We start from the raw sequence: 144,179 nt of genomic DNA, 5'->3' as shown, positions 1-144,179 counted from the left end.
AAGACAAAGAAGCTCATGATAAGAATTCCAAAGGCGCAGAAGACCGTCATTCGGTGGATCGCTCGAGGCGTGGTGGTCCACGACAGAATTCCCGAGACATGGAAGGACGTCACAGTAAAATTGAAGATAGCTACAAGCAGCGGTCTTCGACGATATCCCGAAGCAGAGAGGAGATTATCTACTGCAGCGAGGCACAGCCATGGCAAGGTACTTCCACAACTCTAAAGATGGCTACAAGCAGTCACCTTCGACGATGTTCCCGAGGTACGGTGGAGGGTTGTCACAAGCAGTTAAAGATGGTTACAAGCAACAGTCTTCGACGATGGCGTTCACGAGGCACTATGGAGGTTGTCACCAATGAAAGCAACAACAAAAATTGGTTACCCAAGAGACGTGTGCTTGACGGTGCGAGATACGTGTTTCTTAACTCTTTTATCTGTTTAACTAACGCTAGTTTATAGGTATCAGCGTTACAAGAATGATTTAGGGTTGCAAAACTCTTTGAATCATTCTTCGTCCCTATCGCTACTTTGACTTTTGTTTTCGAAACTTGCGTTTCTCCAAACTTAGTCAAAGTGGGGGCTTCTGTAGACACCCAAATGTGTCTCCCAAAAACCAAACCCGGTGAATAATATCTATCACGTCATTTGATTATCGAACGAAGTGAAACTGTGAAAGTCTAGTGCTGCGGTTGTTTCTATTAAAATATTTCTCTTTCTTTTGAAAATATACTCTATTTATGAAATAGCCACTCCAATTTAGTTAGGTCCATGATAAGGGTCCAATAATAGTGTAGTTGGATTGAGCTCGCAAAGAGCTTACTAACGATATATTATAAGCCCAATTCCGATGAATAATGAGGAAGTTATGGCCAAAATACTAAATTGGGCCCAAAATGAATTTTATATGTGACCCAATGATCTAAACGAGGGCCTATTAATTATTATTCCTAAAGTTATTAGGATTGACTTTAATCTTCTAGAATAATCTAGATTGTTCTTTTAAATTTTAATGGAATTAGGATTGATAATTATATTTTAAAGAGTTTTACTTGGAATAAAATAAGTGTTTTATGATAAACCCAATTATAATTTGATAAACGTGGAATTTACTGCTACCCAAAATCATATTAAGAAGAGGATTATGCGTACCCGCGCCTGACCTGGCCGAGCTTTGCCCGGTCGTACCCGATAGCAGTCCAACGTGAATGAGGCCTTCTCTAGATCAAAATCTGGACAAAAACAAACTCCTACAACCATAAGTTACACTCTCCTTACCTCTCACAAAAAAAACAAAAAGAAAACACACAAAAATAAGAAAAAAAACTAAGCTAAAAAAAAAAGTACGGGTTGCCTCCCGCAAAGCGCTAGTTTATCAAGGTCCCGCTCGACTATACTTTTTCTTTCAATCGGAGGAATTCAACGCCTTGGGTAACTTATCAAACGCTCCTGCAAACATTTCATTAAGCACTAGATAGGGCTTAAAAATAAGTACACTTATCTTTACATAGAAAAAATTAGGAGCACATAAAGGAAACTCAAGGTAAAAAGAAAATTCAAAAGAAAGAGAAAAAAATATACCACAACCTTCTACTTCCTCCGCTAAAAAATTTGAATTAATAGAACGAACATGGAGGTAGTCATTGTCTTTATCATCCAATAATGACTTGAAAATTTTACCCTCGCAAATAACCTCATTATCAACAAAGGAATTTTCAACCACCGTTTCTACAACTAATGATTTTTCAATCACTGATTTGTCAACGAATGATTTTTCAACCACAAATTCTATAACGAGTTCTTCATCCTTAATAGCACTCTTATTATTATAGTGTCCATAGACATTTTCATCAAGAGTCTTTTAATAACTTTCATTAGCAACTAATCGTTCCGAATATGATCATATGTATATGGAAAGACTCTAAAATCATCAAGAGCACGCACGAAAAACGCACTATAAGGGCATTCAGGATTTTCATGACAAAGACGTTGACAACAACAATAGTCAAGTGCTGCATAAAAATCATAAAATTCTTGTAGTGGCGTAGGCATGGATATTTTCAATTCATAAGGAATAAAAAGGGAAAAAAAAATTAATAATCTAGACTCTAATAATAACCAGAATTAAAAATAAAACTGTTTCACCGGCAACGGCGCCAAATTTTGACAGGCTAAAGTCGTATCACCTAATCAACATTAAGGAAATTTTGCGAATAACTACCATTTAAATTACCACTTTTGAGAACAACTACCATTTAAAATTTTCTTTTGAAAAAACTACCACAAAAACACAAAAACTTTGAGTAGCACTACCACATTTATTGTTTCTGACAAGAATTTCCATTTTTGGGGCATATTTTATAAAATTTCCCTCAAAAAACCCAAATTAAATGATAATATTGCACTACATTAATCCTTAATTGGATTATACACTTCAATTACCCCAAATCCCCCAATTTCGTAAAGCCCTTAATTCAAATTTTTGACCATAAACCCTAATTTTAAGATTTAATTGAGAAATTAAATAAACTATAATGCAAAATTAAAGATAATTGACCTATAATTGTGTTTTACTATAGAAATCTCTTGTTTTCTATACCGCAATTGATTGAAATTTTATAAAATAGGCTTTCTCAACCGGAAATTCTTCCTGGAAAATAAAATGTGGTAGTGCTACTTAAAGTTTTTGTGACTTTGTGGTAGTTTTTTTAAAAGAAAATTTTAAATGGTAGTTGTTCTCAAAAGTGGTCATTTAAAATGTAGTTGTTGGCAAAATTTCCCAACATTAATTACTAAAACCATTAACTGATAATAGATAGGGAAGTAGGGTCAAATCCACAGGGAAACGAGTCTTTTTATTCCTAATTAATTAATATAATCTAGATTATCAAGTAACCAAATTTGTTGTTGTATAAGGAATTAAACTAAGGAGAATAAAAGTAGGGAAGAATAAAATTAAGGAGGAATCAATTAATAAAAGCCTAGGGCATAGGTTCACCAATAAATAATATTCCATTGTAAAACATAATAATCAATCATCAATGGATCAATTAATCATATCATAAAGAGCTTTCGCTACTTTAGACACCCAAATGTGTCTCCTCAAAACCAAACTCAGTGATGAATACCTTTCACGTCATTTGATTATCGAACGAAGTGAAACTGTGAAAGTCTAGTGATGTGGTTGTTTTTATTAAAATATCTCTCATTTTATTTTTGAAAATATACTCTATTTATGAAAATAGCTAGTCCAATTTAGTTTGGTCCATGATAAGGGTCCAATAATAGTGTAGTTGTATTGAGCTCGCAAAGAGCTTTCCAACGATATATTATAAGCCCAATTCCGATGAATAATGAGGAAGTTATGGCCAAAATACTAAATTAGGCCCGAAATAAATTTATATGCGGCCCAATGATATAGAGGAGGGCCTATTAATTATTATTCCTAAAGTTATTAGGATTGACTTTAATCTTCTAGAATATTCTAGAAGGTTCTTTTAAATTGTAATGGAATTAGGATTGATTATCATATTTTAAAGAGTTTTACTTGGAATAAAATAAGTGTTTTATGATAAACCCGATTTTAATTTGATAAACGTGGAATTTCTGCTTAATCATATTAAGAAGAGGATTCCGCATACAAAGCACGTTTTATTTCTTACTCAGCGCAAGGCGACAAGCCTGTCGCCAGGCGCTAGTTCCCGTCGTCTGACGCTGGCTCCTGTTGTTCGCGACTGGAGGTTTTTCTATTCCGAATGGAACTTCATTTCTTTTTTATCGGTTTTTGGACTATTTTTCTATAAATAGGGTCCTTGGCCTCTGTTTTCAAGGGTCCCATAATTTTTTAAATTCTTTCTCTCTCTAAGCTAGAAGCTTATTCTTTCTCCCTCTTTCTAAACCTTCCCCTTTTACAAAATTCTGCATTCACAAGTTCTAGACACACCTAGTCAAGTTCAAAGTAGCCTTCTCCCTAAACGTGAAAGATTGATAATTCGGAGGGTTTTGTCCCAAATCTCTATTTCAATTATTTAATTTAATTTTTTTATTTATTATTTTCCTTGAAGTTACTAATGCGTGTATTTTGTTAATAGAAAGAGATACGAGGCATCCAAGTAAGTAATTTAATTGTTATTGTTTTGATATAGAAATCATGCTTTGATTATTTTGATTCCTAGTATCATGTTAGGATGTTTTATTGCTTCCTATTATCATGTTTAGGGTAATAACTAGTATTTCTAATATCATGTATGTTTCCAGTATCATGCTTAGGTTGCTTCCTATTCTTTCTTATATTATGTTAATATCACTCTAGGACTAAAGCTTTGATCTTTATTGTTTAATGACATGCTAGGATTTGTTATTAATCTTGTTAGTATTATGCCTAGGATCTTGTTAATATTATTATGCTTTATTGATATTATTATTATGATGATCACGCCCCTTATGCATATTTAAAGTGAATTTATACTTGTAATCACGCTTAATAAGATAATTTATAATCTTGTTTAGGCTAATATGATTATAATTCAAGTGATCGCCAATAATAGATTTGTTTGTGCATTAATATTCAACCAACATAGATTAAACAGGTTTAGGGTTAATCTATTGATTGTATGTTAGTCAGAAAGCGCACATGAATACGAGAAGAATAAAGTAGAGGCCTATTTTTAGGGCAGGTTTAATCTCTTTTAGGTTGGATTTGTACCTTCATCCCCAAATATCCAGTCATGGTTCCAGACCACTATGGAGTTAGCGATCTCATGGATCGTGAAGGGGTGTAACCTTCACCCTGTGAACGATTTACAAGTTCCTAAAACTTGTTGGCAACTCTTTTACTCTAGCTTTCTTCCCTTTGGATGCCACCATGCTTAAGTGTATGATCACAGTGGGGCTCAAGTGTGGGTTGCTTGAAATTTTCTTTACAGCTACGTATTACAATCACAGAGTTAATCTACCAGTATTAAATCTCATCTCTTGAATTTCGACTTAACCATTTATAAATTAGTCTGCCCATTGAAACTAAGCCTAAACATCAATTCTCATCTCACAAATCTCGAATCAATATTTCTAAACTAATACAAATTAAATCTGGCCAAATCTAATCGAATAGCATTAAATCAATCAATAGGAAATTAATCAAGCATTGACAATCAACAATAATAATTTATCCCTTTAAATTATTTATAGATCCCCACAAACCCTAGAAAGAAAACTACTCAAACACAATTAAAACTAAACTAATCAAAGCAATTAAATAGAGCATAGTAAAAAACAAGAATTAAGATAAAGAGAATAATAGTATTAAAGTAATAAGAGAACAAAATAATAAAATTGATACAAAGAGAAGAAAACTAAAAGAAATCTCAAAACTAAAGTAAAGAAAAGAATAATACGGAGAAATAAATAAAGCTACGAAAAACAAAAGAAACTAAGGCCCTGTTCTTCTGAGCTACTAAAAGAAACTAAGGCCCTGTTCTTCTGAGCTACTACTACTATTATTATTATTATTATTATTATTATTATTATTATTATTATTATTATTATTATTATTATTATTATTATTATTATTATTATTATTATTATTATTATTAAGTGCATATACCATTGATTTAGGTAAGTGAAAACATAAATAAATATGTACAATATTTAACATATGTTAATAATAGAAAGATAAAAGACAACAGTTTACTTATATTTATTTCACAAAAATTTTAAAATAAAATTATTTAATGAGTAACAATAATTTTACTTATAAATATGTCTTAATCATATATTTTTAACCCTTAAAATAATAATGATATACAAAGTACTGCTTGAAACAACCTCTTTTTTTTAATTCTTAAATTACATGGAAAGATTTGAAAAATAATTCAACTCAACGAACTAACAATCAATACCCACATAAAATGTTTCTACACATTGTGATTCTAATATCAAATGTTTATAAAAAGAAGTTGGAAATTGTTATTAATTGTTATTATTATTATTTATTTATTTGAAATAATCGTTATAATTATTAGAAATTATTAGTTAATAATATTATTAAATATTAATTCTGAATAGTTTGAATTATTAAACATTATTATTGATAATTATTATTATTAATTATTATTATGATTAATAAATATTAATTATTATTAAAATTAATAATTATTAAATTTAATAATTATTAAAATTATTTTTAATATTAATAATTATCATAATTATTCAAAATAATAAATTATTATCATCAATACAATATTAATTATTATTGTTGAATATTAATTATTATTTGAAAAAGCAAAGCAGAGCAGAGCAGATTTCTTTTGAGCAGAGTAGAGCAGAGCAGGGTAGGGCTTAGCAGAGCAAAGCAGCTATAAAGAAAGGAGCCTAAAACTCTAATACTACTAATCTACGTCCCTCGCTCCCCAAAAAGCAACCTAAAAGTCAACATCTATAGGCACAGTAACCGCCTAACTAGGAGTTCTACAGTTCTACTACCTCCCTAATACCTAGGGGTGTCCGTTCGGTTTTCGGTTTGGATTTAGTCTAAATCCGATCCAATCCGAAATATAATTCGGTTTTCAATTTTCCAATCCGATCCGATCCGAATTTTTCTCTTGATCCAATCCAATCCAATCCGAATTAAAATTCGGTTATTTGGATCCGATCCGAAAATCCGAATTATAATACATTATTTTTTAGCGCCTAATACAATTATAAAAATAAAGCTTTACTATAAATAAAAGTCTTCAAAATCATGATTAAAATAAATAGTTCAACGTCAAGTCATTAATTAATACATACAAAGTCTCTCTAACTTATTTTATGTAGTAGTAAGTATTTAAGCTAAACTTCAAAATATACAAAAATCCATATTTATACAAGCTTAATTTTATAATTCGGTTTTCGGTTTGGATTGGATCCAATTAGGGTCAATCCGATCCAATCCGAAAATCCGAATTTCCAAAAAATCTCAATCCGATCCGATCCAATTTAAAGTTTGGATCCGATCCGAATTGATAATTCGATTTGGATTGGATTGGATTTCGGTTTTTATCCGAGTTATGGACACCCCTACTAATACCCTACTACCATTCCTCTTAAAAAATATAAACAAGAGCTAGTGGGTTATAATTACAAAGCCCAAAAGACGAGACCTAATAACCAGAAGAGCTACCTAAATAATTTCGCACCGAGTTAGGCCGCGATCCACTCGTTCGGGCCTGGTTTCCGCCTTGGCTTTCAGCTGGCAGATCTTTGACGCTGGGCTCTTTTCTTTTGGACCCAAGCTTCAGCCTTGTCTTTAATTAATTGCTCTGTTTGGAGTTTGGACTAGTACTTAGTCGGTAGCTTGTAGAGTTAATCCTTTACCAAATTGAGCCCTTAATCACCGAACCAAATTTAATTAGCTCGACTTTGGGCTTCAAATATACGGTCATGAAATACAATCAAACTTCAATATCTTTGTAGTGGTTTAATAATCTCGGGAATTGTCATAAATATGCAAATTACTACAAAATAATACCAACTCTACAAAAACACTAGAAAACATATATTAGTAACAAAAATAGCTCCGCATAGCTCAAATAAACATAAATATGATCGTGGGACGGGAATATAAAATAGACTCATCAAGGGTAAAAGGTGGGATTATTGTGGGAATTCGAAAAGGTGGGATTGTTGTGAGAAGAAAAGGCAAAGGTAAAATTATTAGTTTCCAATTTTCCTAATATATATTACATAAATTGTACTTCCTCTGTTTCTTTATAGTTGACACGTTTCATTGGTCACATTTACCAATGCACAAATTCAATCATTTATATCTTTAATTAGCGATAAGCAAAAATTATAAAAAGTTGATATTTGAAAAATATACATTGTGACGAATCTAACAAGATCTCACTTGACTATATTTTTCTTTACATATAAATCACAAAATATGGTCAAAGGAAGGTGTGTGAATAGTGCTAAATTGAAAATGTGTTAATTACGGAATAATAAAAAGGGAGTAGTATTAGTATTGGATGATAGAAAATGACCTGGCACAAAGATATGGCATGATGAGCTTGTTGGAATCGAGCGACGAGACAAGTACATGATGCAATGATGCTCCTCGCATGATGATGTTACTTGCTGCTATTGTGGGCTTCAGTTCGAGGAGTAGCTCCCTTTGGACTGTCGTGGGCTTTATTGTAGCTCGCTCGTTGAACTATCACTCAGGGCTGTTGGGCTTGCCGCCTATGCAAGCTAGCTTGCGAGATCTTGGTCACTCGAGACTTAATAGAATTGATCCAAATTATGACTTATTTGATCCAAATTTATTGTTATTACTCTGTATAATATAGTCCCCCCATCCTCTTTATAGCAACATGATATGAATGTCTACCTGAAGGCTGCTTTCTATTTGTGTAACATAATCATACATTAGAGAAAGAGAAGCAGAGAGCGATACAGTGTTTTGAGTGTTTAAGTTGGAAGGGATTAGAGTTAAGTTTTTATAGTAGAGAATTTCTACTTATTGTCTTTGACTTCCTGACAGGTGATTGAGGAGGTATGTTTACAAATATTATCTTTTAAATTTAGCTTGATTATTAAAATCATCTAATTTTCTTCTAATTTGGTTAAATCACTATGACTTAAATTATGCCTGACTAACCTTCTAAAAATTCCATTTCTTTTAAAAAAAAAAAAAAAAAAAAAAACCCTAGCCTCCTTTTCTCTCTTCTCTCTCCTAAACCTAGTCTCCATTGTTAATTTTAAGGGGCTTCCATCGGATTTCACCGGTGGAAAGCCCCAATCTTTATTTTCTTTTAAGCTTTTTAATTTGTTTTAGTTTATAATAATGTCTCCCTCGAAAGAAAGGGTTTATCTCCTTCGAAAGACAAGGTTTTTTCGATCTCCTTCGAAAGACAAGGTTTTTCGTACTCCTTCGAAAGACAAGGTTTTATTTGTGCTTAATTTGGTCTCCGGTTGTACGGGGCTACTATTGATTGTGGCTCGGATTCGGGTTACAGAATTAACACAAGAATTTACTTTCTCACAAAGTTGCGAAGCGACAACGGATCCACTCAAAAAGTTGTATGAGACAACGAATCGAGAATATGCCGAATTGTTATATTTATGTATTTGGATTCTTAACCCTTCCCCAATTAATTCTTGTTTGATTTTGTTAAATTAGTTTTCATTATCGTTCATTGTCAATTGTAGATGCCGTATGGCTTACATTAATGAAATTTAGCACTACAACAAAATGAAGCTAAGGTAACAATGAAAAACCATTCCCTAATATTAAAAAAGTGTTGCCTTGTATCTAAGGCAACACATATGAGGCGTAGTTTATGCCCCCGTTGTCTATTCATAAGGCAACACATTTTCGTACAAAGGCAACAATTTTAAAAGCCAAGGTAAAATAATACCTAAGGCAACATTTTTACAAAGGCAACAAATGAAAATTGTTGCCACCTTAGGAGACGATTCAAAATTATTACCTTTTGTCATAATATAAAACAATCTTTTCACATATTGTATTTGCTAGTAATAATACAAAAGTGTTGGCAAATATTTTAAAGACAACATTTAGAAAACTGTTATATTTAAATTAAATGACTACAATGAATCGGCTATTTTTGTATTCTATTGCAATATATTACTATATTATATTAAAGGAGTGAGAATGTGTCGTACTATTTTGAATTTGTTATATTAGAAAAATGTTGAACATTAAAACATGTAATTAGCATTTGACTACAGAATCCCAAACTTATAAAATTAATTAGTAAAACAGTACAACCAAAACAATATCAACTTGTTTACAACATCAAATCTATCTAAATAATCTATTGTTTAATAGAATGTTGTAGGCCATGATATTAGTCTAACTAAAAAATAGAAGAAATAATAAAAGGTTAAAGCAACTTCAAATTGAGCCATAAAGTCATATTCTTCTTCTTCTTACTCGCAACCTTCTTCATCTTCTTCTTGTTCATCTCCCTGTACAAAAAATAAAATAAAATAGATAAATATTTCAACTTAGTATCGCTCAAAAAAAAAAAAAAAAAAAGAGAAAAAAAAAATTGAACGCCTTGGCCACTTTTCTATCTATACTTTACGTATATAGAAATCAAAAGGTCTTTACCTTGGATGTAGAAGCCGAAGATTGAAGTCGAAGCATTTCTGTTGTACTACCACCATCCTTCTCAGATTGATTATCAAGAAATAAAGAGCCAAGCATACTTAAATCAAAAGACATTTGTGGATTTTGTTGTTGAATTTGAGAAAGGATGGAGCTAAGACCATATGCTATCTCCCTTCTATCTTGTTGCCTTTTGTCCTCATAATCTTTTTGTAGAGCTTGAACCTCCTGAGCATGCTTCTCTTCAGCTTCCTTCATCAAGGCCTTCTGCTTTAATTGAGTTGATGAAACACCTCTTCCATGAAAATTTAATCGAGACTTTTTCTTGTTATCAGAACCAATAATAGTTGAAATCACACTTTCAACCTCCTCCTCTGAATCTAATTTCTCAAGTTCGGTCTATATTTTAAAAGATAAAGGACAAAAATTAATATTGACAAAATTAAATGCAAAAAAATTAACATGAAATGACAATGAATCTTACCATCAATTTGTCCCTTAGGTCACCAGGCTTTCGCTTTGTTAGCTTCTCCTTGCGTGTTGCTATGAACATTTGAGCTAAACTAGGATTTTTTGTTGTTTTATTATCCTTTTTCTATACAAGAGTAATGAGTGTCAATCATTTTAATGCAGAAATAAAACCAATAATAAAAGTGATGAGAAATGTAAACAAGCAAACAAACTCACCCACTTATATCGAACCCTAGCAAAACTCTTTGGTCCTGAAGTATGCATAATGTTCTTTTCCTTTCCAACTAACCGATTTGCTTTATTTTGCATACATCGTTCCTGACAAATTAAGACGGTGAACTAATGAATAACATTTTTCTTAAGACAAGAAATATACATTTGCTATAAAGGCAAGGAAATATAAGAGACTTGTATAAATGTAATACCTCATATTTGACATCATTCCAAATCTTTAACAAGTCTTGGAACATATTTTTTGGGACTAGTTTTGGTCGTTTGATCATCCTTGTTTTATCATTGTCATATTTATGAAAGTGTACTCTTTTTAAATAACATTTGTACCTTCTCCAAGCACCACCAATGGTTTGCAAAACCCATTTTTTTCCCTCAATTGGGACAATAAAATGTTTCTACAACAATACAAAAAAAAAAGTTATACTAAAGTGATCATATTGGCACTGTTAAACAGCTCACTGCCAATTAATTAATCTTAATCACAAATCAAGAACATAAGAAAACAACTCACTGAAAGTCTAGAACCTATTCTAGCACTTACAAAACAAGTCACTGATCTTAAAAAGTAGCAGGCAGCCAAGCAGAACACCATGTAGGCAGAACACCATGTAGGCAGATCGACAACAATAATGACAGTTGGGGTTCATTTTTTTTACATAACATATGCCAATCAAGAAAGTTTAACATGACACTCTGACATGATAGCAGAAACCATATAGGACAAGCTAAGCAATTATAAAACATTTCTACCATATTTATTTAATTGAATAAGTAACTCACCAAGACATAATCCCAAAGTTCTTCTTTCTTCTCGTTCCTTAGTATGGGCCAATTCTTGACAGTCAGTGGCAGGATATTTGCTTTTCGATCTATTGTTCCTAAGAAGCTAATGAACTCATTGCATGTACTGTCATCCGGACCAACAGGTTGTCCATGCTCATTCAAGGTAATTTCCAAGCGTTCTTCTTTGCCGCGTCCATGGACTTTGTAGCACATAGTGGGTCCTCTTCTAGGCTTATCCTTTTCGGCTAACATGAGCAAAGAAATTCAAATGTTAAAAAAATGGCTTATCAATCATGTAGGTAAAGAATTTTAATTACAAATACAAACGATAGCTTGCCATTTTCTTTATCATTCTTGTCATGATTTAAGTTTTCAACTTCTAATCCAAGCATTTCAACTGGTTCTCTTGTGGTTGAATAATGCTGATGTAATGTATGATTAGGGGTAGATGAGCCACCATGTGAAGAAGCCAATTCAACATTTCGCCGACGTTTTGCCATCACTGCTTTTCAAGTCAGAGCCTTCATTTTACGAATCTGAAATTGGGAACAAACATGGAAAAAAGAAAGACATACAATACTCTAATATATGTATGTACAAACATTATACAAAAAAAGTTTCACACTTCATAACTCTTGTTAAATTGATAAGCAATTAATTGATCATAGACCACACATTCATAAGGGCATTTATAAGCAATTAAACATTAATGTCTAACTAAGCATGTGCTTCAAGTAGCCTTGAGAATTGTGTTCTTTACTGTTTCAGACACTATATTGACATAAGAGGTCAAATTTGAGCTGATCTTTAGGTATATGAGCATACAAGGAAAATATCACCAAACTGACGGGCCACCAAACCTCAAGCCCAAACCTCAATATCAGAGAAGAGGAAAACCACAGCAGCAAAAGGGAACAAATTTAATTAATTGTTGAAGGACAAAGGGTAGGGGAAGAGGGGAAGAGGGGAGTCTGCAGGAAGGGGGAACAACACTAACTAGTGGAGCAGAAAACTTGGAGCAGCATATCAGAGTAGATAGAGATAAACAAAATGAATTAAGGCGGCCTCTTTTGTGTTGGACAAAAGCCTTGTATATATAAGAATGTTTTTGCATTGTCAAGAATTCTGTGAGAAGACTATTGTATTGGAGATTTGGAGCTTTGTATCCTAAAGATACTTTGGCAGTAGTAACCTAAAGTTACTGAACTATCAATATATTTCAATCCATTGGTTGTCGAATCTTTGTTCTTGCTGATTATTCTTGTTTTGTATGTGCTTTCTATTGAGTTAGTTTAAGAGTGTGCGACTATTGAGTCTCACAGAAAATGTATATGTGCATCAAGACAGACAAAGACTAGGCTATTAGCACAATGCTTACGCAATTTCACATTTGCAAATGACATGACAAACCATCCAAGTTTATTTGAGATTAAGGTAATCACTAATGAATGTAATCAAAATCAGAACATCACAATAAAAAACATACATTACATTATTGCAGTACAGCTCAATCATGAATCATTCAATCTAAATTGAAACTTGTAGTTTAACTGCTTACAACATAGAGCAGAATTTGTGTTAAGTTCTAGAGAAGTATTTGGCAGTAGATTGCAGAACAAGTGTACAGTCAGCAAGGCAAGGGGGCAGCAACTCATGACAATAAAGCAGCAGAATTAAAGTTTCAGCAGCCGCAAAGCAATAGGCAACAACAACATTATAAAGCAACAGCAGCACACCAAGACATTTTTCTTACTACTTTCTAAATCTGTAGAGAACTGGACAAATTTTTAATCAATACGTGTTCATAGTTGATGGCAAATCAGAACATTCAAACATCTATTCCTAGTTGCATATATACTTGCATGAGATAATAGAGTTCCATTCTCAATTTAAAACCTATATTTTAAATTTTAAACCCACATATGACATATATATAGCAGCACAACACATCATCTTGATGCATACAGAATTACATGTGTAAAGAATAGAGACATGCTTAATTATAAATGTACAGCTTAGAAAAAACTACCTTCCATTGAATAGCATTGGACTTGTCTTTACTTTTAGACTGTGGAATGGGTAACTCTTCATCGGTGGAATCAAGCTCATGCTCCATATCTTGGTTAGGCCTATAGAGCTCATCGTCTCCCGAAACCTTTTTCTTTTTATTCTTACTTTGATTGCCTCTATTATTTTTAACTTGCGCCATCAGTGACTTAGCATGTTCCTTCAAACCTAATTCTTCCATTCTTGTCATATTTTTTCTAATTGTTTCCATTCTCTGCCTCTCATATTCTGACATTCTTGGTTCATAAGTTTGATGCTCATCACCAGAACCTCTTATAGCTCCAAGCTTAGTGGATTTTTTCTTTGTCATACTTGTAGCTAATTAATTTTGAAAATGAATCCAATTATACAGAAGAAAAAAAAGAATTATATATATATACACGCATTCATAAAGCAAGCTTGTACAAATAAAGAGTAAAAATTATACAACCAAACAATAGCTATATATAAGCACTCATAAAGCAAACTCTCCATTAAATTTTCATTCTAAATTCAATTATATATCTAGGTTTTATAATATCAAATTTGATATACTGGTATCCCTTTTTATCATAAACTAAGCATATGTGACATGCCGACATCGTTTACTAATAAAAATGTTGGACAGAAACATAGGAGAGGTGGGAACATTAGTGCAGATGCATATAACCCACACATAGTGTAAGCAACCCCACTAGCTACCATTAGTGAATTCGTTTGTAAGTTAATTCGACCTAGGACAAATATCTTAGCATCTGTCAGCAATTACTCAGTTCAGTAACAACTAGACATCAGGGAATAAATTAATTCCTCAATATGCTTTAATTTTTAAATCTTTTCTAGTTAAAATTCTTCTGCTCAAGTTACAAAACAAGTAAGGATAACCATTTGTTTAATAATCTAGCTGATTTCACAAAAGGGTTAGCATGATTGAAAGCTTAACAACTAACCTCTATTAACTTAAATTTTAGTGGCAAATTCTGTTCGGTACGTTGTTTAGACCAAAGTAGAACAAACAAAATATAATTGATTTCTATAGTGACAAATCAGCATATATCTCAGAACCCAAGACTCCAGGACCTTATATGTACTAATTATTGATGTATGAATTGAACTTAAGATCGCATTGGAGCTTGGTCAGATTGGCAACTGTAAGATTTCTGGACCGCCTAATAAACAACCTGGACTGTGCATCAGATTGAGAAAGGTGAGGTTTTGCAATGTTCAGAGAGCAAGTTCAGGTACTATAAGTCTCTAGATAGTAAAATTCACAAAGATTAATCACATTATTCTCTATTGAGAAATAGAAAATTTTGATAATGGTTAAGCGGTTTCTAATTTTATTGGTATATCCTTCTATCACAATTATAAACACCACCAGATTATTTTTACATGCAGCCAAGAGGGGTCCAGAGTTAGACATTGCTGTGGTTTTGAGGATAATGGTGTTGTAAGCCTTGGAAACTTAATTTGATGTGTATGAGCAAATGAGACTATCAAGATGATCCATTTTTGTAAGTTTGAAGGATATGAGGTCCTCTCGTGGGCCTCATGGCCTATGAATTCTATGTGCTCATTGTGGACAAATGGGATCAATGAAACATGCTGATATTTGTGATTTTGCATCATGAAAGAAATCGAAAAGTTTGGCAGTCCATGAAATTTGTGGTGTTGGAATCCACGTGGTTGTATTTTTTCTTTGGGCAAGGTTTAAAGGAATATGGCATTTACGGTTTAATTGTGAAAAGTGTCATCAAGTGCCTGTTTGGAGGGTGCTTCTTTGGAAGCTAAGCATTGTTGAAGCTCTTGTGCAACTGCTTTTGGTTTGAATAAAAGGATTTGTGGATGTACTCTTTAAGAAGAAGTTTTTGGAGCAGTGCTTTTGTTGGGTGTGGTCGTGTGATAGGCAGTGATTTCAGAACTAAGTTGGATGAAATATTACAGAACTTTTACTGCCAGACACTGGCAGAATCCTCTACTAAACTGTCATATACATGGAATTTCATTGCTGAAGTTGCCTGTAATATCATTTCAACCAAGTTCACTTTTGTTGGCATTATTTGGGTGGCCAAGGACTGTTTTAGGAAGTGTGTCAGGCTGGGTTTGCAGGAACTAGAAACAACCCATGAAGCAATGGAGCTAGGAGGCAGTCCACTTTATTAAGAAAAAGAAGCTAACATTCGCTGGGCTTACCTTGCTGGTGATTTGGATTGGGTCATAACCAGAGCTTGACTGAGTTGGACCCGTCCTACTTGCCTTTATGATCTGGGCACTAACAAGCATACTTATTTCATTTAGAGTTCCTTTACCTTAAAGTTAACAGGTACACATCATGCAAATTAATTTTATTCAAACATGACATATACCTGTCTCTAAGCACACTATTATGTGAATTAATGAGGTTTATGCCAGCAAAAACTTGAACAATAAACAAGCAATATACTCAACAATCAGATGTTTAATTCCCTATCTTTAATAAAAAATTTCAGGAATAATATAAACCAAGAACCTTGACTTAGAGGTTCTTTTCAATAGTTAGTGCACTCATAATTCCTCAGACTAAATCATACTAACATAAACATCATTTGAAAAGAGTGAATCTATTGATGCATCATTTTAAGTGTTATAGATATAAGCTCAGGAACTTGCAAAAAAATAATACTTGCCTAATATATTTTAGTAGACTAGCAGACCCCTAGGATAACAATTCCTATAACCCCAATTCTATCTAAGTTGTAAAACCTTAACTAAATAACTCAGATCATTATCATACTAATTTCCAATAAGCTAAACTAATTTTAATAATAAACTAGTGGCATGCATGTGATCTGTAGGATATGAATTGATATCCAAATTAAAACTTCAACCTTGAATGATAACATGTAAATCATAACCATTAAAATCATCTTAACCTATAATCATATTAAATTACAAAAATAAGACAACCCAGAATATATTACATCTAAAAATCAAATCCAACATCAAATTAACCAGTTATAAATGCCAAATTCACTTCAGAGATTAAAAGGGAAACGATGACTTACATGAAATTCAGAATACAACAACGATTTCGCCGGCATCAAACCCAACTAGTCAACCATAAATCCAAAGAAAGCAGTGTGAGTAGAGAGAAAAGCAACTAGTTAATTACGAATTGAAATAGATACTCTATACTCTTAATTAACTCTCACCTAAGTAGAAAGAAAGGAGGTGAGTAAGTAGAGTAACCGATTGGGGGATATGATGATTTTAAGATGATGAGTGTGTTGTATAATGAGATCAACAACTGAAAAGTGGAGTAACTGCTTATTCATGATCAAAAAAATTTGGAGCCAAAAATAATTTACAATTTCGCGGGTTCGGAGAAGAATATGGAGTTGAGGCGTTGAGGAAGAGTTGAGGCATTGAGGAAATGAGGATGGATTGACCTGTTGAGGATGATGGGGTTTGTTTTTATTTATTTATTTTTTTAACTTATTTTCTATTTTGAGAACTAAATGTGGACTACTAGCTAATGGTTCTTCTTTTTGGAATAAATTAGGGGATCTTATTTTCTGGATGGTAATCTAATAATAATAATAATATTAAATCAAACTATTTATTTTAATTGTTTCAAAAAAAAAACTATTTATTTTAACGAATAAAAAATAGGTGTACAATAAATATTGTATATCCGTATTAATATTGTCCTAAATGATTACTAGTTAGGGTCTGTTCTCATACGATTATTTCCAGTTCAGTTCAGCTCCTAATTTCATTCTCTTATAAAATATTCATTTCAGTTTAGTTCAGTTCAGCTCTAATAAGTTCAGCTCAGTTCAGTCAATGAGAACAAACCCTAACTTAAAAAAAAAAAAAAAAAAAAACCGGGTGTACAATATTACTCCTAATATATACACACAAACGTTTTTAAAAAAAAAAACCGGGTGTACAATATTTATTGTACATCCATTATAAAGATAGCCTAAAGTGATCAGAAGTTACCCCTATAATGAATAAAAGTTACCACAATATGCATAAAAGTAACCCAATAAAGAAAAGGTTTGTAAGTAAAAGAAACTATAATATCCTTATAAAACTTATTTCATTGGCTATTTACATTAAAAATTGGCAAAAAGTTACCCTACTAAACTATTTTACGTGTTCTAAATCATTATTAATTTTATCTAAGCTTATGTGAGATTATTTTTTGTAAAATAAATGGAATAATGGGGAACATAATAGAGTCTTTTTTGTAATAATATTTGACTTTATACAAATGTAATATTGAATCGAAATCAGCAAAAATGTAATCAAGGAGACCAAAGTCAACTGATACGAAATAGACCCACTCAAACTCGTTTAAACCTAAGCTAATACTCCAATTTGACCATTAACTAATACAAAATTGATGGCTTTTTCCAAATTTGACATGGACCCGATAGTTATTGTCTCGACTCAAAATTGATCAGATCCAAACCGAGGTGGTTCAAAAGGGTAACCTTGACCATTATGACAATCTTTTTAACACAAAAGTTATCTTTTATATATTATTATTATTATTATTATTATTATTATTATTATTATTATTATTATTATTATTATTATTATTATTATTATTATTATTATTATTATTATTATTATTATATTGTTATTATTATTATTATTATTATTACATCACTAATCATTGAAGAAAAAAATCACAAAGTTAACTAACCCCCAACTAATTCGTTAGAGACTTAGTTCTTCCTTCAAAGTAGAACAAACAGAACCAAATTCAACTAATTCTTCCCACAAAATAAAAAACCCCAACTAATTTTTCCCACAAAATCGAACAACAAAACCAAATTGCCCCTATGTTATTCCAACTCTCAGAATTTCGCTCACCTATTCCTAATAGATTAACCCCAAAATAGCATCAAATTTGATTTTGATTTCGATTAAATTAATACTCCGTATCAACTTTTAATTTGTTGGAGAAGATTGAAGAGAGTAAAGAATTAAATATAGATAGTTTGTTGCCATCTTCTAATAATATCTTGGTGCAACCTGAAAATAGCAGCGGGTAGATCGAGGAAGAAACAAAGACAAGTAAGTTCGGCAATTCGACTAAACTTGCTAATTTCTGTTCGTTATTTGGTATTTCGTTAACTTGATTATCTGGAGTAACTTGTACTGGGTTTGCAGATTTCATACATTGTTGTAGCATATTCAATTGTTGGCTTTTGAAAGTAATTTAATATGAGTTAAACTTGTGTTCTTATGATAATACATGCATATTTCTTATCTTTTATAAGAATTAGGTTATGAATTTTCCATATACCAGAATTGCTGTTTTGATTCTTAGTATGTCAAGCTAAGTCTTATTGTGGTACAGAGATAAATTACTCAACGGAGTAATTTAATTGTGAGTATGGAAATATGATGAGATTTTTTTAAGAAATTAGATAATTAAGATTATGGTGTAATTGGTTTTATAATCTATATTATTGATACTCCGTATTAATTTGTGAAATCATATTTCAGATCGACTATTTGTAGTATAATTACTATTTTAATTGCTAGAATATCAGACATCATTTGTATACAGTTTTATGTCTTATGATGGCCTGGTTGCCAGTGTCTATTTGCGTGAATATTGTTTGGATGATAGTACATGATATTCATTTTATGCTATCAGTTTCCATGTTGTTATAATAATATGCATGTGTATTTTTTTTCCTCAGTTTACCCTCTTGACTAGACATATATTAAGTAAAGTCTACTTTTTTTGTGTATGTAAGCTTCATGGTTGATTGGTGGATAGTGTGTAAACTAATGTTTTGATGTATATTGCCCTCCTTGGAAATGTAGGCATAACTTAGTTTACCCTTTAGGGAATGACACAATATCCAACGATTTATGTCCTTAGTTGTCTATTAGTTTATTATCTTTGTTGTTCACCCCCTTTATAGGTTCTTATGTTATAGAATAATATCAGGTTATGACAAACATCAACAAAGATTGGATTGATGCACCCCAAAGTGCCGAAGAATATATCAAAGGAGTTGAGAATTTTCTAGATTTTGCATTTCTAAATTCAACCATGGACACAGAGGAAGATGATGAACCAGAAATTTTATGCCCATGTATGAAGTGTGTTAATAGATTTTGGTTCCCAAGGGAAGAGGTTTTCAATCACCTAATTGCTAACAGATTTAACAAGAGGTATAAAGTGTGGAACTTTCATGGCGAAGGATTTACAACAGGGTCTGCTTCAAGGGGAGATGGGCCTCAATGTGATAATCAAAACACATTAGACAATATGGACGAGATGATTAATGATATTTTCAGAGATGTTATAGGAGGTTCAAGTTCCGAAGAAGAAGAACTTCGAAATGGTCCAGATGAGAGTGCTAAAAAGTTTTATAAGTTGTTAGAGGATGCACGGGAAGAATTATATCCAGGCTGTAAGAATTTTTCTGTGCTTTCGTACACAGTGCGACTATATCTACTTAAATGTCTTAACGGGTGGAGCAATTCTTCTTTTGATAAGTTGATGAAGCTTCAATGTGATGCCTTTCCATTTGCAAAGCTGCCCACTTCTTTTCATCATGCTAAAAAAATGGTGAAGAACCTTGGACTTAACTACAAACGAATTGATGCGTGTCCTAATGATTGTATGTTGTATTGGAAAGAACGTGCAAATGACAAGTCTTGCCATGTTTGTAAAGCTTCTCGATGGAAGTTAAATGAAAAGCAAAAAGAGGAAGGTGCATTGCCTGATGAAGGAGTTCCTGCAAAAGTTCTGCGTTACTTTCCTCTAAAACCTCGTCTACAAAGGTTGTTCATGTGCTCTAAGACGGCTGAACTCATGACATGGCATGAAACTGATTGCAAGAAAGATGACAAATTAAGGCACCCTGCTGATGGACAAGCTTGGAAAGATTTTGATGTTGCACATCCTCAATTTGCAAGTGATTTTCGAAATGTGAGGCTAGGTCTTACTACTGATGGTTTCAACCCATACAGAACTATGAGTGTGTCATATAGTATTTGGCCCGTTGTTTTATCCATTTATAATTTGCCTCCTTGGTTATATAATAAGTCCGAGTACCATATCATTTCTTTGATTATACCTGGTCCTTCTTCTCCGGGTTATGACATTGATGTTTACTTGCAACCATTAATCGAGGAATTGAAGGAGTTATGGGAAGTTGGAGTTGACACATATGATGCTGTGAAAGATGAAACATTTTCTTTAAAGGCAGCCTTGTTATGGACAATTAGTGACTTCCCTGCTTATGCAATGTTGTCCGGATGGAGCACCAAAGGAGAATTTGCCTGCCCGAATTGCAATCATAAGACTTGGTCCAAATACCTGAAGTATAGCAAGAAAATGTGTTACATGGGACATCGTAGGTCTTTAAAAGAAAATCATCCGTGGCGTCGTAATAAGAGAGCTTTTGATGGTAATGTAGAGACAAGGCCTCCTCCTCCTACTAGATTCTCGGGTTCTGAGGTATTAAAGGATTTAGAAGGGTTTGAAAATAAGTTTGGGAAAACTCAAAAGAAGGGCAGAAAGAAATTTCCTTGGAAGAAGAAATCAATTTTCTTTGAGCTTCCTTATTGGGAAACTAATACCTTACGTCATAATCTTGATGTTATGCACATTGAGAAAAATATTTGTGACAGTGTGCTCGGCACTTTGCTTGATATCCCAGGAAAGACTAAGGACCATGTGGCAGCCCGCTTTGATTTACAAGATATGGGTATAAGAAATGAACTCCATCCAAAGAGAACAAATAATAGAGGGAAGCGTTTATACTCCAAAGCCTGTTTTTCTTTATCTTCTAGTGAAAAAGACTTGTTCTGCAGTGTGATAAAAGGTGCTAAGTTTCCCGATGGTTATGCATCAAACATCTCCAGATGTGTCCAATCCAATGAGAGGAAGGTTGCTGGTTACAAGAGCCATGATGCCCACTTTATGCTTCATTATTTGCTCCAAGTTGCGGTAAAGAATACCTTGCCTAAACAAGTAGCATCAACTTTGATTAGGCTAGGATCCTTTTTCAGGGGTTTATGTAGGAAAGTTCTAAAGCCTAAAGATCTTGATGATCTTGAACCTGAAATCATACAGATACTTTGCCAACTTGAGAAGATATTCCCCCCAAGTTTCTTTGACATAATGATCCACCTTTCACTTCATCTTGTAGAGGAGGTAAGGCTTGGGGGCCCTGTTCAAGGTCGTTGGATGTATCCAAAAGAGCGGTATTTGGGTAAATTGAAGTCATATATAAAAAATAGAAGTCGACCCGAAGGTTCCATTGCAGAGGCCTACTTGGCAGAAGAATGCCTTATTTTTTGTTCTCGGTATCTTCACGATGATTTTAGTTCAAAGTTGAATGGAGCACCTAGAAATGATGATGATACTGAATCCAATGAATATGGAAGCCTTTTTCCTAATGTTGGACGTCCTTTAGGTGTAAAAAAGAAAAATAAAGGCAAAAAGGTTTCTTTAGATGAGGACACTTTGATGAAAGCTCATCGCTATGTACTCTTTAATTGTGATGAAATCAGTGATTACATAAGGTTCGTAAGTAATTTTAAATTGGTATTATTTCATATTAACTATATTTAATCTTTATTGTTTATAATTGACTAATACAACTAAGTTGCTTTGTGATATGTATGTAGTGAACATCAAGATTTTGTGAATCGTCAAAGAAGTCAAGGTAGACGGGTTAAGCGGAGTAGGTGGGCGAGAGCACAAGAGCACAGTCATGATATTGGAGCATGGTTCAAGGATCGTGTACGGGAAGAAAATGTTTCCAAAGAAATCAAGGCTTTATCCCAAGGTCCTGACTATACTGTGAGAAGTTTTAAAGGGTACCTAATAAATGGTAACAAATTTCATACAACTGCACATGAGTCAAAAAGAAAAACTCAATGTAGTGGAGTTAGTGTAACATCTTCAATGTCGAGTTTTGCAAGTTCTAGGGATCAAAATCCTGTTGTTGGGGATGTAAAATATTATGGAGTGGTGGAGGATATCATTGAGTTAGATTATTTTGGTCATTTTAAAGTGGTATTGTTTCGCTGTAAATGGTTTCAAGTGGAGCAAGATGAGTTTGGGCTAACATGTGTAAATTTAAAAGGTTATATACTAATGACCCTTTTGTGATGGCTAATCAAGTAAACCAAGTTTTTTATGTGCAAGATTCCAAAGAAAAGCATTTGCATTACGTTATGGAAACTATCCCTGGAGACTTCTTTGATATGAGTGAAGAATCAAATGGTGATGTTGGAGTTTCTTATTGGAATGAATTTGCTAGCGATGGTGTTCTCCCAAGAGAAACAGTTGATGATGATTATGATGTTAGTTGGCTGAGAGAGGACTTGCCTGCCACTACTGTTGACGTTCCTAAATACATGTTGGATATGCGAGCAAAGCCTGAAATTGATGATTCTGATGATGAAATCGAGGATGATACTCTATGGGATTTCATGCAAGCAAGTGAAGATGAAGCTTAGGAAATATGATTGGTCCTTTCTAGTATTCTTCTTTTAGTTACTTTGGAGTAATAAAAGAACAGGGATTTTAGCTTAAACATTTTTTGTTTTGTTTGACTGTAAAATTATCTGTTTTAATGACCAAAAGTTTGGTTTTTGTTTGGTTTTGCGATTATTTGATAATCTCTTGAAGCTTAATTTGTTTGTTTTGGATTAGAATCAGCCAACTTCCCAAATATTAGACCAGCTTATGAATGTCGTGAATCATATTAGTCAGCTTGGGCGGCCAGAGAAGCGTTGAGTATGAAAAACCATAAGAAACTAGTCTTATTTTAATAATCTATTATTTAGTTTTATTTTGCATTATTGTTATTTTGGTAATATATTTGTGGTTGTGATATGTATGAGTTTTGTAGAATACATCAATGTGATTTGATAAGCTTACGAATGTTGGAGGAGATATTAAGAATTTCCTAGCTGTCAGACAGCCGCAGCAGCAGGCAGCTGCTAGCCCTACCAGCAGGCAGTCAGAGCCGTTAGCAGCTGGCAGCCTGCATCAAGAAGCCTACAGCTATCAGCCACTAGTAGGAAGCAACAAGCCGCCAGCCACTAGATGCAGCTAGCCGCCACAAGCAGGAAGTCACCAGCGGGCGTGCAGTCGCAGACTGTAGTCAGGAACAACAACTTAGGTAAAAATATATTGAATTCTTGGTTTTTTTTCTTTTTAAAACAATTCTTGGGTTTTTATTATTACAAAGTATTTGTTAAATTGGACTTTAGAATAAGAATTAGTTTGACAAAATTTACTTTGAGTGAAATCATGTTGGTAACTAAAATTAGATAATTGCAACTTTGTAAGTATTATTATTCTCACTAGATATATGGTATATATCTCAAGTAGACACAAATATTAAAAGATCTTGGGGATTTTGTGAGTTAATTGATATTTTTACAACATCCATGTCTGATTTTGGAATATTTGGGTATATATCCCTTATGCTAGATAGCAGTGAGTTTTTATAACTGTTGTCCTATGACATGCGCTTGAAACAGGTGATGAAATTCTTCTGGACAGCTTACAAACTCGCTGAAATTCTTTTTCATTTGTTGGAAATGCTGATTTTCTCTGCTGAATCTTTGCAAGGATATTGTTTTTTGTTCTTGAAAATCTTGCTATTTTGCAGAAATGTTGAATTTTCTACTGAAAACCTTGAATTTTTCCGCTGACAGTTTCTGACTTTTTTGCTGAAGAGTTTGATTTCTCAGGAAAAAATTTCGAATTTTTCAACTGAAAATTCTGTCTCTTTCCCACTTTGTTTTACTCTGAGTATTTCTCCTTTGATGACCGAAGGCTTGTAAGTGTTGCCAATTCTTCAGGCAACCTTGAGGAGCTTTAAGATTCTTGTTCTAATTTCTTCCACTTGAAGTCTTACTAGCTTTGTTGTGGACTTGTTGATAAATTGAATTGTTGCTCTTTCTCGAGATATCTTATTATCCTTTTTCAAATGACCTTTTGCTCTTTTAAATTCAATTTCTTGACTAAAAATGGCTCTTGATTCAAGATAATTCCTTGACGTGATTGCAATCTTGCCTCTACTAGGCTGCTACAGCAACTGTTGTTAGATGTTCTGTACTGAGCTTAATGCCTCCTCAATTGACGGTTTGTTGCATGGAGGAGCTTGACTTTGAACTTTTTTCACAGAATATTGTCAGACAGCTCTTTGCACCTTCATCTATCCTCTCCATGCTCAACATTGTATGTAATTTAGGCATAAAAGCCGCTATGAGCATCCTGCAAATTTTAGCAAACTTTGAGTAGCTGAGCTATATCTTGCCTGATGGGCTCATAAAATTCTGCAATTTACAGTTCTAAGGCAGTCTGATGCTTTGGATCTGTAGAGATGATACACCTCAAGTAGGAAATATTGCTTGAGTAACTACCTTGAACCTGTCTACCCCCGAGCTGCAATGTGCTTGCTGTGTGCTTGCTGATACACGCTATAAAGAAGCTCCATAAGGCACTTTTTGAAGGTCTAGCAACATTTTTCAAACCTTATGGTCTGAAATTGATCTTGCTTTCCTATCCTCACAATGCTGACTAGACGATTGAGTAGCTTGAATTACTAGACCGCTTGAAAGTTTTCTGGCAGATTCTCTGCGATCTCATTGTATTCATAATGACTCGTCATAGAACTTGTATAATCTAAACTTATGCTTAGGAGGATTCTCAAGAAACTCATGAGTAGCTGAAGGTAAGAAGTGCCTACTTATGCCCTGCTGCTACCTATTTAGATGAATTCAAATTACAATAATTCAGAGTTCAGAATCTTACAGGTTTAAAATCATACTGTTTTCTTTATTTTGTATTTTTTTTAACTCGAAAGTTGGGATTTGCTTACAGTTTAGATGAATTTAAATTACAGTAATTCTTCATTACTTAACCTTTAAACTAGATATGCATGCTCTTCACTCCCTTTTTAGACATATAACTCACTATGTTGCTTCAGGTCTCAACTAAAGACATCGATATGGCAAACATGTTGTTGAACTGTGTGCCCGTCTATGCAAAGATACCGGTAAGCCTGCATTAATCAGCATTCAGCACAAGTATTTCCTTAATTAAGTCACATAACAAATTCAAGCAGAAATTCAATGACTAATTTATTTACTTGTTTTGTGGCCTGCATACATTAATCAGCAATTCAGTAAGCCTGCATTAAACAACAATTCAGTAAGCCTGCATTAATCAGCATTCAGCACAAGCATTTCCTTAATTAAGTCACATAAAAAATTATTGTAAGGGCCCATTTTTTGTAGTTATGCTTCTTGTATCTTGATACTTGACCATATATTTATAGTGGATGTTTTACATTGAGGCTTTCTTCATCTGTTGTAGGCATATGAGAAATTTGAAGTCTAGTAAAAAAGGCTCCTTAATCAAGGCCATTTACAGATTCACTACGGCCAAAATTATGGCAAGTCTTTTATATGTAAATTGTTTGTTCTATTATCTTTTTACTTGTTAAAACATTCAGAAACTGAAAAGGGCTACCCTGTTCTGTGTAATGATTAGTAGATAAGCAAAAATAATTTTTTCTATCTCGTCAAAGCGTTCTGCTATTCATAACTTGAAAAATTATTGATGGTTGTTATAATGTGTGAAGGCTTGAGATTAAACATTTTCTCTATCAGCTAGACTTTCAATATTCAACCATTTGGCTGATTGAATGTTCAGATTTTGAGAATGGACTAGTTGTGCTTTACTTCACATGCTATAAGGCATTGTTTCTGATTTTCTTGGCATTTGTCTTTTACTCTTTTCTCAGGTACATAGCATATAATGATTTACACCAGAATGTCCCAATGTCCTACACTTAGCACTGTCAGCATGTCTCAAATCTGTAGCAGTTAGCCGTTAGCAACATGCAGCACTTAGCATTGTCCCACACTTAGCACTGTAAGCTATTAGCAATCGTTAGCCGTTAGCAACAGCTGGCAGCTAGCTAGCAGCAAGCAGCTAGCAGCCAGCAGCCACTAGCAGGCAGCAGCTAGCCGCCAGCCACATGATGCAGCTAGCTGCAACCAACAGGCAGTAGGTAGTCGCCAACTGCAGGCAGTAGGCAGTCGCCAGCCACAGGTAATCGCAGGCTGCAGCAGCAACTCTGTTAAAATATGCTGAATTCTTTCAGCTACTTTTTAAAACTTGTGTCATGCTTAATCAAGCATTCTAGCTTGAGCAATTTTGTTTTTTGTTTGATTGCAAAGTATTTGTTAAATTGGACTTTAGAATAAAAATTAGTTTGAGAAAATTTTACTTCCGAGTGAAATCATGTCGGTAACTAAATTAGATACTTGTAATTTTGTAAGTATTTTTATTCTCACTAGATATATGGTATATATCCCAATTTGACACAAATATTATAAGATCTTGGGGATTTTGTGAGTTAGTTGATATTCTTAGAACATCCATGTCAGATTTTTGAATTATAACATTTGAGAATTAGATTTTGGGCTGAATATTGTCAAGTTCCAATTGTTATAATAAGGATGCAACCTCTGTATTTGAGGTAAAATAAGGAACATAACATATGCTTTGTTAGGTGACTGTAAGTGATTTAGCTTTCTCCTAGTTTTCTGATTAAGCAACTTTAGGTTCTGTGAATAATGTGCGGTATATTATAATTTCCAGCAGGATTTGGAGCTTCTTCAGGTTGATGTGGAGAGGATACAAAGGCAGAGGCAGTGCACCTGTTTTCACTAGCTCACCCATTCAATTTGAAGCACTAGCTGTTTTATACACCCTCGACAACAGCATTTGGGACAACAAAGCAATTGAAGTTTGGATTGATTCATCGGAGGTTGTTAAGTACTTCTGCAACGAACATTGTTGCTTGTGAGGTCAACGCAATTAACAGGGACATCAAACTTAATATTTCCACCTGTTGCTCTTTCCACATCAAAAAAGTTACTCGAAGTTATGTTATAGAGGCTCATAATCTGACTACCACAGTTAGAAAAAAAAAGCCTTATTGGGCAATATTTTTATACTTTTGATGATTCGAAAATTTGAGTGTATTCTTAGGTTAGCTAGGCACTTTTGGTATTGAAAAATAATATATCTCAGCCCATATGATTTTTTTCTAAGTGTTATTGAGTATACTATAGTAATTACATTGTACCTTGAATACTCTTTCTAAATAAAATGTCTTGATTGTTTTTTTTTCTTTTTTTTTTACACTTTATTAATAGAAACTCTTTTTTTTTCAAAACGACAGAGAATATTAATATAATGCTAAAAAAAATAATAAATAATTATATAAGAGATTATACCCAATTTAGTATTAATAGTAGTTATGATTACATCTAACAAATTAATATATGGCAATGTTACAACTGTTGGCAATAATTAATTTAGTAATCAATATGTTTTTTAACAACATGTAAATTGATAAGTTGTATTAAATAAGACAATGGATACACATGAAATAATCAATATGTTTTTTAGTAAAATTGTTGCATAGGAAACAATTTTATTGTTGTTATATTTTTGGACAACATTTGAAATAAAATGTTGCCTTATGTAAATAAATAAAAAATAAAAAAATAAAAATAATAAAAAAAAAGGCTACATTTTACTAATTGTTGTCTTACATATTCTAAAGAAACACTTTTTAAACTGTTGCATTGTAGTGTAGTATACATTGTTTAAGATCAAGGTAACAAATATGTTTTGTTGCCTTTTACTACAAAAGGCAACATTTGTCAAATTGTTGCAATTCTGTGTGTTGCCTATTCTCATTTTTTTTTTGTAGTGTTAGTGTCCATTTAGGACTTTTTTCAAAAAAAAAAAAAAATTATGCCTGACTAAATTTAATATTGGCAAACTCCAAAATTTTAAATTGATTGATTGAATGAAAATTAATATTTATGTATTAATTGATTAATTGTACTAAAATGTACTTCGTATAAATTAAAGGAAAATTTGTCAAGAATAAGAGCAAGTTTTAGCCCCAGACTTGGGTGACATCATCATTTTAAGTCTTGAGACTTATTATGCTTAAGACTTTTCTCATTTTTTTCAAAAATATCAAGCAAGTCTCAAATTGAGTCTTGAAATTTCAAGACTCAATTTAAGACTTGAGATTGGGACTCACTACTCCCACCTCACTTTTATTTTTATTATCCTTTTTTTTTTCCTTACACTTTTCTACATATAATATGTCAAATATTTAAGTCTTAGGGCTAAAGAGATAAATATGTGTAAGTCTTAGTGAATCTTAACAACAATTTGACGACATCATTTTTAATGGGGACCACAAAAAATGATGTCACATCCAAGTCTTAAGACTTGGGACTAAACTTGAGCCAACCTTTGCGTGGTTAGCTCAAAATAAGCCAACTTTTCATTTAACTCAAAATAAGCAAACCTATTAGATTAGAAAATAAACTGTTGTTAATGCAAAGTATGACACGTGTCATTATTTAGTTGGTCCTTTTTTATAAAAAAAATTAAGATTTATTTTTTGATTGATTATTTAAGAAAATTCAAATTACAATTATATACTTATATCAAAATAAATAATAAAAAAAAAGGTTAAAAAAATCACAGCCACCACCCACTGCCAGTCCCCTTCCTTTCCAGCGGCCGGCGACCACCTCCCTCCTTCGTCTCCGACTACTCCGTCCCCTCCGAGTTAAGTACAAATTTGGGTACTAATATTTACATTTTTTCACCTTTTGGGTACTCCCACTTTTTTTTCACCGTTTGGGTACTCAATTGTACAATCTGGCCAAAAAGTGAGTACCTTCGATTAAATAAGTGGGTAACTAAGGTTAAAGAAGTTAATCCCTTAAAATTCTCCCAAAAAAGTTAGTCTCTTATTTATTACATCTGACAATGATTGGATAGGGGCTTGTTATGGAGGTACAAGTGTGCACGGGGAAGGGTAAAATTCTCTGCTGCAAGGTTTGTAAATAAGTGGTCTAAATTAAAAACCATTTGTATTCCTTTATTTTTTTATTAAAATAAAAAAACCAAACGTATTGTACAGGGTATTTAGTCATTTTAGGCGCTATTTTTCCCATTTACTCCCCTGCTCTGCAAATTCCCTCTTATTCTTAATATTCTTCGTCTTTGGTGGCTCCCAAATCTGGTAATTCTCTAAGCATTTCGCAAAAATACTGAGGTAAACATCATACACTACTATTGTGCATGTTTTTTTGTTCGAAAATCTATGTTTTTTTATCTGGGTTGAAATAGGGTTTAGGGTTTTGATTTTTTTTTTTTGGGGTTGCTTGAATTATGCAAATTTGTATTGATTTTAGATGCTGGATGTGTACATTTAGATTATGTGTTTGTTGATCGTTTCAGTAAGGTGTTCTTAATCTTTATTATGAGTTGTGGTTATGGGAATTTTTTTTTTCTATTATAAATATTTGGAAAATATTTAGATTTGTTTGGATATGTATGCTTAAATTAATTAAGGGACTCACTCATTTCTCACAAAGTCCAATGAGGGCACTAACTTTTTTTGGATAAAAACTGAAATAGGGGACTCACTTTTGCTTAGGTGAGTTTATGTTGATTTTAATGGCCGGAAACCTAGCTAGAGGTCCCGAATGGTGAAAAAAAGTGGGAGTACCCAAAAGGTGAAAAAAATGAAAAGGTTAGTACCCAACATTATACTTAACTCGTCCCCTCCCTTTCCTCCTTCTTGTCCCTAAACCCAACCCCCAAACCTTAAACCCAGATATTCGACGAATACCTGGGTTATGAAGTAGGACATGGATGTTGCAGACGTCGGCGAGAAGAGCATTGATGAGGTGTCGGAGGAAGAGAGGATGTTGAAGCCAACAGAAATGGTGGAGATGTTGGCGCGAGGGTAGAATGGACGATGTGAGTGTCAATCTGATCCAGACGACGGTGTTGGAGCGAATTGCGACGAGAGAATGAAGGAGGGGTGTTGGGCATTTGAGAAGGCTCGAATGAGGTTTGGGTCAATGAGTCGAACGGCGGCGGCAATGTGTTCATGGATGTTGCAGACGTCGGCGAGAAGAGCATTGACGAGGTGTCGGAGGAAGAGAGGATGTCGAAGCCAACAGAAATGGTGGAGATGTTGGCGCGAGGGTAGAATGGACGATGTGAGTGTCAATCTGATCCAGACGTCGGTGTTGGAGCGAATTGCGACGAGAGAATGAAGGAGGGGTGTTGGGCATTTGAGAAGGCTCGAATGAGTTTTGGGTCAATGAGTCGAACGGCGGCGGAAATGTGTTCATGGGTGGCGGAAATTAAAGTGGTTGGTGGTAGATTGTTACGTCGAGAGTTTGGTTGAAATTGAAGGAAGTGATGGTGGTTAGGAGGAAGAGAAAGAGAGAGATCAGAATTCGTGGGTTGGGGGGAAAGGTAGGGAGGTGGGGTCGTCGGCGTCGGGGTAGGACGATGGTCGCCGGCGCCAGCAACTGGCAAGGGCTGGGACTGACAGTGGGTAGGAGGAAGGGGGTGGCTAGGTTTTTTTTAATTTTTATAATTTGTTTTTTTTAAAACAATTGTTTTTTTAAAAACAATTGGTTTAATAAATATAATAATAGTAACTTAATTAAATGTTATATTATTTAAAATTAAATAAAATTTAATTAATTATGTTTAATTGAAAAAATGACATGTTTAGTAGGTTGTAGGTCAGGTTGTAGTTCATTTGGCTTATCTAAATAAAATACCGTTTAAAAATCGACTTATGTTGAGTTAATCAAAAAGCGAATTTTTCATCATATACCCCTGGGTTTTTTCTTTATTCATCATATACCCTTGAAAATTTTCAAATTCACCATATACCCTTGAGTTGTTACAAAAATTCACAATATACCCTTAATGACAACAAGATGAGTGAAATTTAGTTAACTATGCATCGAAACCACCTTATATCTCTCTCCCCCATCCCCAAAACCACTCCTCTACTTTCTCTGACCCCGTAACCACTCCAAATCTCAATAATCATATTCGTATGATTGATTTTGAGGATAAGGAAAGAAAATTTAGGATGGTTTAGTGTAACACCCTAGAAATCCCTTTCTTTTAAAATACATGTTTTGCCCTTTTTAAAACTTAAAATAGGAATATCTAAGATATCACCGCCACCGTGAAAAAGGCTAAGCAAACTATCAAAGACACACAACGGAAGTCTATCTTTAAAAACATTCAAACAAGTCTACTTAAAAAGTCAACTAAACGAAAGTAAAGTCAAACCAAAGTAAAACGAAGTCAACCTTCAACTTGGAACCATTGTAGGACCGTTTTGAAACCAAGCAATACCAAAACCTTTGCGTTAGTCTCACAAGTATAAATAAATATAAAATATCAAAGCGATAAAACACATCATATTCCTATGGGAAATAAGCATGATTCGCTCTTCACTCATGCCCTTCATGAACATGCTTCATCACCTGAAAAGATTCTCTCTACTTGTCCCCCACTACTCGCCATTAGAAATGGGTCATCGTAGGGCCAAGATAAAGACAAGGCCAAACAAACATCCAAACACACAATCAGCAATGTTGAGTACATAAGCGTAAATAAAACATACTAACATGCTTTCACCCTATCATCACACAACTTACCTTGTTGCACCTGTTTATAAGCATACCACATACTCAATGACCAAATAATACATAGCTAATTTATTAATTAGCTTGATTACGCATCGAACGAGTTTCCCCCTAACCTGCCCCAATAAAGGGGTACTAACACAAGAGCTAACCGTGTCAGTATAAAAGAATCACTCCTAAGTGGCGGAATTCCTGCGCATAATAAAAATGGAATGCCCAATGTCTTGTACCCCCAGTAGAAGTTATTGTCAAATATAAAGTCGCATAATTCCCCTCATATGTTCATACTCAAGGTATATAAGTTCCAAGAGTTTTGGTGCGTAATTTCTTTCACTTTATCTTATTTACACATTATTAGACTTGGTGATGACTCTCAAACCATAATACAATTAATCATAATAATTATTCAAACAATCAAACATAACAATTTAATTCTTGAATAATTAGTGACCACATAATATTTAATGTTGAACCCTTTTTAAAACTACCTCGGTGTCAAAGACACCTTAAACGCATAATGCATGCGCCACAAATCTTATCCCTCGGTGTTGAAAACACCTTAACTGCACTAAGGCACCAAAATATAATTCATTCCTTTTGTACAAAGACACTTAAATAGCTCTTTCCTCATGCTTAAAGCATCAATAAAACTTATATGAACCATAATAGAATTCCTTCTCAATATTTCGAACTCAATTAACATGTAGTTTAATTTATCATGCTTTCTATCGTGCCATAAATAAAAGTGTGGTTCATATACAACATGTCAAACAATGATTTCCAATCATTAATCCAATAAATAAATCATTTGAACCAATCATGCTTCACAAAAAAATCACCAAAACCATTCTCAATTCAATCAATTCAATTCATATCACCAATCTCATTTCAAATCAACCATTCCAGCCAATTTCTAGCATGAGACTAACTTGGAATCAATTAAATAAATCCTAGCATGTTCTACATGCTTAATAAATTTTCGAGTACGCGTACGTACCTCAAATAAGCTCTTAAAATAGTCGAGTATTCTACAACAATTCCCGAACCAAGTCTCATACATAAAGGGACAATAATACTAAATTGATTACCCTTGTATACACAATTTTCAGCAACTTAAACTTACTTTAAACAGCTTATAAAAATCTGAAAATTATGTTAAAAACCTCTAATTCAACTCTTCTTTAATGGGTAATTAAACCCTTTTATTAAAATCACAATTCTACTACTTTAAATAAAATTCCAGCAACATTATTTGATTAAAACTCCGTTAAAAACTTTATCAAAACATACTTTTATGCCCAATTAGTCAATAGAATCATTAGGCATACAGAAGCCCTAAATCAATTTAAACAAGAACCCTAAAAATCAAGTCTTGAATAAATTAGAAGCCCTAACTTTAATCATATCAAAATCTGAAAATAATAAACCAAATTAATTATCTGAAATTATATCTTTAAATCATTTAAAGCATGATTTGATACTAAATTAATCATTTTAAAACCAATAAAAATCAAAACTAAACTAATAAATGAAAATAGGAAAAGGAAGAGAAAGAAAGGAACCAAGCTAAGAGGGGGAAGGCTAGCGGCTTAACGCTGCTGGCCGGAGATTGCAGCGGCAGCAGTGGGGTGGTGGCAGCGGCAGTGCTGGGTGGCAGCTCCTGTGAGAAACAAGGTGAAAAGGAAAAGAAAGGGAAAAAAAGAAAAAGAAAGAAAAAAGAGAAAATGAAAAGGGAAAGTTGTTTACCTTGACCATTTGACCTTTTGGGTGACAAAAATTTGGGGATTGAATAAATATTTATATTGTAGGGTTGTTTAGGGTAGGTTTGGGCTTTACAAAAAGAAAAAATATGGACTTGAATAATAGAATAGGTAGCCTAAATGTAAAAATAGAATAATTGGGTTTATTATGAAGATGAACTATATTCGGATTGAATAATTAGTAACCCAAAAATTAAACCTATTATTTAAATCCCATAATAAAATAATAACCCAAACTTATATTTAATAATTAAATAAATAATATATAAAATACGTTAAAAATACGAGGTATTACATTTAGGGGGTAGGAAAAAGAAATGTGGGTGGTTTCGGGGGTAAGTGAATGTATTTAAGGTGATTTCGGGTCATTATTAACCATAACTACTAACTAAGTTAACAATCATTAATCATCAAGGGTATAAGGAGAATTTTTGTAACAACTTAGGGGTATATGGTGAATTTGAAAATATTCTAGGGTATATGGTGAATAAACAAAAAACTTAGGGGCATATGGTGAAAAATTTGATTAAAAAGTTGGCTTATTTTGAGCTAAAAAGATAAAGGTTGGTTTATTTTTGACAAATTTTCCTAAATTAAAAGGTTCGATTTATTTATATTTAGATATAAATAATGTGATTCAAGTATTTGATTGCCATAATTTTTGGATGTTATTTCTATTTGTTTATTTATTAAACTTTATTTTCTTTTTTCTTGACTGGTTGATCGACCTTTTTTTTTTATCATTTTATTATATCTTTTACATATTTAAAGGAGGAGGGGTAGTGTAGACACCCATTTGTGTCTCCCCAAAACCAAACCCAGTGATGAGTACCTTTCGCGTTGAATCATAATCGAATGAAGTGAAAGTGTGGAAAGGTCTAGTGTTGCGGAAAGTTTTTTATTTCTTTTCTCTTCTTTCTGCTTTTGAAAACTTTATTTTAAGAAAACAGCCAATCCAATTTGGTTGGTCTATGATATGGGTCCAATAATGGTGTAGTTGGATGGGGCTTGCAAAGACCTTTCCAATGATATATTATAAGCCCAATTCCTATGAATATTGAGGAAGTTATGGCCAATTTACTAAACTGGGCCCGGTTTGAGCTTTATGTGCGGCCCAATGATCTAGGGGAGGGCCTAATATGATTTATCATTTCTAATGCAATTAGGAATGGTTTTAGTCTTCTAGAATCTTCTAGAAGGTTCTTTTCATTCCTAATTCAATTAGCATTGATAAGTTGACTTTGTTGACTTTTCAGAGTTTTAATCAAAATCAAATAGCATTTTCGAAGAAATTATATTATTTTATCCTCCAGTACGGGAAATTTATCAGATTTTCGAAAACGCGTTGAAATCAAGCTTGGCGTCCAACCCCAGGCCTTGGCGCCTGGAACCAGGCTTGGCGCCAGGCGCTAGCCATTGGTGCCTGGCGCCAGCTAGCCAGGGTTGGCGCCAGCTCTATTTCCTGAGCGTCAGACTCTGTTTTGTTAAATTATCTTTTTTGGCTGATTTTCTCTATAAATATCGTATCAAAAACTCCGTTTTTATTCACCAATTTTCACCAATTCTCACCAATTCTCTTCATTCACAAGCTTTCATCAACAATCATTAATTCTTTAGCATTCTCTGATTCATTCATCTTTCTTTCAATTCTTTCTTACTTTGTTTTCATACAAAATTCCGCATTCACAAGATCAAGAAACACCTAGCCATATTCGAAGTTGCCTTCGCCCTAGACGTGAAAGGTTTTAATTTCTGAGGGTTTGGTCCCAAATCTCTCTTTCAATTATTTAATTTAATTGCTTTGATTATTATTTTCCTTGAAGTTACTAACACGTGTATTTTGTTATTAGAAAGAGATACGCGGCATCAAAGTAAGTACTTTATTGATTTATTGATATTATGATGTAGAATTCATGTTTACATTGTTATTATGATATTCCTAGTATCATGTCTAGGTTATTTTTAATATTAAATATGATTTCTATGATGTCTTTTATTCTCTTCCTAATATTTATGATTGTTAGTATCATGTTAGGGTTAAAGATTTGATTTTTATTGCTTAGTGACATGCTAGGGTTTGTTATTAATCTTGTTAGTATCATGCCTAGGATCTTGCTTTTATTATGCTTTAATATTAACATGAACATGATTATGATTATAATTGTTATAATTTATGATGATTATGAATATTATTATTATTATTATTTTGATAACGATTATAATTATTGTTATGATTATTTATTATGTTGCTTGATATTTATTGCTTGATCACACCTTTATTGCATGTTTAAAGGGAATTTTGGTACTTGTAATCGGGCTTAATAAGATAATTAATAATCTTGTTTTGGGTTAATATGATTATAATTCAAGTGATCGCCAATAATAGTTTGTTTGTGCATTAATATTCAACCAACATAGATTAAACAGGTTTAGGGTTAATCCTATTGATTGTATGTTAGTCAGAAAGCGCACATGAATACGAGCAGATAAAGTAGAGGCCTATTATTAGGGCAGATTCAATCTCTTTTAGGTTGGATTTGTACCATCATCCCCGAACCCTTATTTGGTTCATGACCTTATGGAGTTGACGATCTCTTGGATCGTTAAGGGGTGTAACCTTCATCCTATGAACGGTTTACAAGTTCCTTAAAAACTTGTTGGCGACTCTTTTGCTCTATCTTCTTCCCTTTTGGACGCCACCGTACTTTAGTGTATGATCACAGTGGGGTTCAAGCTAGTGGGATTTTAAAAGCTTGAAATTATTCCCTACAGTTTTTGGCGACTCCACTGGGGAGGATTTCTATTTTAATTCCTGAATTTGTTTCCGCAATGATTTAGAATGAGTGGATGAGACTCAAAAAGTTCCAAGTATTTCATGTGCGTAATTTTGATTATTATTATTGTCATATGCATAAAAAGGATCTCATTGGAAAGACCATCCGTAATGAGTCAAAAACATAGGATTTTACACGTAGGAAATTTGAGAAATATCTTTCACAACTAGGACTGAAATAACACCGCGCGAAACTGGAAAATTTTATCGAGCACAGAAAGTTGCTGAGGCATGTGGGAAGTAGCGTCAGGGGCCAGAGCTTGGCGCCAGTATTTTAGTTGTAGCGCCAGACGCCAGTATTGGCGCCAGGCGCTACAGTTAAAAGCTGGCGCCAGTCTCTGATTGCTGGCGCCAATTTCCCCAAATACCGAGCCAGAAATATGCGTTCTAATTTCGACCGGTTTTTCGTATTGTTTGCTCGATCCTACTTCCTGATTGAATTTTTTCTCACTTTTCTGAAACCCATATGTGTTCTACATATGGACATAACCCTCTGGGAATTCATGCTCCATCTACCCGATTGAACGCTTCGTGCAACAAAGGGTACATCCGAGATGTTGAATTCACCAAACCATGGAAGCGAGTTTTTCTAAAGCTCGCGGTGTCCCATCCACTCGCGCCAACCCTTCACGGTTAGGCTTCCGCGCGGTGCATCCGGACAATTAACCATGGACCCTCTTTGACTAAACTATATCCCGAACTTTAGAGAACTAGAGCCATGGTTAGGTTGCGAACGCATTGCATCATATTGTGCCTACTTGACTAATTGTGCATTATTTGTTGTGCATATATATTCTATGTTTCTCTTAACCGTTTGTTGATTTGTGTTGAGAATAAATAAATTAATGACTTAAAGAACTTTGCCTAATTAATTAATTAATTATTTAATTTGAGTCAATAAAGTCTAATTTTTCAATCGGAATTGACCTAGTACGACTTTAGGCTAACCCCAGTTGACTAATAATACCGAAAACAGTCCCAGACCGAAGCTCCACTATTGGCGCCAAAGTATGAGCTGTAGCGCCACACAATGGTGTGTAGCGCCAGACGACAGCTAAGTTGTCTGGCGCCAACCTCCACAGTGTGACGCCAGTCCTATCGCTTGGCCGACAGTTCGGATTATTTGTCGAGTCGTCACCTAAAGTCTAATTAATTAGTCTTCTGTTTAATTCGGTTAATTTTGCTGACAATAATGCTTAATTGAATCAATGATCGAGTTTAGGCACTAAGTCCCATGGTCTTACACAAGAGTCCAAGCATGTCACTTACACTCAATGCACACACCAATACACATGCTTTGAACATGATTAAGAGAGTCTTGTGTGCGCGTTTTTTCCGTCATTTTTTTTAGGGGGGTAAGTCGGATATTAATCCTCCAATATAAATAATAATACTTAGTTCCCTAAAAATATGTACCTTATTTTTGCCAAAAATATACACCCTTTTTTTTTAAACCATAAAGTCAAGTTGATTCGAGTCAAGTAATTAAAACGCAAAACGGTTTAATTTACAGCGCGTGGTCAAGAAAGGAAGGACGATTAATCAAAGATAACCTCTTCGTACAAGTCCAGCTTTTCGACAAACCTATAGCTCGCAAGAGGAAAGCAAGGGTTATAATGGCAACTCAAGAAGAAGTCAATGATCTTAAGAACCAACTGGCTACTGTGACCGAGACACTGAAGCTTCTCGCACTTAGGATCGATGATCCCGTGAAACAACAACAAATGGACCTCATGCAAGAGAGCCTAAGCAAGTTGTCCAGTGACTACAAGTTTCAAGAACTCACATCCCAAGGGGTCTCGGTGGATAAAGATCTTCTTCCGCAAAAGTTCAACGCCAACGACATCCCAAAATTCAGAGCAATTGACAACCCTTACTTCCACTTAAGAGCATTTGAAACAATAATGAGTATCAAGGGTATTGATAAGAAGGTCTTTCCTTCTCTTTTCTCACTATCTCTCGAGACCGTTTGCCAACAATGGTTCTTTTCTCTCGAGAAAGAAAAGACCTCTACCTGGGAGTCTATAGCAAACGCCTTCGTTGATAGGTACAAATGCAACATTCAAGTCGAGACTGACCATAGAGAACTTGAAATCCTCAAACAGAAAGAGAATGAAGGCTTCACTTCTTTCTTTAACAAGTGGAGAGAAACCTCAGCTAAAATGATCGAGGTACCAAGTGAAAAAGAGTCTGTGAGACTGTTTATCAAGAATCTCCAAGAAAAATATTCCAAACATCTTAAATATCAAAATAACCTCCATACCTTTAAGGCTGTTTATGATATTGGGATCAATATTGAAGATGACTTGGCTAAGTCAAAAGCTGCCAACAATAACTCCAACAGTGGCTGGAAAGGAAAGAAGAACGACAATCCTTCTTCTTCCAAAACCGCCCACTCAAATAACGTTAGCACCTTTAATCTAGGAGAAGTCCTCGCCATGAACAACCAAGGACAAAGGAAACCATTTAGGAGGAACTTCACTCCTATTAGCATGAGTTATGACACCGCATTTGATCGACTAAATGCAAAAGGTCTTATAACTCCCATTGGACCATTTGGGGATCCACCAGTTGAGAAGAGGTCGGTTAACTGGAACCCCAACGCACATTGCAAGTATCACCAAGGTAGGGGCCATTCTACTGAAAGCTGTTGGAAGCTTAAGGAAGCTATCCAAGACCTAATCGACAATAACAAACTGCCGTTGCCCCCTGCCAGTAAGAAGCCAAGCATTGACAATGCACCTCTAGCTCATACTTTGGCTATCTCCGATGAAGAAAACGAGGTTGACCCCTCATCTCTCATTAAGCCCATCGAAGAAATAGAAGAGGAGATCTTTTTCAATGTCAAAGATAACCTTCCAGAACCGGCAAATAAGGAAGACATACAATTGCTCACACTGTCTATGAAGGAGGCATCGCAACTATTACGTGAAGCTCTCAAAGTTATGAACGAACTCCACAGGAAATATGATGAGCTTCCACTTCCGAAAGAAGAACCTAAAAGAGAATTCACACCAGTGAGGACGACTTATGAGGCAAAATATTTTCCCTTACAAGTCACTGAAAAACCCAAGAAGAGCAATAGAATTTACACTCCAATTGGGATCCCATATGCGCAAATGTTCAAAATGCTCTCCGAGAGTGGCGAGGTCAAACCTCTCGAACCGAGACCATTTGAGTCATTAAAAAGGACAGATAGATATTACTGTCAGTACCATCAATCAGGGGGGCACACCATAGAAAACTGTTTCAAATTCAAGGATTTGGTACAGAAAATGATTGATGAAAAGAAATTAGTCCAAGTTCAACAAGAAGAGGATATAACCGTTAATGGAGTGTGGGACAGTGATGAAAAAGATGTCTACCTAAAGGACATAGTAGGACCTTCACCTTCTGTATCATACACCACAGACGACATTTGGGCTGAAGAAGATTCATCAATAGACGTCCTCACAAGATCCGGGAGGATGCAACCTCCCGTTTCAACACAACCTATGCCTACCGTACAACAAGTTCCCATACCTATCATCGAAGACAACGACATTGTTAAACAGTTTAAGAAGACAAAAGTTGAGATGAATGTGTGGAAGCTCCTGGCAACATCTCGAGAACATAGGTTGGCTGTAATGAATGCCTTGGATAAAATCGGGATAGATTCTGACACTACTCCTGAAGGACTAGCTAACTTCCTCACAAGTGACCTTCCTAGTCCGATTAATCTAATCACCTTCTTTGACAAAGATTTACCCCCAGAAGGTGACAAACACTACAAGGCATTAAACCTCACGGTAGTCTGCAAAAGGATGAATGTTCCCATGACTCTTGTAGACAACGGATCAGCTATCAATGTCTGTCCACTTAGAACTGCGAGGATGCTCGGCATAAGGGATGAAGATTTAACTCCGTCCACACAAGGAATAAGAGCCTACGATAATACTCGCCGTCAAGCTCTTGGAAAAATAACCCTAAATGTGACGGCAGGAGCAATAGAACATGCTACTACTTTTCAAGTAGTAGACATCAAAGCCTCATTCAACTTGTTGTTGGGACGCCCTTGGCTTCATGATCTAAAGGCCGTCCCTTCATCTCTCCACCAACAAGTGAAAGCCATAGTTGGAGGAATTCCAATCACTATTGATGCTTCGCCGATGAGAATCAAATCCATAGAGAATCCAATCATCAATGTGGAGCACGACGAAGATGATGAAGACCTATGGGTCTTTAACGAAGAAGTCTCCTTAATCCAGGAGGATGAAAGGACATCTCTTTGCCATGACCCCCATTCCAACATGATCGTCAACACCATGCTGAAGAAACAAGGACACTTCCCTGGGATGACCCTAGAAAAGAAGAAGGGGATAGCAAAATCGCTGGAGTCACCTGGCCTCCCTAAGCTAGATACTTTCTAACTTGGTTTCGAACCGACTCGGAAAGATCTCAAGCGACCCCAGGACAAGTTGAAAGCACGTAGAGACGCTCGCATTCAAAAGAAAGCAATTCCAATGGATCAGTACCCTCTTACGCTTAATGGTCAGTTCATAAAAGAAGGAGAGGACTATCCATGCCATGAATTTCCCGAGCCATTTGTTGTAAATGGCATACGACAACCAGGATTCGAGATTTTCTTGGATTGCTACTTCACTGATGAAATCTCAACTCCCGTCCATAAGGAGAAAGCACCCCCATGCTTTGACTTCAACGTCATGGGATTACTATTTGGGCGAGAAAAGAATGAGCCAACTTATGAAGAAGATAACTCCTCGCTCATTCAAACAGTCCTACAAAGCGAAAACTTCGACCCCTCAAAGCTAATTACTCCAGCCGAAGGATCACTACAAGGGTGGCGCAAGACTATCAAAGTGACTACTCCAAGTGGAAGGAAGATATCAATCACGACAGGGCAAGGGCCGATGTTCGAAGAGTCGTCTGAGTCAGAGTCCGAGTCAGAGTCTTTCCCTTTAGAGTCTTCTAAGTCTTTAGCAATAACACCTCCCTTTCCTATTTCTTCTCCTAGGATAGTTAGTGATCCAGTCCCTGAGGACATATCACTCTTTGATGTAATGATCTCAGAGTATAATAATATTTCTCATTCTCCCTACTTCTTGTGTTCTCCCTTAACCCAAGATGACGAGCATTGCTTAGCTAACGATGAAAAAGACAAAGAAATTATTAAAGCAATGGAAACACTCGAAAAGAAAACACCAGTAATCGAAGAAACTGAAACAGTTGACATCTCGAATGATTCAACTCATAAAAGAGAAGTTAAAATCGGACTAACATTGAATAAACAAGAAAGAACCGATTTAATTAACTTACTTAAAGAATTTATCGATGTATTTGCTTGGTCATATGAAGATATGCCAGGCATTAACAGAGAAATAGCTCAACACACTATACCACTAATCCCAGGAATGAAACCTGTAAAACAAAAGTTGCGTCGAATGAAACCCGACGTAGCACTTAAAATAAAAGAAGAAGTTCAAAAACAAATAACTGCAGGTTTCATCAAGGTATCCAAATACCCCGAATGGGTCGCCAACGTCGTCCCAGATCCAAAGAAAGACGGAAGGGTAAGGATGTGTGTCGACTATCGAGATCTAAATAAGGCAAGTCCAAAGGACGACTTCCCTTTGCCACACATCGATATTCTGGTAGACAACACGGCAAATCACGCGCTTCTCTCATTCATGGATGGATACGCAGGGTACAATCAGATTCTCATGGCAGAAGAAGACATGGAGAAAACGACCTTTATCACACCATGGGGCACTTACTGCTACACGATAATGCCATTTGGGTTGAAAAATGCGGGTGCTACTTACCAACGTGCAACAACTGCCTTACTCCATGACATGATGCATAAAGAAGTCGAAGTATATGTCAACGACATGATTGTGAAATCAAAGGACCGTCCAAGCCATCAAGTAGCCTTAAGGAAATTTTTCGAAAGGCTAAGAAAATATAATATGAGGTTGAATCCATCAAAATGTGCTTTTGGAGTCACCTCGGGCAAGCTCTTGGGATACGTCATAAGCTCTAGAGGAATAGAGGTAGATCCAACCAAGATTAAAGCAATCATGTCGATGCCACCGCCCAAGACTGAGAAACAGATTCGAGGATTTATTGGCCGGTTGCAATACATAAGTAGGTTCATATCAAAACTGACAACGATATGTGAACCAATCTTCAAGAAGCTCAAGAAGAATGTACCAGTAATATGGGATGACGAGTGTCAAAAAGCCTTTGACAAGATCAAAGCCTATCTCGCAAATCCTCCCGTATTAGCGCCAGCACTTCCCGGAATACCTCTTAGGTTATACTTGACGGTTACCAAAGAGACAATGGGAGTCATGCTAGCACAAGAGGTAGAAGGCAAAGAGAACGCAATCTATTACCTAAGTAAAAAGATGCTCGAATACGAAACACGCTATACACCGCTCGAGAAATTGGGCCTCGCCTTGGTATGGGCCATCACAACTAAGTTGAGACATTACATGTTGGTACATACCGTTTTCGTAGTCTCCCGATTGGATCCACTCAAGTATCTGTTCGAGAAATCAACACTCAATGGACGTATTTCAAGATGGATAGTCAATCTAGCCCAGTTTGATGTACGGTTTATGCCACAAAAAGCTATTAAAGGATCCGTGGTGTCAGACTTTCTGGCAGATTTTCCAATAGAAGACTCGACACCGATACAGGACAATGAATTTCCATATGAAGATTTGATGGTTACTGAAGATGATACTTGGACCTTGTATTTCGATGGAGCCTCAAACCAAAAGGGATGTGGCGTCGGAGTGCTACTAGTATCACCTAAAGAAGAGCACGTTCCAATCTCAATAAAGCTTGATTTCGACGTTACCAACAACGCTGCTGAATATGAAGCATGCGTGGTAGGCCTTGAAACAGCCCTGGCATTGGGAGTAAAGAATTTAAGGATATTCGGAGACTCTTCTTTGATCATCAATCAGATATCTAAAAGGTGGAAAGTAAGGAGCAAAAGCCTAGCCCCTTACCAAACCTATCTGGAAACTCTTACCGATCAGTTAGAGAAGGTAGAATACACATATCTACCTAGAGAAGAAAACCAATTTGCTGATGCCTTGGCGAGATTAGCCTCAATGGTTAGGATTCCCACGGAAATAGAGCAAATGCCTCTAACTATCGAAAAAAGGCATAAACCAGCGTATATCCAGGCTATAGAAGACGACGACTTAGTCCAAGACGAAGAAGAAGAAGAAGAACCATGGTACACAGACATACTCAACTATGTCACCAATGGAGAATACCCTCCTCATGCTGACAAAAGAGCAAAGCGAGCACTGAGACTTTTGGCTTCTCAATATGTACTCATAGACAACGAGCTACATAAAAGGGTACCTAAAGGTCGAGCTCTCCTATGTGTAGGAAAGGTGGATGCACAAAGAATAATGAGAATAGTTCACGAAGGAATCTGTGGCACTCATGTAAATGGCAAAATGTTAGTCCAGAAAATAATGCGAGAAGGATATTATTGGACTACAATGAATAAGTATTGCCATCAATACGTAAAAAGATGCCTTAAGTGTCAAATTTACGCCAATTTACAACATGTCCCTCCATCTTTGCTCTACACCTACACATCGCCATGGCCATTCTCTACATGGGGAATTGACATAATTGGCAAAATCACTCCCCCCCAGGGACAGGAGGCCACGAATTTATTCTAGTAGCAATTGATTACTTTACAAAGTGGGTCGAAGCGCAATCATACGCTAAACTCACTGCAAAACATGTAGCACTCTTTATCGAGAGAAATATTATTTGTCGATATGGAGTCCCACATGAAATGATAAGTGACAATGGAACTCACTTTCAAGCCGAATGTGAAGAATTGCTACAAAAATATGGCATCCAACATCATCATTCGTCCCCTTATAGACCTCAAGCAAACGAAGCAGTCGAGGCAGCTAATAAGAATCTAAAGACTATCATCGAGAAAATGACAGAAAATTATAAGGATTGGCCTGACAAGCTCCACTTCGCATTGTAGGGTTATCGCACGTCAATCCGTACATCAACGGGAAATACGCCATTTTCCTTGGTATATGGAATGGATGTCGTACAACCTGTCGAACTAGAAATACCATCCCTACGCATTGCGCTAGAGAGTAAACTCGATGAAGTTGAATGGACTAGGGCAAGATATGAAGAATTGATTCTACTCGACGAAAAACGACTAGAAGCTCTACATCATACTCAGTGTTATCAAACTCGTATGGCTAGACATTTTAATAAGAAGGTCAAGACAAGAAATATCAAAATAGGGGATTTGGTATTAAAAGCACTAAGGAAAAATGTTTTAGACCCAAGGGGAAAATTTAGACCTAACTGGTCTGGCCCCTACATTGTCAAAACAATCCTGTCAGGTGGTGCAGCAAAACTAACTGATATGGATGGCAATGAATTCTCAAACATGACCAATCTTGACCAACTTAAAAAATACTACCCATAATTACTTGAGTAGGATACTCAAGAGAGCTACGTTCGGCCTGATTCCTTAGGAAAGGATACGCAAGCAACCCTTTACGGGTGCGGCCACTTTATTTTTCGACATCTCCGCATTCCAGAATTCAACAGAAAATTGGCAAATTATTGGCGTCGCGGAGCAGAGCCTGGCGCCAGCCAGAGGTCATCAGCGCCAGCCAATGGAATTGGCGCCTGGCGCCAGACCTCAATAGTTGGCGCCAAACCCCAATTACTGGCGCCAATTTGGAAATAAAATCCGGGCAAATTTCGGTGTTTTTCGGAAAATTTTCGACTTCCGTACTCAAAGAACTTCTGGAAAATTAATTTTTTTCGATTTTCATTGCTTTAATAAAATAAATTTAAAGTAACAATTTAATAAAGCTGAAATTTCATTAATAAAATAAAATTACATTATTGATGGAATTTAAATAAGGCTGAAATAAATTGACTTTAAAAAAAAAAAAAAAACAATCTAAGTCTAATAAATCTAAAGCTAAGCAATGCTTTTAATCTTTCTTTTCCTTTTTAGCTCTCTTCCAATTCTTTTCTGCTTCCTCCTCTTCATCCATCACTTTAGCTAGTAGGCATCCTTTAGAGGACCTACATTCAATTCTGGAATAGATTGTCTCCCCTTTAGCTAGCACTCCATGCTTCTTTTCCACCCAAGCCTTTTTGTCTGTGGTGTTAGCTTTCCTTTTTCCTTTGTCTCTAGTAGTATTTTTCTTCCTAGGCATTGTAGGTGTTTTGAATTCAATTCTTTCACCTAAGCGTTCTTTGGCAGGTGTCACCCTGTCACCTAGACGATTCTTCATATCGGTTCTACCCTGATCAATCGAAGATTTCTTCAGCAACCACTTCTTTACATCATTAGGTAAAGAAGGGGGAACCTTTTGGGTAATCACTTCCCATAAAGGTCTAGCGCTCCAGTAAGCGTCGAATCTATCTACTTCTTGAGATACAGGGTACTCATAGGGAGGACGAAGATCCCCGGAAGGAATATTTTGAAGTAAGCCGTATTGTCTCTTCACCCTGCAGGGATAATAATATGTTACGCGAGACAAGCTTGGAAGACGGCAGAAAGGTTGCTTGTTAACACCAACCATCCTTTCTATTTTCCACCATGGGATGACCCACTTGATAGCAAAATCACGTGATTCAAATACTTTTCTCCACCCATGGCGCCCAATCTTAGGGATGCGCTTCTTTCTTCTCACGAAGCAATTGGGAGTATATTTTTCGATGTCATCCGGAGGGCTAATTAATCCTAGCCTCTCCATTAGCCACATCTGTAAAAAATTGCAATGCAAATAAAATTATTATTACAATACAAAAATATATTTTTTGATTTATGTAATTAAAAATGTTATTTTTCTACCTGTAATAAAATTGGAGAACCGCGAAAAGGCGCTTTTGGGTCCCTTTTCAATTCATCGAGACTAATCATGGTCTCTCCAACTATTAATGGCATTGGATCCCTCCCTGATTCAATTTGTTCTAGTATAGTGGTGATAATTGATTGACCCTCATTATTTTTACCACTACTAAGAAAAAATTGATTGAGCATGCAAAATAAAAACGCCCTTCTTCTATATACTAGGGCAGCTAACGCGCGCGTTGCGCGCGAAATGGCTAGCCTTTGTAACTTAATTTCACTTGTCTTGTGTTTGCACTTTACATGGAGGAATAAAAGATCGGTAAAGGAATATATTTCTATTGCTTAGGCATTGTTTGTTTGTAGTCGTTCTAAGTTGAATGTTACGTGTGAAATATCTCGTATATTGAAAAAAATCTATCTTTATTATTATTTGTGTATATGGTGATTCTTTTAAATGGAATACTATGTAGAGTTACAGTAGAATCAAAACTATTAGGTTTTTCAATGATCATGCAGAAAAGGAACAAATGTTAGAATTGTTGTTTGTTTATTTTCGCAGTGTGATATTAGCATTACTTAATTATGGTGGTACAATACGAAATAGAAAAAGAATCATCAATGATGAAACTGAAAACGACCAATTCCTAATCCACCATAGAGGCTAACAATATTAATCAATGAGTTCATCTCTAATTTATTAAAAGTACAATCCTTCTAGATGAAACCGAAACAACCAATTCCTTCACACTCTTATGCCCAACCGTACATGATATGTACATATATTTTACTAAAGCAACCTATATCCACCTATCAAGTCTAGTCTAACCAATGAGTTCTTAGACTTAAGAAGTCTGATCCTGTATAGTGTATAGTGACTAAATTCAAATCTAGACTAAATTATGAAATTAATCTTATTTTACACTGATGAATTGCTCATATGCTAAAATAATGATCTTAAATAGAATTCCAGTGTGATCCTATCATTACAGGTTATGAAGTTCAAAATCCATAGTAGAATGTTCTTAACTTAATGATAATCCTGTTTTAAATCTATGGACTTTGCTCCCAGAAAATCCGGCCGCCTTCTTCCATCGCCTCCCCCTCTTCCCTCTCCCTTCTCGAGGCCCCCTTCCTCAGCATTCCCGTTTCCAGACCATCGACCGCGAAAAGGTCCTCCTTATTTATTCCCTTTCCGCTATATATAGGTATTGTCAACTTTTTTTGGCCACAATTTGATTTGGAATTTTTGGGAAGGTGGTGAACAAAGATGTGGAATTTAGTACTTGGAAATGGCAAAGATAGTGTGGAGAGAGAAAGTTAAAAGCTTTCAAGAGATGGAGTCATGGAGAGGAGGAGGAGAAAGCTCAAATGTGTAAGGGAATGTAGACGAGTCAGAACAATTTGAAGTTGGATTGGAGTACAAAATTACAAATAGAGGTACAAAGGTAAAACACATTTTCAAGGGTAAATAGGGGTACAAAGGTAAAATAACATTTTAAAGGGTATAAAAGTCCGTGCACTATTCATAAGAACAACTTTCTACTTTTTATAAGGTAGGGATATGAAAGGATTCAGAAAGAGGTTTATCAAAATAATAGCGTGCGAATTCTTTCAAATTAACTATATTGCCATCTACTATTTTTGATAAATCCCTTCCCTTTAAATTAAAGAAGCGCTCGAAATCCTTATAGTAGTATGCATCTACTCTAGGGATTACTACCAGGTCTATTGCAGGGAAGCCTAAGATAGCACCAAATTCCTCTGGCAAAGGGCTAATCTCATCATACCCTATTCTGAAACAATGCTTATCAATATTCCAAAATTCTAAAGCGGTATGTATAAAGTCTAGGTCTAGATCTACCCCTTTGATGCCATAAATTCCCCCCAAGTGAAATAAATCTAATTCCTTTTTGTCTCTAGCATTAAGAGATCGACACCATTCATGAGTGTATTGGGTGAAAGTTTTAGTGGCTAAAGACATGATTATTATTTTTTCTAAAGAAGAGAATAAATTTTTTCGCTGGAAATATGAGAAGAATCGGCTGAGCAGGGGGCTATTTATGCACAAATTGCGAAGAGTTTTAATCAGACCGAAACACGGAGTCAGCGTCAATTGGCATCAGACCCCCGAGATTGGCGCCACACGCTAAGTGTAGCGCCTGGCGCCACTCGCCATAGTGTGGCGCCAGCTGGCGCCAAGTCACCATGACAGCCGCGCGTGCTCAGTTTGCGTTTTTGATATTAAACTCGAGTCGGTTAATGACTTTATGGCTCCGTTTACTATTCCTAACCATCTTTTCTATCTTTTTTCTTAATTAATTAAATATAGCAATTATTTTTAATTTATATTTCCTTTTTTTGGACTTTATTTTAAATTCCAAAAAACCGGCTTTTTTTCGTTTCTCTTCCTTTTTATTTTTTCTTTTTGGGGGAGAGAGTCGGATAATATCCTCCATCAATAATAAAAATGACGGAATTTTTGCGCAAAAATTGTTATCACACTTCTATTGCACACACTAACATACACATAATAATAAACAATCAAATAAATTTACGATAACATAAAAATACAAAATGTGTCTAAATAATGAGTCAAAGGCAAAGTTCTATAAAAAGTCAAAATAAAATATATATATACAGAAACAGACTACGGCGCCGTAGGACGTAGGCCCATCATGCCATAAAACTGCGCCGTACGAGGAGTCACCTCTCCACCAGCTCCAGCTTCAGCACCAGCTCCAGTCTTCGTAGGAGGAGGAAGACTCAAGATAGGACCAATCCAGCCAGGATCAACCTGAGGCTGAGACCGCGGAGGCTGCTGCGATGACGAGCCGACCTCGTACATCCCACCACCTCTGAAAGCCGAGGTAGCCTCTTGTAGGGAATAATTTCAAGCCTTTAAAATCCCACTAGCTTGAACCCCACTGTGATCATACACTAAAGTACGGTGGCGTCCAAAAGGGAAGAAGATAGAGCAAAAGAGTTGCCAACAAGTTTTTTAGGAACTTGTAAACCGTTCACGAGGTGAAGGTTACACCCCTTAACGATCCAAGAGATCGTCAACTCCATAAGGTCATGAACCAAATAAGGGTTCGGGGATGAAGGTACAAATCCAACCTAAAAGAGATTGAACCTGCCCTAATAATAGGCCTCTACTTTATTCTGCTCGTATTCATGTGCGCTTTCTGATTAACATGCAATCAATAGGATTAACCTAAACCTGTTTAATCTATGTTGGTTGAATATTAATGCACAGATAAACTATTATTGGCGATCACTGGAATTATAATCACAATTAACCCTAAACAAAATTATTAATTATCTTATTAAGTGTGGTTGCAAATACCAATTCCCTTTAACATGCAATAAAGGTGATCAAGCAATAACATAAATATCAAGCAACATAATAAATAATCAACATCATGAATAAACATGAATTATAATAATTATAATAATCATCATGAAAATAATAATAACAATAATATTCACAATCATCATAAATTATAACAATTATAATCATAATCATGTTCATGTTAATATTAAAGCATAATAAAAATAGCAAGATCCTAGGCATGATACTAACAAGATTAATAACAAACCCTAGCATGTCACTAAGCAATAAAAATCAAATCTTTAGCCCTAACATGATACTAACATGAATTAATATTAGGAAGAACATAGGAAGCATCACAACAATCATATTTAATATTAAAATATCCTAGACATGATACTAGGAATCATAATAACAATATAAACATGATATCTACATCATAAAATCAATTAAAACCATTAAAGTACTTACTTGGATGCCTCGTACCTCTTTCTAATAAAAAAAATACACGCGTTAGTAACTTCAAGGAAAATAATAATCAAAGCAATTAAATTAAATAATTGAAAGAGAGATTTGGGACCAAACCCTCAGAAATTAAAACCTTTCACGTCTAAGGCGAAGGCAACTTCGAATATGGCTAGGTGTTTCTAGATCTTGCGAATGCGGAATTTTGTATGTGAAAACAAAGTTTAAAAGAAAAAGATGAAAGAAAGAGATGAATGATTAAGAGAGAATTAGAGAATTAATGATTGCGAATGAAAACTGATTGTAGGTGAATATTCGTGAGAATTGGTGAATGAAAACTTGTGAATGAAGAGAGTTGATCAAAGCTAATTAAAACTAATTGTTGATGAGAATTCGTGAATGAAAACGGAGTTTTTAATACGATATTTATAGAGAAAATCAGCCAAAAAAGATAATTTAACAAAACAGTGTCTGAAGATCGAAAAACAACCTTGGCGCCAGCCCTGGCTAATTGGCGCCAGCACCAGTGGCTAGCGCCAGGCGCCAATGGTTAGCGTCTGGCGCCAAGCCTGGTTCCAGGCGCCAAGGCCTGGGGTTGGATGCCAAACTGGTTTTCAACGCGTTTTCGAAAATCTGATAAATTTACCGTACTGGAAGATAAAATAATATAATTCCAATCGAAAATGCTATTTGATCTTGATTAAAACTCTGAAAAGTCCTAATTGAATTAGGAATGATGAGAACCTTCTAGAATGTTCTAGAAGACTAAAACCATTCCTAATTGCATTAGGAATGATAAATTATATTAGGCCCTCCCCTAGATCATTGGGCCGTACATAAAGCTCAAACCGGACCCAGTTTAGTAAATTGGCCATAACTTCCTCAATATTCATCGGAATTGGGCTTATAATATATCGTTGGAAAGGTCTTTGCAAGCCCCATCCAACTACACCACTATTGGACCCATATCATGGACCAACCAAACTGGATTGGCTGTTTTCTTAAAATAAAGTTTTCAAAAACAGGGAGAAGAGAAAAGAAATAAAACTTTCCGCAACACTAGACCTTTCCACACTTTCGTTTCATTCGATTATGATTCGACGTGAAAGGCACTCATCACTGGGTTTGGTTTTGGGGAGACACAAATGGGTGTCTACACCTCTCCTACCGGTGCAGCAGGAGCACCCTCAGAAGAAGATCCCGAGCCCTCAGCAACGTCGGCTCGAGCAGCCTCAGAGCGACCGCCTCTACCCCCTGACGAAGTACGACGACGTCTCGAGCTAGACCTCACCGGATCTCTCCGCCCCTCAGGTCTCGTACGGGTGTGAGAAGCGATAGGCTGGCCCTGCAAAAAGAATTAAATCAGAAACAAGGTAAAACTGAAGCCATAATGCAGAAATAATGAGTGAAGAAAGGTTACCTCTCGGACAACGTCATCCCGACGACAGGTGGCCGCGTTCCTCATCCGGACGAGCTGGCTTCGGAAGGCATCTATGCATCGTGCCATAACCGAAACCACCTCGCGTGAAAACTGTCAGAAAAATAAGTCAGTGAAAATGCATGATAAATGAACACAAAAATTCTGAATTAAAACTAGGCTTACACTAGTCTGGTGGCGAGGAATCGACTGCTCTACGAAGCGCTCGCCCTCGGGAGCCGGAGAAATCATCTCCTCGATCGGCCCGTATATCCCCTGGTAGTGAATGGACATACGGGGCGGCACGAACTCAGCAGAACCATCCTGATAAAACAGAAAAAATCAGTAAAGTATTACTTGGGGGCTACTTAGCGAAAAATAAAAAGCTTACAATCTTACCCTCACATCCTCAGCCGGTACAGGGGCTGGAGCTAATAAAGGTAGTAGCTCCTCAACGTAACACCGCCCGAGGATCACATGGGACCGCCAAAGGGTACCAGCTCCCTCAGCCATGCTCGACAACCGTGCCTCGTCGAACATGTGACGTGGCGGGGGAGCAGGAACGACGAAGACATCAGAAGAGTGTTGTCTAGCGACTCTCTCTCCTAAGTACGCGACCGCTCCATAGGTCCCCAGAAAATAGCGACGCTCAGCAGAGTACTGTGCGGCTAATCCAGGGACTGTCCAACCGCCCCATGGTCGGTATACCACCTCAGGTCCCTATAAAAAGCATCAATCAGGCAAGAATATATCTAAAGCACCGCAGAAGAGCAAGATAAACATTAAGAGTCATACCGAGATGATCCAGCTCCGGACACGTGCAGTAGACATGTCCAAGTGGTGGCCGCCCCAAGAGGCGCTCACCGGAAATCCCCTCGGCGATGGTCTCGCCGGCGCAATAGAAGGAAAGTACTCGTAGAACCAGATCTACAAAGAGTTAGAAGTGTGAATAAATGCTAACTAATATGTAGGGCTAAACTTTATAGGGAATAATGTTTACCTCTACGACCTTCCAAAAAGCAGACAAAGCAACGTTCGTCCTAAAGGACCGATGACGACACGAGTCCCTCAGCGCACGAACAAAATCAGCATAGGCCAAGCTGGCCCAGTCATAAGTCCCGATCCGCTGGAGATCACGGACAGCAGGGAGGTAGTAAAGCAATGCCCTACTACCCTTGTCAGGGGAGAATGTCCCTGACAACAACATCAGCACAAAGATGCGCACCCGCTGCTCTCGGGTGGTCGCATCGTCATCAAGAGTCGCTGCCAGCGTCGAGCGGCGAATCCCTCTAGCACTGAACTAAGTCGTCTCGACCTCAGCTTGGGCCCGAATGGCAATCGGCCCCAACAACTCCTCGACCTTTGAAGAAAAGACGTCGATCCCACCGTCGAACGACAGTGGCACAGAAGTGAACTCCAGTCCTGTGATGAGACTGAAGTCTGTAGGGGTGACCATCATCTCGCCCCAGGGAAAATGGAAGGTGTTGGTGGTGTCCCAGAAGAACTCCACCAAAGCGCGCACCACGTGATGACCCCCGCTGGAGGCGACCATAGCCTCGGAGGTCTCAAACAGAGTAACTAGCCCGCAAGACTCCCATAGGAGTCTCGTCTCAAGGTCCCTGACGATGTGCATCCTGTATAAGTCGCCTAGACCGTCACAGCCAGAGCCGTGATGCCGTGTCCTCCCGGGCTCGGTACCCCGTCTCACCCTCTCAGAAATGTGGTGGACAGGGGCAAAGAACAGAGTCTGCTCGTCCCACTCCGGAAGCCGACCAAGCGAAGTGGACGGCGTGGCGTCGTCCTCCACGGGCTCATGCTCTCGCCTAGTGTTTCGAGACCGTGAACCCGAGCCTCGTTGTCTAGCCATGCTACATTGTGCAGAATCATCATAAATTAAGGTTCTATAGTATCTAAGGTTCGCCTAGCCGCATGATACTATGTTCGCAAAAACAGAGTACGTAGTACTAAAACAGAGTAAATTCAAATTGAGCATGACAACATTTTTTCAAGCAATCAAACAATTTCTTGCAACACTATAGTGATTATTGTGACAAATTGAACAAGAATTGCTAGCAAAAATGTCAAGAACAAGCCACATTGTTCTTCACGACCTTAAGAGGTCCAACAATGGCATATTGCTCATTTCTTCACCAAATTGAGTCAAACAAGTCTCAAATTACTCCCAAGGCAATATATAAACATAAACAAGCAATTTCATGGCATAAAACTTGACAAACAAAGCAAATTGAGCATCATAGAATTCGAATTTTCATGAAATTCGTGAATATTCATGCCAAGAATTCATAAAAACTGATGTGAGTTTGAGAAAAACTTACATAGATCGGGAAAATAGATGAGAAGAGCTTTGATTTGCAACAAATTTGAGCGAATTCGGTTGAAAAACGAGCAAGCAATGAGCAATTGAAGCTTTCGGTTTCCTCGAGCAGTTTTCGCGACAAACAGAGCAAAGAAATGAAGCGAAAACGGGCATTTAAAGAGAATCCCGTGCTGGCGCCAGTCCCTAGGCATTGGCGTCACAAGTTGGGCTTGGCGCCTGGCGCCAATATCAGCGCCTGGCGCTAACGCCAAATAGCTGGCGCTGATGGTTTTTCAGCGACGCCAAAGCACGCAGCCACTTGTTGAGGTTGTGCTAGCCTTCTACAACATGTTTTGGGTTCCTTGGTACGCCAGTTAGCCCCTCTAAGCAATTTGACATGATTTAAGTAATCGACTTGATTACATAAAGTGATCGACCTGATAAGAGATCGTCTCACTTAGCTTAAAGCACCTAAGCATTGGCTCATTAGCAAAGGGCACCGACATATAGGTTCAAGAGCAAAGGGCACCGACATACAGGTTCAAAGAAAAAGAGCGCCGACGTACAGGCATAGCGGAAGCAAAGTTCAGGCGAACTTTTAAAGATCGACGAGCGTGGATCTTCGGTAATTTCCTTTGGAAAATTATCGCATCAAAAGAGGATGACTTCAAGAGAAGATATCTTCGACAGCGTTCCCTAGCTTGCGGAGAGTTGTCACGAACAGCATGAGGATTATTTCAAGAGAAATAATCTTCGATAGTATTCCCTAGGATGTGGAATATTATCAATGCGGCTGAGGATTATTTTAAGCAAAATAATCTTCGATAGTATTCCCTAGGATGTGGAATATTATCAAGGCGGATGAGGATTGTTTCAAGAGAAATAATCTTCGATAGTGTTCCCTAGGATGTGGAGTACTATCATTGCAGAGAGGATAGTTTCAGGCGAAGCAATCTTCTAATTTGGAAGCAGTTACAGGCGTAGCGGTTTTCAAGCGGGATGACATTCTCTAGCTTGCAGGAGGTCATCAAAACAATCGGTTACTTTCAGAGACGTGTGCTCGACGGTGGAAGATACGCGTTTCTTAACTCTTTTATTTGTTTAACTAACGCTAGTTTTACCGGTATCGGCTATACAAGAGTGATTTAGGATCGCAGAACATTCTGAATCATTCTCCGTCCCTATCGCTACTTTGACTTTTGTTTTCGAAACTTGCGTTTCTCCAAACTCAGTCAAAGTGGGGGCTTCTGTAGACACCCATTTGTGTCTCCCCAAAACCAAACCCAGTGATGAGTACCTTTCGCGTCGAATCATAATCGAATGAAGTGAAAGTGTGGAAAGGTCTAGTGTTGCGGAAAGTTTTTTATTTCTTTTCTCTTCTTTCTGTTTTTGAAAACTTTATTTTAAGAAAACAGCCAATCCAGTTTGGTTGGTCTATGATATGGGTCCAATAATGGTGTAGTTGGATGGGGCTTGCAAAGACCTTTCCAATGATATATTATAAGCCCAATTCCGATGAATATTGAGGAAGTTATGGCCAATTTACTAAACTGGGCCCGGATTGAGCTTTATGTGCGGCCCAATGATCTAGGGGAGGACCTAATATGATTTATCATTCCTAATGCAATTAGGAATGGTTTTAGTCTTCTAGAATCTTCTAGAAGGTTCTTTTCATTCCTAATTCAATTAGCATTGATAAGTTGACTTTGTTGACTTTTCAGAGTTTTAATCAAAATCAAATAGCATTTTCGAATAAATTATATTATTTTATCCTCCAGTACGGGAAATTTATCAGATTTTCGAAAACGCGTTGAAATCAAGCTTGGCGTCCAACCCCAGGCCTTGGCGCCTGGAACCAGGCTTGGCGCCAGGCGCTAGCCATTGGCGCCTGGCGCTAGCCATTGGCGCCTGGCGCTAGCCATTGGCGCCTGGCGCTAGCCATTGGTGTCTGGCGCCAGCTAGCCAGGGTTGGCGCCAACTCTGTTTCCTGAGCGTCAGACTCTGTTTTGTTAAATTATCTTTTTTGGCTGATTTTCTCTATAAATATCGTATCAAAAACTTCGTTTTTATTCACCAATTCTCACCAATTCTCTTCATTCACAAGCTTTCATCAACAATCATTAATTCTTTAGCATTCTCTGATTCATTCATCTTTCTTTCAATTCTTTCTTACTTTGTTTTCATACAAAATTCCGCATTCACAAGATCAAGAAACACCTAGCCATATTCGAAGTTGCCTTCGCCCTAGACGTGAAAGGTTTTAATTTCTGAGGGTTTGGTCCCAAATCTCTCTTTCAATTATTTAATTTAATTGCTTTGATTATTATTTTCCTTGAAGTTACTAACGCGTGTATTTAGTTATTAGAAAGAGATACGAGGCATCAAAGTAAGTACTTTATTGATTTATTGATATTATGATGTAGAATTCATGTTTACATTGTTATTATGATATTCCTAGTATCATGTCTAGGTTATTTTTAATATTAAATATGATTGCTATGATGTCTTTTATTCTCTTCCTAATATTTATGATTGTTAGTATCATGTTAGGGTTAAAGATTTGATTTTTATTGCTTAGTGACATGCTAGGGTTTGTTATTAATCTTTTTAGTATCATGCCTAGGATCTTGCTTTTACTATGCTTTAATATTAACATGAACATGATTATGATTATAATTGTTATAATTTATGATGATTATGAATATTATTATTATTATTATTATTATTATTATTATTATTAGTATTATTATTATTTTGATAACGATTATAATTATTGTTATGATTATTTATTATGTTGCTTGATATTTATTGCTTGATCACACCTTTATTGCATGTTTAAAGGGAATTTTGGTACTTGTAATCGCGCTTAATAAGATAATTAATAATCTTGTTTAGGGTTAATATGATTATAATTCAAGTGATCGCCAATAATAGTTTGTTTGTGCATTAATATTCAACCAACATAGATTAAACAGGTTTAGGGTTAATCCTATTGATTGTATGTTAGTCAGAAAGCGCACATGAATACGAGCAGATAAAGTAGAGGCCTATTATTAGGGCAGATTCAATCTTTTTTAGGTTGGATTTGTTCCATCATCCCCGAACCCTTATTTGGTTCATGACCTTATGGAGTTGACGATCTCTTGAATCGTTAAGGGGTGTAACCTTCATTCTATGAACGGTTTACAAGTTCCTTAAAAACTTGTTGGCGACTCTTTTGCTCTATCTTCTTCCCTTTTGGACGCCACCGTACTTTAGTGTATGATCACAGTGGGGTTCAAGCTAGTGGGATTTTAAAAGCTTGAAATTATTCCCTACAGGTAGTAAGGTCTATTCAGGGGGGGGGGGACTCACAAACTCCCCTTAAATAGAGATACGATTAATAGTAATAATACCTCTATAGACACATAACTATACCTTCCCAAATAAAGCTCGTTGACTAAACATCCTTCAATTCAGTGCTTAAATTTGTCCGGTTCGCATAATGTATTGAAGAATTACTTAAATAGTCCTTTTATACTATTTCTCTATCATTCTTACGACACTTTAGTCATTTCAATAGCCCAAACACTATTTTTAGCCCAAAATCCACAAACCTTAGCCCGATTTCCCTTTCTACTAGCTGCAGCCTAAAACCGAACAATTATGATTTTGCGATTCATAATGCAAATCCTACATAGTTGGATATCCTTTAAAATTAGCTTTCCAATTATGTATCATACGTCCAATTCCGATTTTAAATGAATGAGATATGAACAAAATACTAAACTTAGTCCAAACCCGACACCCTTTCACTATTGGGACATATCTTAGAATCTAGAAAAAATGATATAGATTTGATTTTAATTGGGTTTGAAAGTAGACTTGATTTCCAACGGAATATTAATTGCCTTTGAGTTCGGGGTTAAAATTGACGATTAAAAAAAAGAAAGGAAAAGTGCCACTACACGTCACATTTGTCGTGACACGCTAATTGCAACATGCCATGCCAATTCCAGAGTGGTATGCCAATTCTAGCATGTTACGATGCATCTATGTGTGTCGCATTGCGCTTTCGGTTGTTTTCTATCTGTTTTTGCTTCTTTGTCTATAACTATCGATCTATTTTCTAATACCCAGACAACCTAAAGACGTAAAACTCTGACATAATATTTCTATTGTTTTTAGCTTTGTTTCTAATCCTATTCACGTAATTTCCTTAAACACAAAATATCTATATTTGAAGAGCTCTCCTATTCATCTATCAAAGAATTCAACACTCCAAAATCTCATGAAAATGCATGTTTGAAGAGACAACAAGCTTCCCAACATTTTCTTTGTAGACTCATCAAATTGCTTTGAACACAAAGCCAACACTTTAACATTTACCCAATTATATTTTGTTGAAACTCCATCCTTAAGTTTCTTACTTGTAAAATCAGGGTTATCTTCCTTGAATATATTAAAATCCTTATCAAATTTCAAAGTAGATTTAAGCATGAGATGAGATATATAGAATACCATCTAGTTGATACATCAAGACAAACAGAGACTTTATAAGAAATTTTCACAAGCACAACAGAGTGTGCTGTGCAAATAAGTTTACTCTTAAAGGATAGCTCCTCACATATCTAATGGCACTACGAATACGAGAATTCAAACTCTTTATCAAATATGAACCATGTTTTACAATCAAATTCAACACATGATAAACATGTCTCACAAAGAAAGTATTTGTATAAATAGTGTTGCTCTTTTGTAAATTATTACAACCAAATAACCTTTAATGCATTGAGATTGAGTATATAAAGGTGATAAATGTATTCAACTTTATAAGACAAATGTAGTAATATAAAACCGTTAGAATCGCGATCCAGATTGTAGGATCATACTTAATTCAGACCACATTTGATTAGAAAAAACAAGATCATACTTTAGAAAATTTAGACTTGGACATCTTATTTTAGGGAAATGAACTAAGTCTAATTTTAAACATTTTTTGTTCATATTTTTCGATTTCAATTCAATCTTGGTTTACCAACAAGAGTTGACTTAAGTGGTAAGCAGCTTGATATTGCTTAACACTTTGTTTGGATATTAAGAAATGAAAGGAAAAGAACATAAGAGAAAGGGAGGGGATAAATTCTCTTGTTTGAATAAAGAATTGGGGGAAGGAAGGGGAAGGAGAGGGAGGGTTCCATTTTCCCTCTCTCTTTAATAAACATAATCCCTGGAGATATTTGGAGGGAAAATGGAGTTCACCTCCCCCTTCCTTTTTTTTCCCTTCTCTTCCTCCTTCTTCCCTCCCCTTTCTTTCCTTCCTTCTTTGCTATCCAAACAGAGCGTAAGGGAGGTGTCAAGTTCGAGCCTTGTCGAATACAGAATACTCTTGTTTGGAAACTCACCAACAGTGAATCGGGTGGGACAAACTCGAAAAGTTCAATCTCGGTTTTAAGATTGCCTCATTTACATTGGGCTAAGGAGGTCAAAAAAATAGCCCCAAAAGCATTGGGCCACAATTCGAGCATTCTTCTGTACCCTAACCTCAAATCCTATTCCAACCCAAGCCAACCATATATCCCCAAATCAATTCGTCGCCTTACCTCCCTTTCGGTAAACCCTAATTCTAGGGTTTCTCTTTCCCAGCAAAACAACCCAAAAATCTCCATTGTTGCAACTTCGCAGCACCAACAACAAGCAATTTGGTTATTGTTGAAGTCTCGAGGAGAGAGAAAATGGGAGGAAAGTGCCCGCACAGAAGCGTCAGGAAGAGAAGATACTCGCACAAAACTCATCGACGTTCCAAATTTGAAGTTAAAGGCGACGATATTGTCTACAATGATCTCCTGAAACCTGATGAAAATCGAAAGCCATTGCCGCTTGATGAAGATTTACCTGGTATGGGTCAGTATTATTGCCTTCATTGTGATCGTTACTTCTCCAATGTTGCTGTTAGGGATGAACACTTCAAGTCCAAACGTCATAAGAAACGGTTTGTATTTGCTCAATTTCTTAATTATGATTTTGATATTTATTTATTTTTGTTCGTCTTAGTTTATGTTTTATTGGGAAATATAAATTTGTTAGTGGGTTAGTTTATCTATTTTTTAGAGTGTTTTATTTATTTTGATGTATGAAATTGTTCATTAATTTATTGTTAGGGATTAGAATTGGGAATTGTATTGCTGGGGATGAAATTTTGATGGGGTGAAGTTGGCTGGGGTTTTAGTGTGTAAGGGAAGAATGAGATTCTAAATCGAATTACTTTACTTGAAGATGCAGTGATGTAGAGTGATTTTTTCGCCTTCAGTGCTGTTGTTTCGGTGCATGGTTTGGTTTCGTACTTGAGATTGATTAGGCTATTTGTTGCGTTTGTTATTCAGACCTGGATTTTTTTATTCCTCGCTTGCTATCATCAATAACTTGGGTGAGTGTATCGAGTTTGGTGTTTTGGGGTTAATTGCCCTTTAGAGAGTATCTTTGAAGAAAGTAGTATTTAGGAGCATGGGTAACGTGGAAGCCTTGTTGAATTGCGCTGTGCTTAATGCTTATCACTGACCAAAATACCAAATGTAGGATATTAGTAATTGTAATATTTGATTTGATGGATGCCAGTTTTGTTTATTGAGGAAATAAACGGTTCTTGAGTTGGCTTTGCTTAAGCTTTAGTTTTTAGTGAAAAAAATATGTTCAAATGCCTGCAATTGGTCAATAAATGATGATTGCATTTGAGTTTTGTCAATGGTTTAATACAGGACTGAAGTTAAATAGTTCAGGATAATTATGCTAGTAAGTGCAAGATAGAATTCTATTTTGAAGAATGAGACAATATAACAGTCTTCTAACATTGGTCATTTAGGTTATTGCCTGGAACCCTTTTATAATCATAGTTGGTTCCAATGTAAAACTACCAAGTTTGTTTATGCTTCTTGAAGCATGCTGATATTCCATGGTTAATTTTGTTATGTCTTATTAATATTTGTTTGAAAGAAACAAGAGTTGGAGATTATTAATAGTCATATGTTTATATTGAACAATGTCTCGCCCTTCTTTTGAATGTAAGAGATTTTATAGTAGAATGAAGACTGGATGGTACAAGACCCTTTTGTTGATTGGTGTTACCGTAAGGCTTTTAACCCATTTGAGGGAGAGATTGAAGTGTCATTCGTGTATAATCCATGAAGAGTAATTGAAGTGAGAAACCAAGTGTTTCAAGTTCGGGTTTTTATAAGGGATGGAAAGGATAGATGATAATGGGCTTGAGAGCAATCTAATCAAGTGATATTAGGTGCAGATTTTTCTGTCACTTTTCTTCTGACCGTGAAATCACAAATCATGATATGAGCAGCTTAAAAAACCAGAATACTTGAAAAAAGAAAATATGAAGTTTTTAGTAGTTGTTCCCAGTTGCATGCTAGAGTTTTGGTGTTCCCCTTCTGTGCCAACTTGGGCCAAATTGAGATTCTTATTCAGGGTGAGTGTTGTGTGTCCTGGTTTATGAACTCAATAAAGTACTCCCTTTTGTTTATCAGATTAAACTTCTATTCAGAATAGCAATTAAGCCAAAAGTTTTATCATTCTAACAAAAATTAAGCCAAAAGTTTTATCTTTCTGACAAAGTGTTTTGTTGGATATCAATGACACTCTAGGAATAATAATGATCAATTTTTAGAAAAGAAGCATAATTGGGCATGTATAATCTCAAAGCTTTTTGTTGTACAATAGAACAACATTGTGTCAGTATGTTACTAAATATTACTTCCTCTATTTTTAATTACTTGCAACACAGTGACACGCAATTTGAGGTTGAGATTATAAACAAATAAAATTAATCAAAATAATTTTTACTGATAGTACCTTTTTTTTAATAGATTTTTACGCATAGTACCTGACCCTTCTCTATTCGCGGTATTAAAATTATTTTGATATAATAATTTGTTTACTTTCACTAATCATCTCCTAGAATTGCGTGTCTAAAGTCTGTGTTGCAAGTTTAAGAAAACGGAGGAAGTATATTCTACTGATAAATGAAACAAATACAGCAATACTCAATTGAAAAATTATCTTGTTCTAGCCTATCATAGGCTCTTATTAAAGAATTTTATGCACATCTTGAGCAATTTTGTTGGTTTTTTGTTCAGCCATAAAAAATGGAACAATTTGTAGCAAGTTAAAACAACTATTTTCTGTCAGTGATTCTAGTTACAAAATCATGCTGACCCCAAAAAAAGGGGATGTTGTTTATGGGCACAGCAGATGTGGTAGTCTTCCGTGGCCTAATGCTATTACGCTCAACTGGAAGGGTGTTAGGAAAAAGCTTTACCTTTAGACTGGAGGATGAATTGCAGCTTTGGACAAACCTTTCTTGGGGCTGTCAGCAAGGATGATCAATGAAAGAAAGATAAACCAGTTCTGGAAAAAATAAATTAAGAAGCAATCTCCTCCTATCATAAATTGATTGTTAGATGCAGAATTGCAGATGAACTCCATTGGTGAAAGTTAGTTTATATTGTTTTAATATCCAACGGTTATATATTTCATCTTATTTTTCCTAGCTGTTACCCTGCTGGATTGTGTAGATGATCCCCAGATTTCGACTATCTTGAGCAATTGTGTTGCAAGTTCCTGAGTTCTCAATTGTTTCCCTTTTTCCTTTTTTATATTGTGATGCAATTGTTCAATAATAGTCCAAAGACAGTTAAAAAAAGCCATCATATATTGTGAATTGGAAATAAATTATGTTTCAATTTTGCATGGTGCCCCCATTTTGAATAAATGAACAAGAGAGAGTACTATGGGCAACTACTACCTCCGTTTCTTATTATGTGCAACAAAGGAATATTTTATGTCTCACAAATAATACCCTCTGTTGCACATAATAAAAAATGGAGGTAGTATTAAAAAGGTGATTTTAGTTAAACATGTTAATTTTTGAATATGATAGGCTGTGAATTTGTGACAGCATTACAATGCTCATGGGGGGTGCTTAGCAGCTATAAGAGTATTAAGCATTTGACTTCTCAGTTCCCCCTACTCCCTCCCTACCTTTCTTTCCCTTTTTTATCTCCTTTGTTGTTTTAAGCATTAAATTGACATCCCTAAGCATGATCATTGTTTGTATATTTACTCAATATTATTTTCATTTGAGCAGTTTGAAGATTATGTTAGGACCTGCACCGCACACGCAACTTGATGCCGAACTAGCTGCTGGTATGGGCATGCCGGATAATGGTCCAAAGTTAATGTCTATGTGAATTGTGAAATCTTCTTTTTCCCTTAAATGATAAATATTTTTGTTCAAAAAATGTAGCAAGATCAGAGAATCTTAAAAAAAGTTGGCTTAGTAAGAATACTTTCAGGCTTTATTATAAACTTGTTGCTGGTTTTTTTTTTTAGCTGTCTACTGTACATTGTGTTTACGAATGGTTTAATTGCTTCGCCTCCGCCTCCGCCTCCTTCTGGACCGTTCTAGACCCAAACAGTTTAGCTGATTTTACTACTGGTGGATCATTCCTGCCCCAAACAGTCTTGCTGATTTTACTCCTGCTTGAGTGCTAAACCATTCCAGCTCTAAACGTAGCAGGCTGAATGTCCTCTAACCTTTGCCCCACCCCCTTCCTCATTGCGAGAATATTGTAGCTCAACCTCGAAGGGGGGAGAGGGGGGGGGGGGGGGTGTTATGTTAAGTATTACCATCAGTAGGCATCCTTTAATTGTCCCTGATATTAGAGCAAGTTTAGCCCCAAGTATTAAGACTTGGAGTGATATCATTATTTTTGAGTTTTAAGATTTATACTTAACACTTTTCTCATTTTTCTTCAAAAATCTCAAGCAAGTCTTAAGTTGAGTTTTGAAATTTCAAGACTCAAGTTAAGACTTAAGATTGGGACCCACTTTACCCACTTCACTTTTATTTTTATTATCCTTTTTTCTTTTTTACACTTTTCTACATATAATATGTCAAATATTTAAGTCTTAGGATTAAAGTGATAAATTTGTGTAAGTCTTAGTGAGTTTTACAAGAATTTGATGACATCATTTTCAATGGGGATCACTAAAAATGATGTCACATCCAAGTTTTAAGACTTGGGGCTAAACTTGCTCTTAGATTTTTTTTTTTTTTTTTTTTTTTTTTGGTTTTTTTTTTTTTTTTTTGGTTTTTCTACATAGTACCCTCAAGGTTTTGCGTTTTCTACGCTGTGTCTTAAATCCAAAGTTCTACACGGTACCCACAAGTTTAGGGTTCGTTTGGCATTGCTGTGGTTTTCTGTATTTTAGTTTTTTGTTTTTTAAAAGTATATTATATATGTCACATAATGAATCAAAAATTATTTAGACTTATTAAAATCATGATAATTTTGAAAACTGACAACAAAAAAGTGGAAACACCTTTTTCTTGTTTCATGTTTTTAGTTTTTAGTTTTCAAAAAAACAGGAAACTAAAAACAAAAAATGATGTCAAACAAGCCTTTAGTTAAATTAATCAGTTTTAACCTTCTTTAAAAATAATGTTAATTAAATACTCTTAATTGATTACTAACTATGGTTAGCAATGTATTATATTTTTTCCTTTTCTTAAAAAAAAAATGGTTAGAAATAAGATTAATTTGACAATACTATCTTCCCCAAACTCACATGTAATGACCCTCACCATTCTTATTTCTTTCTTAAACTTCTACAGCAACCCAAAACCATAACCAATTCATTTCCCTGCAACCTTCCTCCAAAACCCAGAATTCCCACTCCCCGTAAAGAGTGTAAACCCCTCCTATTCAGCACCACAATTCGTCGTATGCAAAGAAGAATTTGGAGATATTATTGTATTAATCAATCCAAATTAGCTTTGATTTTTTGAGCAAAAAACTTATGGTTTGAATTAAGCAGGGGCAAAAGATGGAATGCGTGGGGTTTGATCAAAAGGGGTTTTAATTTTCTATTTTAATTTATATTATTTCCTTTGAATTTAATTAGTTATTAACTATGGTGGATGGTTAACCTAATCACACGTTAATTACCATTAACAAAACAGTTTATGAAGGGCATATATTAAACAATATATTGAACTTGTGGGCGTCGTGTAGAAGTTTAGATTTAAGAGGGCACAACATAGAATATACAAAACCTTAGGGGTACTATGTAGAAAAACCTATTTTTTTTAAAGTGGGTGATAGCTCAAGTGGTTAGAGCTCCCCTCCCGGATCCAAAAAAAAAAAAAAGATGTATTTCTATTCCTTTTACCATTAACAAAACAACTTATGAAGGGCATATATTAAACAATATACGAAGTATTAAACTTTGTGGGTGCTGTGTAGAAGTTTAGATTATGAGGGCACAACATAGAAAACACAAAACCTTGGGGGTACTTTTTTTTTTTTTTTTTTTTTTTTTTCGGGGATATTTTAGATGTATTTCTATTCCTTCTCTCTGATTCTATGAAGTTGGAATTTTGTATGCTTTACTAGATTGGGGAATTTTGTTTAGTCTTTAAACAGGTAGCTGGCATCCCAGGTAATTTATTAGCTTCATGGTGCACATTCTAGATAGTAGATGCCCAAGATTTTAATGGTCAAATTGTTTTACGCAATGTGAATAATATCTCTACATTCGCTAGTAGGCAAGACATTATGGAGTAATGCCAAAGAACGATTTACAATATTGGTGAAATATCTAACTTCCAAATCTAAATTTCCATTTATATTGTTATTAGGTGCAAGCCAAATTCCAGAATTTTCGAAGTAAAATTCTCATTACTAGAGAGTAGAGACCCCCAAGCAAAGTTCACCAATTAGATCCACAAGAAAGGGTACCTCGAATCAGTATAACAATCTCACTTTACTATCCACCAGAGAGCTTCTATGTCCCAAGAGTGGTCATCTTTTATGAAATGGTCTACATTTAGATCTAAATTAGCCATAATAGAAGGGTCACGTCGTTACAATATGACATAATATAATCTACAATAAGATTTGAAATCTTTGTCGTTGGCTTGTTTTAGTTACCATCTCCCATATAGGTGATTAACGATAAGTTTCAATCAATAATTTAATGAAAATGAGTTTAGTTAGTAAAAATAATTTCTGTTTAAGGGTATGTTTTGATTTACTGAACTGAATAGAGTTGAAATGAATATTCTATGAGAGAAGGAAATTAGGAACTAAACTGAACTGAACTGATTGAAGTTGAACTGAACTGAAATTAAGCCGAAGAGAACATGTTATTAGCTTAGCCTAAGTTCACACATTATTATAGTATTCAAGTGGTTCTGGGCATTAGTCATTGAGTACACTCACCAAAATGCAAAATTTAGTAAAGTACACTCACCAAAATAATTATCCACCGAGTTATAACGTCATTAAAGGGCATAGACATATGCCAAGATTAATGGGCTTGTTGTCCCTTAATTTTGTGGTGATGAATAACCCCCTATAAATAAGGAGAAATATGAAACAACCATTAGGGCATAGGTACCATATGATTTCCTACAAGTAATAAAGTAAATTTAATAATAGGTAGATTCTAGACAAAGATTATGTTTATTTATTTATTTATTTGAAAGGAAGATTATGTTTATTTACTCATTTCGAAATGAGCAAAATACAAGCTGACTTTTTTTATTCACAGCACAAGGCAGAACAATTACTCTTCCGCATTTGATCATCCTTTGTTGTAGGTTCCTTTGCTCTTAAAGAATTACTAGTATTTTAAAAAATATATGTATATAAATAAATAAAAAATAAAAAATAAAAAATAACAAAAAAATCTTTGCGAAAAATTCACTATATTCATAATTTAAAACATAAGTGGTCACTTGGGACCACTCACACCCATCTAAAGCATAAACATATGCATGCTTTTAAGAGCAGAATAATTTAAATGTCATTTTCTCCATCTAAATCTCCTTTTCAATTTTTGTTATTGTTTTTTTTTTTTTAAATAATTAATTAAAAAACACAAACTTTAAAAAAAAAAAAAAAATCGGATGTACAATAATTATTGTACATCCATTATAACGATAGCCTAAAGTGATCAAAAGTTACCTATATTTTTTTAAGTTACCCCATAAATGAATAAAAGTTACCCCAATATGTATAAAAATAACTAAATTCAAATAAAAATTATCTATACTTTTTTTTTTTTTTTTGAGGAAAAAAATTATCTATACTTCATTAGTAAACAATCACATTTATTGTCTAAAAAAAAAAAAAGTAGATATGTATAAAAGTTACCCCAATATGTATAAAAGTAACTCAATTCAAATAAAAATTATCTACACATTTTTAATTTTTTTTTTTTTGAGGAAAAAAAATTATCTGTACTTCATTAGTAAACAATCACATTTATTGTCTTAAAAAAAAAAAAAAAAAAAAAGGGTAAACAATCACATTTTAAATGACTAAAAATCAATTATTAATGATTGAATGTAATTAAATTCCTTTTATAAAACTTTTTTTATTGTCTATTTACATATAAATTGTATTATATTTAAAGTTATCTAAAAAAAGGCAAAATATTACCCTAAAATTTGCTAAAAGTTACCCTTATATCTCTCGATGTACATTAATGTAAACCGGATGTATACAAAAATTTTTCATTTAAAAAAAAAAAAAAAAAAAAAAAAAAAAAAAAAACCTCCTTGGCTCATGCACACCCCGACTATAAGGAGCCCACTTTTTTGTGTCCTTTTAACCCAAAAGAAACTCCATCTTTTTAATTTACTTGTATTTTTCAAGTTAGTAATGTGTCATTTCTAAGAGTCCGCTTTCACCTTTTCATGTGTGATATTATGAACGTGCAACCACCACAATGAAACCAAATACTTAAATTATTTTGCTCCCCCGTTTATATCACTCTTCCGCATGCTCTGTTACCCTTAATTATTTTCCATGCCCACAACCAATTTCCTCATTTAGGGCCTGTTCCGATTGACTGAACTCAGTTGAACTGAACTGAACTGAACTGAACTGAACCGAGCTGAACTGAACTGAACTGAACTGAACTGAACCGAGCTGAACTGAACTGAACTGAACTGAACTTATTAATTAGTGATTTTTAACTACGGATTAGTGATCTTTGATTATTTATTGATATTTATTACTATACATATGTGTATATACAAATGTACATATTAAAATATTTACGAAAAATATACTATATAATTATAATTATAAAATGTATGGAAAATATATTATAAAATGTATGGAAAATATATTAAAAACTTGAAACCTCTAATTTTCTCAATGAGATTAACATTAGAAATATGTTTCAAAAAAATAGAACCATTTGAACAATGAATTGTATCAATATTATCATTGTTATTATTATTATTATTAATTATTGATAATTATTATTATTATTTATTGATTATTATTATTATAGTATTATTATTATTATTATTATTATTATTGCTATTATTATTATTATTTATTGATGATTATTATTATTTATTGATTATTATTGTTAGTATTATTATTATTATTTCAATTATTATTGTTATTATTATTATTATTGTTAATATTATTATTATTATTATTATTATTATTATTATTATTATTATTATTATTATTATTATTATTATATACTATTTATTATTATTATTTTTGTTGTTGTTGTCGTTGTAATAAGATCTTAAAAGAATGAAATTTGGCTTTATATCATTAGCAATATCATTAGACATAAATTAAGAGTTGAGCTGAACTAAACTGAACTGAACTGAACTGAACTGAACTGAACTGAGCTGAACTGAACTGAACTGAACTGAACTGAACTGAGCTGAACTGAACTGAACTGAACTGAGCTGAACTGAACTGAACTGAACTGAACTGAACTGAATTTCAACGGAACAGAACAGGCCCTTAATCTTCTACTTGTACTATTTTGTGCTTACTAAAATTCTATGGGTGCAATAATGAATAATGTAATGCATCCCTCCTTCAATTGTCTTTTACTTCATCTTACGGAGCGATAAATTACGTTCATAGACAAATATTTCGTATTTATTATATTACGTTATGGAAATTTAGTTGCTTAAAAAAGTTACGTCTCTTAACTGCCTAACCCATCTCAATTTTTGTCATACTTTACCCTACATAAACCTAACAAAATTGATTTTGTAGTGTCCAATTATTTGATTCCAAATCCCTACCTTAACTCCATTATTACATTACCTAGTTCTAAGACGTATAATTAATTAATTATCCTAACTTAACCTAAATTATCCTAACTTAACCTAACATGATCGACTTGTTCTAAAGAAGAAAAAGATAGGCGCCTACAAAATACGAAGTACTCGTGTTATATTCATGTCATTTAAAAACTTCATTTCATGTATTCATCATCAATATGACAATTCATCACTCGAATTACATATATGTGGAATCTTTACCCGTACTAAATCCTAGTGACCAAATCAGGGCGGATCGATACCTTTCGGATGTGTTGCATGTACAATAGCTAGGAAGTTGGATCCAAACGATGAACCTTTTGGATAAAATTACTATATTTCATAAGCTAAATTAGATAACACATACACAAGAAGCTATATATGACAGCAAAAATCAAGAATTCCAAACTGATGAGAAGGGATATGTGGGTATACTTTTTTTTTTTCCTCTTCCTTTCCTTTTCCTATCTTTTTACTAAATTTGGAAATTCTTCCACCTTTTTTCAGCATCAGTTTTCCCTCCCCTCATCTTCTCGTGGTCGTGTGGAAGAGGTTGATCCTGATGCCATCCCTATGGCCTGACCGTGTGAGAACCTTTGTAACTGTATCATTCTGGCGTAACACCCGTCTGGATAGTTTTTTAACAGGTGTGAATGTGATCCTTGTTCCGCTACTTTCCCATCATCAATAACAGCAATAACATGGGCATTTCTAATAGTTGATAGCCTGTGGGCCACCACAATCGTCGTCTTCCCTGAGCATGCACGGTCCAATGCATCCTGAACAGACCTCTCTGACTCTGCATCAAGTGCACTCGTAGCTTCATCGAGCAACATTATCTCTGCCTTTTTCACAAATGCCCTGGCAAGTGCAATCCTCTGCTTTTGTCCCCCGGACAATTGAACTCCTCTCTCCCCTACCTGGGTCTTGTAGCCCTCAGGCATGGCTGATATGAACTTGTGAGCATTTGCTAGGGTTGCTGCTTCTATTATCTCAGTTTCTGTTGCATTTTCGTTGCCATACTTGATGTTTTCATATATTGTGGTGGCAAAGAGGCAAGGTTCTTGTGGGACTAATGCCATGTGCTGCCTTAGGGACTTGAGGTTATACTTTCGGATGTCCTTACCATCAATCATAACTCTCCCAGATGATGGATCGTAAAATCTCAGCACTAAGGAAATCACAGAACTCTTACCACATCCACTGGGGCCTACTAAGGCAAGAGTCTTCCCTGCTCGTGCCCGCAAGTTGATGTCTTGGAAGACAGATATGTCAGGACGTGTGGGATAGGAAAAGTCAACATGCTTGAGTTCTACCTCTCCACGAAGGCGTTCAGGAACCAGTGTTGCATCCTGTTCATCAGGTTCAATTTCAGTTTTTCGATCAAGAAGTTCAAACACAGACTTCATTGCACGTCCTCCCTTGATGAAATCGGGTGCTAGGGTTAAAGTCTCAGCAGCTCCATTGGCAGATACCATAAGGACCATGAAAACCCGAATTGTCTTAGAAAAATCAGAGATTCCATGCTTCACAAGCCAAGAAGCGTACCAGAGACCAAGAGCATATGAAGCATAAAGAGCAAATTGAGCTATTCCGTATCCACTACCTGCAATCTGTCCCTTCCAGAAGCAACGCCGTAAAGGAATTTCAAGATTTCTAGTGAAAAGGCCAACAATTTTCGTTTCCGAGTTGAAGGCAGCTACAGTTCTGACATTTGACACTGCTTCTCCTGCCAACTGTGTAGCCTTGGCATGAGCCGCTTCAAGGTCTCCAGAGAAACCTTTCAGAAACATTTTCTGTTACCAGATTAATACATACATTAGGAACCATCACCTTAATTATAAAAAAATAATAAAAATTAAATGAACTGATAAAGTTACTGTCTTGTTTAGCAACTATCACATGGGAAGTTGATGGTTGCACAATCCTTCTTTTTATCTTTTCAAGCATGCCATATACAATTTTCAAACATAACTGTGACTTATTCTGGAAAAGTAGACTAATTAACATGCTCATATTTTTTTTTTTGCATTGGGATTATGCCACAGGGGAAAGGTAGGAGGGGTCATACTTGGAACTCATGCTCTATATAATTGCACAGGTATTATATTCCTTAATCAAATTTTGTCATTGATTATATTGGGAAATCATTAATTTTAAGCACTATATATAATTGCATAAGCATGTCCTTAAATTTATCTAATTTTTGGCGGGGAGACTTTGAAATAATCAGCAAAGAGTAACAAACCTGCAGAACAGTAGCAGCAACGACAACAGGGAAGACTGCAATAAGTACAAGAGCAAGACGCCATTGCAAAACGAACCCGGCAGTACAAGCAACAAGCATAAGAGCGGAGTTCTGCGTTATAACAGAAATCCTGTCTCCAATAGCCGATCGAACATTATTAGCATCAAGAGAAAGCCTAGCAGCGATTCGGGCACTCTCATTTTCTTCCTGATCAAACCATGCCATCTCATTTTTTATCACAGCTGCCATCATTTTCTCCCTAACCCTTTTCGTCAGATTTTCCCCAACCACATCCCAGAAAAAATGCTGTAGCGTGTTAAAGATGAGGGCAGCAGATGAAAGTCCAATTAGTAAGTAGCAATACTTGGCAATTTCTCTGATCATAAAAGCATGGTCTGGGTTGTAGTAGACACTAAGGACAGCACTAAGAACATAGGCAAAGAAGGCACTGAGTGAACCACAGATAACGGAGCCCACAGAACCAACCAAAGCATAAGGCCATTCAGGAGCATTCATTTTAGCAAGACGCCAAAAGGAATTGGCTTGCTCCTTGAAAGCCAACTTCTCAGGCCTGTAACTTCCATGGGTGGCATCAATAGAGAGACTAAAATCAGAAGTGGAGAAATCAGAGAGCCGACGTGAATAAGGTGAACGACCATATGAAGAATTCCGTGCAATAATTGGTGAACTAACTGAGTTTCTGGCACTTGAAGGCCTGCAAGATAAAGTACAAGGTCATAACTACTTCAGATGTACACAATTTAAGCTATTATAACTAACAAAGTCACAAGTTACACTATCTGTTTTATCAGAACCAGAACAAGTAATTTCCAGCTTTTTTTGTCGGGTTTTATAATTCTTGTGACTAGTTTTTAAGTTCCTCTTTATAAAACTTACTAAACTCTGCATAGCTTCTAACTTTATGTCAAACCCTAGCTTTTCTTTTCTCAATTTGTTTGATTGGCAAGTTTTTTATATCATGATCCTTAAGATTGATATTTAGTAGAGAATGATAACCATAACACGTTTTCTTTCCTCAAATTAAATAGGACTGATGTATGTTCAGCAGAAAGCAGGAATATCTAGTTTGAATTTGAATAGGATGATTGTCCTAGACGATTGTTCAAAGATAGTACCTGGCACTACTCTTTCTGGCATTATGCATGGCTGTTTCATGAGCCGTTTCTTGCATGCGAATGAGCTTGGCATAAACACTATTTTCGCCTTTGCCCATAAGTTCATCATGGGTTCCAATCTCTGATACACTTCCTTGTTGAAGTACAGCCACAAGATCAGCCTTACGAATTGTGGAGAGACGGTGGGCAATAACAAGAGTTGTTCTGCCGATCATAAACCGGTCAAGAGCTTCTTGGACGAGCTTTTCTGATTCAGAATCTAATGCACTAGTGGCTTCATCTAAAAGCAGTATTGCCGGGTTCTTAAGCATTGCCCTGGCAATAGCAATCCTTTGTTTTTGTCCTCCAGAGAGCTGCAAGCCTCTCTCCCCAACCTGTCATTTTCAGAACGTTTATCAAACTTTATTTATCAAAATTCCTGTCAACTTTTTTGTATTTAGTTCGCAGCAAGCCTACTGGTGAGTAAATAATTGTACAGTAAAATCAATGAACTGGAAGCAGAAAGTTGCTATTCCTTGTCAAAATCAATTATAGTCCATGTTTAGTCACATAAAATTTTAGTTCATTCCCAGCAACAGTAGGAAATTTTCTACAGAAAAATAAAATAAGATTGTATTAACAATAATACATACAAGTATATTTTCTCTAAAAGATTAAGGTACTGATATGCCCAAATACTGCACTAAACTCTACTAGATATTGACACATGATTTTGTCAAGCATTGCTAATAGGATAGCATATTTGATAATGCATATAATGTGTCAAACTTCGTAATAAGGAATCTTGCTTGATTCTCAAACCATTTTATTAATTCTTTTAACTTAAGGTGACAGGATTTCAAAATTTTAGTACTTGTATAATAATTCAACAAGGCTTTGAAGTTTGAAGAAGCTGTTTTCGGTCTTCGAAGACCCTCAAATTGAGGGAGTTTTATAATCAGAAGAAGAAAATTTGTAGTGGAAACACCAATATTATACTTAGTATAACATTTACTTAACTCTCTTTGACAATTAAACCCAAAAAATGAAAAAGAAAAAGAAAAGCAAGGAAATATTACTAATTAAATAAATAAATCAAGACAGAGATAAGTAAAAGAATGGCAGTGAGTGGGAAATATAATACTAACTGACAAATTGCTCTAGTCCAAATGGTCCTTGTTTCAGAAGAGTATGCTATTAATATCTGCACATGCATTGTTGACTGGGACATGTTACCTTTTCTTTAAATGCATGACCAAACACCTTCTATTGCATTGACTTTTTTGAAAGGGAGAAAGTGTTAGGTTTTGTTTGTTGACCAATCATCCCATTATTTTGAGTTACATAAGAAAGAAATCACGCCTAACTTTATTTTTTCGAATACTCCGTATATAAAAGGATCTAAATGTCCCTGTAACACAGCAATAAACCAATAGAATCTAAAAGTCCGGCTATCTCACGACTATCTTTTTAGTATTACTACTTGCTAGTTATATGAAATTAATATGGAGTACTCCATAAGGAATGAAAAACAAGAAAATAAAATAATCATAGAAATTGAATAATTAATGATAAAAAAAATGAACATGAGAGATACTAGTAGTAGGCTAGTATATTCTTTGATCCAAGGTATAAAATAATGAACTATCCTCTTATTCCCTTCTTATGGTTATTCAAAGACTCGAGCTATTTATTTAACAGTAAAATTTAACTCTTTGTGGAACAATTGCAACGCCCTTAAATTGTTAAAGAAAAGTGTAAAATGGTAAATTTTACACTGTTATATATCGAACTTGTACGCTATTTACTTCCTTTTCTTATGCAAACTCTTTTATTGTGGGCAATACGCAAGCCAAAACTTAAACAAAGTAGGAAAACATTGGACACAATAATTCAGACCAAGAATAGATAGAATTAATAGCTAAGTCAGATCCTCGAATCCACAACCATATCTGGTCAATGTTCCTAAGTTTGAGACTTAGACCACTACTCTTAACCATAATATGTGCAAAAACACATGAGTTATCATTAACATCAGAAACCACAACTATTAAACAAGAACAATCACACCCACCTCCCCGCCTGCCCCCTCAGCCAACCGCCTTGTGAACCGATTACAAGATTCGTATCAAAGATGTACAACATTTTTAAGAAAAGGGTGAAATTGATCTTACCTGAGTTTCAAAGCCATCAGGAAGCTTAATGATAAATGAATGGGCGTTGGCGACTCTGGCAGCTTCTTCGACCTCGACCATGCTAGCATCTGGTCTGCCTAGGAGTATGTTTTCTTTGATGCTGGTTGCAAATAAAGCGGGTTCTTGGCTCACCAACCCTATTTGCTGCCTCAGCCATCTCAGCTTTAATGTTTTAATGTCATGCCCATCTAAAAATACTTGTCCTGCATACCAAATATTTATTATCAAACTACCCAATGAAAAAATGCTTCATTTATTTGTAAGAAAATAAATGACATATTATTGTTTTTACCTTCAGTGGGATCATAAAATCTCTCAATTAGAGAAACAACAGTGCTTTTACCAGATCCACTACTACCAACAAGAGCTATGGTTTTTCCAGCAGGTACTGAAAGTGAGAAGTTGTTGAGAATTTTCACATCCACCCTTGATGGATATGCAAATTCGACGTTTTTGAGCTCGATTAGCCCCGTAACTGATTCCAATTCGATTCCTGATTCCTTGATTCGGTCAATACTTGGTTTGTGATCGATTACCATAAAAATCTTTGCAGCTGCAGCTTTCGCCTTGGCAAACGCACTCATACTCGGTGCTGATTGTCCCAAACCTCTGATTAACCAAATTAGTACAATATTAATCAAAATTTCGCAATTATAAAAAGTCTGCAACAAAATCGGAAACAATTGATAGTAAACTTACATTCCACCAATCATGACAGCAAACATAGTAGCAATGGCAAGACCTCCATTAGTTAAATGGTGCCGAACAAGATAGCCTCCATACCAAAGAAGTAGAGCATAACAACAAAACACGACGAAATAAGTTCCTCCCAATCCTAAACCCTTTGCCAATCCACTCTTGTACCCAAGCTTTTGGGCAATCTTCAATGCTGCCGAATACGTCTGTAAGGCTTTTGATTCACCCACAAACGCGAAAACCACCCGAATTTGAACAATTGTCTGCAAATTAGTACCAAATGAAACATACCCAGATCAGCAAATTATCCATAAAACATGCTCAAAAGATCAAATTCAACAGAACTTTCAAAAAATTCTCGTTAAATCATACCTGTTCGACGATATTCCCAGCCTGAGACATAGCTCCTTGGCTCTTGCTAGACAACTTAGCTAATGTAGTAGTGTAAATTCCACCAATAACAGCAATCAGAGGAACAACAGCAAGAGTTACCAAAGCTAATTGCCACACAGCAGTAAATCCCACCACAAAACCAGTCACAAATGTTGCTAAGTAGTGTATAAAACTACCCAACTGCAATTTCATCAAAAACAACATCATATTCAGCAATAATTCAACCATATAATAGAACAAAAATTATGTGTATGAAATATGGTCCAAATACAATAAAATTGTACCTTCTCACTGATGGCATCTTGAACAAGTGCAGCATCAGTGTTAATAGCAAAAACAATGTCAGAAGTTCTAACTTGTGTATCAAAGTACTGAATGTCCTGACTCAATGCTGCTTCCAAGTACTTAATCCTCATCTTTGTTGATTGCCTCTCTCCAGTCCACATCCAACATGCAATTTCTATACAACATATCATATAACAAAATTTAATTTAATTTTAGTCCACAAAAAATGGGAGAAAAAATTTATGAACTAAAACCCCAAAAAAAATCACAAATTAAAAAATTTACCTGCCCAAGAAGAAGCCCAAATTGCTGCTCCAACAACAAGAAAATAATATGCATACTACAAAAAATTGCCAAAAAGAGAAATTAATCAAAAAAAATTGAGTAAAAAAAATATAGATTAGAGATTAATTAAAAAGTAAATGAAGTGTACCTTTAAAACTTCTTGCATCATTTTATCAGGGTTATTAGAGTAAGAACCAAAAGAGTTAACAAGATCAGCAAAGAATCTAAGAAAAAGGGGTAAAGCACAGCCATGAACAAAAGCACCAAGAGAACCAATTCCCATCAAAATACAATCCAATTTATCAGCAAATCTGAATAACTCTTTGAACGCAACCGGAGGCGGTCCTTCTTTGGGTTTATCAGCTGATCCCGAAGACGACGATTGTGCATCTCTTTTTGCATTGATATGACTATTTCCATTACCATCAGTAGCTTCCATCTTTGAAGCTTGGAATTCTTGAAGATGAGCAGGAGTATTGGAGTTAAGAGTAGTGCTATTATTTGAAGAGCCTGAAAGCTCAAGACCATGCATTTCCGACCATCTCCATTGTTCAATTGTCTTTATCTCTTTAGATTCTTCTTGTGACATTATTTGCAAACCAACCCAAAATTGAGCTTCTTTTATAACTCCAAAAAAAAATGCAAAAAAATAAAAAAATAAATAATGAATAATATTAAAAATTAATTCACACCCACTTCATCATTCTCTCTCTTCAAGATGGGTTTTTAATATATTTTTTTTTTAATTAAAGGGGTTGAAAGCTTGTGGGAAACACCATCCCAAGAATAGTTGACAATTACTACTGGTAATAAGAATTTACATGTGATTCTGTGTTAAATTGGAGAGAGGAGAGAGAGAGTGAGTGAGTGACAGAAGATGTGTTTTCAAAATTCATTGATTTTGTAATTGTTTTTGTTTGTTTGGTTGCTTGTTTGTGTAGAAAAAAAGAAAGAGAAGCAAGAAAGTGACATGATAAAGGAAAGGAAGGAGAGAGAAAGAGTGGAATGTGGGGAGGTTTTGTATTAATTCTTCTTGTAATTTTAAAGTCTCCGACAAATTATACTGTTGTGTGAAAACTTGGAGGATCAACATTTGGATTTTTTTTTTTTTTTTTTTTTTTCAATTTTGACCCTATGAGCTAGAGCTGTACTAAAAAAAAAAAAAATGCACACACTATGTGAAAACTTAGCATGATCTAATTATTATTATTATTATTATTATTATTATTATTATTATTACTCCCTCCGTCCCTAAATTACATTCCTCCGTCCCTAAATTACATTCCTCTTGCAAGTATTTATTCCTCACATAATAGAGAGGGAATATTATTATTCAAAAACGGACAAAGTCATACTCCCTCCGTCCCCGAAAGAACGACCCATTTGGGTTGATTTCACGGGTATTAAGAAAGTTAAATAAAAAGAAGTAAAAGTATATTGGAAAGATAAATTTACATGGGATTTGTAAAAAAGTAGAGAGAAAAAGTAATAAAAGTATAAAGAGAAACAAAATTTTATATGGGGAAGCTAATTTCGCACAAATATTATTGCAAATTGGTGGGGATTTTAATGCAAATGGGTCATTCTTTTTGGGACTAAAATTAGGCCAAATGGGTCGTTCTTTTGGAGACGGAGGTAGTACAACTTATAGAAAATTAGTGGGAAGCCAAAATACAATTTAGGCTCTCACTCCTCTAGCTATATCAAAGTCTATACTATTGTGTGAAAACTTGGAGGATCAACATTTGGATTTTTTTTTTTTTTTTCTTCCTTTTCAATTTTGACCCTATGAGCTAGAGCTGTACTAAAAAAAAACAAGTGCACACACTATGTGAAAACTTAGCATGATCTAATTATTATTATTATTATTTTTATTTTTTTTTGAAAGAATTACTATTATTATTATTAGTAGTAGTACTTGTATTACTCTGTATGATTTACTACTTCCTCTGTTCTATTAATATTGCAACAATGGACTTTTTGCACTATTCATCACTCTTTTTGACCATATAATATGATTAATACGTTAAGAAAAATATAATCATGAGAGATCTTGTTGGATTCGTCTCATAAAATACTTTCACAATATCAACTTTTTATAATTTTCACACTTACACAATTATAAATATTTAACATATAAAATGTGCTTTGGGATGCGCAATTTCATCCTTGTTGCAATATTAACAGAACGGAGGAAGTATATCTCAAAAACAGACAAAGTCATACCACTTATAAAAAATTAGTGGAAAACCAAGATACAATTTGCCCCTCCACTCCTCTAACTATATCAAAGTCTAGTAAAAATATAAACAGCATCATGTGTCCCAATGTCCTGAGACGCCGAGAACTTCTAAATCCTCCTCATCAGCAATGCGTCCTTCTTTAATTCGGCAACTAAAGAAAAGGAGAAGGGGAGGAACCATATCCAATTGTCCGACAATTGGATTTGTACTTGACCCATTTTCGATGAGCAGCATTAGCCACAACTCGACCATGAACAAGATATTGACCAGTCTGTGTCAACGGAGAAGACCCTTACAAATCAACTTACATCCCGTCCTCGGTCCCAAGAATAAAGTAACACATCTGCAGGTCTGAGGGTCCCGTCGTTCCCTCCAAGCAATGTCCAACTCCTTTCAAGCTGAAATCCCAAATCTATAGCAAACATCAACAAGGGTATCTCGAACAACATTATACCGATATTTAATGCCCACAATACCAGCACACGACACTACACGATCACAAAAAATATTCCCAAGAAAAACCCTTGAACAAGCAGAACACGGCGTCGAGACAAAGAACAATGGACACAACCAACCAGTAGCACAATACACATCGGTATGTCTTAGCGTTCATCGTCTGACCCAACCCCGAAATAGGGACCGCCCGACGCCAAATAGAAGTGTGATCTCCATGTTGTGATTTCCACAATGCAGATTGCCGAAGAGCGGATTCTGCAGAAGCGGTAATTATCAAAATTAAATAAAATGGGTTTTTCTAAGTTGTGTATCCCTTGTTTCCAAAAAAAAAAAGGTTTTGTATCCCTCACTTGTTTATTATACACTCGTTAAAATTTTCGTTGAGGCGTTTATTGTAACACCCCGACCCCAAACAAATTAGGGAGGGGCCTATTGTCACGCAATGTGCATCGAGGGCCAACAACTGTCCCCACAAACCAACACAAGTCTTTTTAGTGCATTTTGTCCTCACTCATGCACACTCCGAGAAAACTTCTCAGGAGATTACCCATCCCAAGACTACTCCCAGCCGAGCACGCTTAACTATGAAGTATCTTAGCAAATGAGCTCCCTAAAAGGAAGATGCACCTTGTTTGTATGAGTAGTATATTAAACTCCTTTTAAAGCAATCATGAGGGGTATTACATACACCCCCACTTGAGAACGGCAACGCCCTCGTTGCGCCTGGAAAGCTAAGGACTCCAGTATTACGCCTAATGGCAACTAGGTAGCCAAAGTGTTACATCCAGTCTGGCTACGGCCATTTGGCCCCAGAATTATCCGCTCTGATACCATTTGTAACACCCCGACCCCAAACAAATTAGGGAGGGGCCTATTGTCACGCAATGTGCATCGAGGGTCAACAACTGTCCCCACAAACCAACAACTGTCCCCACAAACCAACACAAGTCCAGAAAACTTCCCAGGAGGTCACCCATCCCAAAACTACTCACAGCCGAGCACGCTTAACTATGAAATATCTTAGCAAATGAGCTCCCTAAAAAGAAGATGCACCTTGTTTGTATGAGTAGTATATTAAACTCCTTTTAAAGCAATCATGAGGGGTATTACATTTATAAACACACAAAGTTGAAGCATTTTTGATACGTTTTTTCGCCAATTTTAACCTCAAGTTTAAACCTACCTTAAATCCCAAAAATACTCTCAAAAACCTTAATTGAGCAATTTATCTTTCTTGAAAATAAAGGCGTGCAAACCAAGACGATCTATTGCACACAAGCCGAAGAGTTTCTAGTAATTTTATACCAAAATTGACCTCAAATTTAAACTTAAGAACAATTGACCTAAAATTTAAACTTAAGGGTTCAAATGACCTCCGCAATCTTAACAAACTAATGATCAATTATCCCGCATGCAAAACACATGTAAACCGAGATGTTTTAGGTAATTTTTTGCCAGTTTCAGCCTCAAAATGGACCCTTCAAAGCCAAAATGACACATGAGATTTTAACCAAATGATTTTTTCACCAAGTAAATCGAGATAATTGTTGGGCATGCAAACCAAAGGTTTAATTAAAATGGAAAGTGGTGGCAATAATTTAATTTTACCATTGATTCCAATAGAAAGTTAGAGGGGCTAGCTTAATAAATGTTAAGCTAACAACAATTTATCGTTCAGGATACAATTAGGGCATGTTCTCATACGTTTATTTTCAGTTCACTTCAGCTCAGCTCAACTCAGTTCATTTCAGTTCAGCTCCTAAATTCCTTCTCTCATAAAATATTCAGCTCAGTTCAGTTCAGTTCAGTTCGGCTGAGTTCAATCTATGAGAACATGCCCTTAGTGTGATTTTAAAAAGTTTAGGATCCCATGTAGAAACGAAAAAACAAGGGTAAGCTTAGAATTTTATTAGAAAAAAATATTGGAGCACGCCTTAGAAACCTTGACCCCCCCTCCCTTATTAAAAAAAGAAAAAGAAAAAAAAATCGACTAATCCATATACTACGTACCTCCGGTTCTTATTACTCGCAATAATAGGGTATTATTTGTGAGATATAAAATATTTCTTTGTGGAGAGTAATAAGAACCAGAGGTAGTAAAATTTAGGCTTGAGGAACTTAGGGCTCCCTAGCAAGGTTTCTAAGGTTACGAATATGGCTCAGCGACAACCACATTCCATGTGGAAGCATCAACATTCTTAGGATGCCTACAATGGGCTTTGGCAGGCTTACACAAAAATGCTTTAATAACTTAGGCCTTGTTTGGCAAGTGGCTGTTGGCGGTTGGCTATTGGCTGATTCACTTGGCTTGTTTGACCAGCTGGTATGTTTGGCTGTTTATAATGGCTTTTGAAATTGGCTGTTAAAGCTGGCTGTTTATAAAAGTGTTTGGTAAATTAATTGTTGATAGTTGGCTGTTTATTAGATAATTTGTGGGCCAACAAGCCAAAAGCCAACAAAAAAAGCTACTCAAAGCAGCTTTTTCATTTTGGCTTAAAAGTCAGCTTTTTCACTGGCTAAAAAGCCAATTACCAAACACATTGTTTGGCTGTTTGACCTCATAAAAAAGCCAAAAGCCAAAAGCTAACCAAAAAGCCACCAAAAAGTCATTTACTAAACATGGCCTTAGTTAGTGTTACAATAGGAGGCTAGGAGGGTCTTTAGGACATGACCTTATTTTGCTAAGGATTTTTCGAGAGGTAGGTAGTCTCTTTGATATACACCCTCCATCCCATAATATATTTTTTGTTTGTGTTTTTTCACGATATTTAAGAAATAGGAGGAGAAAGTAGATGAAGTATTAATAATGTGAAAAGTACAATTATGGACAAAAGTTAGATAGAGAAAGTAGAAAAAAGTACATGGCATGTGCAAAATTCAAATGTAAATTAGGAATTACAATGTATAAAGTTAAAAAATTGAGGTTATTATGGTCTTTATATACTATTTAAAAATAGAAATAGAAACAACATTTTGAATCTCCAAAATATGAAAACAAGAAATATATTATGCGGAGGGAGTATGTCCTTGTTTGGCAAATGACGGTTGGCTGGTTCACTTGGCTTGTTTGACCAGCTGGAATGTTTGGCTGTTTATAATGGCTTTTGAAATTGGCTGTTTAAGTCGGCTGTTTATAAAAGACCATGTTTGGTAAATGACTTTTTGATGGCTTTTTAGTTAGCTTTTGGCTTTTTTATGTGGTCAAATAGCCAAAAAAATGTGTTTGGTAATGGACTTTTTAGTCACCGAAAAAGTTGGCTTTTAAGCCAAAATGAAAAACTGTTTTAAGTAGCTTTTTTGTTGGCTTGTTGGCCCACATATTATCTAAAAAACGGCCAATAACCAACAATTAATTTACCAAACACCTTTATAAACAACCAGCTTAAACAACCAATTTCTAAAGCCATTATAAACAACCAAACATTCCAGGGTCAAACAAGCCAAGTGAACCAGCTAACAGTCATTTGCCAAACAAGGCCAAAGTGTTTGGTAAATTAATTTTTGGTTGTTAGCTGTTTATTAGATAATTTGTGGGCCAACAAGCTAAAAGTCAACAAAAAAAACTATTCAAAGTAGATTTTTATTTTGGCTTAAAAGCCAGCTTTTTCACTGACTAAAAAAGTCAATTACCAAACACATTTTTTATCTCTTTAACCACATAAAAAAGCCAAAAGCTAACCAAAAAGCCATAACAAAAACCATTACCAAACATGGCCTATGTAATATTCACAAGTTTGATTGTTGAAATCAGGCGCAAAGGGCAATAAGGCTCGATTCACCTAGAGTTCTAGACACTTCAAGTGTAGATAGATTTTTTATTTTTTTTCACCTCATGTAAAAAAATATTGAGATTTATTCATATCTTTCGTTTTTTTCCTTTATAGACATCATAGATTTAGGCCTTATTTACTTCACCTTATTTTTACTTATTTCAGAAAAAATAAGTTCGGATTAGAAAAAATAAGTTCAGATCAGATCATCGTTTTATAAGTTTTTTTTATCGCTACTTTAATTTCGTAATAAAAAAAATGATGAAATCACGTATTAATAAAATACACATTATTACGAATTAAAAAAGACTCCATTTTATATATTTTTTCCGTTTTAAGGTTAAAGTTTGGTTAAATTTTTCATTCAGATCAAATTAGACTAAACCAAATAAGATAAGCAAAAAATAAAACGAACTAAATAAGCTCTTATGGTCCAACACAATATAGAAAATACATAGAGTTCCTCCATTATAACACTAGTCTCCATTATACACTATTGTTGTATGGATTCTTAAAAGGTTGTTATATAATTAAATGTTGTTTAACCAATTGCTTTCAAGTTTAACTATTAACATTAGTAAATTTCTTAATTTGGGCCGCTGTTAACGTAAGAAGTAGTTAAGCCCACGCTTTGTTGTCGTAATTGCAGAAGAACACCATCACTAAGCAACAAATTCTTCTTTTGTCTCCGATCGGTTAAACACTTTGAACCTCCCTACATTTTCGCTGGCATATTATTTTTATATTTATTACCCCACAATCCTCAACCCATCATATCTCATCTGGTACCAAATTTTCATTTTTTTTGTTGGAAGAAATTTATTTTTACTTTAATTTAATGTTCAATAATTTCTAGACCATGCAAAATTAGTGTATATACATATTACATATACTACCTCCGTTACATATTATTTACAACGATTTGATATAAAGTAGAGAGGAAAAATGTCTAATCGTTACACATAGTATATACATGCATGTATCCAATTACTTTACTTATATTTATATCCAAATTGTAACTCAAGGAATCAAATCTAGCTAACACTTATATTTCATAATTCATGTATAATATTACCTTTCGAATTATTCACATATTATTTTTTCTATAAAGTTGTCCCAAATTAGTTGTAACATTTTTATTTTAGAATTAATTTTGTAATCTCACTTACTCAAAATCAATTTTGTTATAGTACAAGTATATTCTGTAAAACATAAAGTATCACTCACATCCTGAACAAAATAAAAATAACAAATTAAACGAGATGGATAGATTGTCAATTTAATTTTGATGTAAATTACAAAGTATCAAATTAATCCAACCCAAATCACAGTTACGAATCTAAAATATCATCTCAATAATGCAAGAAATATCAAATTACTTCACAATACGAAATTACGTAGCCTATTTGTTTACAATTTCTAATGGTTCACAACTTGTTTTTTAGAAGTAAAAAAACAAAAAAAAAAAAAAGAATTGCTTTCTGAAATATTTTGTAGATCGGTAATTGTCATTAGACTGTATTGATGCTATTAATTTACCCTTAATTTTAAAATAAAAGTTGGTTCGAGTGCAATCAATAATATATTTTCCTATATTCGGAGCGAACTGAAAAATAATCCCAGGCCAGTTACCACATTTGTGTAATTAATCAAGAGTTTCTGAATTTATGCTTTAAACTATCACTAATCACTATGTACACTTGTATAGTACTCTTATTATCTTATTTAAAATCAACAAAGTTAATAAATAATTGGTGTTAGTTCCACTTGTCATCAGAAAATCTTGGGCCATATCTGCTGATTCTTATTGACAGCAAATTACTCCACTTAGTTTCTACTAATTGTAAGCACTTAGTAATATATAATAATTAACATTACTACTAAATTACTGAACTGTTTTTGATTAATATGTCAGAGAGTACTAACTAAACAAAATTATAATGCAACATTATATTTATATATTTATGTTACATTCTTTAATACTGGTGCTTTTCAGAGAGCTTATAGTTAAAAGCACTTTAATTATTATCTTCTGGTTTCTGTTAAAATTATTAAATTAATGTATTTGTAAGCAAATGGCGATCAAGCTAGCTTTTTTGCAGAAAAAAATTATATGTATATCGCAAAGCTCTGATTCTTCACTTTTTTTTTTAATTGATTTCTAATTTAAAATTTGGTTTCTCAATTGCCAATGCCAACTATTTTAGGTTAAAGTTTTGGGTTAGTTAGGGTTGATCGAATTTCATCACCCTTTTTGGTGACTCCCTTACACCATAATTTATGTACACTTCTTCGAGCAACTCTAATGGTTGTAGCTAGGGACTTGCTTGCAATTTTAAAAAGTCCCTACCTAGTAGCTACTAGCTTAACCATTGGAGCAAAAATATGTGATTAGGTTAGTCAAGCAAATTAGTTAGCTTTGCCAAGCTAATTTGCTTGAAAAAAACTTGCCAAAAAGAAAATGCTAAAAGTTAATTAGTAATTAAGATAAAAATATTAAATTGATAATTTTAATAGTAAGCTAATAGCTAGCCATCAGGGCTCAAACTAGCTACAAAGATAATTAGCTTAAAAGCTTACGTGACATGACAAGCTAATTTGACAATTAGCTTGCCATTGGAGTTGCTCTTATCAAATACGGAGTACCAAATAAGGAAAAAAAATCTACTTATTATTTATGGAGTAATTTTCTCTAAAAAGGATAAACACAAAAGCCATAAAAATCTCTTTCCATATTAAGAACGTGTTCTACATATAACCTCTTTTTTTTTTTTTTTTTTTTTTTTTTTTTGACGGGATATATATATATATATATATATATATATATATATATATATATATATATATATATATATATATATATATATATATATATATATATATATATATATATATATATATATATATATATATATAACTTCTCTTGGCTAAACTTAGGGTATCAGATATTTATCTAAAGCTAGGGTTTGTTCATATTTATTGAAATGAACTGAACTGAACTGAACTGATTGGAGCTGAACTGAACAGAACTGAAATGAACTGAGCTGAGCTGAAATAAATATTTTATGAGAGAAGAAAATTAAGAGCTGAATTGAACTGATTGAAACTGAACCGAACTGAACTGAAATTAAGCTGAAGTGAACATACCCTTATTATTTTAATTGTAATTGAACTTAGGTAGCTAGCCGTAACAACCCTTAATTTTATTTTATTTTTTAAATTTTGAAATAATTAATAAAAGTCTTGAAATAAATAAAAATAAGGTGAACAAAATGTACCCTACCTAAAACCGAATTTGAAAACAATACTAGAAATTTAACTACTTCATGTACCAACAAATGGTTTATATTTTGTTGAATTTAACCGTGGTTATTAGAAATTGCAAAGTAATTATTAGCCTGATTAAAATTCAAATATTCTTGATGACACTCTACATAAGAATGACCGAGTTTGGATCTGACCACAAATCGATTTGATTCGGGAAAAAAAAGACTAAATTCGAATAAAAATATGAATTCATCTCCAAAATTTTTAAAATTCAATTCTATTGTTTGGCCTTTGATGTTAATTTTGCATTTAGTTAATAGTTAGTTGGTTCTATCATTGCCAAATGATTCTCTAAATATAGTAATGATCACTAGATTAGTTGTTTTGGATCAATTTTTTTGACAATTGAAACAAGTTAGCTTTGGTGAAAACAAAATTGAGAATTGGATTTGAGCTCGAATATTGGGATATTTAGTCAAATTGGATTTGGATTTGGATTTGGATTATCAAAGATGGATGTTGAAGCCAAAGGAATCAAAAGTTCAACAAGTTGTAGAGTTGGAGTCGAATTATGATTCATCCAGTCTGAATCTGACCTGTTGTCATCCTACTCATACATAGCTTGACCGTGCGAAATATAGATAATTGAAAAAAATAAAATACTACAGTAATAAATCCATGTAATCAATTACCCTAGAGAATCTAAGACAAGTTTTACCGTTAAATTAATTAATCTGTTAAAATTATGAAGCTTGATTAAGACTCCAAAATAGTAGTACAATAAACACAAAAGTCGTGAATATCTGCAGTTAAGATGTCCTTTTCTCTAATCCATCCCTTCAATAAAGAAAAATTAAATAATTTACGTCTTTTATTTTCCACTTTATTTGCGGGTTTTCCACGCCGCTTGTACGGCTTGTCGCCCTAGGTTGATGACGATTAACAAATTGACAAAGGGGCATGGTTTTTCCATCCATTAACGTTCCCTTGTCTCATAAGAGTACTAACTAAAAACATTGAATCCAAACTATTTGGTTGACAATTTGACAAAGACTTGCTTCATAAATTTACTCCCTTCGTATTTTAAGTAATTGAAATATTTTCAAAGTTTGCTCTATTCAAACTGATTTACAATGTGATATTTACATAAGAATAAATTTAATTTTGTGGGTATTTGTTGGAATTATATCAATGTATGTTTTATTACTATTCAATTATTCAAAGCTTTGCATTAACAAACATGCACAAGCGAACGTTTTCACTTATTCAAATAACGAGGGTGTATTTATAGTTGTTTAATTCGGGTATTTGGGTCAGGTTTGAGTTGGGTCGAGTCAACTAAGGTCGGGTTAATTCGGGTAAATAGCACTATTTATGCGGGTCGGGTTAGGTTCGGGTCACTTTGGGTCATGCATCCCATCGGGTTTGGGTCAGATTCAAGTCGGGTTAATAACAGGTCGGGTCGAATTTGGGTCGGGTTTGTAACAGATCGAGTTAAATTCAAGTTTTAACGGGTTTAAACAGGTTTGGGTCAATCTCAGTTCAGGTCGTGTTCGATTCAGGTCAATAATTTACAGGTTATATTCAGGTCGGGTCATTTTCGAGTTCAGGTCTCAAATAGATAAACATATTGATGGTCAAATATAAGTGTTAAAAAGATACAGTAGTACAAATGAAAATAGACAATACGATCGGTAAGCTAATACACCGTGTATTAGCTTACCGAGCATATTGTCTATTTTCATTTGTAATGTCTTTTTAACACTTTTCTTTGATCATCAATATATTTATCTATATAATAAATTTAAAAAGGCTGATATTATTTTTTTTTTTTTAAAGAAGCAAAAAAAACCTTGTTTTACTTTAATTTGTGTGCTATTACCTTATTGGATTTTTTGTAATATCTTAATTAAATAAAGGAAAATTTGTCAAAAATAGTTTAACATTTAAATTGTTTGCTGCAATGTTAATGGCCAATTAATATTTTATTTTATTTTTTTAATAAATTTGTTTAAGAGTTTAATTAACTCTTATGATTGATTAACAATTAAAATAATTTTTCAAAAAAAAAAAAAAAAAAATTATCCCCCACCCACCTCCCCAACGAGCCACCCTCTTTCCCTTCCCTGATGCATGCCTTGCCAGTAGTCCCCTCTTTGCCCCGCGGCGACGGCTGTGCTCAGACCCTCTCTATCTTTGTCGGCGCTCACGCATCACCTCACTTCCTTCTTCTCCCGAACAACCAACCCCCCCCCCCCCCCAAGCCCATCCCCCACCCTTGAAAATCAATTTTTGAAATTCTAGCAATGGTGGGGAAAATCCGATTTTAGGGGTTTTTTTGGGGAGGGAGGGGGATTGGGCGCGTCTGATGCCGAAAATCAAGGAGGGGGGCTGCTGGCAGGGCACCGGGGAAGGGCGTGGTGGCCGTGGCTGGTGGGGGAAGTGGGTGTGGAATTGGGTTTCTTTTTTAATAATAATAATAATAATAATAATAATAATAATAATAATAATAATAATAATTGTTTTGAGGTTTTTTGGAATCCCTTGGGATACAGGTCTTGAATACAGCCAGACACTCTTGGACACCTACAAAACAGCGAATATTCGGTTTGACGGAATATTATTCGCCTCCGACGATCAAGTAAGTGATCGGAAAACGAAGGAATTTTAGAGAGAGAAAGTTGAGAGAAGTTGGAGAAAATTTCTTATACAATAAATGAGATATCTCTATCTACCTTCCCATCATAAATGATTAGGGTATTTATAGGGGTGGGAATGTGTACCCCTTTAGGGTTAGTGCCCTAAAAAGGTGTGCTCTGATTGGCGACGTAATCAGGTGAGTACAAGTGTCCTTTGGGGACGCTGTTTTAACAACTTTCTTGGGATTTGGGCCTCCTGATGTAAGGATGCCTTTTCTCTCATTCAGGTGCTCTCATGTTTGCCATGTGCCTTCTTCCTATTGGGCCACGTGTCGCACGACTATTGGGCCATGTGTCATTATGGGATTTAGGACACGTGTTGAAGGTTTTTTTTATCCTAAATAATAATAATAATCTTTAAAAAATAAAAAATATTAAATAAATAAATAAAAATCAAATTAAATTGTCAAACCAATAAAATAATGATATGTGTTTGACAGGGAAAAACTAGGTCGTTGACTAACCCTCCCTAGTGTCAAACAAAATTTATAATCAGTTAACAAACCTAGATACAAGTATAGAGGTAAGTCAAGGGTTGAACCACTAGGAACAGTTATGTTCAAATGTTTTCAATTAACGCCTAAGCTAGGTCAAAGTCAAGGGTGAAGAATAGAGTAACCAATACTAATCAACTACCAAAACAAAGAATCAAACAATTAAAACACTAGGGAATGAGGATCAATAAGTAATCATGACAATTGCAACAAATTGGGAAGAACATGTCAATCAATGGTTGTGAAGACTAATGATCAATACAAGAAAACAGCTTAATTCCGACGGAAAAATTCTGTCGGAAAGTGTCGTCGTAATAAAGTTCGTAGGAAAATCGACCTTTTCCGACGGAATTTCCGTCGGAACTACTTTTCCGACGGAAATTCCGATGGATTGCATGCATCGGAAAAGGTTTTCGGGGTCTGGAAAAGTCCGTCGGAAATTTCCGACGGAAAATGAGTCCATCGGAAATTCCCGACGGAAATTCCGTCGGAAAATCCTTTATAAAAAACAAAATAAAACCTCCCACCACCCCACACCACCAGCCCACTGCACACCGACCCAACCAGAACCACACAGCACCACCGACCCAACCAGAACCACACAGCACCACCAACCCTATCCCACAACCACACACCACCACCGACACCACCAACGACCCTATCCCACCACCATACACCACCACCGACACCACCACAACCAAAACTAATCCCAGAAAAACGAAAAGGCCCCCAAAAAATTGTAAATTATACCACCACCGACACCACCACAACCAAAACTAATCCCAGAAAAACGAAAAGCCCCCAAAAATATTGTAAATTAACCCCAAAATACGAAAATTAGCCCAAAAATACGAAAATTTGCCCAAAAATACGAAAATTTACACAACAAAATCAAAAAAATACCACACAAACACTCAAAACCAGTAGATCTACATATTTAATCAGAATTTCATTAAGTAAAACAATAATTAACCAACAAAAATTAAATCAAATATTTAAATATATAATTATCCAATAAAATTTACAATCTATCATTACAATTACAACAAGATCTACAAAAAAAAACCTTGAGGGTAGAGGGTGGGAAGCTTGTGATGCGCGGGTGTTGTTGGTGTTCCGCCGCTGTTGCGGTTGTTGTTGTTGGTGGTTGACGGAACTTGTTGTTGAGGTTGTTGTTGCTGTTGGTTGTTGCAGTCTTTGTTGGTGGTTGTTGGAGTTGCGCCGCTGTTGGTTGAAGGAGAGAGAAATGGCGGTGAAGAGAAGAAGAAAGGAAAGAGAAGGAGAAGAGGGAAGGAGAAGAGGGAGAACGAGGGAGAACAAAGGGAGAACGAGAAGAAGAGAAGCTGAGAAGAGGAGAGGATGAAAAAGAAGACAGAAAAGAAGAGAAGAGGAGAGGAGAGAGAAAGTGAAGGGGAAAGGGGAAGAGAAGTGGCGGCTTGTTGAAATGAGAGGGGGGGGGGGTTAGTTGTTAGGGTTCGGAATATAAATTCCGTCGGAAAATTAAATTTCCGACGGAAAAATCCGTCGGAAAGGACATATTTTACGACGGATTAATTTTCCATCGGAAATTTCCGACGGATTTCAGACAGAATTTTCGAATTCGTCGAAAATATACGACGGAAATAAAATCCGTCGAAAATATTGATTTTTCCGATGGATTTTTAGGTCCGTCGGTATTCGACCTGATTCTTGTAGTGGATAAGAGCTATCAATTAGAGTCAAAGAGCTATTTCCTAATCATTAAGCTAAGGTTCTCTATGAATAACAAACTAGGAGAATTACAATCCAAACCAATCAACAATTGCAATTCCTAAATCAATGGTTCGTGTCATTAGAAATCACAATGCAATCTATCATAGTTTTCAAGGCGTAATCAAACTACTCACATGCAAACTTACATTAATCGCTTTAATCTCAACAATCAATCAACATCATTCCAAAATTAATCACAACCAATTAATTATACAAGTTTCACTCAATCCCTAGCAAAACAAATGCTCAAGAATCATTATCTAATCAACAAGCAACTAATGAAATCATGAATCAATAAAATATGAAGACAATTGCACTAATCAAGAATCAAACATCAAAATCAAATAAAAAAAATTAAATCAAACAAAGCAATAAAATATGACGGAGTTAGAAATCCTCATTGATTGATAATGAAGATCTTCAATACAGTTGTCACCTTAAATATTCAATCTCTCAAATTACCAATGAAATCTCTCACTTTCTCTCTCTAAGTCTACTCCTAAACTAATCCTAATACTAGAGAGAGAAACTCTCAACTAAGCTAAGAATATGAGACCTAAAATTGCATAATGAATTGGTTCCTTCCAAGAAATAAGAAGAACTATTTATATACAAAGGAAATAATGCAAAAATCCCGGAATAGACGAAGTTGGGCGCTCTCTTGCATGAGGTTGCGGGGCCCGCGATAAACATGGTAAGGAAACAGATCCCAAAGGTGCGCACCCGCTCAAGAATGATGCACCCGTGCAATTTGAGGTTGTCGTGGCACGGCACCGCTACCGTGGCGCGCTTGATGCTGTCGTGTCATGGTGTTTGATGCCGTGATGTGGCGCTGCTTACCGTGTCGCGGCGCTTCATTCCTGCTGGAGCAGGGGACTTACTTTGGTGCGAGCTTCATGTGGATTGTGCGCCCTTCATGATCAACATTGGATATGTCATATTAAAATGGAGTTGGAGGTGGGTTCAATACCATAATCTCATGAGAGCGTGGCTTGAGAGCGCAAGAGATAGAACTTAGAGCATGTCACTTTCTTACATCTTGAGCTTTCCCAATGCTATAAGCTTGCTCCAAAGGCATCTTCCAACTTATTAAGCCATCAATATCAAGACCCAAACCTCGTACAATACCTAAAACTACAAAAAAGAGAGCAAATAAAGGAGAAAAGACTAGAAAAACCATAAAAACACAAAATAAGAGAGAAAAGGAAATTAAAGAGAAAATGCATAAAACTAAGCATTTATTAAGAAAGAAAGCTATGAAAAGAAGGTAAAAACAACCTAAAAACTTATCAAATGAGTGTCATTAGTGTTCCATATAACCTGTTAATTAGGTTACTAACTGTTCATAATTTATTTTAAGCGGATACCTCCCAAAGGTAATTGTATTATTCATAAATATTCAAAAGATTGACCTATAGTTTTTGGCTAACCGCTCAAAGTTTAGTAAGCTGTCCAAATTGATCAATTACACAAAAGAATGAGAAAACATTTTATATATAACAATAGTTTTTTAATTGACAAAGTTCACAAGAAAAAATTATTACTCTTTATTAATTGGCTATAGAAAACAAAGTACTGTATATGATATATGCATACACTCGTTTTTCATCTAGATAACATGTGAAGTGGTCACACTATCAACTCATAATGGTATAACTGGCCACATATAAGACTTTGTGTAATATAAAATGTTCACAAATTATTTATGACATATGCTTGAAGAGTGGGTCTAAAATCATTGTATCAATCTTATATAAAGTTGTAAAAAATTGACCTGATTTGAGATCGAACTACCTTGCATTGGTAATGACCTAAGACTGACGCATACTCAAAAGATAGTGAAACTAGTGATATGTAACCTCACCAAAATTGACCCGCCTGTACCGGACCTGCTATAAACAAGCAACCAAATTAAACCGACCTAACAATGATCTGTATCTAAATTGAAATCTGGGCCAATTAGTACCCGAAACCGAATATAACTGGCTATTATGGACTTGATCCATCCTGACCTGGCCATGACCCGATCTTATTAGTATTAGAGTCATTATTTTTTTACTTGTAAGAAAATTACTTTATCTAAAACTTGATGTAAACTCGACCTTTTTTTACCCAAATTGAAATTAGGTCAACCAAAATAATATAATCTTGAGTTTAATATGATTACAATGATAAAACTATGGAATTGTTATATTAATAAAGGTTATAACTTTGGCTTAAAACAACATTTTGATACATTTTGTGCATATTATATACCTCATATCTTGTTTTCCAACATATTCAATCACAATTGAATCATGAAAGGCATAATTACATAAGTTCAAGTTGAACAAACCGATATTGGTCCAATTTGAACTTGACCGAAAACCAAGTAAGAATGAATTGACTTAGAGATATATTATATTATCTAAACCGATAATTATTCGACTCAAACCTAACCTAATTCGAATTAACAAGCCACTCACTCCAAAGCCGAATTGGAACAACCCAAACCTGAAATTGAACCCAACCCGAATTTGAATTGAATCGAACTTGACCTACACCTGAAATGGTAAATGACTTGACTTCAAACTGAACTTGACCAATCAAACCTAACACGATTTGGAAGCTAGATTTGCCCGACATGACCCGATTAGAGTGACCTGAAACTTGATTTGACGTGACTCGAACGTAACCTCGACTTAAAATACTTGATTAATGGAAAGTCAAGACATCATTGCTGTAACTTTTGTAAGCTGATATAATAATCCATTGAGGACTACTTATTAAATTAATATTCACCATATATTACATATATAGGAGTACATAAGACTGGTTTCCTAATATACAATGATCATACAATGTTATTTTTTATGGACACTATATATGAAGTACATATTAATTACTACCTCCGTTTCTTATTATGTGCAACATAGGGGTATTATTTATGAGACATAAAATCTTTCTGTTGCACATAATAAGAAACAGATGTATTATTTACATTATAATATATTTAACAACAAACTTTGATGTAGGAAAATTGTCCTTTATACCAAATGTACTTGAACATCCAAATTTTAATTTACCTCAATTAAGTAATCACAAGTACCCATTGCAATACTTGATTCATTTTTCCTTGATACGTGGATTTACGTTAAGGCAAAATAACTTGATAACTTTGTCGAAGCTAGAAAGGGAGTAGTCTAGTATCACGCTGACTATTAAAGTATGAAGAAAAACCGTTTAACAAGTCCAATTAAAAGAAAACATAGTTTTCTCAAGTTACCATTAACCCGACCCTTAAATAATTAACCTTATAGGTGAAAAGAAAACCCTCAAAAACATTAGCTTTATTTCTCTAATCAACTAAATCTATAAAATGTTCACTTTGTACAAGTATTAAAAACTTGATCTTCGAAATTCTTATTATCAAGTGTGACGTACTAACGTACCATCATTCTCCCTTACTTTATTGTTGTCATTACATTTAGTGCAAGGTGTTCACCACTTACATTTCTTTTTGTTCCTTATTACATGAAAGAAGAAGCTAAGAAGAAGAATAACACTTGGAAGAAAAAAAAGAAGTTGATGTACTCGAGTACTCACTCAACCAATCGGTGCATGTGACCCGTTATCATGCCCTTCAATTGTCTTTCTCGCGCATTGGGTTCTTCATTATTTTAGAGTTTGCAATTTCTTATTAGTAATAGAGTATTCTATAGATTGTTGTTATAAGAGTGTACCCTTAGTGTTAAAGTTATGATGATTCTTTTGGACTATATAATAAAACATCTTATCACTCACTTTAATTGTATATATTGCTCAGCAAATTATAGGAGTATTTCAAGCTATAACAAGGATATTACTATTTGAGAGTGGAATTTCTGTTCTCGGTGTTCTAACTTATTACCTCATATGCGAGTAAGAATTTATTATACCTATAATAAATACAGTTATATGAAATAAGAAGAATCGAACCTATCATATCCTCCACTTTATCGTGAGTTTCATTCAAATACCATGAACTACGAAAGTACAAAACACAAAAACCTAAAAATATGTAAGGTATAAGTTAAACTCTTTAGTAGTATCAATGTAGTTCATAATTTGTGCATACTTTATGAAAAATAGCTTTAAAGATTAAAGGTTTTTTTTTTTTTTTTTTTTTGGGTCCTTCACCTATTTATATGGCCTATTTGTCATGTATTTCCACTGGCAATTAAGACTGCCTTGGATTGAAATGTGTGTTAAAAACATGACTCAATATGTTGCTTGCTTAATTGAGGACGTGACACATCACACATGTACCCTTAATAAGAAGTAAAAAGTGAAAATAGTATGGTAAAGAATTAAACCCTGTAAGTTGTACGTGGACCTAAAAGGCTTTTAGCCTGAGGCAAGAGGCCCATCAGTTCATACAACCAGGAAACAACTCCCATGGTTGAAGTTGAAGGGCTACATCATTATTAAGCTTTGGTCAAATATGAGCAGTTTTTAAGTGCAATGAGATCATTGCGGTCCTCAAGTGGGGTGTATGTAAAATAATTTGATATACTAAAAATACGATGCATCTTTATTTTACAAAACTTATAATTTATGTTACTCCACACTTAAGTGTGTTTGCTTGGAGTAGTCTTAGGATGAGTGACTTCAATTCATCAAGGAAGTTTTTTAAGGTGCGCATGTATGATGACAAAATGCACAAGAAGAGCTTGTGTAGTATGTGGGAGCAATTGTTGGTCCTCGGTGCACATTTATTTTGCGACAACATACTTCACGCTAATGAAGAATTGAATTATTACAACTTCGGAGACAATGGTCGTAACACCCTAGAAATATCTTTCCTTCAAAATACCTATTTTTCCCTTTTTAAAATACGAAATAGAAAAATTTAAGACATTATCACCACCATGAAAACGGTTGAGGCAATTATCAAAGACACACAACGGAAGACCATCTTTAAAACAATTCAAAACTAGTCAACTTAAAAAGTCAAACCAAACGAAAGTAAAGTCAAACCAAAGTCAAATGAAGTCAACCTACAACTTGGAACCACTGTAGGCCCTTATTAAAATCGAAACAAAAATCAAAACCTTTGCGTTAGTCTTACAAATATATTATATAAAATTCAAAGCCATAAACTACATCATAATTCTTATGGAAACTAAGCATAATTCGCCCTTCACTCACGCCCATCATGAATATGCTTCATCACCTGAAAAACTCATCTTTACTTTATCCCCACTACACCCCATTAGAAATGGATCGTCGTATAGGCAAGATAAAGATAAGGCCAAACAAACAAACAAACACACAATCAGCAATGCTGAGTACGGGCCTGTTCTCTTACGTTGAAATTCAGTTCAGTTTAGTTCAGTTCAGCTCAGTTCAGTTTAGTTCAGTTCAACTCAGTTCAGTTTAGTTCAGTTCAGCTCAACTCCTAATTTCCTTCTCTTATAAAATATTCAGTTCAGTTTAGTTCAGTTCAGCTCAGCTCAGTTCAGTTCAGTTCAGTTCAGTTCAGCTCAATTCAGTTCAGTTCAGTTCAGTTCAGTTCAGCTGAGTTCAGTCAATGAGAACATACCCTACATAAGCATAAATTAAACACACTAACATGCTTTCATTTGATCATCACACAACTTACCTTGTTGCACCTGTTTACAAGCATACAATATACAACATGACCAACTATCATATCACTAGATTATTTACTTAGCATGATGGAACGGGTTTCCCCCTTAACCTGCCCCAATAAAGGGGGTATTAACACGGGAGCTAGTCGTGCCTTATAAAAGAACTACTCGTAAGTAGCGGAATTCCTGGCTTCTTGCGCATAATAAAAATAAAAATAGAGTATCATGTACTTCCAGTAGAAGTTATGTTTAAATATAAAACCCCATAATCTACCCCACATATTCATACTCAAGATATATACCGATATACGTTCCAAGAGTTTTGGTGCGTAATCTCTTTCAGCTTACGTTATTTACTTGTTTTTATACTCGGTGATAACTCTCAAATCATAACACAATCAATCATTACAATCATCAAGAAATCAAACACACCAATTTAATTCTTGAATTATTAGTGACCGCATAATCTTTAATATTGAACCTTTTTTTAATCTATCTCGGGGTCAAAGACACCTTATGCGCCACAAATTCTATCCCTTGGTGCTGAAAACACCTTAAGTGCACTTAGGCACCAAAATATAATTTAATTCTCGTGTACATAGACACTTAAATAGCTATTTTCCCATGCTTATAGCATCAAAAAAATTATATGAACCATAATAAAAAATCTATTTCAATATTCCAAACTCAATTAAACATTTAGTTTAATTAAACATTTAGTTTAATTAAACATGCTCTTAATAATGACAATAATAAAAGCGTGGTTCATATTAATTCCAAACACCAATTCACCACAAATAATCTATACTCGAAAAATTAATCACCAACATCAATCCAATCAATGATTCCAAACAATACCTATCATGATACTACCTTGAAATTTAATTAATTAAGGCCTATCATACTTCTACATACTCAAATAATTACCAAGTACGCGAACTTACCTTACATGTGATCTCAAAATTGCCACGACTACGCGAAATCACTCACTTGAAATTCTCCTACAACCCAAATTCACAAAGAGACATTAATATCTATTCAATATATATTTCCAACAATATATATACTCTTTAAATCACTCATAAACCCTCTAAAACAAGCCGAAAATTAATTAAAAACCTTTACTTTTATTCCCAATTAATGGGTAATTAAAAATCATTCCAAGAAAGCTGTAATTATGTTTTAAAACACCTATTTCAATAATTTCAATCATCCATAATTGAATTCCATCAATATATATACATTAATTTAGAAACCTAGGGTTTTCAATTTGGGGCTTTTTGATTAGAAAACTAAATCTGAAATTTATGTACATCATAATTATAATCAAACATTATAAAAATCATCACACAACCCAAAAATAATAATTGAATTAAGGCTAGATAAATTTAAAAACAAGTAAAAGTTTTTTTTTTTTTGAAGGCCTCACACCCGACACCACGGCAAGGTTGTTGTCATGCGCCCGCCAATGGTGCCGCTGCAACTGGTGTGTGTTGGTGGAGGGGCAAATATTAAGGGGAAAGAAAAAGAAGAGGGGAGAGAGAGAGGGGAAAATATTAAGGGGAAAGAAAAATAAGAGGGGAGAGAGAGAGAGAGAATTTACCTTTGGGTATTCTCCATCTTGGGCAAAATTCAATTTGCTCATCTACTGATGGGTATTTATATTCTCTCTCAAAACTAGGGCTGTACACAGTTTGGTCTGGACCGTAACCAAACCAGACCAAACCATATTTTAGCGGTTTGGTTTGGTTTAAGATTTATAAAATTACGGTTTGGTCTCAATTTTTTTGTAAATATGGTTTATGGTTTGGTTTGGTTTTGCAAAAATTATAAACCAAACCAAACCGTAAACCAATAAACCGTATTTTAATATTTATACAAGTATAATTTTTCAATAAATTTTTTTTATATTATATAAAAAAAATTAAAGAATAAATAAAAAACCATGAAAAATAGATAAAAACTATACCGTCAATACTCTATAACTAATGACTATAATGTAGTACTCATATGAATATCTTTTATTGTTATGTATTATTTTTATTATGTGTTAGCACTTGATATTTTTATTGTAACTTTGTAGTACAATTTAATCCATTTGGGCTACTTATTTAAACATTATTATAAATTAGTGAAGTATTATTTGACAATTTTTGGAAAAAAAATATCATCTCATCATAAACCGCAAACCAAACCACACCAAACCGTATTATTACAGTTTGGTTTGGTTTGGTTTCAATACTAATATGGTTTGGTTTGGTTTGAAAAATTTACCAAACCGTATTTTGCGGTTTGGTTTGGTTTGGACTCAGACCGCACCAAACCAAACCATGTTCACCCCTACTCAAAACCCTCCGTCCTAGCTTAAATTCTCTTTCTACCATTAATGATCCATTCTCGTATTCAAACTAGTCATTTGACTTTCTTAAAACCCCATTGACTTTAAAACTTCCTTTTATTAAAATCATGTGCCCCAAAGTTTCCAAATCATGAAATTAAGTATTTTCAAAATCATTAAATAGATAAAAAAAAGACCTTTAATTAAAATAAAACTTCTAAAATTAATAAAATATCACAAATTATTCATTTTGAATTATTTAAATACTTTATGAAATACTAATTTAATTTTAAAATATGCACTTGTATATATTTACGGGGTATTACAATGGTCCTTAAGCTATAAGCATACTTGGGCAAGTCTCTAACCCTTATTATGTAATTGTGTAAAGTGATAACGTCATGAATTGAAGTGTGTGTGATTAGAGAATTTGAATAATAATAGAAAATTTTAAGTTATTATATCATTATTGAGCTATCTTACCTAGCTTAATGAAGATTTGGTCTCATGACTTTAATGCAAATTTTAAGGTACACCAACCTCTACCTTGCTTGGTACAGACAAAAAGAGTGAAAAGAACATGTAGCTGTTTTGTAAAGAACATACCGCTGTATTTTTAAAGAACATATAGCAGTTTTGTAAAGAACATCTATTTTATGTTTTTTTGTTTATCTAATTAAAGAACATCTATAATGTTAATAAAGAACACAAAAATATTATGTAATTAACATTATTTATATATATCTACCATAATTTTAAGACAAAATTAACATTTTACAATAAGCAATGAACATTATACCGCAAATAAAAGTTCATTACACTGACAATCAAAGAACATGGACATATGTTTTTTTTACTTTTTTTTTTTGGTGCAAATATGTTCTTTTTACTTTAGGTATATGTTCTTTACATTATAATAGTATGTTCTTTTCCTTACAATTATATGTTCTTTACATTTGTATAATATGTTCTTTTTGCAAAACGGTGGTACGATGCAAGGTACCCACACCTGTAGGAACCATACACTGTGACTTTAACTTGTCATCACTTCCTATTGGGATATATTTTAGGAAATAGGATATTTGTGAATATTGTGTAAATATTTCCTAGAATATTTTGTGACTTATCTTAGGATACTTGGCCTTGACCTCCAAGTATACCTAGCTATATATATTGTAGCGGCCGTATTATTGTGAATGAGATTGATAGAGAACAAATTAAACACAATTGTTTAACATGGTATCAAGAGCGTAAGTTTTGATCCGAATTTTTTCCTTGCAAATTCCTTCATACGTGATATTCATTATTCACGTATAGAATCTGTGAGTGTGAGAGTTCACATTAATTTTTTTCCAATCAATATTCTGTGAGAATTTCCTATGGCTGGTGGAGACGATAAGAATGGAAGCAATGACAATTCCGTCACACCTAAGGTCGACTTGACTTACTACTTGGGATCGAGTGATGCTCCTGGAAACATCATCACTCCTATTCAACTCCGTGGTGAGAACTACGATGAGTGGGCGAGGGCAATCAAGACCTCGGTGAAGGCGAAACGCAAATTTGGATTCATTGAGGGCTCGGTTCCGAAGCCAACAACAGATGAGAAGATGGAGGATTGGGTGGTTGTCCACTCAATGTTAGTTTCTTGGCTCACGAATATATTGGATCATGCGGTTCGCTCTACAATCGGTGACTATGATGATGCTCAGTTGCTGTGGACAAATCTGAAAAACAGGTTCTGCGTTGTGAGTGGCACCAGAATCTGTCAGTTGAAGTTTTCGTTGGGATCGTGCAAGCAAGATCCGATGGAGGCAGTGGCTGCATATTTTGGGCGTCTTTCCAAAATATGGGATGAATTAAATACATATGTTTCGCTTCCTTCGTGTTCTTTGGGCAAATGTACATGCAATATTGTTGCACAAGTGGAGAAATTGCGTGAAGAAGACTATGTGCATCACTTCTTGATCGGTTTGGATGATAAGTATGCCTCCATAAGAGGACAACTCTTGGCTCAAGATCCTTTGCCAGGGGTGGATAAAGCCTATCAACAATTAATTCAGGCAGAGCGCTTGCGTGGTGATGAGATTTCCAAAAATCACGATAATACTGTTTCTTTCAAACTGCAGTATGACACGACCTCAAGACCTCGTTCCAATGACAGTAGTGATAAATTATGTACGCATTGTAATAGGGAGGGTCATGTAGAATCGGGCTGCTTCCAATTGCATGGTTTTTCGGAGTGGTGGGGTGATAGACCTCGTGGGGGTCGTGGTCCAGGACGCGGTGCATCTGGCAGCAACCGAGGTGGGGGGCGATCAGGTTCTGCCAACCGTGGGAAGGGGGGAGCTTCTCCTTTAGTACGGGCCAACAAGACAGGAGGACAAGCTTCCTCTCAATCTGTGAACAGTGGCTCAACTAGTATGGCAGACTCTTGTGGGTGTCACTTCGGCACAAATTCAACAACTATTGGATCATTTGAATTCAATCAAGCCCAAGCTTCATGGTAAGGCTGATTTGGGGTGGATTATCGATACCGGTGCCTCAAATCATGTTACTTGTGATTTATCTCTTATGACTAATGTGGTCAATATGAATAGTTGTCCGGTGGGATTGCCGAATGGGAAAAATGCCAATTCTACAAAAATTGGCTCCGTGATTTTGCAAGGGGGCTTGAAGCTTGACAATGTTCTTTTTGTACCCCAATTAAATTGCAATTTGATTTCTGTGACTCAATTAAGTGATGAATCTAATTGCATTATGCAATTTACTAACAAACTTTGTGTTATTCAGGATCTAACGACGAGGAAGGTGATTGGAGCGGGTGAACGACAGGATGGACTATATTATTTTTGTGGTGTTCCTATGGTGAAGGATTTGGTTGTGGACGGGAAATCTTCGGTTCGACTTTGGCAACAACGGATGGGAGACCCTTCGACAAAAGTTATGCAATCTCTTCCGGTTGTTAGTTTTTCTAGTACTCAATTTAAAAATAAAGCATGTGATGTATGCCCTAGGGCAAAACAACATAGAAGTAGCTTTCCCATTAGCTATAGTAAAGCTAGTTGTAGTTTTGAACATTTATGGGGTCCTTACAAGACACCTTCGTCTTGTGGTGCTCGTTATTTCCTTACTATCGTAGATGATTTTTCTAGGGGTGTTTGGACTTATTTGCTTGATAATAAAACGGAAGTTGAATACATGTTTCTCAATTTCATTTCTATGGTTAGACGTCAATTTAATCAAGAAATTAAAATTGTTAAAAGTGATGATGGTACGAAATTTTTCTCCTTGAAAAATCATTTCTTTGACAATGGGATATTATTTGAAACCTCTTGTGTGGACACACCTCAACAAAATGGGAGGGTTGAGCGAAAACACCAACATATATTAAATGTGGCAAGGGCCTTACGCTTTCAAGCTAATTTACCTTTGAAATTTTGGGGAGAATGTGTGCAAACGGCTTGTCATTTGATCAATAGAACACCCTCTAGGTTACTCAACTATAAAACTCCTATTGATGTTCTTTTTGAGAAACCTCCTTCATATGATTATATCCGTGTCTTTGGGTGCTTGTGTTATGCTTATAATCAACGTAGAAAAGGTGATAAATTTGCTAGTCGGAGTAGGAGATGTGTTTTCTTGGGTTATCCGTTTGGGAAGAAAGGTTGGAGGGTGTTTGATTTGGAGACTAAAGAATTTTTTGTCTCCCGTGATGTGCTATTTCATGAGCACGTATTTCCTTTTGCTACCCCGGATAATAAAATTCTACCCCATGGGCATGTGGTGACTGAGTGTTATAGTGATGACGAGGGGGGTGAGTATGAGAATGCTCATGGTGTTCCGGATTGTGATGATGTGGGCAGAGGTGATTGTGATGATGTGGGCAGAGGTGTTGAGGCCTTAGGGGGGCTGCTCAGGCAAAGCGCTTCGCACCTAGCTTGCGGCCGAGAGAAGAACACCACAGGCAGCCTGCGGTGTGTACAGACAGCAGCACTCATGCTTCTGGTCAGTCCGCTGGGTTGTCTGCGGAAGCTGGCGTGTGTACTCCAGCATCCAGAGCTGATCCCGTGCACTCAGGTACAAGCCCTGAGACTACTCAGCAGCTGGCAGACGCTGCTTTGGAGGTGAATGAACAGCAGTTAGGGGCTGTTTTGAGGGAAAATGAACAGTAAACAAGGGCTTCTTTAGAGGTGGATGTGGCTCAGTAGCCTTTGGGCAAAGGGTTGAGAGAAAAAAAAAACTCCGGTGAAGCTTCGTGACTATGTTACTCACACCATACGAAATAAAAGTCCATCTTCACCCGTGACATCGACCTCCTCAGGTACTGAATTTACTTTAACACATTTTGTTAATCCTCATTGCTTTTCTGTAAAACATAGAAAATATGTAGCTGCTGTTACAGGAGGCAATGAACTGAGAAATTTTAAAGAGGCAATGAAGCATGAGGGGTGGCGCAAGGCCATGGCTGATGAAATTTGGGCTCTAGAAGAACAAGGTACTTGGACTCTATAGAAGTTTCCACCCGGGAAGAAAGCACTTGGGAGTAAATGGGTCTACAAAGAAAAATATGATGAACACGGGAATTTGCAGAGATTGAAGGCGGGGCTTGTCATATTTGGTAATTATCAAGTAGAGGGTCTAGAATACAATGAGACCTTCGCCCCGGTAGCAAAGATGACAACAGTACGAACTTTTCTTGCTGTTGATGTAGTGAAAAATTGGGAGGTTCATCAAATGGACGTCCACAATGCTTTTCTTCATGGTGATCTGGAGGAAGAGGTATACATGAAAATTCCTCCTGGTTTTGCAAATGATAACTCTGACAAAGTTTGCAGGATGAATAAGTCATTATATGGCTTGAAACAGGCTCCTCGGTGTTGGTTTGCGAAACTAACCACCGCATTGAAAAACTATGGTTTTAAACAGTCATACTCTGATTATTCGTTATTTACTTTGACGAAAGGGAATTTACAGGTGAATGTGTTGGTGTATGTTGATGATTTGATCATTGCAAGCAACGACAAAGCTGCTTTGATTAATTTTAAAGCATACTTAGGGAACTGTTTCAAAATGAAAGACTTGGGAAATTTAAAATATTTTTTGGGACTAGAGGTAGCCTGAAACAAGCAGGGATTTTTTATTAGTCAGAAAAAGTATGCCATGGATATTATTGCAGATTCAATTCCTTCTGATGCAAAGCCCGCAGATTTTCCTATGGAACAACATCACAGGTTGGCTCTAGCAACGGGTCAATTATTACAGGATGTTGAGAAGTACCGCAGACTTGTAGGTCACTTGATATATTTGTCTGTGACAAGACCTGATTTGACTTACTCTGTTCATATTTTAGCTCAGTTTAGGCAAAATCCTAGAGTAGAGCATTGGTATGCAGCTCTGCGAGTTGTGCGGTATTTGAAGAAAAATCCAGGTCAAGGGATCCTTTTGAGGTCTGACAATGCTTTACAGTTGGAAGGTTGGTGTGATTCGGATTGGGCGAGTTGTCCATTGTCTCGACGATCCTTAACTGGTTGGCTAGTGTTGCTTGGTTTCTCTCCTGTGTCATGGAAGACCAAGAAGCAACCCACGGTGGCTAAAAGCTCGTCAGAAGCGGAATATCGTTCGATGAACGGTGTATATATATTGTGAATTAAAGTGGTTGAAACAACTACTTCGTGACTTAGGTGTACGTCATGAGAGTGGGATGCGCCTATTTTGTGATAGTCAATCTGCTTTGTACATAGCTCAGAATCTGGTGTTCCATAAGTGCACAAAGCATATTGAGGCAGATTGTCATTTTATACGAGATGCGATCATGGATGGTACTACATCTCCTTCTTATGTTCATACAACACTACAGTTGGCGGATATCTTCACCAAGGCCTTGGAAAAGGTAAAATTTGAGTTTCTTCTTCGCAAGGTGGGCATTGGAGATTTGGGTGCTCCAACTTGAGGGGGGGGTATTGGGATATATTTTAGGAAATAGGATATTTGTGAATATTGTGTAAATATTTCCTAGAATATTTTGTGACTTATCTTAGGATACTTGGCCCTGCCCTCCAAGTATACCTAGCTATATTATTGTGAATGAGATTGATAGAGAACAAATTAAACACAATCGTTTAACACTTCCAATAGTATGATTAACCAAAAGCTATATAATGGATCGATCACCTGCGAGAAGTATTGATTCAGTATGGTTCTTCTCATTATATACTTCAAAAATATAGAGTTGTATTCAGAAAACTTACCGTTTTTACTGCAAATATTCCATTCAATTTATTTATCTGGTAACATTTTGTTTTAGTTGGTTCAAGCTCAAGTAATGAAATTTTTGTATCTTTTTGAGAACAAAAATAAAATAAATATAAAATGAAAAGGTAAAAAAAAAAGACCAGAAAATTAAAAGACCTAAGCATCAACCAAAGACATGCTATATAAGTTGAAACTCTTGAAAGTCGCTTATTCTTAGGCCTTGTTTGGTTTGTATTATTTTTACTTATCTGAACTTATCTGATGTGATATGATCTGATTTGGATGTCAGATTTGACCAAAATTTGACCTTAAATATATGATAATCTATAATATATCAAGTGGTGTCTTGTTAGATTCGTAAAAATGTGTATTTTATATATTAAAATGTGATTTTCATAATTTTTTTCATAACGAAATTAAAGATATTTAGTGATAAAAAACTGCGCATAAGTAAAAACGATGATCTGATCTAAACTTATTTTTTCTGACCTGAACTAATTTTTTCTGAAATAAGTAAAAATAAGGTGAACTAAACAAAGCCTTATCAAGCATGCTATCTTCCTCTCCTCTCTAACTCTTGTCTGTTTGTACTTGTGAACTTATTTTAATCTAATTTCGCCCCCGGCTTTGCATCAAAAAAAAAAAAAAAAAAAAAAGCCTTAGTCCATAAGATTTATATTGTAAGTAATAATTCATTCGTTTGCCTCAAGATAATAAAATTTGCTACATAAGGAAGGAATAGACGATTAAAAAAGTTACTCCGTAATTAACTTTTATAATTCAAAATCGTAGCTTTCATATGTTTACACGTGAAGATAAAAACAATCATAATATTTGGCGTATAATCATGTATGTTTACATAAAGTGAAAAAAGCAAATAGTGAAGCTAGCATCAACCTTTCAATTTAGAAGTCTAATTAAGTGGGAAAGGGTGATTAGTAAAGCGAATAGACTTGCTAAAGAGCTACAAAAGGCAACCAATTAAAATAGATTAGCACATTTAATTACATCACTAATTAAGTTTGGAATTAAGTAGGAGAAATATAGGGACAAAGATTTGTACGTAGGCTTAATTTGTCGACAACCATTTGGTAAGCTTATACGCACTAAGCTAGCATAATTAATGTTTTGGTCAAAAGCCATGAAGACAAATTTAATTCATCAATGCCTAGATATAATTTTGTCTAATCCCTGCCTTCTTGGAGAGAGATAATTTATTATTTGTATATTTGTATTAAGGGACATCCTACAAAGTGTGTATTTTGTAACAAAATAATTGACACTTATCTACTTGCATATAGAGTACTCAATTTAAAACTCTTGATCTTATTTGGTGGGAATTAATTTTTTCTAATGTGATTTGATTTGAAATTATATATTTTATTTTTATTAAGGCTCCGTTTAGTAATTAATTGTTGGTGGTATCTGATTGTTATAGCTAGTTGTATTAACTCGTTCTCCACTCCTTTTCTCTCCCCATCTCTTCTAGGGTTTCTTCAAATTTTTGGCCGTTTAGGCCGAAAGTAGTCTAATTTTTTTCAAAATTTAGACTATTTATGACCTTTTTCCGTTAATTTTCTTTAGTTTTGCAATTTAGGTTTCAATAAATCTACACGAGTAGTGTAGACATTTGTCCGTCTCCCTATGGTGGAGTTGTTAGTTTTTATTAATTTAGTTGTTAGTTTATGTTTAGGATTTGTTTGTGTGTTAGGGTTTATAAAAAAGGTACTCTTCTTTTGCCTTATTATCTGTTCGTTAGTAAAAATTTGTTCGAAATCGCAACGGTTAAGTTTTCAAATACGTTCAAGTGAATCAGATAAAAATCATACTTATGGCTACAACAAATCGTTAAACCGTCTCTCCGAAAAGTCTGTATATTCCAGCAATGTGTGTGAGAGATGTACCATAGTACAAGATCTATTCAACGATCGTAACTTAACGAAGGAAACCCTAATTTGATTCAAGTTTATGTATTTGTTAATTAGATTTCATTTGTAGATGTTGTATGACTTTTTATTAATGAATTAATTTGTTTCAAAAAAAAAAAAAAAGTTTTATGAACTTGTTTAATTAGTTAGTTGTATTAGCTGGTTTGACTAGTTGGTTGTAAATAGTTGGTTAGATAAAAGTGTTAGGTAAATATATAGTTGGTAATTATTAGATATTTCAATGTATGTAATAACTAAAAGACTAAATGTTCAGTAAGCTATTTTAAAAAGATAGCTTCTTTTTTGAGATATTTCAAAAAGAACTTTTTAACCCCAAATATCTATTTTAATAAGCTTAAATAGTTTTTATTGAGATAGAAATGTATATTGTGATAGGATATGAGAATAATATCATATGAGATATTATTGTGAAAAGATATATGTGATATATTGTGATATATTTAGGAGATTAAGCTATTAGGAATATTAGGGTTAGATATTCCTATTGTTTATAGATATTGTAATATGGCTGAATAGTATGCATGGGAAAATACAATGGAAATACTATTAGATATATTTTCCTCAATACTTAATATGGTATCAAGAGCCTAAGGAGATCTTGAAACCTTAATCATGACAGTTCGTGTGAGAGGAGAAAAAAAACCTCTTTATCACAAGAGTCCGTGTGAGAGGAAAGAATGAATAAAAACCTTAATCACGAGAGTTCGTGTGAGAGGAAAGAATGAATAAAAACCTTAATCACAAGATTTCCTGTGAGAGGAGAGGATGAAAAACACAAGACTTTATGTGAGAAATGAGAAAATCCTTAAACACGAGAGATTGTGTGAAAGGAGAAGGTATTGAGATAGGAATTATATTGTGATATGATATTATGAGAATGATAGAAAAGATATATGTGATATGTTATGATATATTTAGGAGAATTAAGATATTAAGGAATATTAGGGTTAGATATTCCTATTGTCTATATATATTGTAATGTGGTTGTAGAAAATAAATGAAAAAAAAAAAAAATCCTCAATATGTAACAGTCTTAAAGCTAAAAGCTCTTTATAAACCTCTTTACAAAGCAAGGTCTTATAGTCTAGAACAGAATAACTCGTATTCATTAATATAAATAACCTCAATTATTCATGTGTGTAACATTAATTTAATTTGACCATGGAATAACCCCAATTTTATTATAAGAGTGATATCCTCTAATTAAAAAAATAAAAATAAAATAAAAATAGGTAACCTAATTTGTTCATTTGAGTAATTTCTCTTTTATTTTATTAAAAAGTTCACTCCACTTGTCTATACAAGTAATCCCATTTTCTATTACGGTAACCCCTATCCGTTAAGGTAACCCCATTTAATTATCGTCGTAACCCCTGATACTTAATTAATTTGAAAATTCCATAGTGGTCGTTTGAAATATGACTATCATAATATTTTAATGATTATATAGTTCATAATTAACGTATTTTTATCCAAGTAATTAACTATATTACTCTATTTTTGCTATAAAATATTATTATCAATATTTTTTTAATTTATCAAAATTTTAGTTTTATTTATGAAATTTTTACTCTTATTTTGTAGTTTTTTGAAAAATATTTATTTTATGTTGGTTTATAATTTTCAGAAATTATATTTGTATTGTAGAAATTAGAATAATAATTGTGTCCAATTTATAATGTGAAAAAATGGATCACTCATATTGTTTATCATTAAAATAATAAGGGAGTCATATTTCAAACGATCGCTATACATATGAAGTGGTTACACGTTCTATGCGAATAGCTACATATAAGAATTTGTGTTTTACAGTATAACATTAATTTTATACTCAATTATATAATTCTAGAATTAAAATGTATGCGATGCTAGCTTTCTTAATACATATGACCAATTGATCATTCATCATTTTTCTTTAAATCTATAACGGTCGATGACACAACATTACATGCGTGTTGCACCTGAAGTTAATTGATCTGATATACTTTAGTAGAACTTTATTGTATCAAAAGAACCACTTATGAAATGATGATTGATGCTTAAAATATATAGTATACAAACTTCAATCGATGCAATTGCATATGTTTGCCAACCATAATTCATGTACTATATTTGTTAAAAGTGTTAATTTAAGATATTATATTTATATATTTTTTACCCTTATTTGGATGTACCTAAAAGAGGTTTCCATTTTTTTTTATATAATTTTATATGTAATTTCGAAGTAACCAAAAAGATGTTACTTTAAACTAAACCTATGCAAAAAAAATGCTGTAAAAGTAGCCCACTAAACCATGTGAGCCAAATAAAACTTAGATGTTCGTATTTACGAAATCTCCAGCTAACTAAGATAGAAAATTACATTATATATCATGTCATCTAATAATTAATCATACTTGTATAATATAATTTGGTTATAATGTTAGCTTTGCTTCTATTAAGGAAGCTTAATTAATCTTAAAAGTAACATAAGAAAATCTTGGTTAGTGGCTCTTCTAGTAAGATTTGCTGTCCCACTGAAATGTGCCAACGGAAGTGGATGATCACTAGTGTACTAAGAATCTTTGTATTTATGCATTTGGAGGTTTCTTCGTTATCAATAATGCAACAATGGTAGATAAGGTGTTAAGTGAATTAAGCTAGAAATTTGATGTTGTACTTTATTGAGTTGGTTATTGCGTATATCATTTGTCTAACACAACTTTATTTGTGGTTCCTACAAGGTATACTCTTTAATTTTCTTATGTAGTTATGGCTCAATTGACTTGTTGATTACAAGGGGTAGTAGTTGTAGCAAATAAAGCAATTAGTTAGAAGTTATCTGGATGTGATATAGATGAATTCGAAAATTGGCTCCACATAGAGATGAAACATTGCTATAAAAGACGATTTTGTGTTACCCCGTTGTATTAGAACTTTTGTTATTGCCCTTAAGGATTAGCACGAATACGATCGACTGCGTAAATTGTGTGCACTCTGTTTGCTTGTAGGTTGCGGTGCACATTGATCAATCACAGGCAGGTCGAGGAGGAGGCTACCCTCAATCTGCTTGATGCCCGCAGACTAGTCGTGGAGTAAGCTATCACACTTAGCTTTCTTTGTCTTGTACGCTAAAAGCTTATCTCATCAAGCAAAACCGCGAACAAGGCATACACTAGCAAATCAAGCCATTTTCCTACAAAAACATGAACAAACATACCGGAGGAAAGCAATATTAAAATATGGAAAATAATAGCACTAAAAGATTGAGAATATGGAGAAAACACAATAAAATATGATCACTTCATGTATCAGGTAACTTTGGTCGGGTCATTTTAGGTATCAGGTCGACTTCATATTGGGTCAAAAGCGAGTCAGACCCCGTTCTTTAGAGCTGCTTTGCTCTGCTCTTCTCTGCTGAAATCTGCTTTGCTCTGCTTTGCTGAAATCTGCTCTGCTCTGCTCTGCCCTGCCCTGCTGTACTTAAAATTAATACTTAATATTAAATTATTATAATAATAATTAATATTAATAATAATGATAAATAATTAATATTTAATATTTAATAATAATAATTAATATTTTATAATAATAATAATAATAATAAATAATTAATATTTTATAATAATAAATAATTAATATTTAATTATTATAATAATTAATACTTAATAATAATAATAACAATAATTAATTATTGATATTTAATAAAAAAATAATAAATAATTATTAATATTTAATAATAATAATAATAATAAATTATTAATAATTATTAATAACAATAATAATAATAATAATAATAACAATAATAATTAATATTTAATAATAATAATAATAATAGTAATAATAATAGTAATTATACTAATAGTAATAATAATACTTATAACTAATAATATTAATTATAATAACAATAATTGATTTTTATAATAGCAATTAATATTAAGATAATAACTAATAGTTAAAGATAATACTAATTATTTATTTTTAATAAAAATAATAATTAAATAATATTTAATAATAATTATAATTAATATAATAATAATTAATATTTAACTTTAAAAATTTAATGATTATAATAATAATGCGATAATAATACTAATAATAATAATAATAATAATAATAATAATAATAATAATAATAACAATAATAAAATAATAATAATAATAATAATTAATATTTAATAATAATAATAATAGTAATAATAGTAATAATAGTAATAATAGTAATAATAATAATAATAATAATAATAATAATAATAATAATAATAATAATAATAATAATAATAATAATAATAATAATAATAATAATAATAATAATAATAATAATAATAATCTGCTCTGCTCGGCTCGGCTGAAATCTGCTCTGCTCTGCTCTGCTCTGCTTTGCTCTGCTGAAATCTGCTCTGCTCTGCCCAGAAGCTCAAAAGAACAGGGCCTTATTCTATTATGGGCCGGCTTGGGTTTTGAGTTGGGTCATTGTTTCAGGTCCAGATCATTGGATCTCAAATCGGGTATTTTAGGTCGAGTTATTGGGTATGGTCAGTTTGGCCAAGTTTACGTGCATTATTGTATCATGTCAAAAGATGGTAAAGTTGATCAAAAACCATCTTAAGGCTATCACTGTATCACATCTTATGCTATGACCATAGCTAGACTCCCAAATTCTATCACCTCATCTCTTAACCAAATCAACAAAAAATCTTTTGGAAACAATTCCTTTCGAAAGAGAGTTTATCAATTTGTCAACCTAAGAGCCAAGGTGGTCTAGGATTGCATATAACAGAAGCAGTTTATTATAGCTAAGTATCGACCAAATACCCCTTCCTTAATTGCATTCCTTGATCCAAGGACTCTTGGATTTAGATGATATTACTTCAAATCTCCTAAATATGGGTCTTTGATTGAAGGGTGGTAATAGTCTAATAGATCGTCAATTTTCTAGGTTGTTATTGTAGGAACCAAAATATGTCACCCCAAAATAAACTTGAGGATGAAACGTATAACACTGTCTAATTCGATACGTGTTGCATAGTACACTTGAAGAAATGTTTGCATATTTGTTTTAGCCCGTTTTAAAGACATTTTAGCCTCTTTCATTAGTCCAAAGTCCAAACCTTAAGTTTAGCCCAAAGTCCATAAACCTTAAGCTAATTTTCTCTTCTCATAACCTTAGCTGGAACGCAGCCACACAGTGAGGACAAAATCTTAGCTTGAAACCAAACTAATCTGATATTCGATCCTTAGAATTTTTATACTAAACTTATATAGATGATAGCCTTTGAAATAATTTTTCCAATCATATATCATAATTTATAAGACCAATTCTAATTATTGAAAAAAGAGATATCGGTAAAATAATTAAATCGAGCCAAAAACTGATACCCTTATACGATTATTTCAGCCATATCTTAAAATCTCAAAAAAATATTGGCCTAATTTTAATTGGGCTAGTATGTAAACCTCTAGAGATATGCCATATTTTGCGTTTTCTTTTTCAAACAAAACTAGTTTTTGGGCCGTGAAGTGACGTGGCGTAATTTGGAAGAGTTTACATGACCCATTGACGTTTTTATAAACGTCTTTTAATATACTACCTCCGGTTCATTTTAGTTGCAACAATTTCCTTTTTGGGGTGGTTCACTTTACTTGCAACAAAATATTTTTTTTCCTTTTTTGGTAAGTTTTTGGGTGTAAATTTACATATTTGCCCTTACTTATTTACTAACCTATTATATTAACACTCTTAATCTGTTTTACTTAGTTTACTTATTTTATTAATTAATCTAACTACTCCCACCAAATTTACCCCCTCCTCCTTTAAATTGCTTCATCTCCCAACCACCTTCATTGAATCTGCATTCAATACTGGAAAATGGTTGGGAGAAATAAATTCTGGAAAATTTTTCCAGAAATGAAGCCCCCCCTCTCAAACCCTAACTGTTTAAATTCTCTCTCTCTCGTCGTTTCTTATTTCTCTCTCCTCTTCGCCTTCTCTTTCTCCTCCAAAAGCGTACTTCTTCCTCCTTTCTCTCTCATCATCCTCTGTATTTTCACACCGATTCACCCCATTTCACTCTTCAAATGTCTTCCTCTCAACCAAAAATCAGTGATCTTGAAAGCCATGAGTCCCTATCTTCTGGATCTACTCGAACTCCAAAAAAATCTGAGCGAACCACGTACATACCTCGTCGTGGTTCTGGGGTGATAAAGCCGCTCCGTTGTGCTTCTGTAATTGCAAGGAGGAAGATTCACGGTGCGAAGCTTGCTGAATACATTTCAAGCGACGAGGATGACAAGCCCATTAAGGTTTCTGGGTCCAAAAGGGCGGTTTCGCCACCTCACAGCGCAGATCTGGAGGTAGTGTCCACCAAAGACGGTGGATCTGCTGCTGTGGTGGCTGTTCCAACTGCTTCACCACCACCAGACGCTAAATTGGAGATGGGGTCTTCGTTGTTCCAGGAGCTCACTGCCGTAGAATTTCTCCAGCCACCCACTTCCCATCCCATGATGGGTGGGAGTGGTTCTGGGTCTGGTGCTGGTAGGAAGCTCTTGAGGGGCTCACCTCCTGGGGGCCAGGAGCCTGATGATGTACTGGAGGCTTACCTCCAGATCTACTACCCCCAGTAGTCCCTTCCCCCATACTAATTGGGCAGCGTAATTTCTAAAACTCTAATCTTCTTCTTCAGTTCCAATTTATGTTATATTATGGTATTCACGAGTCCCCTGTTGGTTGTTATGCCTAGTCTGATATTGTTTGTTGGTTGGCTTTGATTTGATGTGTTTCCTTTTATTATTGAATATGTTGTTGGTGAATCAGTTGTTGGTTGTTTGGGTTTGGATTAAAATTGATGAGCCCCCTGTTTTTTTTTTTGGAATTGAGATGTTGGTTGGAGTATCAAATGCATATGTTGGTGGTGTATCAGTTGTTGGTTGTTTGGGTTTGAATTGTTTTTTTTATTAAGGATTTATCTTTATCCAGTGATATGTTTGGATATCTTATTGTTGTATGAGTTGTTGGTTGTTTGGATATGAATTGTTGTTTTGGATTAAAATTGATGAGTCCCCCCCCCCCCCTTTTTTTTATTTGAGAAGTTGGTTGTGTGCTTCAGTAACTATGGTTGGAGTATGAATTGGGCTGTGTATGATTTTGTTCCTTGAGTCCCCTGTGTATGATGCATTAAGTCCCCTCTCCCAACTGATTGCATCAAATTGAATCCCATCCAAATGATGAAGGGACTCATCTGATAGCTATTTGAGTGACATGGCTGCTCTAGATACCTCTGATTGAGGTATCTATTGAGGTACCATAACTCATTGATGCCTTGAAAGAGAAATGTAACCCTATTTGATGGAATATTAGTGACCAAAATAGATTGAGTTTCCATTAATTACCAAACTATAGTACCATACAAGACTGCCTAACAATGTTTACATTAACTATGTACCAAAATACACCTAACCAATACCAACAAAAACTACAAAAAACATGTTAAGCTTTTACTGGTTAGATGTGGCAGTCTTTGGTTGTGTTGGTTTGAATGTGGTTCCTTATAGTCTTCAATCTGCATCCACTTCCATTTGAAATTCAGTTGCATTTGAACTTGGAATTGTGATTGAATCAAGATAGGAAACAACCTCTGCAATTAATTCCTTGTCTACTTGAAGCAATTCTGGTAGAACACCTTACCTGTCTAGACTTCTTTTTTTCATGTGTGGTATTGTGTAGTTGTTTCCTCCTTTTCTTCTTAACACCTCAACCATGCATGACTGAAGTGTAATCCAACTGTATTTGTTCAACTCTGGATCAAATCCTTTGAATGCTATTTCTACTTCTTTGATGAGATCATCTAAAGTTTGAGGGAATGACTGATATTGCAGTGATTGAATGACATTGAAAAGTCCTAAGTCTAGAACATTCATGTCTGGTGATTGTGCTGGTTGGAAAACAAACTGTATGTTGAATCCATATGCTTGACATGCTTCTTGAAATTCTGCATCTTGTGGTATTTGGTGAGGCCTAGCATTATCCCAATGGATAGTTATGTTTTTGGGAAGTTGGGGTGGCCATTGTTCATGTATTGTTGGCAACACATGATTAAGTAGCATGTCCCTTATTGCTTCCTTGTTAATGCTCTGGACTGCCTTAGCCTCAATGGTTCCCTTGTCTCTGTTTTTACTCTTTTTCTTTGCTTCCTCATACTTCACAAAAGGGAAAAGACCATACTTCCCATCATGTAATAATTGTTTGTTTGCATCATACAATGGTTTCCCAATCATACCCATAAACATAGCCTTTATCTTGAACCTTTTGGACTGTTGGGCTCTGTATGGATTGTCTTCAGCTGGGAGGAGGTAGAATGTCCTTGTTTCTGGTTTTATAAAAAACCACTTTTCATCAATGTGTATCCATTGTTGCATGTCTTCAAATAAAGGGTCCCCTTCTGCTGGAATTGGGGTTATGTGACTTAGAACCCATTTCATTCTTGTTATTTTATGCTGGTCAATGAGTGCTGGTTTGTTTGTGCTTGTGTGTGTTCTCAATCTACCCCTTTTCCTTAATCTATGAATAGCTAACTTTGACACATTAAGTGCTGCAGCATATCCTCTTTCAGTTTGTCTTTTGTACAAAGGCACTGATGTTAAGAATTCATCAGTGTACTCCTTTTGTTTTCTGCCCACAGTGCCTATTTTTTTGGTCCTTACATCTACAACATTTCCTTGTAACATGTGTTGTTTAATTACCTTAAACCATCTTGTTGTTGTTGATCTATGCACATGATGCTTTCTTGCCAAACTGGATAAAAATCCCCTTGGCAATGAGTCCCCCTCCATATTGAGCATGATCTCATCAACTAGTTGGCGCTTTTCTTCTACTGTCATTTCTCTGCTTTGTCTGCCATACATATGTAGTGGACCATGTACTTCACCATCATCATCTCCATCATAACCACCTTCTTCTTCTGAGTTGCTGTTTTCATCTTGAGTCTCTTCATCTGTGAAATGATGCCATGCTTCCATTGTTTGCTCCTCATTATACAGTTGATTTTCATTGAAAAAGAGTTCTTCAAAGAACTTTGCCATGAGTCCCTATACTTTTTTTTTTTTTCAGGCTGACTGTAGGTGATGAAGTGGTGGCTGAATTTTTTTGGAATGGTCTTCAACGGAGCCTAGAAGAATGGAACATAGATGCTGCTTTTGTCTTTTTAGCACTGTGAATTTTAGGCTAACTATGAACTAATTTTAGGATTATGTAATTTGTAGGATGGTGTTTTGTAAACAATTAACTACTCACCCTTAACCCCCCCAACCCCTCCCAACCCCTCCCTGCTATCTCTTTTGCTTGAAAAACAAACTGAAATCTGGTTTGGATAGTCCTCTTTTTATAAGGGGATATGATTTGAATATGAAAAAGTTTATGTTTTGGGGTATTTGGCAAATTTTTTGAATTTGCCTTCAAAATTCAGGAGGGAAATTCGTGGGAAGTGAAAAAAATAAAGGGGATACCCTCCTCAATTTGGCTGAAAAAAGGGAGGGAATCCCCACCCATGTGCAAAGTCAGGGAGTATTTGGGTGGGAAAAGTACACCTCACCATTTTTTCCCACTTGTTTTACTTTATTAAAAAAAGACCCCACATGCTTTCCCTCCTATTTTACTCCCTTAATTACTTAATCTCCACATGCTTAAAGTCCCTTAAAAGTTTTGCCTAGGTATGCGTAAAATGGTCCTTTGTTGCAACTAAAATGAACCGGAGGTAGTATTAGTATAGATTAATATAGATTTTAAAATTTATTACAATATGAAACAACTAGGCTTTTTATATCCATTTTTAAATTTTAATGGTGATAGTAAACTACATGAATTTCCATAAATTTGAGAAAAAAAATGAATATATTTAATTACGTTTTTTGTATCAATTTTATACAAGCTTACTATAGTGATTGTAAAATGTTATTATAAACACATTATTCTCATCCATGTTTCAGTTGGTGACTGAAGATGTGTCTGGTTACTCTTGTATTATAACACTACCTACTAGGCTACTAAGTTTGCTTTTTATATAACCAAAACGATTTTACGGGCCTCAACAATCTAATGTTGGCTTGATTCTGGGCCTTCTGGCCACCTTTCTTCTTGTGTCTGCAGTACTTGGCTTTATGATTGGCTCACTACATTCATGATAACTTATTTTCCTTTAACAACGCGTTTTATGCGTGCTAGTCATATCGTGTGGCCGGATGATCATACTAAAATATCAATCGGGTAATCCCTAACTGATCATCGTGATCAAGTAACCTCTGATCAGGTAACCTATATGACTGATATAGTAACCCCTTGAGTAATCCTTGACCAAATAACTCTTAACCGACCGAGTAACCTTTGACCAAGTAAAACTTGACCAAGTAATCCTTGACCAAGTAAAACTTGACCGAGTAACCTTAACAGACCAAGTACCCCTAACCGATTGAATAACCAGTAGATAAGTAACCCAGGCCACACAGTGTGGCCAGTCACATATGAAACTTTGTGTTTTTACTTATATCAGGGTAACACTTTACTAATTGGGATAACTTTTTTTTTTTTTTTTTTTGTTTTGTTTCGGGGTAACTTTTTTTTTTTATTTTAGGACAACTTTAATCGATGTACAATATTTATATTATACACCCAATTAGGTAGCAAAAACTATTGTGCACATTCGATTGATGATAATATAAATATTACAAATTTTTGTATGCGGCTGGCCACATGGTGCGGCAGGGGTTACTTGTATGGTGTTATTGTAGGTGTTACTTGTATTTTGGGGTTACTTGTATGGGTGTTACTGTTTTTGTCAGGGGTTACTTGTAGGTTCTGCGGTTACTTACATGGGTGTTACTGGTTTTAGTCAGGGTTTACTTGTATTATGGGGTTACTTGTATGATTGTTACTGGTTTTGGTCAGTGGTTACTTATAGGGTGTTATTGTCTTATTGGTTTGGTATGAGGTTTTGGTCTTGGGTTACTTGTATGTGTTACTCAACCCATTCAAGTAATCCATACAGCCCCAGAATACAAGTAACCCCAGAATACAAGTAACCCATACAAGTAACCTCAGAATACAAGTAACCTATACAAGTAACCTCAGAATACAAGTAACTCCAGAAACAAGTAACCCAGAATACAAGTAACCCTGCCGCACCATGTGGCCTGCTGCACTGAAAAAGCTCTGTATAAATATACCTTGAAAATTAGCGTAACTTTTAACCTTGTAAATAGATAATGAGTTTCCACATGTTACAAAAGGTTTCTACCGTGGTCAATTATCCAAGCTTCACCTTGGTTGGAAAAGGACACCGAAAATAAAATGTAATGCATGCTTTGGCTCGTTAGAATCACGGTGGTGCTATCTACAAAGTGGTTCCAACACTCATGGGATGACTAAGAAAGGAATTTCTTTCAAGTTGGTTTATATTATCTTGTGTTCAAGGTCTTAATAGGTCTACTAGTTCTTATTGTTATAGCTTAACCTCTTTCAATATATGCAAATTAATCATTTATTAAAAAAAAAAAAATAGATAATGAGAGAAATTTTATAAAGGTAATATGGTTACTATCAATCACTAGAAATCGAAATCTAATCGTCAGACGCTACACATCATAGTGTGGCGCTACAGCTCAGACCTTGGCGCCAATAGTGGAGCTTCGGTCTGGGACTGTTTTCGGTGTTATTAGTCAACTGGGGTATGCCTAAAGTCGTACTAGGTCAATTCCGATTAAAATATTAGACTTTATTGACTCAAATTAAATAAATAATTAATTAATTAGGCAAAGTTCTTTAAGTCATTAATTTATTTATTCTCAACACAAGTCAACAAACGGTTAAGAGAAACATATATATGCACAACAAATGATGCACAATTAGTCAAGTAGGCACAATATGATGCAATGCGTTCGCAACCTAACCATGACTCTAGTTCTCTAAAAATCGGGATATGGTTTAGACAAAGAGGGTCCATGGTTAATTGTCCGGATGCACCGCGCGGAAGCCTAACCGTGAAGGGTTGGCGCGAGTGGATGGGACACCGCAAGCTTTAGAAAAAACTCGCTTCCATGGTTTGGTGAATTCAACATCTCGGATGTACCCTTTGTTGCACGGAGCGTTCAATCGGGTAGATGGAGCATGAATTCCTAGAGGCTTATGTCCATATGTAGAACACGTATGGGTTTCAGAAAAGTGAGAAAAAATTCAATCAGGAAGTAGGATCGAGCAAACAATACGAAAAACCGGTCAAAATTAGAATGCATATTTCTGGCTCGGTATTGGGGGAAATTGGCGCCAGCAATCAGAGACTGGCGCCAGCTTTTAACTGTAGCGCCTGGCGCCAATACTGGCGTCTGGCGCTACGACTAAAATGCTGGCGCCAATGCTCTGGCTCCTGACGCTACTTCCCACATGCCTCAGCAGCTTTCTGTGCTCGATAAAATTTTCCAGTTTCGCGCGGTGTTATTTCGGTCCTAGTTGTGAAAGACATTCCTCAAATTTCCTACATGTGAAATCCTATGTTTTTAACTCATTACGGATGGTCTTTCCAATGAGATCTTTTTTATGCATATGACAATAATGTTAATCAAAATTACGCACATGCAATACTTAGAACTTTTCGAGTCTCATCTACCCATTCTAAATCATTGCCGAAACAAATTCAGGAATTAAAATAGAAATCCTCCCAAGTAGAGTCGCCAAAAAACTGTAGGGAATAAATTCAAGCCTTAATCCCACTAGCTTGAACCCCACTGTGATCATACACTAAAGTACGGTGGCGTCCAAAAGGGAAGAAGATAGAGCAAAAGAGTCGCCAACAAGTTTTTAAGGAACTTGTAAACCGTTCATAGGATGAAGGTTACACCCCTTAACGATCCAAGAGATCGTCAACTCCATAAGGTCATGAACCAAATAAGGGTTCGGGGATGATGGTACAAATCCAACCTAAAAGAGATTGAACCTGCCCTAATAATAGGCCTCTACTTTATTCTACTCGTATTCATGTGCGCTTTCTGATTAACATGCAATCAATAGGATTAACCCTAAACCTGTTCAGTCTATGTTGGTTGAATATTAATGCACAAATAAACCATTATTGGCGATCACTTGAATTATAATCACAATTAACCCTAAACAAGATTATTAATTATCTTATTAAGCGTGATTACAAGTACCAAATTCCCTTTAAACATGCATAAAAGGCGTGATCAAGCAATAAAAATAAATATCATCAAGCAACATAACAAATAATAACGATGATAATAATAATAAACATGAACAATAATAATATCATCATAAATCATAATAATCATCATAATAATAATATTCATAATCATTATAACAATTATAATCATAATCATGTTCATGTTAATATTAAAGCATAATAAGATCCTAGGCATGATACTAACAAGATTAATAACAAATCCTAGCATTTCACTCAGCAATAAAAATCAAATCTTTAACCCTAACATGATACTAACAATCATAAATATTAGGAAGAACATAGGAAGTATCGTAACAATCATATTTAATATTAAAATTACCCTAGACATGATACTAGGAATATCATAATAACAATGTAAACATGAATTCTACATCATAATATCAATTAAAACCATTAAAGCACTTACTTTGATGCCTCGTACCTCTTTCTAATAACAAAATACACACGTTAGTAACTTCAAGGAAAATAATAAACAAAACAATTAAATTAAATAATTGAAATAGAGATTTGGGACCAAACCCTCAGAAATTAAACCCTTTCACGTCTAGGGCGAAGGCAACTTCGAATATGGCTAGGTGTTTCTAGATCTTGCGAATGCGGAATTTTGTATAAAAACACAAAGTAAAAAAAAGAATGAAAGAAAGAGATGAATGAATTAGAGAATGCTAAAGAATTAATGATTGTTGATGAATGATGAGAATTGGTGAATGAATGGTGAGAATTGGTGAATGGTGAGAATTGGTGAATGTTGGGAATTGGTGAATGAAAACGGAGTTTTTAATACGATATTTATAGAGAAAATTAGCCAAAAAAGATAAATTAACAAAACAGAGTTTGACGCTCAGAAAACAGAGCTGGCGCCAACCCTGGCTAGCTGGCGCCAGGCACCACACTAGCGCCAGGCGTCAATGGCTAGCGCCAGGCCTGGTTCCAGGCGCCAAGCTTGATTTTAACGCGTTTTTGAAAATCTGATAAGTTTACCGTACTGGAGGATAAAATAATATAATTTCTTCAAAAATGCTATTTGATTTTAATTAAAACTCTGAAAAGTCAACAAAAGTCAATTTATCAATGCTAATTGAATTAGGAATGAAAAGAACCTTCTAGAAGAATCTAGAAGACTAAAACCATTACTAATTGCATTAGGAATGATAAATCATATTAGGCCCTCCCCTAGATCATTGGGCCGCATATAAAGCTCAAACTGGGCCCAGTTTGGTAAATTGGCCATAACTTCCTCAATATTCATCGAAATTGGGCTTATAATATATCGTTGGAAAGGTCTTTGCAAGCCCCATCCAACTACACTACTATTGGACCCATATCATGGACCAACCAAACTTGATTGGCTGTTTTCTTAAAATAAAGTTTTCAAAAACAGAGAGAAGAGAAAAGAAAATAAAACTTTCCGCAACACTAGACCTTCCACACTTTCGCTTCATTCGATTATGATTCGACGCAAAAGGTACTCATCACTGGGTTTGGTTTTGGGGAGACACAAATGGGTGTCTACAGAAGCCCCCACTTTGACTGAGTTTGGATAAACGCAAGTTTCGAAAACAAAAGTCAAAGTATCGATAGGGACGGAGAATGATTCAGAACGTTCTGCGTTCCTAAATCAATCTTGTAACGCCGATACCTGCAAAACTAGCATTAGTTAAACAGATAAAAGAGTCAAGAAACGCGTATCTTGCACCGTCGAGCACACGTCTCTGAAAGTAACCGATTGTTGTTGTATTGCTGTTGTTTTGATGACCTTCTACAAGCTAGAGAATGCCATCCCGCTTGAAAACCGCTACGCCCGTAACTGCTTCCAAATTAGAAGATTGCTTCGCCTGAAACTATCCTCTTCCGCTTTGATAATATTCCACATCCTAGGGAATATCATCGAAGATTATTTCTCTTGAAACAATCCTCATCCGCATTGATAATATTCCACATCCTAGGGAATATCATCGAAGATTATTTCTCTTGAAACAATCCTCATCCGCATTGATAATATTCCACATCCTAGGGAATATCATCGAAGATAACTTTGCCCGAAATTACCTCCAGTTGCTCGTGACAACTCTCCGCAAGCTAGGGAACGCTGTCGAAGATATCTTCTCTTGAAGTCATCCTCATTCGATGCGATAATTTTCCAAAGGAAATTACTGAAGATTCACGCCTGTCGATCTTTAAAAGTTCGCCTGAACTTTGCTTCTGCTATGCCTGTACGTCGACGCTCTTTTGCTTTGAACCTGTATGTCGGTGCTCTTTTGCTCTTTTGAACCTATATGTCGGTGCCTTTTGCTAATGAGCCAATGCTTAGGCGCTTTAAGCTAAGTGAGACGATCTCTTATCAGGTCGATCACTTTATGTAATCAAGCCGATTACTAAATCATGTCAAATTGCTTAGAGGGGCTAACTGGTGTACCAAGGAACCCGAAAATATGTTGCAGAAGACTAGCACAACCTCATCAGATGGCTGGGTGCTTTGGCGTCGCTGAAAAACCATCAGCGCCACCTTATTAGCGTTAGCGCCAGGCGCTGATGTTGGCGCCAGGCGCCAAGACAAATTTGTGACGCCAATGCATAGGGTCTGGCGCTAGCACGGGGACTTCTTCATTTTGCTGCTCTGTTCGTCGCGAACTGCTCGAAAGAAGTCTGAAACTTCAATTGCTCATTGCTTGCTCGTTTCTCAACCGAATTCGCTCAAATTTGTTGCAAATCAAAGCTCTTTTCATCTATTTTCCTGATCTATGTAGTTTTTCTTCAAACTCACATCAGTTTTCATGAATTCTTGGCATGTTTATTCACGAATTTCATGAAAATTCGAAACTTATAATGCTCAATTTGCTTTGTTTGTCAAGTTTTATGCCATGAAATTGCTTGATTATGTTTGTATATTGCCTTGGGAGTAATTTGAGACTTGTTTGACTCAATTTGGTGAAGAAATGAGCAATTTGCCATTGTTGGACCTCTTAAGGTCGTGAAGAACAATGTGACTCGTTCTTGATGTTTTTGCTAGCAATTCTTGTTCAATTTGTCACAATAATCACTATAGTGTTGCAAGAAATTGTTTGATTGCTTGAAAAATGCTGTTATGCTCAATTTGAATTTGTGCTCTGTTTTAGTACTACGTACTCTGTTTTTGCGAACATAGTATCATGCGGCTAGGCGAACCTTAGATACTATAGAACCTTAATTTATGATGATTCTGCACAATGTAGCATGGCTAGACAACGAGGCTCGGGTTCACGGTCCCGAAACACTAGACGGGAGCTGTAGACACCTAAAAATGTCTCCCCAAAACCAAACCCGATGATAAATAACCTTTCACCGCCACTGTTGGTCGGGTTTAGTATTTAATCCCGAGAGTGCTTAAAAAATCGTATTTTATTAAATTCATATTTTTGAAAGGTCCATGGATTAGTCTTGGTATTTGGTAAAAGCATAGTTTTAATTTTGGCCCAAGCTTGTTAATTAATTTTAAGCCCAAACCTTTTTATTTTATTATTTATTTTTGGCCCAAATATTTTATTTATTTTTATTTCATTATTTTCTTATTTTAGCCCGAATAATAAAAGTCAGGAAAAAACCCGAAATTATCAATCGACACTTAAAAAGCCGAAAGAAATTAGGGTTAAAAATGAATTTAGACGGAAAAATGGACTGGAACTGACCGTGTCACGGTACAGCCTGACCGTGTCACGGGAACCCTTCCCGTCTGACGGGGGGACTTCCCGTGACACGGGAGGTCTGCCGTGACACGGGAAGTTCCGTGTCCTTTCCGCGTAAACCCTTAACGCGTTTTCCGTTCCGTTTGCTGAAAATTTCCCGCGTCACTCCAAAACTGTACCGTGTCACGGGAATATGTACCGTCTGACGGTACTGTCTAACCGTGTCACGGTACAGTCTAACCGTGTCACGGGATACTTTTTTAGGGTTTTTATCATTTTAGGGTTCCGTGTGCTACCTCAGCACATTTCCCTATAAATACCCCCTCATTTCTGATGTACGGGGCAACCAGAATTTTATTATTTTTATTTTCTCTCTTCTATGCTATTAACCTAAACACTAGCCTACCCTTTTTACTTCAAAATTCCTTCTTCAAGCACTTAAAGGAGTCCATATTTTACTCGAGGTTCTGTCCTTAAGCCAAGGCGTGAAAGGTAGAATCGTTTGAGGGTTTGGCCCCAAAATCAACCTTATTTTATTTGATTTAATTTAGTTATTGTTTTATTATTTCCTTGAAGTTACTAACTCGTTTATTATTTTGTAGTTGCAAACAAACAGAATCAAAGTAAGGATCATGCTTTTTTTATTATTATTATTTTTCTAACGATTTTATGTTGTTGGAATTGTGATTAAATGGGTTTTAATATTAATGTTGATTTTATTCTATTTTTTTTTTATCACCATATTGCATGTTTAAAGGGAATATGTAATTGAAAATCACGACTAATAAGATAATTTGGACAATCGGTTTAGGATCCCTTTTAATCTTATTATTAATTGAAGTGATCACCAATATTTTAGAATTATGTGTGCATTAATTTTAAACCAATTTAGTTAAATAATAGTTTGGAGCGAATTGAATTATTGTTTGTATGCCTTTGAGATCACAGGAATGCTTTTCAATATAAGAATCGAGTAGAGGCCAATACGGGCCAATGTGACTCCATGACTCACTTCGTACCATCATCCCCGATCCTCCTTTCGTGGTTCCGAACCATATGGAGTTAGTAATCTCATGGATTATGAATGGGGTGTAACCTTCACGGGTCAATCGTTGTTGCCTTCGTTGTCCCTTATCGTGGTTGCCTTTTTATGATCCGTGAACGGTTTACAAGTTCCTTAAAAACTTGTTGGCGGCTCCCTACTTTATTTGTCCCTAATCGTAATGTCATTTCCCACTTCCTATGAGTGCCAAGCATATTCACACATGCTTTTAACGTAGGCGCACTTCGAGCGACGCCTACAGGAGCATGAGCCCGTGGAGGACGACACCACGCCGTCCACTTCGCTTGGTCGGCTTCCAGAGTGGGATGAGCGGACCCTGTTCTTCGCTCCTGTCCACCACATTTCTGAAAGGGTGAGAGAGGGCACCGAGCCCGGGAGGACGCGGCATCACGGCTCTGGCTGTGACGGTTTAGGCGATTTGTACAGGATGTACATCGCCAGGGATCTTGAGACGAGACTCCTATGGGAGTCTTGCGGGCTTGCTACTTTGTTCGAGACCTCCGAGGCTATGGTTGCCTCCAGCGGGGGTCACCACGTAGTGAGTGCCTTGGTGGAGTTCTTCTGGGACACCACCAACACTTTTCATTTCCCTTGGGGCGAGATGATGGTCACCCCTACGGATTTCAGTCTCATCATAGGACTGGAGTTCACCTCTGTGCCACTGCCGTTTGACAGTGGGATCGACGTCTTCTCTTCAGAGGTCGAGGAGCTGTTGGGGCCGATCGCTATTCGGGCCCGAGCTGAGGTCGAGACGACTCAGTTCAGTGCTAGAGGAATTCGCCGCTCGACGCTGGCAGCGGCTCTTGATGACGATGCGACCACCCGAGAGCAGCGGGTGCGCATCTTTGTGCTGATGTTGTTGTCAGGGACATTCTCCCCTGACAAGGGTAGTAGGGCATTGCTTTACTACCTCCCTGCTGTCCGCGATCTCCAGCGGATCGGGACTTATGACTGGGCCAGCTTGGCCTATGCTGACTTCGTTCGTGCGCTGAGGGACTCGTGTCATCACCGGTCCTTTGGGACGAACGTCGCTTTGTCTGCTTTTTGGAAGGTCGTAGAGGTAAACATTTACTCCCTATAAAGTTTAGCCCTACATATTAGTTAGCATTTACTCACACTTTTAGCTCTTTGTAGATCTGGTTCTACAAGTACTTTCCTTCCGTTGCGCCGGCGAGACCATCGCCGAGGGGATTTCCAGTGAGCGCCTCTTGGAGCGGTCATCATGTGGATATGTCTACTGCACGTGTCCGGAACTGGATCATCTCAGTACGACTTTTATTGTTTATCTTGCTTTTCCGCGGTGCTTTAGATATATTCTTGCCTGATTGATGCTTTTTATAGGGACCTGAGGTGTATACCGACCGTGGGGCGGTTGGACAATCCCTGGATTAGCCGCACAGTACTCTGCTGAGCGTCGCTATTTTCTTGGGACTTATGGAGCGGTCGCGTACTTAGGAGAGAGGGTCGCTAGACAGCACTCTTCTGATGTCTTCGTCGTTCCTGCCGCTCCACCACGTCATATGTTCGACGAGGCGCGGTTGTCGAGCATGTCTGAGGGAGCTGGTACCCCTTGGCGGTCCCATGTGATCCTCGGGCGGTGTTATGCTGAGGAGCTACTACCTTTATTAGCTCCAGCTCCTGTGCTGGCTGAGGAAGTGAGGGTAAGATTCTTAGCTTTTATTTTTCGCTAAGTAGCCCCCAAGTAATACTTTACTGATTTTTTCTGTTTTTATCAGGACGGTGCTGCTGAGTTCGTGCCGCCCCGTATGTCCATCCACTACCAGGGGATGTACGGGCCGATCGAGGAGATGATTCCTCCGACTCCCGAGGGCGAGCGCTTCGTAGAGCGGTTGATTCCTCGCCACCAGACTAGAGTAAGCCTAGTTTTAATTCAGAATTTTTGTGTTCACATATCATGCGTATTTACTGACTTATTTTTCTGACAGTTTTCACGCGAGGTGGTTTCGGCTATGGCACGATTCATAGATGCCTTCCGGAACCAGCTCGTCCGGATGAGGAATGCGGCCACCTGTCGTCAGGATGATGTTGTCCGAGAGGTAACCTTTCTGTACCCATTATTTTTTTGCATTGCTGCTTCAGTTTTACCTTGTTTCTGATTTAATTCTTTTTGTAGGGTCAGCCTATTGCTTCTCACACCCGTGCGAGACCTGAGGGGCGGAGGGATCCAGCGAGGTCTAGCTCGAGACGTCGTCGTACTTCGTCAGGGGGTAGAGGCGGTCGCTCTGAGGCTGCTCGAGCTGACGTTGCTGAGGGCTGGGGATCTTCCTCTGAGGGTGGTCACACTGCACCGGTAGGAGAGGCTACCTCGGCTTTCAGAGGTGGTGGGATGTACGAGGTAGGCTCGTCATCGCAGCAGCCTCCGCGGCCTCAGCCTCAGGTTGATCCTTGCTGGAGTGGTCCTATATTGAGTCTTCCTCCCCCTACGGAGACTGGAGCTGGTGCTGAAGCTGGAGCCGGTGGAGAGGTGACTCCTCGTACGACGCAATTTTATGACATGATGGGCCTACGTCCTCCGGTGCCGTAGTTTGTTCCTGTGTATATTTTATTTTGACTTTTTTATAGAACTTTGCCTTTGACTCATTATTTATAGACACATTTTGTATATTTATGTTATTATGAATTTATTTATTGTTATGTGTATGTCAGTGTGTGCAAGAACAAATGTGACAACGGTTTTGCCCAAAAACTCCGTCATTTTTATTATTGATGGAGGGTATCCGACTCTCTCCCCCAAAAAAGAAAAAATAAAAAAGGAACGGAAACGAATAAAATGTCGGGTGTTTGGAATTTAAAATAAAGTCCAAAAAGAATAATATAAATTAAAAATAATAGCTATATTTAATTAATTAAGAAAAAGGATAAAAAAAAGTATGTTTAGGAAAATTAAACGGAGCCATAAAGTCATTAACCGACTCGAGTTTAATATTAAAAACACAAGTTGAGCACGCGCGGCTGGTCTGGCAACTTGGCGCCAGCTGGCGCCACACTGTGGCGCGTGGCGCCAGGCGCTACACTTAGCGTGTGGCGCCAAGAGCTGGCGGTTAGCGCCAATCACGGGGTTTTGACGTCAATTTACGCTGACTCCGTATTTCATTCTGATTAAAATTCTTCGCAATTTCTGTATAAATAGCCCCCTTGCCCAGCCGATTCTCCTCATAATTCCAGCGAATAAAACAATTCTCTTCTTTAGAAAAAAAATCATGTCTTTAGTCACCAAAACCTTCACCCAATACACTCATGAATGGTGTCGATCTCTTAATGCTAGAGACAAAAAAGAATTAGATTTATTTCACTTGGGGGGAATTTATGGCATCAAAGGGGTAGATCTTGACCTAGACTTCATACATACCGCTTTAGAATTTTGGAATGTTGATACAAATTGTTTCAGAATAGGGTATGATGAGATTAGCCCTTTGCCAGAGGAATTTGGTGCTATTTTAGGCTTCCCTGCAATAGACCTCGTAGTAATCCCTAGAGTAGATGCATACTATTATAAGGATTTTGAGCGCTTCTTTAATTTGAAGGAAAGGGATTTATCAAAAATAGTAGATGGCAACATAGTTAATTTGAAAGAATTCGCACGCCATTATTTTGATAAACCTCTTTCTGAATCTTTTCATATATATAGAAGAAGGGCGTTCTTATTTTGCATGCTTAATCAATTTTTTCTTAGTAGTGGTAAAAATAATGAGGGTCAATCAATTATAACCACTGTACTAGAACAAATTGAATCAGGGAGAAATCCAATGCCATTAATAGTTGGAGAGACTATGATTAGTCTAGATGAATTGAAAAGGGACCCAAAAGCGCCGCTTCGCGGTTCTCCAATTTTATTACAGGTAGAAAAATAATATTTTTAATTACAGAAATCAAAAAATATATTTTTGTATTGTAATAATAATTTATTTGCATTGCAATTATTTTTTACAAATGTGGCTAATGGAGAGGCTAGGATTAATTAGCCCTCCGGACGATATTGAAAAATATACTCCCAATTGCTTCGTGAGAAGGAAGAAGCGCATCCCTAAAATTGGGCGCCATGGGTGGAGAAAAGTCTTTGAATCACATGATTTTGCTATCAAGTGGGTCATCCCATGGTGGAAAATAGAAAGGATGGTTGGTGTTAACAAGCAACCTTTCTGCCGTCTTCCAAGCTTGTCTCGTGTAACATATTATTATCCCTGTAGGGTAAAAAGACAATACGGCTTGCTGCAGAATATTCCTTCCGGGGATCTTCGTCCTCCCTATGAGTACCCTGTATCTCAGGAAGTAGATAGATTCGATGCTTACTGGAGCGCTAGACCTTTATGGGAAGTGATTACCCAAAAGGTTCCTCCTTCTTTGCCCAATGATGTAAAGAAGTGGTTGCTGAAGAAATCTTCGATTGATCAGGGTAGAACCGATGTGAAGAATCGTCTAGGTGACAGGGTGACTCCTGCCAAAGAGCGCTTAGGTGCAAGAATTGAATTCAAAACACCTACAATGCCTATGAAGAAAAATACTACCAAAGACAAAGGAAAAAGGAAAGCTAACACCACAGACAAAAAAGCTTGGGTGGAAAAGAAGCATGGAGTGCTAGCTGAAGGGGAGACTATCTACTCCAAAATTGAATGTAGGTCCTCTAAAGGATGCCTACTAGCTAAAGTTATGGATGAAGAGGAGGAAGCAGAAAAGAATTGGAAAAGAGCTAGAAAGGAAAAGAAAGATTAAGAGCATTGCTTAGCTTTAGATTTATTAGATTTAGATTATTATTTTTATTTAAAGTTAATTTATTTCAGCCTTATTTAAATTCCATCAACAATGTAATTTTATTTTGTTAATGAAATTTCAGCTTTCAATTAAATTGTTTACTTTAAATTTATTTTATTAAAGCAATGAAAATCGAAAAATTAATTTTCCAGAAATTCTTCGAGTACGGAAGTCGAAAATTTTTCGAAAAACACTGAAATTCGCCCAAATTTTATTCCTGAATTGGCGCCAGTCATTGGCATTTGGCGCCAGCTACTGAAGTCTGGCGTCAGGCGCCAATTCCATCGGCTGACGCTGATGACTTATGGCTGGTGTCAGGCTCTGTTCTGCGATGCCAACAATTCGCCGATTTTCTGTTGAATTTTTAATTAATTCTGAAACGCGGAATTGTCGAAAAATAAAGTGGCCGCACCCGTAAAGGGTTGCCTACGTATCCTTTCTTAAGGAATCAGGCCGAACGTAGCTCTCTTGAGTATCCTACTCAAGTAATTATGGGTAGTACTTTTTAAGTTGGTCAAGATTGGTCATGTTTGAGAATTCATTGCCATCCATATCAGTTAGTTTTGCTGCACCTCCTGATAGGATTGTTTTGACAATGTAGGGTCCAGACCAATTAGGTCTAAATTTTCCCCTTGGGTCTAAAACATTTTTCCTTAGTGCTTTTAATACCAAGTCTCCTACTTTGATATTTCTTGTCTTGACCTTCTTATTAAAATGCCTAGCCATACGAGTTTGGTAACACTGAGTGTGATGTAGAGCTTCTAGTCGTTTTTCGTCAAGTAGAATCAATTCTTCATATCTTGCCCTAGTCCATTCAACTTCATCGATTTTACTCTCTAACGCGATGCGTAGAGATGGTATTTCTAATTCGACAGGTTGTACGACATCCATTCCATATACCAAGGAGAATGGCGTATTTCCTGTTGATGTACGGATTGACGTGCGATAACCCCACAACGCGAAGTGAAGCTTATCAGGCCAATCCCTATAATTTTCTGTCATTTTCTCGATGATAGTCTTTAGATTTTTATTAGCTGCCTCGACTGCTCCATTTGCTTGAGGTCTATAAGGGGAAGAATGATGATGTTGAATGCCGTATTTTTGTAGCAATTCTTCACATTCGGCTTGAAAGTGAGTTCCATTGTCACTTATCATCTCATGTGGGACTCCGTATCGACAGATAATATTTCTCTCGATAAAGAGTGCTACATGTTTTGCAGTGAGTTTAGCGTATGATTGCGCTTCGACCCACTTTGTGAAGTAATCAATTGCTACTAGAATAAATTTGTGGCCTCCTATTCCTGGGGGAGTGATTTTGCCAATTATGTCAATTCCCCATGTAGATAATGGCAATGGCGATGTGTAGGTGTAGAGCAAAGATGGAGGGACATGTTGTAAATTGGCATAAATTTAGCACTTAGGGCATCTTTTTACGTATTGATGGCAATCCCTATTCATTGTAGTCCAATAATATCCTTCTCGCATTATTTTCTGGACTAACATTTTTCCATTTACATGAGTGCCACAGATTCCTTCGTGAACTATTCTCATTACTCTTTATGCATCTACCTTTCCTACGCATAGGAGAGCTCGACCTTTAGGTACCCTTTTATGTAGCTCGTTGTCTATGAGTACATATTGAGAAGCCAAAAGTCTCAACGCTCGCTTTGCTCTTTTGTCATCATGAGGAGGGTATTCTCCATTGGTGACATAATTGAGTATGTCCGTGTACCACGGTTCTTCTTCTTCTTCTTCTTCTTCTTGGACTAAGTCATCGTCTTCTATAGCCTGGATATATGCTGGTTTGTGCCTTTTTTCGATAGTTAGAGGCATTTGCTCGATCTCCGTGGGAATCCTAACCATTGAGGCTAATCTTGCCAAGGCATCAGCAAATTGGTTTTCTTCTCTAGGTAGATATGTGTATTCTACCTTCTCTAACTGATCGGTAAGAGTTTCCAGATAGGTTTGGTAAGGGGCTAGGCTTTCGCTCCTTACTTTCCACCTTTTAGATATCTGATTGATGATCAAAGAAGAGTCTCCGAATATCCTTAACTTCTTTACTCCCAATGCCAAAGCTGTTTCAAGGCCTACCACGCATGCTTCATATTCAGCAGCATTGTTGGTAACGTCGAAATCAAGCTTTATTGAGATTGGAACGTGCTCTTCTTTAGGTGATACTAGTAGCACTCCGACGCCACATCCCTTTTGGTTTGAGGCTCCGTCGAAATACAAGGTCCAAGTATCATCTTCAGTGACCATTAGGTCTTCATCTGGAAAGTCATTGTCTTGTATTGGCGTCGAGTCTTCTATTGGAAAATCTGCTAGAAAGTCTGACACCACGGATCCTTTAATAGCTTTTTGTGGCATAAACCTTACATCGAACTGGGCTAGATTGACTATCCATCTTGATATGCGTCCGTTGAGTTTAGATTTCTCGAATAGATACTTGAGTGGATCTAATCGGGAGACTACGAAAACGGTATGCACCAACATGTAATGTCTTAACTTAGTTGTGGCCCACACCAAGGCGAGGCACAATTTCTCGAGCGGTGTATAGCGTGTTTCGTATTCGAGCATATTTTTACTTAGGTAATAGATTGCGTTCTCTTTGCCTTGTACTTCTTGTGCTAGCATTGCTCCCATTGTCTCTTTGGTAACTGTCAAATATAACCTAAGAGGTATTCCGGGAAGTGCTGGCGCTAATACGGGAGGATTTGCGAGATAGGCTTTGATATTTTCTAAGGCTTTTTGACACTCGTCATCCCATATTACTGGTACATTCTTCTTGAGCTTCTTAAAGATTGGTTCACATATCGTCGTCAGTTTTGATATGAACCTACTTATGTATTGCAACCGGCCAATAAATCCTCGAATCTGCTTCTCAGTCTTAGGCGGTGGCATTGACATGATTGCTTTAATCTTGGTTGGGTCTACCTCTATTCCTCTAGAGCTTATGACGTATCCCAAGAGCTTGCCTGAGGTGACTCCAAAAGCACATTTTGATGGATTCAACCTCATGTTATATTTTCTTAGCCTTTCGAAAAATTTCCTTAAGGCTACTTGATGGCCTGGACGGTCTTTTGATTTTACAATCATGTCGTCGACATATACCTCGACTTCTTTGTGCATCATGTCATGGAGTAAGGCAGTTGCTGCACGTTGGTAAGTAGCACCCTCGTTTTTCAACCCGAATGGCATAACCGTGTAGTAGTAAGTGCCTCATGGTGTTATAACGGTTGTCTTCTCCATGTCTTCTTCTGCCATGAGAATCTGGTTGTAACCTGCATATCCATCCATGAATGAGAGAAGCGCGTGATTTGCCGTGTTATCTACCAGAATATCGATGTGTGGAAAAGGGAAGTCGTCCTTTGGACTTGCCTTATTTAGATCTCGATAGTCGACACACATCCTTACCCTTCCGTCTTTCTTTGGAACTGGGACGACGTTGGCGACCCATTCGGGGTATTTGGATACCTTGATGAAACCTGCAGTTATTTAATTTTGAACTTCTTCTTTTATTTTAAGTGCTATGTCGGGTTTCATTCGACGTAACTTTTGTTTTACAGGTTTCATTCCTGGAATTAGTGGTATAGTGTGTTGAGCTATCTCTCTATTAATACCTGGCATATCTTCATATGACCAAGCAAATACATCGATAAATTCTTTAAGTAAGTTAATTAAATCGGTTCTTTCTTGTTTATTCAATGTTAGTCCGATTTTAACTTCTTTTTTATGAGTTGAATCGTTCGAGATGTCAACTGTTTCAGTTTCTTCAATTACCGGTGTTTTCTTTTCGAGTGTTTCCATTTCTTTATCTTTTTCATCGTTAGCTAAGAAATGCTCGTCATCTTGGGTTAGAGAAGAACACGAGAAGTAAGGAGAATGAGAAATATTATTATACTCTGAGATCATTACATCAAAGAGTGATATGTCCTCAGGGACTGGATCACTAACTATCCTAGGAGAAGAAATAATAGGGGGAGGTGTTACTACTAAAGACTTAGAAGACTCTGAAGGGGAAGACTCTGACTCGGACTCTGACTCAGACGACTCTTCAAACATCGGTCCTTGCCCTGTCGTGATTGATATCTTCCTTCCGCTTGGAGTAGTCACTTCGATAGTCTTGCGCCACCCTTGTAGTGATCCTTCGGCTGAAGTAATTAGCTTTGAGGGGTCAAAGCTTTCACTTTGTAGGACTGTTTGAATGAGCGAGGAGTTATCCTCTTTATAAGTTGGCTCATTCTTTTCTCGCCCAAACAGTAATCCCATGACGTTAAAGTCAAAGCATGGGGGTGCTTTCTCCTTATGGACGGGAGTTGGGATTTCATCAGTGAAGTAGCAATCCAAGAAAATCTTGAATCCCGGTTGTCTTATGCCGTTTACAACAAATGGCTCGGAAAATTCATGGCATGGATATTCCTCTCCTTCTTTTATGAACTGACCATTAAGCGTAAGAGGGTACTGATCCATTAGAATTGCTTTCTTTTGAATGCGAGCGTCCCTACGTGCTTTCAACTTGTCCTGGGCTCGCTTGAGATCTTTCCGAGTCGATTCAAAACCAAGTCCGAAAGTATCTAACTTAGGGAGGCCAGGTGACTCCAGCGATTTTGCTATCCCTTTCTTCTTTCCTAGGGTCATCCCAGGGAAGTGTCCTTGTTTCTTCAGCATGGCGTTGACGGTTATGTTGGAATGGGGGTCATGGGAAAGAGATGTCCTTTCATCCTCCTAGATTAAGGAGACTTCTTCGTTAAAGCCCCATAGGTCTTCATCATCCTCGTCGTGCTCCACATTGATGATTGGATTTTCTATGGATTTGATTCTCATTGGCGAAGCATCGATAGTGATTGGAATTCCTCCAACTATGGCTTTTACTTGTTGGTTGAGAGATGAAGGGACGGCCTTTAGATCATGAAGCCAAGGGCGTCCCAACAACAAGTTTAATGAGGCTTTGATGTCCACTACTTGAAAAGTAGTAGCATGTTCTATTTCTCCTGCCGTTACATTTAGGGTTATTTTGCCAAGAGCTTGACGGCGAGTATTATCGTAGACTCTTATTCCTTGTGTGGACGGAGTTAAATCTTCGTCCCTTATGCCGAGCATCCTCGCAGTTCTAAGTGGACAGACATTGATAGCTGATCCATTGTCTACAAGAGTCATGGGAACATTCATCCTTTTGCAGACTACCGTGAAGTTTAATGCCTTGTAATGTTTGTCACCTTCTGGGGGTAAATCTTTGTCAGAAAAGGTGATCAAATTAATCGGACTAGGAAGGTCACTTGTGAGGAAGTTGGCTAGTCCCTCAGGAGTAGTGTCAGAATCTATCCCGATTTTATCCAAGGCATTCATTACATCCAACCTATGTTCTCGAGATGTTGCCAGAAGTTTCCACACATTCATCTCAACTTTTGTCTTCTTAAACTGTTTAACAATGTCATTGTCTTCAATGATAGGTATGGGAACTTCATGTATGGTGGGCATAGGTTGCGTTGAAACGGGAGGTTGTATTCTCCCAGATCTTGTGAGGACGTCTATTGATGAATCTTCGTTAGCCCAAATGTCATTTGTGGTGTATGATACAGAAGGTGAAGGTCCTACTATGTCCTTTAGATAGACATCTTCTTCATCACTGTCCCAAACTCCATTAATGGTTATATCCTCTTCTTGTTGAACTTGGACTAGTTTCTTTTCATCAATCATTTTCTGTACCAAATCCTTGAATTTGAAACAGTTTTCTATAGTGTGACCCCCTGATTGATGATATTGGCAATGATATCTATCTGTCCTTTTTAATGACTCAAATGGTCTCGGTTCGAGAGGTTTGACCTCGCCACTCTCGGAGAGCATTTCGAACATTCGCGCATATGGGATCCCAATTGGAGTGTAGATTCTATTGCTCTTCTTGGGTTTTTCAGTGACTTGTAAGGGAAAGTGCTTTGCCTCATAAGTCGTCCTCACTGATGTGAATTCTCTTTTAGGTTCTTCTTTCGGAAGTGGAAGCTCATCATATTTCCTGTGGAGTTCGTTCATAACTTTGAGAGCTTCACGTAGTAGTTGCGATGCCTCCTTCATAGACAGTGCGAGCAACTGTATATTTTCCTTATTTGTCGGTTCTGGAAGGCTATCTTTGACATTGAAAAAGATCTCCTCTTCTATTTCTTCGACGGGTTTAATGAGAGAGGAGGGGTCAACCTCGTTTTCCTCATTGGAGATAGCCAGAGTATGAGCTAGAGGTGCATTGTCGATGCTTGGCTTCTTACTGGCAGGGGGCAACGACAGTTTGTTATTGTCGATTAGGTCTTGGATAGCTTCCTTAAGCTTCCAACAGCTTTCAGTGGAATGGCCCCTACCTTGGTGATACTTGCAGTGTGCATTGGGGTTCCAGTTAACCGACCTCTTTTCGACTGGTGGGTCCCCAAATGGTCCAATGGGAGTTATAAGACCTTTTGCATTTAATCGATCAAATGCGGTGTCATAACTCATGCCAATAGGAGTGAAGTTCCTCCTAAATGGTTTCTTCTGTCCTTGGTTGTTCATGGCAAGAACTTCTCCTAAATTAAAGGTGCTAACATTATTTGAGTGGGCGGTTTTGGAAGAAGAAGGATTGTCGTTCTTCTTTCCTTTCCAGCCACTGTTGGAGTTATTGTTGGCAGCTTTTGACTTAGCCAAGTCATCTTCAATATTGATCCCAATATCATAAACAGCCTTAAAGGTATGGAGATTATTTTGATATTTAAGATGCTTGGAATATTTTTCTTGGAGATTCTTGATAAATAGTCTCACAGACTCTTTTTCACTTGGCACCTCAATCATCTTAGCTGAGGTTTCTCTCCACTTGTTAAAGAAAGAGGTGAAGCCTTCATTCTCTTTCTGTTTGAGGATTTCAAGTTCTCTATGGTCAGTCTCGACTTGAATGTTGCACTTGTACCTATCAACGAAAGCGTTTGCTATAGACTCCCAGGTAGAGGTCTTTTCTTTCTCGAGAGAAAAGAACCATTGTTGGCAAACGGTCTCGAGAGATAGTGAGAACAGAGAAGGGAAGACCTTCTTATCGATACCCTTGATACTCATTATTGTTTCAAATGCTCTTAAATAGAAGTAAGGGTTGTCAATTGCTCTGAATTTTGGGATGTCGTTGGCGTTGAACTTCTGCGGAAGAAGATCTTTGTCCACCGAGACCCCTTGTGATGTAAGCTCTTGAAACTTGTAGTCGCTAGACAACTTGCTTAGGCTCTCTTGCATGAGGTCCAGTTGTTGTTGCTTCACGGGATCGTCGATCCTAAGTGCGAGAAGCTTCAGTGTCTCAGTCACAGTAGCCAGTTGGTTCTTAAGATCATTGACTTCTTCTTGAGTTGCCATTATAACCCTAGCTTTCCTCTTGCGAGCTATAGGTTTGTCGAAAAGTTGGACTTGTACGAAGAGGTTATCTTTGATTAATCGTCCTTCCTTTCTTGACCACGCGCTGTAAATTAAACCATTTTGCGTTTTAATTACTTGACTCAAATCAACTTGACTTTATGGTTTATTTTAAGAAAAAAAGAAAAAAGGGAAAAGGGTGCATATTTTTGGCAAAAAATAATGTATATATTTTTAGGGAACTAAGTATTATTATTTTTATGTTGGAGGATTAATATCCGACTTACCCCCCTAAAAAAACTGACATAAAAACGCGCACACAAGATTCTCTTAATCATGGTCAAAGTATGTGTATTGGTGTGTGCGTTGAGTGTAAGTGACATGCTTGGACTCTTGTGTAAGACCATGGGACTTAGTGCCTAAACTCGATTATTGATTCAATTAAATATTATTGACAATTAAATTAACCGAATTAAACAGAAAACTGATTAATTAGACCCTAGGTGATGACTCGACAAATAATCCGAACTGTCGGCCAGGCGACAGGACTGGCGTCACACTGTGGGGCTTGGCGCCAGACAACATAGCTGTCGTCAGACGCTACACACCATAGTGTGGCGCTACAGCTCAGACCTTGGCGCCAATAGTGGAGCTTCGGTCTGGGACTGTTTTCGGTGTTATTAGTCAACTGGGGTATGCCTAAAGTCGTACTAGGTCAATTCCGATTAAAATATTAGACTTTATTGACTCAAATTAAATAATTAATTAATTAATTAGGCAAAGTTCTTTAAGTCATTAATTTATTTATTCTCAACACAAGTCAACAAACGGTTAAGAGAAACATATATATGCACAACAAATGATGCACAATTAGTCAAGTAGGCACAATATGATGCAATGCGTTCGCAACCTAACCATGGCTCTAGTTCTCTAAAGTTCGGGATATGGTTTAGTCAAAGAGGGTCTATGGTTAATTGTCCGGATGCACCGCGCGGAAGCCTAACCGTGAAGGGTTGGCGCGAGTGGATGGGACACCGCAAGCTTTAGAAAAAACTCGCTTCCATGGTTTGGTGAATTCAACATCTCGGATGTACCCTTTGTTGCACGGAGCGTTCAATCGGGTAGATGGAGCATGAATTCCTAGAGGCTTATGTCCATATGTAGAACACGTATGGGTTTCAGAAAAGTGAGAAAAAATTCAATCAGGAAGTAGGATCGTGCAAACAATACAAAAAACCGGTCAAAATTAGAACGCATATTTCTGGCTCGGTATTGGGGGAAATTGGCGCCAGCAATCAGAGACTGGCGCCAGCTTTTAACTGTAGCGCCTGGCGTCAATACTGGCGTCTGGCGCTACGACTAAAATGCTGGCGCCAATGCTCTGGCCCCTGACGCTACTTCCCACATGCCTCAGCAGCTTTCTGTGCTCGATAAAATTTTCCAGTTTCGCGCGGTGTTATTTCGGTCCTAGTTGTGAAAGACATTCCTTAAATTTCCTACGTGTGAAATCCTATGTTTTTAACTCATTACGGATGGTCTTTCCAATGAGATCTTGTTTATGCATATGACAATAATGTTAATCAAAATTACACACATGAAATACTTAGAACTTTTCGAGTCTCATCCACTCATTCTAAATCATTGCCGAAACAAATTCAGGAATTAAAATAGAAATCCTCCCCAGTAGAGTCGCCAAAAATCTGTAGGGAATAAATTCAAGCCTTAATCCCACTAGCTTGAACCCCACTGTGATCATACACTAAAGTACGGTGGCGTCCAAAAGGGAAGAAGATAGAGCAAAAGAGTCGCCAACAAGTTTTTAAGGAACTTGTAAACCGTTCATAGGATGAAGGTTACACCCCTTAACGATCCAAGAGATCGTCAACTCCATAAGGTCATGAACCAAATAAGGGTTCGGGGATGATGGTACAAATCCAACCTAAAAGAGATTGAACCTGCCCTAATAATAGGCCTCTACTATATTCTACTCGTATTCATGTGCGCTTTCTGATTAACATGCAATCAATAGGATTAACCCTAAACCTGTTCAGTCTATGTTGGTTGAATATTAATGCACAAATAAACCATTATTGGCGATCACTTGAATTATAATCACAATTAACCCTAAACAAGATTATTAATTATCTTATTAAGCGTGATTACAAGTACCAAATTCCCTTTAAACATGCATAAAAGGCGTGATCAAGCAATAAAAATAAATATCATCAAGCAACATAACAAATAATAACGATGATAATAATAATAAACATGAACAATAATAATATCATCATAAATCATAATAATCATCATAATAATAATATTCATAATCATTATAACAATTATAATCATAATCATGTTCATGTTAATATTAAAGCATAATAAGATCCTAGGCATGATACTAACAAGATTAATAACAAATCCTAGCATATCACTAAGCAATAAAAATCAAATCTTTAACCCTAACATGATACTAACAATCATAAATATTAGGAAGAACATAGGAAGTATCGTAACAATCATATTTAATATTAAAATTACCCTAGACATGATACTAGGAATATCATAATAACAATGTAAACATGAATTCTACATCATAATATCAATTAAAACCATTAAAGCACTTACTTTGATGCCTCGTACCTCTTTCTAATAACAAAATACACACGTTAGTAACTTCAAGGAAAATAATAAACAAAACAATTAAATTAAATAATTGAAATAGAGATTTGGGACCAAACCCTTAGAAATTAAACCCTTTCACGTCTAGGGCGAAGGCAACTTCGAATATGGCTTGGTGTTTCTAGATCTTGCGAATGCGGAATTTTGTATAAAAACACAAAGTAAAAAAAAGAATGAAAGAAAGAGATGAATGAATTAGAGAATGCTAAAGAATTAATGATTGTTGATGAATGATGAGAATTGGTGAATGAATGGTGAGAATTGGTGAATGGTGAGAATTGGTGAATGTTGGGAATTGGTGAATGAAAACGGAGTTTTTAATACGATATTTATAGAGAAAATTAGCCAAAAAAGATAAATTAACAAAACAGAGTTTGACGCTCAGAAAACAGAGCTGGCGCCAACCCTAGCTAGCTGGCGCCAGGCACCAACACTAGCGCCAGGCGCCAATGGCTAGCGCCAGGCCTGGTTCCAGGCGCCAAGCTTGATTTTAACGCGTTTTCGAAAATCCGATAAGTTTACCGTACTGGAGGATAAAATAATATAATTTCTTCGAAAATGCTATTTGATTTTAATTAAATCTCTGAAAAGTCAACAAAAGTCAATTTATCAATGCTAATTGAATTAGGAATGAAAAGAACCTTCTAGAAGAATCTAGAAGACTAAAACCATTCCTAATTGCATTAGGAATGATAAATCATATTAGGCCCTCCCCTAGATCATTGGGCCGCATATAAAGCTCAAACTGGGCCCAGTTTGGTAAATTGGCCATAACTTCCTCAATATTCATCGGAATTGGGCTTATAATATATCGTTGGAAAGGTCTTTGCAAGCCCCATCCAACTACACTACTATTGGACCCATATCATGGACCAACCAAACTTGATTGGCTGTTTTCTTAAAATAAAGTTTTCAAAAACAGAGAGAAAAGAAAAGAAAATAAAACTTTCCGCAACACTAGACCTTCCACACTTTCGCTTCATTCGATTATGATTCGACGCGAAAGGTACTCATCACTGGGTTTGGTTTTGGGGAGACACAAATGGGTGTCTACAAGGGGTTACTTGGCCGGTATCATAGGGGTTACTTTGTCAGTGTAATAGTGGTTATTTGGTCACTGTTTTAAGGGTTACTCGACCAATATTACAGGGCTACTCGATTAATATTATAGGGGTTACTTTGTTTATTTTACAAGCGACAACATGGTGTGGCCAAATGCATACAAAACGAGTTGTTATAGATTTAAATCTTTTTGTACATGCATGTCACGTTGTATGACTTTTTATTTATTAATCAATCAACTTCTTAGCTCCAATAGCAAGTTAATGGTCAAATTAGTTTTTCATGCCACATAAGTTTTTAAGCTAATTGTCATTTTAACTCTAATGACTAGCTAATAGTTTACTATTTAAATGGACCACACCTCCTTAATTTACGTTGATAAATTTTATTTTATTTATTCTATTTTTTTTTTCAATGACAAGCTACAATGCTTTGCAACTTGCTTTTCCACATCAATTTTTAAGCTACAACACTTTTTAGTAACAAAGTATTCAAATGGTAAGCTACACATCTTGTAATTTGCAAAAAATTAAATATAAAAAATAAATAAATAGTTATACACATGTTACAATATGAGTGGAGTTTATTTGTCTTTTTTTCAATGCAAGCATGTAGCTTGTTTGGGCTATAGTAGCTAACATGTTGCTCAATTTTTTGTTCTCAAATGGTAAGTGTAACACCCCAATAATTCTCTATTTAAACCTATGAGGACCCTGAACAATATTCAAGAGAATTACTAGCGTGCTACCGCCACGTGTTCAAACGTTAAGGCTTTATAAAAAAATAGTAGTGGAAAAACTAACTCAGTTATAAATAAGTTTCAAAACCAATAACCAAAACCAAATTAAATGCTACAAGTTGGAACCATTAAGGCCCTTATTCAAAACCCCACAAAAGTAGTAAATAAATAAAACCAGTGTTTAAATAAATTCAAACTTATGAAAAGAAATAAACTGCGAACAATAACCAATTCTCCACTCAAAATCCCATACCTTGATGCAAGTCCAAACTATGTAAACACCTGTGATGAGTTTGCTCCCCAATATTACAAGTGTAAAGATTGGATCATTACAGGGTCATTGAAAGGTGAAGGCCATGACCAAAGAAAGACACACAAAGCACACAATCAACAAAGCTGAGTACATACAAGCTGTAAACATAAAAGAAATCCCTAACATGCTACTAATAATCAATCATCACGCATCATTAGATTATAGACTCAACACATGACTCAACTATTTATATTACTAAGACTCCATTAATTAATAATAGGTAAATCATTATTTTTATTCACTGGATTTCGCAATAGACAAGGTTGTCCAACCCATGCTCCATTTGGAACATCAATAAAAGAAAAACCCCATGCCTCCTTTCGGGAACATCAATAAACATCCAACGAGCACAGGCGTGACTCCATGACCGAAGTTAGTATGAGATCTCACCTAACTCCTAGTTTTGAAAAATATTTGAAATAAGAGACTCGTAGATCAGACGGCCTCGAGAAAAGTAACCGGCTAATACCCCGTGCACCCCAACCCCTGATTGTCATTACTCCAGAAGTGCACCAATCTAGAGTTTTATTGCTCATCCATTTTGCACTTTACGTGATTTACAAGTTTAGAATTGGTGATAACTCATATGCAAAACAGTATAATCAATCAAATATCACATCATTCCAAGCAATCCAAAGTTCCAATTCAATTCTTGATTTATTAGTGGCAAACAATATTTAGTATTGAATCCTTTAACTACCTCGGTGTATAAACACCTTAAGTGCACAGGGCACTTCAATTCCTGAACCTCGTCTTAAAAGACTTTAATGAACTTCCTCTACTTAAATCATAATTAATTCATGAAAGAGTATTAAAAATTAACCTCATGGAACGATTATCAAAATTAATTCCACTTATAGACAACCAAGAATCCATAACCTTTAATTAATCATAACATATCCAATTGATAAGACAATCACTTATACATCACCCACAACCATAGTCATATACTTATATCTCAAACATGCCTCATACACAATATACCGAAATCACAAAATGTATAACCAAACAATTTAGCCAAGTCTTCTCTATACATGATACTAAGTTCTCGATACATCCCTAAACATGCATCTAAAGGCAAGGTTTCTTAACTCGTACATACCTTGAATAAACAAATTGGTATGCCACTTTACTATCTAGAAATCACCTTCAATAAATTCCTCTCCTAAACCAAACAATAACATCTCAATCAATACCCAATCAATCAAATTTACATCAATACTAACTTACTTTAAAACCTTCAAAATCCAAATCAAACAACACTTTAAAACCTTTCCTTTAGTTAAAATTAAAGGTTTATATAGTTCTTTAAATTTTCTTCATAAAAACCTTAAAATACACTCTTATACATGAAATTACAGCAAGTTTAAAGTTTAACAAAAATCTGAAAATTATTTAAAAACCCCTAATAATCTCCCTTTTTAATGGGTGATTAAACCCTCTTTATAAAACATCAAAAGTAGTACTTAAAAACTATTTCCAGCACTTAAAACTTCAATAAAAACATATATTTATGCTTAATTAACTTTAAACATAATTAATTTTATTAATCAAACTCAAGGATAATATTTTAAGTATAAAAAAAACTTCCTGAAAATAATAAACTGCCCGAAAATCATATTTAGAGGCTGAATTTGGCCATGAGAGGGTGGTACTCACTACCAAAGGTAGTGAGTGTTACTAAAAACGTTGTTTCTACATGGAAAACTGTACTTTTTTTTATTTTTTATTTATCAAAATAGGATGAGTTAAGAACCTGACCGGGATTAAAACGGGATTAATATTAACGAACGAAATCTAAAAATTAAAACACGAATTTACATGTTCAAAATAATCTAAAATTAAGTTAAACTAATCATTAGTTATAATCACCAAAATTTCAAAATATCATTACTATAA

At 35.6% G+C, this 144,179-nt stretch overlaps 7 protein-coding genes, 1 long non-coding RNA gene and 1 pseudogene across 8 annotated transcripts; 5 read left to right on the top strand and 4 right to left on the bottom strand.

The window, feature by feature from the left end:
* Positions 1–9,842: 9,842 nt before the first annotated feature.
* Positions 9,843–12,101, bottom strand: LOC145624899 (uncharacterized). The gene is made up of 7 exons (XM_081677985.1): positions 11,939–12,101; positions 11,599–11,846; positions 11,010–11,213; positions 10,801–10,902; positions 10,598–10,708; positions 10,117–10,512; positions 9,843–9,971 (listed from the first exon to the last, which is right to left on the bottom strand). Exons 1-7 carry the CDS (start codon positions 12,099–12,101, stop codon positions 9,933–9,935), a joined length of 1,263 nt encoding a protein of 420 aa, XP_081534111.1. The 3' UTR covers positions 9,843–9,932.
* LOC145612245 (uncharacterized) lies at positions 12,016–16,870 on the bottom strand. Its single transcript, XM_081667625.1, has 3 exons — positions 16,692–16,870; positions 13,631–13,986; positions 12,016–12,137 (listed from the first exon to the last, which is right to left on the bottom strand). The coding sequence occupies exons 2-3, from the start codon at positions 13,976–13,978 to the stop codon at positions 12,111–12,113; spliced, it is 375 nt and encodes a 124-aa protein (XP_081523751.1). The 5' UTR covers positions 13,979–13,986; positions 16,692–16,870; the 3' UTR covers positions 12,016–12,110.
* A 2,739-nt stretch (positions 16,871–19,609) lies between these two features.
* Positions 19,610–22,010, top strand: LOC145624898 (uncharacterized). The gene is made up of 2 exons (XM_081677984.1): positions 19,610–21,884; positions 22,000–22,010. The coding sequence occupies exons 1-2, from the start codon at positions 19,610–19,612 to the stop codon at positions 22,008–22,010; spliced, it is 2,286 nt and encodes a 761-aa protein (XP_081534110.1).
* A 47-nt stretch (positions 22,011–22,057) lies between these two features.
* On the top strand, positions 22,058–22,954 carry LOC145612239 (uncharacterized). The gene is made up of 3 exons (XR_014106560.1): positions 22,058–22,197; positions 22,303–22,494; positions 22,826–22,954. It is a non-coding gene; the product is annotated as an uncharacterized LOC145612239 (long non-coding RNA).
* Positions 22,955–59,795: 36,841 nt separating this feature from the next.
* Positions 59,796–63,601, top strand: LOC145623872 (uncharacterized). Its single transcript, XM_081676756.1, has 2 exons — positions 59,796–60,200; positions 63,360–63,601. Exons 1-2 carry the CDS (start codon positions 59,944–59,946, stop codon positions 63,460–63,462), a joined length of 360 nt encoding a protein of 119 aa, XP_081532882.1. The 5' UTR covers positions 59,796–59,943; the 3' UTR covers positions 63,463–63,601.
* Positions 63,602–69,675: 6,074 nt separating this feature from the next.
* LOC145623871 (ABC transporter B family member 1) lies at positions 69,676–77,570 on the bottom strand. Its single transcript, XM_081676755.1, has 10 exons — positions 76,734–77,570; positions 76,586–76,640; positions 76,300–76,475; positions 75,995–76,195; positions 75,626–75,885; positions 75,219–75,535; positions 74,906–75,129; positions 72,753–73,126; positions 71,617–72,331; positions 69,676–71,164 (listed from the first exon to the last, which is right to left on the bottom strand). Exons 1-10 carry the CDS (start codon positions 77,172–77,174, stop codon positions 69,878–69,880), a joined length of 4,050 nt encoding a protein of 1,349 aa, XP_081532881.1. The 5' UTR covers positions 77,175–77,570; the 3' UTR covers positions 69,676–69,877.
* Positions 77,571–100,595: 23,025 nt separating this feature from the next.
* Positions 100,596–104,340, top strand: LOC145624897 (uncharacterized). Its single transcript, XM_081677983.1, has 5 exons — positions 100,596–101,722; positions 101,817–102,027; positions 102,751–103,136; positions 103,599–103,650; positions 103,732–104,340. The coding sequence occupies exons 1-5, from the start codon at positions 100,596–100,598 to the stop codon at positions 104,338–104,340; spliced, it is 2,385 nt and encodes a 794-aa protein (XP_081534109.1).
* A 39-nt stretch (positions 104,341–104,379) lies between these two features.
* LOC145624896 (secreted RxLR effector protein 161 pseudogene) lies at positions 104,380–105,169 on the top strand (annotated as a pseudogene).
* A 9,909-nt stretch (positions 105,170–115,078) lies between these two features.
* LOC145624895 (uncharacterized) lies at positions 115,079–116,476 on the bottom strand. Its single transcript, XM_081677981.1, has one exon. The coding sequence runs from the start codon at positions 116,474–116,476 to the stop codon at positions 115,079–115,081; it is 1,398 nt and encodes a 465-aa protein (XP_081534107.1).
* Positions 116,477–144,179: the final 27,703 nt, after the last annotated feature.

This window comes from Chenopodium album, chromosome 3, assembly GCF_948465745.1.
Source record: "Chenopodium album chromosome 3, dcCheAlbu1.1, whole genome shotgun sequence".
Classification (NCBI taxonomy): domain Eukaryota; kingdom Viridiplantae; phylum Streptophyta; class Magnoliopsida; order Caryophyllales; family Amaranthaceae; genus Chenopodium; species Chenopodium album.
Note: the sequence above shows the minus strand (reverse complement) of the source record. Positions and strands in the feature narration are given on the sequence as shown.

Bases quoted from the DNA above. Each gene is read 5' to 3' on its own strand.
- LOC145612245 (XM_081667625.1), bottom strand. From the start codon at position 13,978: ATGACAAAGAAAAAATCCACTAAGCTTGGAGCTATAAGAGGTTCTGGT. The intron at 12,138-13,630 runs GTAGTTTTTTCT...TCCCAATTTCAG, and splicing joins CCAATGCTATTCAATGGAAG to ATTCGTAAAATGAAGGCTCT.
- LOC145624897 (XM_081677983.1), top strand. From the start codon at position 100,596: ATGGCTGGTGGAGACGATAAGAATGGAAGCAATGACAATTCCGTCACA. The intron at 101,723-101,816 runs GTAAGGCTGATT...CAATATGAATAG, and splicing joins AATCAAGCCCAAGCTTCATG to TTGTCCGGTGGGATTGCCGA. The intron at 103,137-103,598 runs GCAAAGCGCTTC...TGTAAAACATAG, and splicing joins GCCTTAGGGGGGCTGCTCAG to AAAATATGTAGCTGCTGTTA.
- LOC145624899 (XM_081677985.1), bottom strand. From the start codon at position 12,101: ATGGCAAAACGTCGGCGAAATGTTGAATTGGCTTCTTCACATGGTGGC. The intron at 11,847-11,938 runs GCAAGCTATCGT...TGCTCATGTTAG, and splicing joins CAAGAATGATAAAGAAAATG to CCGAAAAGGATAAGCCTAGA. The intron at 10,513-10,597 runs GTAAGATTCATT...TTTAAAATATAG, and splicing joins ACCTAAGGGACAAATTGATG to ACCGAACTTGAGAAATTAGA.
- LOC145623872 (XM_081676756.1), top strand. From the start codon at position 59,944: ATGGGAGGAAAGTGCCCGCACAGAAGCGTCAGGAAGAGAAGATACTCG. The intron at 60,201-63,359 runs GTTTGTATTTGC...TCATTTGAGCAG, and splicing joins TCCAAACGTCATAAGAAACG to TTTGAAGATTATGTTAGGAC.
- LOC145624895 (XM_081677981.1), bottom strand. From the start codon at position 116,476: ATGGCAAAGTTCTTTGAAGAACTCTTTTTCAATGAAAATCAACTGTAT.
- LOC145624898 (XM_081677984.1), top strand. From the start codon at position 19,610: ATGACAAACATCAACAAAGATTGGATTGATGCACCCCAAAGTGCCGAA.
- LOC145623871 (XM_081676755.1), bottom strand. From the start codon at position 77,174: ATGTCACAAGAAGAATCTAAAGAGATAAAGACAATTGAACAATGGAGA. The intron at 76,641-76,733 runs GTACACTTCATT...AATTTTTTGTAG, and splicing joins TGATGCAAGAAGTTTTAAAG to TATGCATATTATTTTCTTGT. The intron at 76,196-76,299 runs GTACAATTTTAT...ATGAAATTGCAG, and splicing joins AAGATGCCATCAGTGAGAAG to TTGGGTAGTTTTATACACTA.